Genomic DNA, 144179 nt, shown 5'->3' on the forward strand with positions numbered 1-144179 from the left:
AGGCCTGGATCAGGCTTCTTGCATGTGGTTTGAGAATTATCTGTCAGACAGCACATCATGTGTGATTTCTGATAGTGTTAAGTCTAGTTTCCTGGATATTACAAAAGGTGTACTACAGGGGTCGGTATTGGGTAGCCTAGTGGTTAGAGTGTTGGTCTAGTAACGGGAAGGTTGCAAGTTCAAACCCTCGTTCTGCCCCTGAACAGGCAGTTAACCCACTGTTCCTAGGCTGTCATTTTTTTGGTTAAAAAAATGAATTATATGGATAAGAGCGTCTGCTAAATGACTTAAATGTAAATGTAAATGTATAAATAATATTGATCTATCAATTAAAACTTGCAATATTCATCTGTATGCAGATGAGACTGTTATGTATACCATCGCCCCAACTGTTGACCAGGTTATGTTAGAGCTGCAATCTTACAGAAAGCCCTGGTTGGTTGTCCGATGAAGAGGAATCGGACCAAAGTGCAGCGTGGTAAGTGTTCATGACTTTTATTTAACTGAAAACTGAAACAAAAAGAACAAAGTTCAAAACGAAACTGAAATAGTCCTGTCATGTGCAGAACACACTAAACAGAAAACAACTACCCACAAAACATAGGTGGGAAAAAGCTACCTTAGTATGGTTCCCAATCAGAGACTACGATAGACAGCTGTCCCTGATTGAGAACCATACCCGGCCAAAACAAAGAAATACAACACATAGAAAAAGAACATAGAATGCCCACCCAAATCACACCCTGACCAAACCAAAATAGAGACATAAAAAGCTCTCTAAGGTCAGGGCGTGACAGTTTAAAAGTGTACTGTCATGCCCTGATCTGTTTCACCTGTCCTTATGCTTGTCTCCACCCCCCTCCAGGTGTCGCCCATCTTCCCCATTATGCCCTGTGTATTTATACCTGTGTTTTCTGCCTGTCTGTTGCCAGTTCGTCCTGTTTGTTCAAGCCTACCAGCTTTTTGTCTCAGCTCCTGTTTTTCTTAGTCTCCCTTTTTCTCATCTTCCTGTTTTTGCCTGTCCTGACCCTGAAACCCACCCGCCTAACCACTGCCTGTCTCTGAGCCGCCTGCCGTCCTGTACCTTGGACTCTGCTCTGGATTATCAACCCCTGCCTGCCTTGACCTGTCGTTTGCCTGCCCCTGTGGTTACAATAAACATTGTTACTTCACAGTCTGCACTTGGGTCTTACCTTGATTCCTGATAGTACGAACTGGCCATGACTGACCCAGCAGACTTGGACCAGTTCCGCAACGCCATCTCCGCCATCTCCTCCCAAGGAGCCCTTATTGGTAGCCACGAGGAGATGCTTTGTGCTCTGATGGAAGGGTTCCAGGACGTGGCCGAATGTGGCCAAACGTCACAAACTAGCATTGGACGCTTTGCGGGAGCAATTCCGTGGGTTGCCTACGAGGCAGCCTACCACGATGGTAACTTCCCAGCCCCTCAGTAACCCGGCTGGTAGCAGCGCCGTCACCCGGGTTTCCCGGGAACCCCGCTTACCTCCCCCGGAGCGCTACGATGGAGATTAAAGAACCTGCCAGGCCTTTCTCTCCCAGTGCTCCCTCGTTTTCGAGCTGAAGCTTTCTTCGTTCCCCTCGGACCGCTCGACGATAGCGTACATCATTACGCTGATGTCCGGGAGGGCACTCGACCTGGGCCACGGCGGTGTGGGAGCAACAATCTGCTGTCTGCGTTCAGTCTGGAGGTATTCGTAGCGGACGTGAGAGGTTCTTGAGGTTCCGGTGTCCGGGAGAGAGGCTGCCCGGAAGTTACTCCGGCTTTGGCAGGGCTCCTTCAGTGTGGCAGACTATGTGGTGGAATTCAGCACGCTGGGAGCAGAGGGTACCTGGAACCCGGAAGCGCTGTTCGACACGTTCCTGCATGGATTAACGGGGGGGATGTAGGAGGGAGAAGAGGTCTGATTGCGGTCCTAATCGCTCACTCAAGGATCCCTCCTTGCATCTGGGCTCTGTTCTAGGCCCTCTCCTATTCTCGCTATACACCAAGTCACTTGGCTCTGTCATAACCTCACATGGTCTCTCCTATCATTGCTATGCAGACGACACACAATTAATCTTCTCCTTTCCTCCTTCTGATGACCAGGTGGTGAATCGCATCTCTGCATGTCTGGCAGACATATCAGTGTGGATGACGGATCACCACCTCAAGCTGAACCTCGGCAAGACGGAGCTGCTCTTCCTCCCGGGGAAGGACTGCCCGTTCCATGATCTCGCCATCACGGTTGACAACTCCATTGTGTCCTCCTCCCAGAGCGCTAAGAACCTTGGCGTGATCCTGGACAACACCCTGTCGTTCTCAACTAACATCAAGGCGGTAGCCCGTTCCTGTAGGTTCATGCTCTACAACATCCACAGAGTACGACCCTGCCTCACACAGGAAGCGGCGCAGGTCCTAATCCAGGCACTTGTCATCTCCCGTCTGATTACTGCAACTCGCTGTTGGCTGGGCTCCTGCCTGTGCCATTAAACCCCTACAACTCATCCAGAACGCCGCAGCCCGTCTGGTGTTCAACCTTCCCAAGTTCTCTCACGTCACCCCCGCTCCTCCGCTCTCTCCACTGGCTTCCAGTTGAAGCTCGCATCCGCTACAAGACCATGGTGCTTGCCTACGGAGCTGTGAGGGGAACGGCACCTCAGTACCTCCAGGCTCTGATCAGTCCCTACACCCAAACAAGGGCACTGCGTTCATCCACCTCTGGCCTGCTCGCCTCCCTACCACTGAGGAAGTACAGTTCCCGCTCAGCCCAGTCAAAACTGTTCGCTGCTCTGGCTCCCCAATGGTGGAACACACTCCCTCACGACGCCAGGACAGCGGAGTCAATCACCACCTTCCGGAGACACCTGAAACCCCACCTCTTTAAGGAATACCTAGGATAGGATAAAGTAATCCTTCTCACCCCCCCCCCCTTAAAAGATTTAGATGCACTATTGTAAAGTGGCTGTTCCACTGGATGTCATAAGGTGAATGCACCAATTTGTAAGTCGCTCTGGATAAGAGCGTCTGCTAAATGACTTAAATGTAATGTAATGTAATGTAAATCTGATGAACTCCCAAGTTCCTCCAAGAGCCTCCAAAGACTGCCGAGTTGCCTCTTCCTGAGCCGATGCAGGGCTAAGCTGCCTCCAGCCGAACGCGTACGCAGACTGAACACCCAGAGTTGTCTGTATTGTGGTACTGTCGATCATTATGTGTCTACCTGTCCCTTCAAGAGACCCAGCTCATTCGATGGAGTGAGTACTCTGGTGGGTCTTAAAGATAATTGTTCTTCTCCCCTTACTCACCCCCCTCTCCATGCCACCAGTCCAACTCTCTCCAGGTACTCATCGACTTAGTGGCCGATGTGAGTCTCATGGACGTTACCTTCCGAGCACTCAACCCCTTTTCATTCCCAAGGATGTTAGAGCGCTGGATGGGCGCTCTATATGCCGAGTCACCCACTTTTATCGATGGCGGTTATGATATCGTTTAGTATCTTGAGCATGGCTGAGGTGCATCCGTGACTAGCTTAGAAACCCGGATTGCACAGCGGAGAAGGTACGGTGGGATTCGAAAAGGTCACTGATCTGTTTGTTAACTTAGATTTCAAAGTAACTGTAACAGTTTGGGTCTAGAGTGTCACCCCTTTGAAGAAGGGGATGACCGTGGCAGGTTTCCAATCTTTAGGAATCTTGGACGATATGAAAGAGAGGTTGCACAGACTGGTAATAGGGGTTGCAACAATGGCGGTGGATAATTTTAGAAAAAGAGGTTCCAGATTGTCTAGCACAGCTGATTTGTACGGGTCCAGGTTTTGCAGCTCTTTCAGAACATCTGCTATCTGGATTTGGGTGAAGGAGAAGCTGGGGAGGCTTGGGCATGTAGCTGCGGCGGGTGCAGAGCTGTTGGCCGGGGTTGGGGTAGCAATACAAATTAACTACTTAAAAATCCTACAATGTGATTTTTTTGATTTTTGTTTTCGATTCCGTCTCTCACAGTTGAAGTGTACCTATGATAAAAATTACAAACGTCTACATGCTTTGTAAGTAGGAAAACCTGCAAAATCAGCAGTGTATCAAATACTTGTTCTCCCCACTGTATACCTTGTGTTGAGAGAAAATCATACTCTACACTCGTATACTGTCTTGCCTTCTGTTCACAAGATGGATAAATGACCAAAAGGGACACGTGGTTACCAAAGTTGTGAAAAAAGTGATTGACTACAAAAAGTGCCCTTGCTTTATGGATACAATTACAGACGTGTGTAATCCATTATTTAACCATTTCAATTCCACACATTGTTGTCTCTTTTATGGCTCTTTCAAGCTCCCTCGTTGTGTATGTAGCTCTTCAAGTGGAGTCCTTGGAGCCCTTGTCAGTGTGTCACCACCCTCATCAGTGACATCAGAACATGTCTCTCACGTGAGAATGTGGTCCAGATGAATTGCCTTCTGCTGCCCAATCAGCTCTTGTTGATTGGATGGTGTCATGTTTGAAGGGACATTGTAGACTTGAATACTATAGACCGTCACAATGTCATGATCAGCTAAATCAACACACTTCCTTGAGGTTCAGCTTTCCTTGTTAAGTCTAACTTGGCATGGTATGTATTGTTGCATTCATTAGAACTATTTGTTGGTGAAGCTGCAAAAATCACTTATTACTTGTTCAAAACAAATACATTTATAACTCCTGTGAAGAAGTATGAACTCAAGCGGCCAAAGTGATTCCCAGCAGTTCCACCTGGAGTATGATATAATCCCATCTTGAGTTTGAGAGTCTCTCATTTCAAGCATCCCTTTTATTTCTGATATAAGGAGGCAATTTCCCCTGAGACATAGACATTTTGTTGAGACCAAAAGTAAAAGGATATACCAGCAGAAAATTCCATTCAAGGATCATTAAGCCGTTTCGGAGGAAATTCTCATTCTATGACATTAAACAACTTCCAAGACAAATGTATTTCCCTGTGCGAGTACGCACACACGCACGCACGCACACACGCACACGCACACGCACACGCACACGCACACGCACGCACACACACACACACACACACACACACACACACACACACACACACACACACACACACTCACAATTTTCGTTCTATGACATTAAACCAGATATTCCGTATCTGATTGTTTTTTGTCTGTAGAACACTGGACTGAAAATAATCCTATTTTCACTCTTGCATTACTGATTAAAGAGTGAAGTCGCTGTGACAAACACATTCAAGCACATTTGTCACAACTTGAAGAGAGAAACTCGGCCATCGTATTCAACTAATTCTCTCTTCTTGTAAATAACTTTTTATTACGATATCACTTCAGAGTCTAGTATCTGGGTTTCCAATCTGTCTCCCTCAGCAATGCAATCGATGGTTATAGATATTTCTCCATAGATATGCATAATATGAGTCTGAGTCACCTTTTTCTGGACACAAGATAATTTGTTACTGTACCCTCCTTAATATGACTTAGCAGGTCTCTGTCATTTGATAAATCGTTTTTTATACATTACAGGACACTGTAATGCATCATGCTTAAATATGGTATAACATTTACATTACATTTACATTTAAGTCATTTAGCAGACGCTCTTATCCAGAGCGACTTACAAATTGGTGCATACACCTTATGGCATCCAGTGGAACAGCCACTTGCATCTAAATCTTTTTTTTTTGGGAAAGGGGGGTGAGAAGGATTACTTACCCTTACTTACCTATCCTAGGTATTCCTTGAAGAGGTGGGGTTTCAGGTGTCTCCGGAAGGTGGTGATTGACTCCGCTGTCCTGGCGTCGTGAGGGAGTTTGTTCCACCATTGGGGGCCAGAGCAGCGAACAGTTTTGACTGGGCTGAGCGGGAACTGTACTTCCTCAGTGGTAGGGAGGCGAGCAGGCCAGAGGTGGATGAACGCAGTGCCCTTGTTTGGGTGTAGGGCCTGATCAGAGCCTGGAGGTACTGAGGTGCCGTTCCCCTCACAGCTCCGTAGGCAAGCACCATGGTCTTGTAGCGGATGCGAGCTTCAACTGGAAGCCAGTGGAGAGAGCGGAGGAGCGGGGTGACGTGCGAGAACTTGGGAAGGTTGAACACCAGACGGGCTGCGGCGTTCTGGATGAGTTGTAGGGGTTTAATGGCACAGGCAGGGAGCCCAGCCAACAGCGAGTTGCAGTAATCAAGACGGGAGATGACAAGTGCCTGGATTAGGACCTGCGCCGCTTCCTGTGTGAGGCAGGGTCGTACTCTGCGGATGTTGTAGAGCATGAACCTACAGGAACGGGACACCGCCTTGATGTTAGTTGAGAACGTCAGGGTGTTGTCCAGGATCACGCCAAGGTTCTTAGCGCTCTGGGAGGAGGACACAATGGAGTTGTCAACCGTGATGGCGAGATCATGGAACGGGCAGTCCTTCCCGGGAGGAAGAGGAGCTCCGTCTTGCTGAGGTTCAGCTTGAGGTGGTGATCCGTCATCCATACTGATATGTCTGCCAGACATGCAGAGATGCGATCGCCACCTGGTCATCAGAAGGGGGAAAGGAGAAGATTAATTGTGTGTCGTCTGCATAGCAATGATAGGAGAGACCATGTGAGGTTATGACAGAGCCAAGTGACTTGGTGTATAGCGAGAATAAGAGAGGGCCTAGAACAGAGCCCTGGGGGACACCAGTGGTGAGAGCGCGTGGTGAGGAGACAGATTCTCGCCACGCCACCTGGTAGGAGCGACCTGTCAGGTAGGACGCAATCCAAGCGTGGGCCGCGCCGGAGATGCCCAACTCGGAGAGGGTGGAGAGGAGGATCTGATGGTTCACAGTATCGAAGGCAGCCGATAGGTCTAGAAGGATGAGAGCAGAGGAGAGAGAGTTAGCTTTAGCAGTGCGGAGCGCCTCCGTGATACAGAGAAGAGCAGTCTCAGTTGAATGACTAGTCTTGAAACCTGACTGATTTGGATCAAGAAGGTCATTCTGAGAGAGATAGCGGTAGAGCTGGCCAAGGACGGCACACTCAAGAGTTTTGGAGAGAAAAGAGAGAAGGGATACTGGTCTGTAGTTGTTGACATCGGAGGGATCGAGTGTAGGTTTTTTCAGAAGGGGTGCAACTCTCGCTCTCTTGAAGACGGGAGGGACGTAGCCAGCGGTCAGGGATGAGTTGATGAGCGAGGTGAGGTAAGGGAGAAGGTCTCCGGAAATGGTCTGGAGAAGAGAGGAGGGGATAGGGTCAAGCGGGCAGGTTGTTGGGCGGCCGGCCATCACAAGACGCGAGATTTCATCTGGAGAGAGAGGGGAGAAAGAGGTCAGAGCATAGGGTGGGGGCGTGTGAGCAGAACCAGCGGTGTCGTTTGACTTAGCAAACGAGGATCGGATGTCGTCGACCTTCTTTTCAAAATGGTTGACGAAGTCATCTGCAGAGAGGGAGGAGGGGGGGGGAGGATTCAGGAGGGAGGAGAAGGTGGCAAAGAGCTTCCTAGGGTTAGAGGCAGATGCTTGGAATTTAGAATGGTAGAAAGTGGCTTTAGCAGCAGAGACAGAGGAGGAAAATGTAGAGAGGAGGGAGTGAAAGGATGCCAGGTCCGCAGGGAGGCGGGTTTTCCTCCATTTCCGCCCGGCTGCCCGGAGCCCTGTTCTGTGAGCTCGCAATGAGTCGTCGAGCCACGGAGCGGGGGAGGGAGGACCGAGCCGGCCTGGAGGATAGGGGACATAGAGAGTCAAAGGATGCAGTAAGGGAGGAGAGGAGGGTTGAGGAGGCAGAATCAGGAGATAGGTTGGAGAAAGTTTGAGCAGAGGGAAGAGATGATAGGATGGAAGAGGAGAGAGTAGCGGGGGAGAGAGAGCGAAGGTTGGGACGGCGCGATACCATCCGAGTAGGGGCAGTGTGGGAAGTGTTGGATGAGAGCGAGAGGGAAAAGGATACAAGGTAGTGGTCGGAGACTTGGAGGAGTTGCAATGAGGTTAGTGGAAGAACAGCATCTAGTAAAGATGAGGTCAAGCGTATTGCCTGCCTTGTGAGTAGGGGGGGAAGGTGAGAGGGTGAGGTCAAAAGAGGAGAGGAGTGGAAAGAAGGAGGCAGAGAGGAATGAGTCAAAGGTAGACGTGGGGAGGTTAAAGTCGCCCAGAACTGTGAGAGGTGAGCCGTCCTCAGGAAAGGAGCTTATCAAGGCATCAAGCTCATTGATGAACTCTCCGAGGGAACCTGGAGGGCGATAAATGATAAGGATGTTAAGCTTGAAAGGGCTGGTAACTGTGACAGCATGGAATTCAAAGGAGGCGATAGACAGATGGGTAAGGGGGAAAGAGAGAAAGACCACTTGGGAGAGATGAGGATCCCGGTGCCACCACCCCGCTGACCAGAAGCTCTCGGGTGTGCGAGAACACGTGGGCGGACGAGGAGAGAGCAGTAGGAGTAGCAGTGTTATCTGTGGTGATCCATGTTTCCGTCAGTGCCAAGAAGTCAAGGGACTGGAGGGAGGCATAGGCTGAGATGAACTCTGCCTTGTTGGCCGCAGATCGGCAGTTCCAGAGGCTACCGGAGACCTGGAACTCCACGTGGGTCGTGCGCTGGGACCACCAGAGTAGGGTGGTCGCGGCCACGCGGTGTGGAGCGTTTGTATGGTCTGTGCAGAGAGAGAGAACAGGGATAGACAGACACATAGTTGACAGGCTACAGAAAAAGGCTACGCTAATGCAAGGAGATTGAATGACAAGTGGACTACACGTCTCGAATGTTCAGAAAGTTAAGCTTACGTAGCAAGAATCTTATTGACTAAAATGATTAAAATGATACAGTACTGCTAAAGTAGGCTAGCTGGCAGTAGCTGCGTTGTTGACACTACACTAATCAAGTCGTTCCGTTGAGTGTAATAGTTTCTACAGTGCTACTATTCGGGGGCTAGCTGGCTAGCTAGCAGTGTTGTTTACGTTACGTTGCGTTAAAGAACGACAATAGCTGGCTAGCTAACCTAGGAAATCGCTCTAGACTACACAATTATCTTTGAAACAAAGACGGCTATGTAGCTAGCTATGTAGCTAGCTACGATCAAACAAATCAAACCGTTGTACTGTAATGAAATGAAATGAAATGAAAATGTGAAACTACCTGACCGTGTTGTTGAATTGAAACAGTAGACGTTGGCTAGCTGTTAGCTGTTAGCTGTTGGCTAGCTAGCAGAGTCTCCTACGTTAAGGACGACAAATAGCTGGCTAGCGACCCTCAGTGAATTAAGATAATCACTCCAAGGCTACACACTAAACTACACAATTATCTTGGAAACAAAGACAGCTATGTAGCTAGCTAACACTAGACTAATCAAGTCGTTCAGTTGAGTGAATAGCACTACAGTGATGCTAATCCGTGTGCGTTAGCTAGCGTTGCTAGCTCCTGGGCGAATAGCAGTGAAGGCTACGTTAGGGCGACGAAATACGATAATTATGCAATTATCTCTGATACAAGGACGGCTATGTAGCTAGCTAAGAAGAATTGCTAAGATTAGACAAATCAACCGTTGTACTATAATGAAATGTAATGAAAAAGTTATACAACCTGCAGAGCGAAGTGCGAATGCACCGCTACGCTCCAACCCGTAACCGGAAAACCAGCTACCTATGTACAGTATGTGGTCCATTTTTGTGTTATTATGAGAGGATCCAGTCATCTCAGAGCTCATGAAGGCTGAAAGAGACAGAACAGAACGCTAACCAGCGATGAAAGATGATGAGTGAATGGCCATACCAGGAAACTGATGCATGAGTGGGGTGAAAGAATCTTCAACAGCTCCCTACTGAGGTTTGGATACCCCTCGAAGCTACGCCATGACCAGGATAGAGAAAGGTGAGAAGCGGGCTCTTCAAAACCATGCAGCAGCTGACAGCAATGGTTTACTCAAGAACATCACCGTACCACCTTCAGGGCAACCCAGCCTAGAGATTCAACAGAACTTGAGAACAAATCTGGAGAAGGAGAAAGAGAGATGGAAAGAACACCTTCCACAAGTGGTGCATGAATACAGTGGTACAAGGCCTGAGTCCACAGGATTCTCACCCCCTATCTGCTCTACGGTCGCCATCGGCGGCTGCCAGTAGACCTGCTGTTTGGCCTGACAGTTGAAGAGGAGACAAACTCGCCCACAGGCTATGCTGAGAAGTGGGCTGAGGGAATGACTGAAGCATGCAGAATAGCATCCGAGAACAGCAAGCCGGAAAAAAGTACTACGACCGACTACTGGGAGAAAAACAATCTACATTGTCAAAGAGCAATTGAGTGACAACCCTGTGTATAAAGTATGTCCAGAGTCTGGTGAGATGAAGATCCGCACCTTCCATCGAAACCAGCTCCACTTGGTTAAGAAAGGGCTCGTAAGTAAGCATTTCGCTGTAAAGTCCACACCTGTGACAAATAAACATTAGATTTGATTTGGTTCCTCGTTTTATTTCTCTTACAGGTGAGTTGCTTTGGGTGGGTATGATTTCTTTGGATGTACTTCTATGGATTGGATTCATCTGCAATTTACAGGTAGGTTGTGAGTGTTCTGTTCTCTCTTCTCTTCTTACAGGTATCCTCGGACAGTTTTCAATCTGCTGTAGTAGTAACACATAGTAACACATAGTAACACAATAGTACAATAAATAACAATAGCGATGCTATATACAAAGAGTACCTGTACCTAGTCAATGTGCAGGGATAGTTGAGGTAATATGTGAATCTAGTTAGTGATACAAGTGACTAGGCAATCAGGATAGACAATAAACAGAGTAGCAGCAGCGTATATGGAGAAAGAGTGTGTGCGTGTGCGTGTGTGTGTGTGTGTGTGTGTGTGTGTGTGTGTGTGTGTGTGTGTGTGTGTGTGTGTGTGTGTGTGTGTGTGTGTGTGTGTGTGTGTGTGTGTGTGTGTGTGTGTGTGTGTGTGAAAGTGTGTGTGTGTGAAAGTGTGTGTTGGAGTGTCAGTGTAAATATGCATGAGTGTGTATTTAAATCCTTATTTTTTGGGGCACAAAACTACCTCCATACTTCCATTCATTTGTATGGGTTACCTTCAGATGAGTCTTGTGAAAAAATGGAGAACACCATCATGTTCATATTGGTTTCAAAAATATAATTGCAACATGCAATAAGTTACAGTTCAGTCAATTGAAATAAATAAGTTAGGCCCTAATCGATGAATTTCACATAACTGGGCAGGGGCGCAGGCATGGGTGGGCCTGGGGAGGCATAGGCCCACCCACTGGGGAGCCAGGACCAGCCAATCAAAATACACAAAATTGAGAAATCAGATCAGATGTCCGTGTGGCTGGTCTCAGACATTCCTCAGGTGAAAAAGCTAGATGTAAATGGCCTGGGCTGGCATGGTTACACGTGGTCTGCGGTTGTGAGGCCGGTTGGACGTACTGCCAAATTCTGTAAAAGACGTTGAAGAAATCAACATTAAATTATCTGGCTACAGCTCTGGGGTCATTCCTGCAGTCAGCAATGCCAATTGCACACTCCCTCAAAACATATCTCTAGCTTAAGCCGCCTCCAACGTTGTTTAAGAGAATTTACGTCCAATAAAGCACTTTTGTGGGGAAAAACATGTTCTGATTGGCTGGGCCTGGCTCCCCAGTGGGTGGGCCTATGCCCTCACAGGCCTACCCATGGCTCTGCCCCTGCCCAGTCATGTGAAATGCATAGATTAGGGCCTAATATATATTTTTTCAATTGGCTGATTTCCTTATATGAACTCAGTAAAATCATTTAAATTGTTGCATGTTTATTTTTGTTCATTATATAATGCATAGACATTGAGAAGAAGCGGCTAACTCTCTCTGCTTCTTTCTGTAGCAGCTTTTTCCAGATCATACGGCAGTTGCCTCATCAGTTTACTGTATGTACTACTGTGAAACCCCTACCTCACAACCATGATTACATATTGATTTCATTACCTGTGACCAAACTGGCAGTGTTTACTTTTGTCATTAGTGCAGAAAAGTACTCCGTCAGTGGCACCTGCATCTCTATCGAGCCACCCTCGTGGCGAAGGGTATGGCCTTTTACTTAGAGTATGGATTCCTCATCGAGTCGCCCACTTTTGAACGCATCATTAACCTTTGCCCTCTGCGTAATGGCATAGGTCAAGTCACTAATTATGGTTTGAGAGGAGTTCACCATGCTGGCGAGGATCCATCTGCCTTGTCTAATTATCTTTAACTGGGCACTCAGTCACTACTGTCTGGTGTTACTGTAGAGTGGAGAGGGCTAAAGAAACAAATAAAATAGATATTGGTGCCATATCTCATCAAGTAGCTGTCCAGTGTTTCCAGATCTCTATTAAATATTATCTTGAATTAATTACAATATTTGTGAAATAGTATTCCTTAAAAAAATCTAATTAAGTATGTTAAAAAGCAGCTTTTCAGTGTGTGGTGTGGGCATACCCCAACAACAGAATTGTGTGACCATATACCGGTCAATAAAAATATTCATGACAAGTGAACAGATGATTGGCCAGCTCAGCTAATGAGCCAATGAGTGGCTTGGCCAAAAACATGATATCATCCTCTATGAGGAAATGGCAAGCATTTTTTAAACGGTCTGTTTGAGATACAAGTATGAGAAAGGGTTTTTAAAGTGTTTTCTCTCTGATTTATTCTTTTGGCCAGTTGTTGACAAGTCAATAATATTATTTAGGTATGAGTTTTTAAAAGTGAGATTTTCACTGGACAATTACTTTCAGTCCTATTGTAAATGGTGGCAATATGAAATTTGTCAGGAGTTATTTTTGTACTGTTGACATAAGGATGTCCATGTCCTTCTCCAGGGCAGTAAAGCTGATACAAAGATAAGATAAGGTCCAAGATTGAGGGGTTGTTGGCAGTAGCAAGGTTAGATTTGATCTGTGCGATGGTGGGAATGGGAAAGACTAACTAGAATAATAATTTGGTGGGTGCTTATAGTTGTCCTATTTCACAGATGTACAAAGTGTATTGGAAATTAGCTTTTTGCGTACCCCAACTCCCCCCGAGAGTAGGGTCAAGGCCAGGGTCGGCCATTATCAACAGTAACCCTGAAGCAATTAGGGTTAAGTGCCTTACTCAAGGGCACATTGACAGATTTTTCACCTTGTCGGCTCGGGGGGGGGGATGCAAACTAGTGACCTTTCGGTTACTGGCCTAACACTCTAACCGCTAAGCTGCCTGCCCTACTAAAACCACAATAACCAAGGAATTCCATCTACCCTGCTTAAAGCATAGCACTGACAATATTTGGACGTTTTTTCCAAAGTTATTTTGCAATAATAATTATTGCTATGTAGCTATGGTTTGTATAGCGGTACGAACATTGGTGGTATTACATAACACACATAATAGTACTCTGCATGTGAAGTATTTGAGCAGCTGCTGAAAAATGAGCTCCTGTATATATTGAGATTTAAATGTTTTTAGAGTGAAGTACATCGAAAAAATCAAGAGAAAACTGCAAGACTCAATAGAAGACAAAACAAGGAACAAACCAAAAAAGACAGGCTTTTGAAAAATTAACTATTTTTCATAAAATTGTACAGTTATCTTAGCTAGCTGAATTGCTAGCAGAATTGTTTACTTGTTGCTAAGCAGTTGCTAGGGACTCTCCTGGAAGAAGCTAGCTAGCTTACAAAGAATAACAACAAAAATATCTAGTTAACAGAAGAAAACAGTTAACAGAACAAAATAAGGACAAAAGAAGGACAGAAGAAAAGGAAAAGAAAGAGGACAACAAAGTGAAACAGTCAGCACTTCTATTGCAACTTCAGTGTTTCGTCGTCCTAACGTAGTCTACACTGCTATCTGCCCAGCAGCTAGCCAGCTAGCAAACGTCCACCGTCTACTGAATAGCAGCACTGTAGAAACTATTACACTCAACTGAACGACTTGATTAGTGTAGTGTTAGCTAGCTACATAGTTGTCTTTGCTGTCTTCGTATCCAAGATAATTGTGTAGTTTAGAGCGTGTAGTCTTAGAGTGATTATCTTAATTTACCGAGGTTAGCTAGCCAGCTATTTGTCGTCCTTAACGTAGGAGACACTGCTAGCTAGCCAACAGCTAGCCAACGTCTACTGAATAGAACTTCCGCACTCAACAACCCGTCGCATTCCGCTTCGCTCCACAGGTAGTATCACATTTTCATTTCATTTCATTACAGCACAACGGTTTGATTTGTTTGATCGTAGCTAGCTACATAGCTAGCTACATAGCCGTCTGTGTATCAAAGATAATTGTGTAGTCTAGAGCGATTTTCTAGGTTAGCTAGCCAGCTATTGTCGTTCTTTAACGCAACGTAACGTAATCAACACTGCTAGCTAGCCAGCTAGCCCCCGAATAGCAGCACTGTAGAAACTATTACACTCAACGGAACGACTTGATTAGTGTAGTGTCAACAACGCAGCCACTGCCAGTTAGCCTACAAAGTCAACAACGCAGCCACTGCCAGCTAGCCTACTTTAGCAGTACTGTATCATTTTAATCATTTTAGTCAATAAGATTCTTGCTACGTAAGCTTAACTTTCTGAACATTCGAGACGTGTAGTCCACTTGTCATTCAATCTCCTTGCATTAGCGTAGCCTCTTCTGTAGCCTGTCAACTATGTGTCTGTCTATCCCTGTTATCTCCTCTCTGCACAGACCATACAAACGCTCCACACCGCGTGGCCGCGGCCACCTAATTTGGTGGTCCCAGCGCGCACGACCCACGTGGAGTTCCAGGTCTCCGGTAGCCTCTGGAACTGCCGATCTGCGGCCAACAAGGCAGAGTTCATCTCAGCCTATGCCTCCCTCCAGTCCCTCGACTTCTTGGCACTGACGGAAACATGGATCACCACAGATAACACTGCTACTCCTACTGCTCTCTCTTCGTCCGCCCACGTGTTCTCGCACACCCCGAGCTTCTGGTCAGCTGGGTGGTGGCACCGGGATCCTCATCTCTCCCAAGTGGTCATTCTCTCTTTCTCCCCTTACCCATCTGTCTATCGCCTCCTTTGAATTTCATGCTGTCACAGTTACCAGCCCTTTCAAGCTTAACATCCTTATCATTTATCGCCCTCCAGGTCCCCTCGGAGAGTTCATCAATGAGCTTGATGTCTTGATAAGCTCCTTTCCTGAGGACGGCTCACCTCTCACAGTTCTGGGCGACTTTAACCTCCCCACTTCTACCTTTGACTCATTCCTCTCTGCCTCCTTCTTTCCACTCCTTTCCTCTTTTGACCTCACCCTCCCCCCCTACTCACAAGGCAGGCAATACGCTCGACCTCATCTTTACTAGATGCTGTTCTTCCACTAACCTCATTGCAACTCCCCTCCAAGTCTCCGACCACTACCTTGTATCCTTTTCCCTCTCGCTCTCATCCAACACTTCCCACACTGCCCCTACTCGGATGGTATCGCGCCGTCCCAACCTTCGCTCTCTCTCCCCCGCTACTCTCTCCTCTTCCATACTATCATCTCTTCCCTCTGCTCAAACCTTCTCCAACCTATCTCCTGATTCTGCCTCCTCAACCCTCCTCTCCTCCCTTTCTGCATCCTTTGACTCTCTATGTCCCCTATCTTCCAGGCCGGCTCGGTCCTCCCCTCCCGCTCCGTGGCTCGATGACTCATTGCGAGCTCACAGAACAGGGCTCCGGGCAGCCGAGCGGAAATGGAGGAAAACTCGCCTCCCTGCGGACCTGGCATCCTTTCGCTCCCTCCTCTCTACATTTTCCTCCTCTGTCTCTGCTGCTAAAGCCACTTTCTACCACTCTAAATTCCAAGCATCTGCCTCTAACCCTAGGAAGCTCTTTGCCACCTTCTCCTCCCTCCTGAATCCTCCTCCCCTCCCCCCTCCTCCCTCTCTGCAGATGACTTCGTCAACCATTTTCAAAAGAAGGTCGACGACATCCGATCCTCGTTTGCTAAGTCAAACGACACCACTGGTTCTGCTCACACTGCCCTACCCTGTGCTCTGACCTCTTTCTCCCCTCTCTCTCCAGATGAAATCTTGCGTCTTGTGACGGCCGGCCGCCCAACAACCTGCCCGCTCGACCCTATCCCCTCCTCTCTTCTCCAGACCATTTCCGGAGACCTTCTCCTTACCTCACCTCGCTCATCAACTCATCCCTGACCGCTGGCTACGTCCCTTCCGTCTTCAAGAGAGCGAGAGTTGCACCCCTTCTGAAAAAACCTACACTCGATCCCTCCGATGTCAACAACTACAGACCAGTATCCCTTCTTTCTTTTCTCTTCAAAACTCTTGAACGTGCCGTCCTCGGCCAGCTCTCCCGTTATCTCTCTCAGAATGACCTTCTTGATCCAAATCAGTCAGGTTTCAAGAGTAGTCATTCAACTGAGACTGCTCTTCTCTGTATCACGGAGGCGCTCCGCACTGCTAAAGCTAACTCTCTCTCCTCTGCTCTCATCCTTCTAGACCTATCGGCTGCCTTCGATACTGTGAACCATCAGATCCTCCTCTCCACCCTCTCCGAGTTGGGCATCTCCGGCGCGGCCCACGCTTGGATTGCGTCCTACCTGACAGGTCGCTCCTACCAGGTGGCGTGGCGAGAATCTGTCTCCTCACCACGCGCTCTCACCACTGGTGTCCCCCAGGGCTCTGTTCTAGGCCCTCTCCTATTCTCGCTATACACCAAGTCACTTGGCTCTGTCATAACCTCACATGGTCTCTCCTATCATTGCTATGCAGACGACACACAATTAATCTTCTCCTTTCCCCCTTCTGATGACCAGGTGGCGAATCGCATCTCTGCATGTCTGGCAGACATATCAGTGTGGATGACGGATCACCACCTCAAGCTGAACCTCGGCAAGACGGAGCTGCTCTTCCTCCCGGGGAAGGACTGCCCGTTCCATGATCTCGCCATCACGGTTGACAACTCCATTGTGTCCTCCTCCCAGAGCGCTAAGAACCTTGGCGTGATCCTGGACAACACCCTGTCGTTCTCAACTAACATCAAGGCGGTGGCCCGTTCCTGTAGGTTCATGCTCTACAACATCCGCAGAGTACGACCCTGCCTCACACAGGAAGCGGTGCAGGTCCTAATCCAGGCACTTGTCATCTCCCGTCTGGATTACTGCAACTCGCTGTTGGCTGGGCTCCCTGCCTGTGCCATTAAACCCCTACTACTCATCTAGAACGCCGCAGCCCGTCTGGTGTTCAACCTTCCCAAGTTCTATCACGTCACCCCGCTCCTCCACTCTCTCCACTGGCTTCCAGTTGAAGCTCGCATCAGCACCAAGACCATGGTGCTTGCCTACGGAGCTGTGAGGGGAACGGCACCTCAGTACCTCCAGGCTCTGATTAGGCCCTACACCCAAACAAGGGCACTGCGTTCATCCACCTCTGGCCTGCTCGCCTCCCTACCACTGAGGAAGTACAGTTCCCGCTCAGCCCAGTCAAAACTGTTCGCTGCTCTGGCTCCCCAATGGTGGAACACACTCCCTCACGACGCCAGGACAGCGGAGTCAATCACCACCTTCCGGAGACACCTGAAACCCCACCTCTTTAAGGAATACCTAGGATAGGATAAAGTAATCCTTCCCACCCCCCTTAAAAGATTTAGATGCACTATTGTAAAGTGGCTGTTCCACTGGATGTCATAAGGTGAATGCACCAATTTGTAAGTCGCTCTGGATAAGAGCGTCTGCTAAATGACTTAAATGTAATGTAAATGTTCATTGGCTTTGCCAAGAATATTGTCTGATTGAAGATCCAGGTTGGACTTTGCCTGGCTACCCAGACTCCTTGCGCCGGCTAAATGCTACGACAAGCCCTCCACAATGAGGCCGGATCTGAGTATCTTCCAGGTGATTTCTAGAGGACAAGTACATTCGAACCGTTCCGATTGGTTCCAGAAACCGATGGGGTGGGCCAGAGCCAGAACCCATGTGGCTAAAGCAGCATTTCAAAAATATGTGATTGGGTTTGATACTCTGATTGGTTATGATCCCATCGCTGATGACTTTGTTTTGTACAACACCCCTCATTTTGCCATCACCACAAACGACTTAAAGTATGTAACCAATATAGAGCAGTGGAAGAATTCAGTTTGAGTCATCAGGCAAGGTTCGACTGAAGAGGCCCTTTTCAATGAGGGCAGAGAGGTAAGTAAGAGGTCAGGAATGGAGGCTTTCTATCAGAGAAAGGTGTTGAGTTGACCTTTTAAAAAAAATATATTTCTTCTTTATTTAACCAGGTAGGCTAGTTGAGAACAGTTCTAATTTACAACTGCAACATGGCCAAGATAAAGCACAGCAGTTTGACCCATACAAAAACAGAGTTACACATGGAATAAACAAACATACAGTCAATAATATAGTAGAAAAAATAATATACAGTGAGTGAAAATAAGGTAAGATAAGGGAGGTAAGGCAATAAATAGGCCATGGTGGCGAAGTAATTACAATATAGAAATTAAACACTGGAATGGTAGATGTGTAGAAGATGAATGTGCAAGTAGAGATACTGGGGTGCAAAGGAGCAAGATAAATAAATAAATAAATACAGTATGGGGATGAGGTAGTTGGATGGGCTGTTTACAGATGGGCTACGTACCGGTGAAGTGATCTGTGAGAAGCTCTGACAGCTGGTGCTTAAAGCTAGTGAGGGAGATATGAGTCTCCAGCTTCAGTGATTTTTGCAGTTCGTTCCAGTCATTGGCAGCAGAGGCCTGGAAGGAAAGGCGGCCAAAGGAGGAATTGGCTTTGGGGTTGACCAGTGAGATATACCTGCTGGAGCGCGTGCTACGGGTGGGTGTTGCTATGGTGACCAGTGTGTTGAGATAAGGTGGGGCTTTACCTAGCAGATACTTGTAGATGACCTGGAGCCAATGGGTTTGGTGACAAGTGTGAAGTGAGGGCCAGCCAACGAGAGCGTACAGGTCGCAGTGGTGGGTAGTATATGGGGCTTTGGTGACAAAACGGATGGCACTGTGATAGACTGCATCCAATTTGTTGAGTAGAGTGTTGGAGGCTATTTTGTAAATGACATCGCCGAAGTTGAGGATCGGTAGGATGGTCAGTTTTACGAGGGTATGTTTAGCAGCATGAGTGAAGGATGCTTTGTTGCGAAATAGGAAGCCGATTCTAGATTTAATTTTGGATTGGGGATGCTTAATGTGAGTCTAGAAGGAGAGTTTACAGTCTAGCCAGACACCTAGGTATTTGTAGTTGTCCACATATTCTAAGTCAGAACAGTCCAGATTAGTGATGCTGAACGGGCGGGCAGGTGCAGGCAGTGGTCGGTTGAAGAGCATGCATTTAGTTTTACTTGCATTTAAGAGCAGTTGGAGGCCATGGAAGGAGAGTTGTATGGCATTGAAGCTCGTCTGGAGGTTAGTTAACACATTGTCCAAAGAAGGGCCAGAAGTATACAGAATGGTGTCGTCTGCGTAGAGGTGGATCAGAGAATCACCAGCAGCGAGAGCGACATCATTGACGTATAAAATAGAGCTATTTCCCTCTGCATCCTTCCTCGGTGGGTAGCGGGAGTGGGACCTCTGGCTCTAACCGAAAGACAGTCACCCAAAGGAGGTGAGGTGGAACAATTTAAATTCATGACACCATCTCGTCGACCCCAAGCATGCCACGTGTGTTTTGGTAAAATGACGCCCATTAAGGGGGAGATCCCTGAGACCCCACTACCTCTCCCCAACCACCCAGCCTTGGAGGTGTCTCTAGGATCAGGACAGCTATTTTTTGTCTGTTTGCTGCTTACGTAAGGTCTCCTGTCTCACACTGATTCTCCCCACAGGAGAGGACAAATACATGCAGATGCAAATGAGCTGCCAAGGCCTGGAGACAGAAAAATATATTCTCTCTGGTCCCATTGTCTGCACACAACCATGCCCGAAAACAAATGGATATGATACAGTTATCCTTCCGAGCAGGGGTCAGCAACTTCATAACACATTCATAACCCATACATACAGCATTTATAAGCAGTACATAAGCATTTGATATTTATTTGTGTTTAGGAGCACAAAAATACTCTTACGTAACAGTATGTTTTCTGAACTCCGATAGGTTCAGTGAATCGGCCTGCAGAACTATTTGCTTAGGGCGCATGTGTGTGCGTGTATCTGTGTGTGTATGCATGCTTGCTTATGTGTGTATGTGTGTTTGTGTGCACATAGACATACCGTTGAATGACCCTGTCTAGACAAAGAGATTCATTATGGTCAAGGTGACTCCAGGATTGGACATTGTCCTGCCAAGTACAATGTGATGTTTCATAGGCTTTAGTTTAAGCCTATTGCCAGTCTGACTGAGCTTATGACACATTATGTCCCTGTATTACCACCACAGTAACCAGTACCAACTTGTACCGACTCATAGCCCATTAAGGGGATACTACTCTTAACTAATCAATTCAAATCAAAGCCAATCAAATCAAATCAAATTTTATTTGTCACATACACATGGTTAGCAGATGTTAATGCGAGTGTAGCGAAATGCTTGTGCTTCTAGTTCCGACAATGCAGTGATAACCAACAAGTAATCTAACTAACAATTCCAAAACTACTGTCTTATACACAGTGTAAGGGGATAAAGAATATGTACATAAGGATATATGAATGAGCCATCACAATTGAGTTGACCAGTAGTGGTAAATAGGTTATAATACAAATTGAATGAGAAACGTAGCCTATCGGTCCACAATGGCCTAAGACGTGAATCTGTGGTCGTCCATCATGTAATCCTCTTGTTTTTGCTTGTCATGATATACTCTTTCATCTGGAACTGTCTATAGGCTGTGTTTACACAGGCAACCCAATTCTGATCTTTCTTCCACTATTTGGTCTTTTGACCAGTCACATTAGATCTTTTCACATCAGATATTTTTCAGAGCTGATCTGATAGGTCAAAATATCAATTGGTGATAAAAAGATCAGAATTGAGCTGCCTGTGTAAATGCAGCCTTACTCAGGCAGACCAATTTATATTTTTGCACAAATTGGTATTTTGACCAATTATATCAGATATTTTGCCCATAATTGGGCAAAAGATCAGAATTGGTCTGCATGTGTAAATGCAGCCTAACAGTCTTCAATTGAGAACTTGGGTTGATCATCATTAGGAGCACTAAATATTTTACTGGGCGAGATGCCAGGGTTTTCGCCTAGAATTTTCCATAGTTCAACAAATTAGGGAAGAATCAATCTCTCGTGGACAGACTACATGACATAAATTATATGGGGTGGCAGGTAGCCTAGTGGTTAGAGTGTTGGACTAGTAACCGAAAGGTTGCAAGATCAAATCCCTGAACTGACAAGGTAAAAATCTGTTGTTCTGCCCCTGAACAGGCAGTTAACCTGCCACTATTCCTAGGCCGTCATTGAAAATAAGAATATATTCTTAACTGATTTGCCTAGTTAAAAAAAAGGTCAAATACAAATAAAATATCTTAACAGTTGTCGGAAGGATGGGATAAGCAACAGTAGTTCCAGTGCTTTGGTTTTGCGTCACAAGTTATGAAAGCGGCATCTGACACAATTACACAAGATTTTGTTCTGCGTTTCTGAGATCAGGGATGAAGAAAAATAATTTTGTCAGATTTCTTCACATCTAACATTAATTAAAATAAAGCATAGTATGAAATTCTGTGAAGATGAAACAAATGTCCTCCCCCAAAAACTTTTTGAGAGAAGAAGCTTAGAGAGAAGCTTAGAGAGAGTGAGCTGGGTAGAGAACACATTGGGACAAGGCAATCGTCCTTGAGAGTAGTTAGGTTGTCCCACGGCTCATCCAAAATCATACACAACGCACAACGAACACGGCATGCACACACACACACACACACACACACACACACACGCACACACACACACGCACGCACGCACGCACGCACGCACGCACGCACGCACGCACGCACGCACGCACGCACACACACACACACACACACACACACACACACACACACACACACACACACACACACACACACACACACACACACACACACACACACACACACACAGCATCTGTTGGGTTTTCATCAGGATAATCAGCTGTCTGGATTCCCCTCCGTAGACCACATCTGGCACAGTACTAAAGTCAACCTCAACTTACAGGGAGCAATAATTAAAGGTATGTTAATGACAGTAATAACCATGTCAGTGTACTCCTTTCATATCCCAGCAAGGAATACTGTCTAATTATATGTCTCTAGATGATACGTCCTGATCGATATAAATCCCCTGCAATACCTACTCCTGCCACTAGCTGTTAAGCATTCTTTATAACTAATGATTTGCTAAATACTATACACAAGTTTTTGCTGAACCCATACCCTTCTACTCAATAATCAAACATCTTAACGTTTTGAAAATGTCTGTACCTTGGAATGCTGTAGATGTGTACACTTCCTTAGTATCCCTCATGTAAGAGTGTTATGTAAGCCCATGTTACTCATTGACTGGTGTTACCTTGAACTCAGGGCATCAACACTATCTAGTCAAAAAATGGTTGTGAGCTAAATGCGCACCACTCTCTCTCCACTCAAAGTCCATGCTATGTGTGGATGGGAGCCGGATGTGTCTGAAGACGTGGAGGTGTAGCAGAATGAAAGGTCAAGGGTCACAGACAACAGCTGACTAAGATGATAGTGGCATATGCTGACGGACACTAGACATTTAACCAGAGATGCCCCCACCAATCCACCCTTGGCCACCTGAATGAATATGGTTTTGCCCCATTTCACAAATAACAACAATTAATAATCCTATGCTGTAATAAACAACCCATTAGTCATATTGCTTAAACTGATATAAAACAAGTTAGACATATTTACTTAATATTTGTTCGTGAATATTGTAGTAAGGTCCTTTCCGATTTGTTAAACGAATTCACTTTCACTATGAACGTGACTTCAAATAGGAAAAAGAACATTGGTAAACCCTGTAATTATTTGCATGTACCCTTGTCACATCGGACCTTTGCATCACACGAGGATGTGGCTCGGCACGTTTTTTTTTCTCCAGGAATCCCAAAGAATATACCCCACACTATTTCCCACCTCAAAATCAACCAATGAAAAGGTTCCACACACTAGGTTGCGTGGCACTATCTCACTCCCTCATGATCTCTCTTAACTCTATCTATCGTCGCCAGATTTGATGAACTCTAAACTCCCCACCAGACTGCACCTGACAGACCTGTTTGTGGATCATGCATACCAAAGGAAGTACAGAATGGTAAATGTTATTTTCTTCATCATATTTCACACATCAGACAATATTTCCAGTTAAATGGATTGGTTTAGCATAAGCACAACTTTGATCCAGGGATGACAGTGAATACACACATTTCGATTTGTTTCCCATAAATGATGAAACAAAAATGGAATTGTTACATACATTTAATGTGTTTGTTTAAAACAAACATACTAGCAGTCATAAAGACTTTTAGAGGGACTTACTAAGGAACATTTCAAAATGTGAATCTGAGAGGAATAAACAGGCACAGACAGTCATAGACTGCAGGTTAGCAGGGTATTATAGTATTCATTCATGCTTTCCAATAAATACACTGATTTGTTAATACATTCAGAGGGGGGCCTATATCAGAACAACTTACAAGTCAGGTCACATACTGTGCACTCAGTGAATACAAGAGGCTAAATTGGATTTGAATTGTAATTGTAATGTAAAATACCACTCAGGGGTTGACAATCTGTGGAACAATTGCTTTGAATATGTTTCCTCAGGTCAGGCACCCCATTTCAAAAGAGCAGTGAGATCTCCTCACTTATTTCAGTTATTCCTCCTGTGCCTCGGCGGATTTATTAGTTGGAGTTATTCCTGTTTGACCACAATGAAGCCAAATGGAACTGTTCTTTATACGGATGTGTTGCGTTGTAATGAGGTGCGCACTTCTAATTTTATATTTATATATTGAGAGTTTGTGTCACTGGTCTACACACAAAACCCCATAATGTCAAAGTGGAATAGTATTTTTAGACAGTTTTACAAATTCATTAAAAATGAAACGCTGAAATGTCTTGAGCCAATAAGTATACAACCCTTTTGTTATGGCCGAAATAAGTTCAGGAGTAAACATTTGCTTTACAAGTCACATAATAATTTGCATGGACTCACTCTGTGTGTGCAATAATAGTGTTTAAGATTTTTGAATGACTACCTCATCTCTGTACCCCACACATACAATTATGTATCTGTAAGGTCCCTCAGTCAAGCAGTGAATTTCAAACACAGATTCAACCACAAAGACCAGGAAAGTGTTCCAATATCTCGCAAAGAAGGTCACCTATTGGTAGATTTGTATAAAAAAAAGCAGACATTGAAAATCCCTTTGAGCATGGTGAAGTTATTAATTACACTTTGGATGGTGTATCAATACACCCAGTCAATACACAGATACAAGCATACTTCCGTAGAGGACGGAAATCGCTCAGGGATTTCCCCATGAGGCTTTATGGTGACTTAATGGTGACTTTAAAACAGTTACAGAGTTTAATGCCTGTGATAGGAGAAAACTGAGGATGGATCAACAACATTGTAGTTACTCCACAATACTAACCTAACTGACAGAGGGAAAAGAAGAATGCCTGTAGACAATAAGAATATTCCAAAACATGCATCCTGTCTGCAACAAGGCACTAAAGTAATACATTAAAAAATATTGCAAAGCAATTCACTTTTTGTCCTGAATACAAAGTGTTATGTTTGAGGCAAATCCAATACAACACATTACTGAGTATCATTCTCCATATTTTCAAGCATAGTGGTGGCTGCAACATGTTGTGGGTATGCTTTTAATCGTTAACGACTGGGAGTTTTTCAGGATAAAAAAAAGAAACGTAATGGAGCTAAGCACAGGCATAATTCTAGAGGGGAAACCTGGTTCAGTTTGCTTTCCACCAGACAATGGGAAATGAATTCATCTTTCACCAGGACAATAACCTAATCTACACTGGAGTTGTATCTGTAACTAGGCCAAATCTACACTGGAGTTACTAATGAAGAAGACAGTGAATGTTCCTGAGTGGCCGAGTTACAGATTTGACTTAAATCTACTTAAAAATCTATGGCAAGACCTGAAAATGGTTGTCTAGCAATGATCAACTGCCAATTTTAATTTTGAAAAGAATGATGTTGCACAATCCAGGTGTTCAAAGCTCTTATAGACTTACCCAGAAAGACTCACAGCTGTAATTGCTGCCAAATGTGCTTCTATAAAGTATTTACTCAGGGGTATGAATACTTCTGTAAATGAGATATTTCTGTATGTAATTTTCAATAAATGTGCAAACATTTCTTAAAACATGTTTTCACTATGTCATTAAGTGTCATGGATCCCCCCGGAACTGTCATTACGCACACCTGGTCCCTATTCCCATTTGATTAGTAACTGTATAAGTGTGTCCTTTGTTCACCATTGTCCTGTTGATTATTGTTCCAATGTCCGTTGGTTCGTGTGAGTACCTGTGCTATGTTGTTTTGGCTTTTGTGCCACGTATATTGTACAGATGATTATGGGTCTCGTCCCGTGTGATAATCATTGTGCGATTGTGTATTTATTTGAGGTACTCCTCGCTCTTTTGTTTGGGTTTCTACCCTGTGATTGTATATGTGTTTGTTTGGTCTTCGTCCCCGTGCCTTTACACAACGCTGTAATTTGGGAAATAAAAACCCCTATTACACATTCCTGCGCCTGTCTCCCAATCCCTTTATACCAACGTAACATGATGGGGTATTGTGTTATTCCAGATGGGTGAGAAATATATTGAACACATTTTGAATTCAGGCTGTAACACAACAAAATGTGGACTAAGTCAAGGGGTATGAATACTTTCTGAAGGCACTGTAAACAAAGATCTAAGTAGATATGTTATCTCGTCTTCCTTGCATCATTTTTGATGATAAACAATATTGTTCCTAGAAGGATACAGTCAGTATATTCTTTATCTATTGCAAGTGTGTTTTATTTCTATCTAACCAATTATGAAGTTGAGCTATACCTAACTCCATTGCCTAATTCAGTTAACTGCCCAATTCAAAATTGACAGCTTGTCACTACCACCTATGGACTTGTTTAAGAAGAGGGAAAAAACATAGCCTATCAGAAGGTATGGTGGAACTATTACCATATTGTTCATACCAAATCCTTTCATATCCATATTAAATGTTGAGTGGTAGGGACAAGGGGTTAATTTAGAATTAAGCATGTGTCTCTACATCAGGGGTAGGCAACCATGGAGACACGATCACGTCTCTTTTTTTATTTGTGGGAATGGTTGGGAACAGATTTCCAAAATTAAACACTTTTTTAGCTAAATTCCTGGTGATTTTACAGTCTTTTTTGACCAAAAATTTAAATCCCCCCAAAATCACATGGCCCGTGGGCCACCTGTTGCCGATCCCTGCTCTACATGGTGTGTAGTCAGGCAGTCTATTTAAAAATAATTACCTGAGTGTCATCTCTCCTAGCTGTTGCTCTTTTGAAGACTACAATCAGACGACAGAATGGCTTCTGAGCCGGACGAGACACAGGCCTAAGATCGCAGTGGTGTGTGGCTCAGGCCTGGGCCTGCTCGCCGATGGTGTTACCAACAAAGAGATCTTCCCTTACGCAGATATCCCCAACTTCCCCGTCAGCACAGGTGAGATGAAGTCGCTGTCACGAATGTATAATGTGTCATGATAATATTGATATGAGACTAATGATAGTATATTGTGGTCTCTACCCAGCAAACAGTAAATGTTCCTACAATGTTAAGATTAAGTTCCTATGGAGTCTTAATTTGGTTTACGTCCAATGTTAGCATGAAAACTTCCTATGACTGTTGTTAAAATGTCCCGGCAAAACCTACTATCATTCTGGGAATTCAGAAGTAACCACAAATGGTTTGCTAGGTATAAACTGTCAATCTATACTACCAACCCCCCCACACACACATACACACACACACACACACACACACACACACACTTTGACAAATATAATAGGCAACACCTCTCTGTAAACATCACCTCACCCCAATTAGCTTGTTCACTGATTCTCCCAAACATCCGGTGAACCTGTGTAGTGCTCTTAATTATGCACAGCAGAGGAATTTACATTTTCCCTCAATGATTCCATTGACACACCATTGCAGCTAAGTAGTTCATTATTTACTTGCTGAAATGCATTTGTGATTTCTGTGTGTCTTTGTCAAAATGTCGCATGGAAAAACAAATCATAACCAGTTGGCGGGAAAATGAACCAAGAATGAATAACTACTCCTCATGAATAAAATATTATAACTGGAGTAAAAATAGGCCCTAATATCTTCCACATGGAATTCTTATTATGATCTCATGGACATATTTAAATATTCATCATGTGGAGGTGAATGTAAAATGTCTGCATAAGCGCTCAAATGTTCACTTTCCTATTATTATTAGAGTATGGTGGGTCTTTGCAGAAAAGCCATAGCCTCCTTTCTAGTAACCAGCTTTTGTTGTGTTTTTGGACAACAATAGCATCATAAATAAACAAATGAGAAGCCTAGAAATGACATTATTTGACAATGTTGCCTTCATTAGACAGAGCTGACTTTAAAAAAAATGTTTTCTTCAATTCTGGTTTGGTTTGTGTTGCAGTCTTCCCAATTATATTCTAGTTAATTTAAGTTTGTCATTGAAAACACTAATCGATGTTCAGTGCCTCACTAGACTTCTCGTTTTTTGGTAAATTAAATGGAGAGCATAATGATTGGCAGACATTCTAAATGAGTGTGATTTCAGACAATACTAATATTGGTGTTTGCCTGTGAACAGGTGCTATGATTTGTGAACCTGTAACAGCAAACAAAAACTAAACAAAATGCCCATCCAACAACCTGTAAAACCAAAGGGCCAGATCGAATAAAATCCACACAACATAGCAGTATCCAATAAAGGCTTAGATCACCAATACGATAGTGCATCCTTAGATAACCAATACGATAGTGCATCCTCAGATAACCAATACGATAGTGCATCCTTAGATCACCAATACGATAGTGCATCCTTAGATCACCAATACGATAGTGCATCCTCAGATAACCAATACGATAGTGCATCCTTAGATCACCATAGTGCATCCTTAGATAGTGCATCCTCATCCTTAGATCACCAATACGATCATCCTTAGATAACCAATACGATAGTGCATCCTTAGATAACCAATACGATAGTGCATCCTTAGATAACCAATAGTGCATCCTTAGATAGTAGTGCATCCTCAGATAACCAGATACCAATACGATAGTGGATCCTCAGATAACCAATACGATAGTGCATCCTTAGATAACCAATATAGTGCATCCTTAGATCACCAATACGATAGTGCATCCTTAGATAACCAATACGATAGTGCATCCTTAGATAACCAATACGATAGTGCATCCTTAGATCACCAATACGATAGTGCATCCTCAGATAACCAATACGATAGCGCATCCTCAGATAACCAATACGATAGTGCATCCTTAGATAACCAATATGATAGTGCATCCTTAGAAAACCAATACGATAGTGCATCCTTAGATAACCAATACGATAGTGCATCCATAGATAACCAATACGATAGTGCATCCTTAGAAATACATGATTTGCTTGGTCACTCACACCAAGTCTTTATAAAGTGACATCCAGTTACGCTCATTAAAACAAGTTAATGCAGCAATGGAATGGATTCTGAAGTAACTTCAATGGACAGAGTAATAACTGACACCATCCTCCCCCCTAAACTTCCCTCTGCCAACCGTCAACCTCTGACGGAGGAGAAGAAAGTCACTTCTCTAAACAGTGTTGTAATCATTCAGGTTCTATCTCATTACGCAGCACTTTTCAACAAATTGCCTCTGACAAAACTCAGGGTCAAATTAACATCATCTCCACACCACCGAACACAACTCTGCTGAGGTCTCAGCCATCATCCCCACTATAAAGAAGGGTACTAAACAGACAATGACAGTTGACATTTGACAGCGGATGACTAACACTTTTATTTCAATAGCACAGATACCGTTCCAACACTGCATGCTGTCCTGAGTACTACAGTGCATTCGGAAAGTATTCAGAACCCTTGACTTTTTCCACATTTTCTTACATTAAGGCCTTATTCTAAATGTAATTAAATAAAATGTTTTCCTCATCAATCTGCACACAATTCCCCATAATGACAAAGCAAAAACTGTTTTTTAGACATTTTTGCAAATGTATTAAAAAAATAATAATAATAATAAAAAAAACAGATACCTTATTTACATAAGTACTCAGACCCTTTGCTATGAGATTTGAAATTGAGCTCCTGTGCATCCTATTTCCATTGATCATCCTTGAGATGTTTCTACAACTTGATTGGAGTCGACCTGTGGTAAATTCAATTGATTGGACATGATTTGGAAAGGCTCACACCTGTCTTAAGGTCCCACAGTTGACAGTGCATGTCAGAGCAAAAACCAAGCCATGAGGTTGAAGGAATTGCCCGTAGAGCTCAGAGGCAGGATTGTGTCGAGGCACAGATCTGGGGAAGGGTACCAAAAAATGTTTGCAACATTGAAGGTCCCCAAGAACACAGTGGCCTTCATCAAGACTCTTCCTAGAGCTGGCTGCCTGGCCAAACTGAGCAATCGGGGGAGAAGGGCCTTGGTTAGGGAGGTGACCAAGAACCCGATGGTCACGCTGACAGAGCTCCAGAGTTCCTCCGTGGAAATGGGAGAACCTTCCAGAAGGACAAGCGTCATTTCTGGAGGAAACCTGGCACCATCCCTACTGTGAAGCACAGTGGTGCCAGCATCATGCTGCAGGGATGTTTTTCAGCGGCAGGGACTGAGAGACAGGATCGAGGGAAAGATGAATGGTGCAAAGTACAGAGAGATCCTGTTCCAGAGCGCTCAGGACCTTAGACTGGGGGTGAAAGTTCTCCTTCCAACAGGACAATGACCCTAAGAACACAGCCAAGACAACGCAGGAGTGGCTTCAGGACAAGTCTCTGAGTGGCCCAGCCAGAACCTGGACTTGAACCGGATAGAACATCTCTGGAGAGACCTGAAAATAGCTGTGCAGTGACGCTCCCCATCCAAGCTTGACAGGATCTGCAGAGAAGAATGTGAGAAACTCCCCAAATATAGATGTGCCAAGCTTGTAGCGTCATACGCAAGAAGACTTGAGGCTGTAATTGCTGCCAAGAGTGCGTCAACAAAGTACTGAGTGAAGAGTCTGACTACTTATGTAAATGTAATATTTAAGTTTTATTTGTAGTACATTTGCAAAAATGTCTAAATCTGTTTTGGATTTGTTATTATGGGGTATTGTGTGTTGAGTGATGAGGAGGAAAAAACAATTGAATCAATTTTAGAATAAGGCTGTAACGTAACAAAATCTTGAAAAAGTCAAGGGGTCTGAATTCTTTGCGAATGCACTTTATATAGTCTATGTCAGATTATAAACCGGGTGGTTTGAGCCATGGATGCTGATTGTCTGAAAGCCGTGGTATTTTTAACCAATAAGGCATGGGGGGGTGTGATATATGGCCAATATACCACGGGTAAGGGCTGTTCTTAAGCACAACGCATTGCAGAGTGCCTGGATACAGCCCTTAGGCGTGGTATAATGGCCATATATAGCAAAACCCGAGGTGCCATATTTATTTTTTAAACTGATTACCAACATAATTAGAGCAGAAGTTTACATACACTCAATTAGTATTTGGTAGCATTGCCTTTACATTGTTTAACTTGGGTCAAACGTTTTGGTTAGCCTTCAACAAGCTTCCCACAATAAATTGGGTGGATTATGTGGACTTGCCAAACCTATAATTTGTTGACAAGAAATTTGTGGTGTGGTTGAAAAACGAGTTTTAATGACTACAACCTAAGTGTATGTAACCTTCCGACTTCAACTGTAGGTCCCATTGTATGTACAGTTGAAGTCAGAAGTTTACATACACTTGGGTTGGAGTCATTAAAACTCATTTTTCAACCACTCCATAAATTTCCTGTTAACAAATTATAGCTTTGGCAAGTCGGATAGGATATCTACTTTGTGCATGACACAAGTAATTTGTCCAACAATTGTTTACAGACAGGTTATTTCACTTATAATTCACTGTATCACAATTCCATTGGGTCAGAACACTATGTTGACTGTGCCTTTAAACAGCTTGGACAATTCCAGAAATTTCTGTCAAGGCTTTAGAAACTTCTGATAGGCTAATTGACATCATTTTTAGTTTCACAATTGGAGGTGTACCTGTGGATGTATTTCAATGCCTACCTTCAAACTCAGTGCCTCTTTGCTTGACATCATTGGAAAATCAAAAGAAATCAGCCAAGATCTCAGAAAGACAATTGTGGACCTCCACAAGTCTGGTTCATCCTTGGGAGCAATTTCCAAATGCCTGAAGGTACCACGTTCATCTGTACAAACAATAGTACACAAGTATAAACACCATGGGACCACGCAACCGTCATACCGCTCAGGAAGGAGACGCGTTCTGTCTCCTAGAAATTAACGCACTTTGGTGCGAAAAGTGGAAATCAATCCCAGAACAACAGCAAAGGACCTTGTCAAGATGCTGGAAGAAACAGGTACAAAAGTATCTATATACACAGTAAAATGAGTCCTATATCGACATAACCTGAAAGGCCACTCAGCAAGGAAGAAGCCGCTGCTCCAAAACCACCATAAAAAAGCCAGACTACGGTTTGCAACTGCACATGGGGACAAAGATCATACTTTTTGGAGAAATGTCCTCTGGTCTGATGAAACAAAAATAGAACTGTTTGGCCATAATGAACATCATTATTTTTGGAGGAAAAAGGGGGAGTCTTGCAAGAACCCCATTCCGACCATGAAGCATGGGGGTGGCAGCATCATGTTGTGGGGGTGCTTTGCTGTAGGAGGGACTGGTGCACTTCACAAAATAGATGCCATCATGAGAAGGAAAATGATGTGGGTATATTGAAGCAGCATCTCAAGATATCAGTCAGAAAGTTAAAGCTTGGTCGCAAATGGGTCTTCCAAACAAACAATGACCACAAGCATACTTCCAAAGTTGTGGCAAATTCGCTTAAGGACAACAAAGTCAAGGTATTGGAATGGCCATCACAAAGCCCTGATCTCAATCCTATAGAACATTTGTGGGCAGAACTGAAAAAGTGTGTGCGAGCAAGGAGGCCTACAAACATGACTCAGTTACACCAGGTCTGTCAGGAGGAATAGGCCAAAATTCACCCAACTTATTGTGGGAAGCTTGTGGAAGGCTACCTGAAACGTTTGACCCAATTTAAAGGCAATGCTACCAAATACGAATTGAGTGTATGTTAACTTCTGACCCACTGGGAATGTGATGAAAGAATAAAAGCTGAAATAAATCATTCTATTTACTATTATTTTAACATTTCACATTCTTAAAATAAAGTGGTGACCCTAACTGACCTAAGACATGGGTATTTTCACTAGGATTAAAATGTCAGGAATTGTGAAAACTGAGTTTAAATGTATTTGGATAAGGTGTATGTAAACTTTTGACTTTAACTGTATGTACATGCAGAGAGTTTTTCATTACAGCAGTAGTATTTTATTTCTATAGGACTCTCTCATGCTTGGAGTATGAACAACACAAATCGGACAACTTCTGTGAAATTAAACATGAATAAAACATAAATTCACTGTTTTTATTTTCTAACCCTACATGAGACATGCTGTATCACTAACCGTCCATGACAGAATATGCTTGTGTCCTTCACAGTCCCGGGTCATGAGGGGTGTCTGGTGTTTGGTATTCTGAAAGGCAAATCCTGCGTCTTCATGCAAGGCAGATTCCATCTCTACGAGGGCTATTCACTCTGTAAGGTAAGTCCAAATACAGTATATGACCGATGAACAGAAAATAATATATGCCATTTAGTAGATGCTTCGATTCAAAGTGACTTACAGTCATGTGGGGGGAGGGGTACATTTGACATGTATGGGTGGTCCCAGGAATCAAACCCACTACCTTGACATTACAACATTCATGCTTTATCAACTGAGCTACAAACTGAGCAACGAAGGACCCCATACATTTAGAGACTCCCAGTACCATGACGAAGACTATATCTATATTATTTTGGTATAGGCCATATTTTAAACATCCAACATTAAGACATTTGCTCTACACTATTAGTCTTTCTACTCTTTTGCCTTGCTGCTCTGCCCTTTGAGATCAGGGAAACATCACATCAGACTATTTTAACCATCAATATTCCTAGCCTCCATGGATTCAACCCAGTCCCTGCTCATCTATAACCCTTACACATTCCCACTACGGCGACACCGGATGTTTTGAAATATTCATCACCAGTGTGTGCTTATATTAGCCATCATAAAGAAGGAAAAGAGTGAAACAAAATGGGTCCTTTCCTTTGGAACGCTATGCGAAAAACTCTCCATTGTGGCTCAACAAGGTCATGTTAACTGAAGGAGAACTCCTCCTATTTGTATAACAGAGAGGGGCTGGCATCTCCGGCCTTGGCCCATTAACTTTATCTGTCACAATCAGGAAAATGGGAGGCAGGAAGACGATTGCTGAAACCAGCCTGGGAACTGCTGACTCTGCACAAGGCTGTATATTTTAACAAACAAAGTTTAGGACAGGGTCACCACTGATCTGGGCCCTGTTTCTTAAAAATGTCCCTGGCAGCAATGAGGTCATTGTTGGGTCATTTGGTGTGAATTTGAACAAAATGTCAATGAAATGAAGCCATTTTCTCAAACAGCTTGTAAGGATATTGGGCCAAATGTTGAGTGGAACAGATGAGACAGTCTATGATGTGTAATTATGAGGAGATATCGAAGCAAAGCTTACAGTCATGTGGGGGGAGGGGTTTCTACCTCCCAGGTGCTAGGCAGTAAACACGTCATCATGTTCTCATTTGTGACCACAAGGAGGGCTTAGGTTGCAGCCTCCCATTGGACATACAGAAGCATCTTACATTTATTACATGTAAGTCATTTTTTAGGCTCTTATCATTTGCGACTTACAAATTGGTGCATTCACCTTATGACATCCAGTGGAACAGCCACTTTACAATAGTCATCTAAATCTTTTTCCTAGCTGAGAAGGATTACTTTATCCTATCTAGGTATTCCTTAAAGAGGTATGTCTCCGGAAGGTGGTGATTGACTCAATCCAGAGGGAGATGACAAGTGCCTGGATTAGGACCTTCCCTTTCTGTTGTGAGGCAGGGTCGTACGGCATGTTGTAAGCATGAACCTAAACGGGCCACCGCCTTGATGTTAGTTGAGAACGACTGTTGTCCAGGATCACGCCAAGGTTCTTAGCGCTCTGGGAGGAGGACACAATGGAGTTGTCAACCGTGATGGCGAGATCATGGACAAGGCTGGGCATTCCTTAACCAAAGAGGAAGAGCGAGAATAGGAGAGGGCCTAAACAGAGCCCTGGGGGACACCAGTGGTGAGAGCGTTGGTGAGGAGACAATTCTCGCCATGGTAGCCATTTTCTCGACCTGTCAGGTAGGGCGCAATGTTGAAGCGTGGGCCGCGTACGGAGAGCCCAACTCGGAGAGGGTGGAGAGGAGGATCTGATGGTTCACAGTATCGAAGGCAGCCGATAGGTCTAGAAGGATGAGAGCAGAGGAGAGAGTTTTTGCTTTACCAGTGCAGCGCCTCCGTGATCAATAGCAGTCTCAGTTGAATGACTAGTCTTGAAACCTGACTGATTTGGATCAAGAAGGTCATTCTGAGAGAGATAGCGGGAGAGCTGGCCAGACAGCACGTTCAAGAGTTTTGGAGAGAAAAGAAAGAAGGGATACTTGTCTGTAGTTGTTGACATCGGAGGGATCGAGTGGCAGGTTTTTTCAGAAGGGGTGCAACTCTCATGTATTATAGTCAACCTCTCTGAAGACGGAACGGACGTAGCCAGCGGTCAGGGATGAGTTGATGAGCGAGGTGAGGTAATCAAGAAGGTCTCCGGAAATGGTCTGGAGAAGAGCAGGGGATAGGGTCTCAGGTCCTTTGATTCTGACCAGTCCAAAGATGTGTAATTTCATCTGAGAGAGAGGGGATAAAGAGGTCAGAACCGGGTAGGGCATTTGAGCAGAACCAGGTGTCTTTGACAGCAAACGAGGATCGGATGATATCGACCTTCTTTTCAAAATGGTTGGCAGTAAACACGTCATCTGCAGAGAATTGAGGAGGGGGGAGAGGAGGGCTTAGGAGGGAGGAGAAGGTGCAGCCTTCCCATTGGGCAGATGCATTTAGAGTGGTAAGCTTTAGCATCTTACACCGCAAGAGGCTTTGGTGACAGTTTATAGGGAGACACAGAGAACAACAGACCAAATGCTGCCCTCTAGATCAATGTCTTATCTCCTATGGGCTGTTTCTCAATTCTGACCTCCACAATATTGTTTTCACCTGTCAATTCTGTTCAGATCAGAGTAGATGTGGGATAGGACCCAAAGGAGAGGAAGTAACTTTACACTCTTGAGATGCAGCCCATAGGTGAGCACTGTCACCGTTAGGGTTGCAAAGGGACGGGATATTACTGGAAACTTTTGAAGTTTACCATTAAACGACCAGAATTTGGTCTCTTTTAAGGATTTGATGTAATCTGTCACAAGATATCTAGTGGCATGTTTGGGTACTTCAGATTTTACAGGTGTCTAACAATCTCTGGTCTGGCCTTGTCACATAATATGATTTTACAATTGAAAAACAATTGAATGACAAATCTGTAAAACATTATGTGTGTGGCTCAGTTGGTAAAGCATGGGTTGTGGGTTCGATTCCCATGGGGGATCAGTATGAAAATGTATTACTGTAAGTTGCTATAAGAGGGTTTTAGCATGAAATATCATTTCAAATGTTTTTACAAACTTTAATTTATTTTATTATGTCGATATGTATTTGTTGTCAAGCTGGTTGCAGTTGTGAAAAAAGTAAATAGTTGCAGAGTTAACTAGAAAATAATAACATAGTTGATGAGATGCTTTTTTCAGTCAATCAGCTATTTTCTCTTGAAACACATTTATTTATTTAATCTTTATTTAACTCAGTTAAGAACAAATTCTTATTTTCAATGACGGCCTAGGAACAGTGTGTTAACTGCCTGTTCAGGGGCAGAACGACAGATTTGTACCTTGTCAGCTCAGGGATTTGAACTTGCAACCTTTCGGTTACTAGTCCAATGCTCTAACCACTAGGCTACCCTACTTAATACAAACTCATGTACAATATCGACACAGATATAATAAATGAATAATTTATATGAAGTTTCCTATCTTGAGGGCTGACTGAACATGCAGCAAAACGTGTAAGGTGTTAGAGAAGAACAGGTGTGATTACAGTGGATGTTGGACCTCTTTCCTATGGCTCAGCACACCAGACAAGGCGACAAAACGATTTCTGCTAAATTTACCCCAGCACATGCAACCGATACAGCTGTGGTTTCAGCCTGCCATCTGCCCACTCTCTTTGTCTTTCTCTCATTCTCTCCCTTCTTTTCTCTCTCTCTCTTTCTTAATTTATCTTTCCCCCACCACTACCACCACACAATCTCTACTCTCATCTCCATGTCTCTACTCTCATCTCCATGTCTCTACTCTCATCTCCGTGTCTCTACTCTCATCTCCGTGTCTCTACTCTCATCTCCGTGTCTCTACTCTCATCTCCGTGTCTCTACTCTCATCTCCTCCGTGTCTCTACTCTCATCTCCGTGTCTCTACTCTCATCTCCGTGTCTCTACTCTCATCTCCGTGTCTCTACTCTCATCTCCGTGTCTCTACTCTACTCTCATCTCCATGTCTCTATCTCCGTGTCTCTATCTCTCATCTCATCTCCATGTCTCTACTCTCATCTCCGTGTCTCTACTCTCATCTCCATGTCTCTACTCTCATCTCCATGTCTCTATCTCCATCATCTCCGTGTCTCTACTCTCATCTCCGTGTCTCTACTCTCATCTCCATGTCTCTACTCTCATCTCCATGTCTCTACTCTCATCTCCATGTCTCTACTCTCATCTCCGTGTCTCTACTCTCATCTCCGTGTCTCTACTCTCATCTCCGTGTCTCTACTCTCATCTCCGTGTCTCTACTCTCATCTCCGTGTCTCTACTCTCATCTCCGTGTCTCTACTCTCATCTCCATGTCTCTACTCTCATCTCCATGTCTCTACTCTCATCTCCATGTCTCTACTCTCATCTCCATGTCTCTACTCTCATCTCCATGTCTCTACTCTCATCTCCATGTCTCTACTCTCATCTCCGTGTCTCTACTCTCATCTCCGTGTCTCTACTCTCATCTCCATGTGTCTCTACTCTCATCTCCGTGTCTCTACTCTCATCTCCGTGTCTCTACTCTCATCTCCATGTCTCTACTCTCATCTCCATGTCTCTACTCTCATCTCCATGTCTCTACTCTCATCTCCATGTCTCTACTCTCATCTCCGTGTCTCTACTCTCATCTCCATGTCTCTACTCTCATCTCCATGTCTCTACTCTCATCTCCATGTCTCTACTCTCATCTCCGTGTCTTCCCTGTTCTGCTCACTTTCTTTCCCAACATTATCGGACAGCAATCCAGTATGTGTGACAGGGACACCAGGGTGTCCATACACTCCATCAGCCCAGGGACACATCCATGAGTCATTGTATCTGACACCTCCGACACCAACATCGCACCACTCTCACAAGAGTTTACGTCAAGACAAAACAAATACAGAGGTGTTGCAGTGAGAACTCAGTAAATATCTGGAAGGCGTAGTGATGCTACTAGTTTGTTACCAATTTTATATCTCCCTTTTCATACACTTTATTTTATGATACACTTTGTTCCATGGGTTTTGACATCAAGTGCCTGGTACATAGCAGAAAAGCAATATGGTTTTGGCTTTGTTGAATCGCACTCACACAAGCGCTCTCTCTCTCCCTCCCTCCCCCTGATTTGCAATCAGGGTGTGAGCTGTTATCTCTCTCATCTCAGTGTGTCGGTAGGAGATGCATGGCAAGGTTAATTAGCTGGCTTGCTTCGTTAGCCCTCCCTGATCTCCTCTCCCTCTGTGAGTGGTGCCTTTCATACAAACTGCTAGCATGCAGCTGGAGTTAGCCTTGGTGCTAGTTCTGTATTGTATAGTGGCTGTTATTGGAGCATGATGAGTCTTATTGGCATGCATGTTTAATTAAGATAAGCATGCATAAACATGTATACACATTTTAAAAAATCACTTCTCCTATGCCACACACAAATATACATGCAGGTGAGGCAAGGAATGACATGGAGGAAAGGAGGGAGGGAGGCTAGAAAGGTGATCTGGCATTGAAATATATTCACCAATTGCCAATCCTAGCTTGCAAACTGACAGAAATGTGCATTTTCATGAGTCACTGTACACCTCACACACGCGCCCACACACGCAAACCATGTTTATGGATGTTGCACTAGTGGTGCCGTGTGTATGTGTCTGTCAGTGGTCTGACTTACAAATGTAGGATCTTAATTTGAGTCAGTTTTCTACAGCAGGAAAATAATGCTGCAGCAAACAGGAAATGTGAATTCTTATGCGGATTATAATTAATGCAAAGAGCAAAAATTGGACAGCACTCTGTTGAATAAACTTAAATGAACATATGTTTATTGCTGCACTCAAATACACTACAAGTTTTACATTTCAGGAAAGTTCTCCTGCAACAGGGTGATCAAATTAAGATCCTACATCTGTATCCTATTGGGTATTTCTATATCAAGAGAAGTGTATGTGTGACAGAGTTACAAGTCATGGCTGCATGCTTCTAGCAGATTGTATGCACATCTTGTGTATGTGGTGCTGGAGATAACCAAGAATGGTCCAAGAGAGAGAATAATACATTTTATGTCTCATTTCTCATCTTCCCCTTAATGGTACAACAAAGTATTGGTAGCATTCTCTTCGCCTCTCACGTCGTTTCCTCTCTTCTATATTTATCTCTCCCTCCCTCCCATTCTCTCCAACTCCCTTTTCCTCTTCACTCGTCCACTCCTTTCTCCTCTCCTCCTCTATACTCATATAATTCTCTTGTTTTCTCTCTCTGACTCTCTCCCCACCTATATTTCTCTCCTCTCCATCCCCCTCCTCTTCTCCCCCAGGTCACATTCCCGGTGCGGATCTTCAAGCTGTTGGGCGTGGAGACCCTCATTGTGACTAACGCCTCAGGGGGCCTGTGTCCGGACTTCAAAGTGGGCGACATCATGCTCATTAAGGACCACATTAACCTGCCAGGCTTCGCCGGCCAGCACCCTCTGTGCGGCCCCAATGACGAACGGTACAACCAGAGACAGCGAGACAGAAAGATAGGGGTAGAGAGGGGAGGTAAGGAGAGAGGGAGAGGTTTGTGGGAGGGCACAGCACCCTCTGTGCAGCCCCAATGACGAACGGTACAACCAGAGACAGCGAGACAGAAAGATAGGGGTAGAGAGGGGAGGTAAGGAGAGAGGGAGAGGTTTGTGGGAGGGCACAGCACCCTCTGTGCAGCCCCAATGACGAACGGTACAACCAGAGACAGGGAGACAGAAAGATTGAGGGAAGAAAGGGGAGACAGTGGTAGAGAGGGGGGATAAGGAGAGAGGGAGAGGGGTGTGGGAGGGCACATCACTCACTGTGCAGCTACAATGATGAACGATACAGGCAGAGAGATGGAGAGAGGCAGGGAAGAGGGACAGAGTGAGGGGTGGGGGGAATGGGTAGGGGAGAGTGGAAGTGATGGAGGGAGAGTCAAGGAGAGAGAGTGAAAAATGTAGTATAGTCTGAAGCACAACGGTGGGAGGAGAGATGGAAAGAGAGAGAGTTGCAGTGAGAGAACTGAAATGATCCCGGAGAGAGGAAGCACGGGGAGGGAGAGGGGAAGAAATACATACTCTTCAAGTAATCTATCTAGCTCACTAGGTTGCATGGAACCTGTAATTCATATCTTTCCTTTACAGCTAGGAGGTTGTAGATTGATGACAAATAAACTGTATATTTAATGTAAGTGCTCAGAGAGCTACAGGTAACTGCCAAAATAATGGAAACACTTGAGCAAATGAGGAATACAAAATATATTGAAAGCAGGTGCTTCCACCCAGGTGTGGTTCCTGAGTTAATTAGGCAATTAACATCCCATCATGCTTAGGGTCATGTATAAAAATGCTGGGCAGGCTATTATTTTGGCTAGCTTGGCTCTGCTCCAATAGGATGACAAAGACCCCATCCACCGGGCACAAAATGGCTTGATGAGCATGAAAACGATGTAATGGCGGTCTCAGTCACCAGATCTCAACCCAATTGAAAACTTATGGGAGATTCTGGAGTGGTGCCTGAGACAGCGTTTTCCACCACAATCAACAAAACACCAAATGGTGAAATTTCTCGTGGTAGAATGGTGTCGCGTCCCTCCAATAGAGTTCCAGACACTTAGAATCTATGCCAAGGTGCATTTAAGCTGTTCTGGCTCGTGGTGGCCCAAAACCCTATTAAGACACTTTATGTTGGTTTTGCCTTTATGTTGGCAGTTGCCTGTATACTATCATAATACTGTATTATATTACAGTATTATTCATATTATTAATAGTAGAAGATTATTGGTAGATTAGGAGAGATACATTGCAATAGTATTTGCTCCATATGTCCCATCGATAAGCCAGTAGTGATTGTCTGTGCTCTGCTCCAGGTTTGGGATCCGGTTCCCCTGCATGTCAGATGCCTACAGTAAGGACCTGAGGAAGCTAGCTCTGGATATCAGTCATGAGCTGGACTATACCAACTTTGTGCGGGAAGGGGTGTACTGCATGGTGAGCGGGCCCAACTTCGAGACCATCGCTGAGGCACGCATGTTGCAGGTCTTGGGGTGCGACTCTGTGGGTGAGTGGAGACAACACAGGCCTACGGGCTACAACCACAAACGGGTTTTCATCACCAGAATTGGCTATGATTTGAGCAACAAATTACAGTTAATGTTAGGAAATGGTTCAATTTAAGTTTAAAGGAACAATAGCAAGATATTTAATACAACTTGTGTTTCAAAATGCTGTATCAAGATCAAGCATCTACTCAGGAAGGGGATGTTTTGTCAGAGAGCCAAGTGACCACCAGCCACAACATGGTTTAACAACGATACAAACACAGACGAGGCTTGCTCACTCTCCTTTTCCCCTTTTTAGTTCATTAACACTGCTCTAATTGGACCTCCCTCGTAAAAACACCCATGCTGGGCTCGTTAATAAATGATGGTGTTAGCCGACTCATGCTAATTAGCTTAGCGATTAGGTCAACAGATAGACCAACAGGCTGCTACATGCTGTGATGCTAATTGGTCTGATGATTTGATCCGGGATCAAAATACAACACCAATATCTGTTACAATGTACAGTGGGCAGAACTAACGAATGACATCTTTCATTATCCACTCCCCCTAAGAACATGTATTTTGCCGACTTGTTACCTTAAGAGCTTGTTGTTGTAGCCAAGCAATGACAGACAAAAGCCGCTTTGGTTCCTTGTTTTGATGACGTTTTGAGTTATTACTCCTGTGAGTGTATTATTTAATGTGAGAGTCCAATTCAGGTCTGCCAATCCATATTTCTTTATGTGGTCTTTTTCTTTACCATGCTTGAGTTTCAGCTTAGTGGAGGCTGTGTTTGAGTGAGTGAGACCTTTGGCTTAATAAGTATTTTTAATTCATATGCTTTTTGGTTATGCCAGTAAACATTGTTTTGTCGTTGCATTCGTACAGTATGTGCCTGTGTAAATTGTATCCATGTTTTTAGCATGGTTTTAATGATATGTGAGATCTGGCTGGGTTCCCATTAAATACTAACATGGGAATGGGACCTAATCTCAGGGAATGGGACCTAATCTCAGGGAATGGGACCTAATCTCAGGGAATGGGACCTAATCTCAGGGAATGGGACCTAATCTCAGGGAATGGGACCTAATCTCAGGGAATGGGACCTAATCTCAGGGAATGGGACCTAATCTCAGGGAATGGGACCTAATCTCAGGGAATGGGACCTAATCTCAGGGAATGGGACCTAATCTCAGGGAACGGGACCAAAGTTCAGGGGGAAGTACACGGAGGGGGTTATTAATGATGCTGAATAGTATAACCACCTCTCTACACACACACAAACACACAACATGACCCGGTGCCACCCACAAACCCTGTTGGATATTTTGCCACCCCCCCCCCCCACCCCACCCCTCTCGCTTTCCATCCTCATGAACCTGCCAACCTCCGCTCCCGTCCCCGTCTGCACTCCCCAACCCCTTTCCTCTTCCCCATAGGCATGAGTACGGTCCCAGAGGTAACAGTGGCCAAGCACTGTGGCCTGAGGGTCTTCGGTCTCTCACTCATCACCAACAAGGTATTGATTGACTTCTCTTATTGCTGTATATCATTTGATGTACCTTATCTGCACACACTCTGAACAGCTCAGCGTATCTATTCTGTCATCTGTTGACTAGTTATTGAGTATGGTACCGGAGCATCTTAATGTATTCTTATCATTGTGAAGGTCTCCCTAGACTACAGCCGTGAGGAGAAGGTGAACCATGAGGAGGTCCTGGAGATCAGCAAGATGAGGGCGGAGCATGTGCAGATGATGCTCAACACACTTATTGCCCGCTCAGACCAGCTGGACGAGGGCATCAATGTCAACTGAAGGAGGAAGGGGGATGGAGAAAGAGACATACTCTAATGTTGAAGCACACTCTCTCACACACAGACACTCACAAACACGCAGGAATGTACACAGACATGTGCAAACATGTACATATCATTCACTGTGAATCTTTACAATAATCAACCACCCATGATGAAAGAATTTAGTACATTTTCCAGTTTAATAAAACGGACATAACAGAAGACAGTTGTTGGGATCTTCTGTTCCGTCCGTTGTTTGAAGGATCGGACCAAGGCGCAGCATGGTAAGCGTACATCTTTATTTAGATGAACACCAAAAAAACAAAAGATAAACGAGGTGGGAAACAAGGTGGGAAACAAGGCTGCCTAAGCATGATCCCCAATCAGAGACAACGATATACAGCTGCCTCTGATTGGGAACCATACCCGGCCAACAAAGAAATAGAAAAACTAGAATGCCCACCCAAATCACAAAGGCTCTCTAAGGTCAGGGCGCAACAGAGATTATACATTAATTCCACCAAATGTTTTTCTCCCAAAAATAAATGTGAAAAGCCTCCAACCAGAAAATAGCATTTAATGGTAAATAGTGGGAAAATAAATATGCAACTGAACTAATGTACAGATGATGGTGCTTTTCTCTTCAAATTCCTCCTGCTATTCAGAGCTAGTGACAGAAAAAAACATGTCCTGTATTAATATAATTATACAGTGCTTTCTTCTTTGTTATCCCCTCACTGTTTAGAACGAGAATCAAACTATTATTTATGTGCTTCACTGTGTTTACCAGACAACACAAGTCTGTTTCATAAAGTTGATTAAAAAACTATTTTCATGCTGAACAATTACAGTGTTACGAGTTAGTTTGACTGCAATAACAGTGAGAGCTCATGTAGAAATAATGTTTCTTGTAAGAATTTACACAGCAACAGAAAAAATGTACAGAAAAACTTTGGATCTTGCCAAAGCAAATACTCTGTTCACTGCCTTGCCTTACAGTAAATCGAAGTGCATTCATCTATAAAGAAAACACTGGGCTCCTCAGCCAATATGGCGCAGTGGTAACTTCTGCACTGTAGCGATAAGCTTGGAGAACACTGATGTGTTCATAAGGTTTTCCCATTGTAAATATATAGATACATATATAAATAAACATCCAGTAGATATAGATCATAAAAAGACTTTAAGTGTGTTTATTTGTGTCTGTGTGTGTTCGTCAGTGCATGCGTGTGTGTGAATATTGAGGCGGCAGGTAGACTAGGGGTTAAGAGCGTTGGGCCAGTAACTGAAAGGTTGCTGGTTCGAATAGGTGAAAATCTATCGTCGTGCCCTTGAGCAAGGCAATTAATCCTAATTGCTCCTATAAATTGTTCTGAATAAGAGCGTTTGCTAAATAACTAAAAGGTAGTGCAGGTGTGTGTAAAAATGGGGTAAACCAAGGTTAAACCAATCTACTCAGGGTCCGACTCAAAGTAAACGTGAATATAATCACATTGGATATTCAGGAATTCTGACCTTGTGCATTGGTTAGTGGTAGAAGAAAAGTAGAAGAAAAGTAGCCCTTCCCTGAGACAGTGTTCAGCTTGAAGAGACAATCATCTCTCATTGTATACAATAGACAAGACCAGGGTGGCTGATTCTGATCGTGCAGGGCCTCTGTTGTTACAGTCAGTCCAGGGCCCGTATCCATAATGTGTCAGAGTCGGATTGTGATCTAGGATCAGTTTAGCCTTTTTGATCAGAATAAATAAGATTACATGGCCAGGTGGCCTTGTGTATACGGAGCCTGAACAATACGGCTGAACTAACACATCTGATTGATCTAATCATTGTCGTGAGAGGAAACTAAAATACATATCGCCACCTTATTTCTGAGTATTTAAAGTGCAAAGCAATACTGTACAATATTGGAACAGTATGGTTGACTATCTTTGTTTAGTCCTGGGACCTGTTTAGCTGAGTGTATAAAGTAGCTAATATACTATTAGTAAACTAATCATAATATGAATCTCCTGTCACTCTTAAGACATCATTAACATAGATCAGTGGCTTTTCACACCCTGTTCATTTAGACTCTGTTATAAACTCCCCACAGAAATCATTCATGCTAACCTGGCAAGCCGAAACAAGGCTGGGGGTAGAACGCTTTCAATCTAAATCTTCCCTTTCGATTGTCATCCTCTCATGAGAATAAATAGTGTCAGGTTCCTCTTAGGCTTCTAGTCATTACCAAGGAATACAAATGTTCTCTAGTATTATTAAAATCACCAACATTAATAATTAGCAAATTATTGTAATTACACCAGAACTATTACCTTAAAATCCAAGGGGAAGTGAATTTATTAACAGGCTAATGTGGCAGTTTATCAGAGAGAGAGAGAGGCGATGTTTGGCTGTTTTTCTCCTTTCTCTGTGTTGATTGCCCTGCCTTGATGACTTGTATTGATGCTTAATGAGTTTGGTAATGTACAAAAACTGTAAGCAGTATTTCCTCAAAATATTCAACAGGACATGCTACCTACCACATGCTGTTCTTTAGAATGTCAATCGATCAAATGTATTTTGTAAATCATTAATGGCCTAGAAAAGCAGTAGCACATTGTTTAAAAAAAAAAAGCTCAATAGAATGAAGCAACCTAGATATGAACCAGGCTCAGAGGGAAGGCCCATCCTCTTCTGGCTGTACGGAATGTTTTGTTCTATTATGATAAGGTAATGCCACAAATGAGCAGAACACTTTGCTCTTGATAAATAAATAAATGTCTACTATTAACATTGGTAATTCAGATCATATTCAGAATCATTATGGAAGCCAATGACCTTTTATCAGGAGTAATATTGTAATGAAATGTACATTGTTCACAATTAATCATAATCCTTTCTAGGCCGATAGGCAATGTTTGTTCTACAGTGCATCAAAAACAGAGTAATTACCATTAACACTAATTACAGTAAAATCTTATACATTATTCTCAGACTTGGGTTAATAGGACATTTGTTTGTTTTCTTATCAATTAGCTCATTAGCCAAGTCAGTTAGTACATATTTTGATGTCTGCTCAAACTTCAATTTGGAGGATAATGTCCCAGTTATGCTTGTGCCATCAATGTACATTTTATTTAGCCCTTTTCTTCCCAATTGGTAGTTACAGTCTTGTCCCATCGCTGCAACTCCCGTACGGACGCGGGAGAGGCGACGGTAGAGAGCCGTGCATCCTCCGAAACACGACCCCACACATGACACAACGCTCGCTTAATTCGGAAGCCAACCGCACCAATGTGTCGGAAGAAACACCTTACACCTGGCGACCGTGTCAGAGTGCATTGCGCCTAGCCCGCCACAGGAGTCACTAAAGTGCAATGGGACAAGGACAACCCTCCTCTATTGAATATTATATTAATACATTCATTCAATTTTGACCTAACTTTTTCGAACAATGATCTCGACGTGGAATCCAAAGAAATGTTAAAAATGTTTTGTTATTTAGGGGGGTGCTGTTCCTAACAGCAGGAACAGTACTATCTAGTGGTAATATCAGTATGTAGGATGGTGATGTATATCAGTATGTAGGATGGGACATCACCTAACAACTTCATTGACTAATTTCTCTGAACAGGGGAAAAAAACATCACAAAATTCACTGAGAATACATTACATAGGATGAAGAAACAATACTACTTGTCAAACATAGAGAACTGACACTGTACAGTCGTTGTTGAGGTGGGATTGGCATGGTTTGTGGGGGGTCCGTGGTTTGTGGGGGTCCGTGGTTTGTGGAGGAGTCCGTGGTTTGTGGGGGGGTCCGTGGTTTGTGGGGGTTCCGTGGTTTGTGGGGGGTCTGTGGTTTGTGGGGGTCCGTGGTTTGTGGGGGGGTCCGTGGTTTGTGGGGGTCCGTGGTTTGTGTGGGTCCATGGTTTATCTGGGGTGGGGGTCTGTGGTTTGTGGGGGTGGTTTGTGGGGGAGTCCGTTTGTGGGGGTCCGTGGTTTGTGGGGGTCCGTGGTTTGTGGGGGGTCCGTCCGTGGTTTGTGGGGGTCCGTGGTTTGGTTTGTGGGGGTCCGTGGTTTGTGGGGAGTCCGTGGTTTGTGGGGGTGTCCGTGGTTTGTGGGGAGTCCGTGGTTTGTGGGGGTCCGGGTTTGTGGGGGTCCGTGGTTTGTGGGGGAGTCCGTGGTTTGTGGGGGAGTCCGTGGTTTGTGGGGTGGGGTTTGTGGGGGAGTCCGTGGTTTGTGGGGAGTCCGTGGTTTGTGGGGGTGGTCCGTGGGGAGTCCGTGGTTTGTGGGTTTGTGGGGGGTCCGTGGATGGCTTTTGACCACTTATTTGGAAAAAGTTAGGTACTGTTAGTTCCAATATTTATTGAATATTATGTATCCTATTAATTAAAATGGCCAATTTGGGTGCAATCAATTAAGCTAATTTCTCAGAGATCAAATTATATTTCAACAAGATAATTGCAGAAACGCTAATCTGATCTGTTTCTAATTACAGAAATGATTTCAGAACTATCTGAGATAGTGGGTGTCATGGCTTGTTGAAATGACATGGCACGACGCTAAACAAAGATACTGTAACCTCTGTCTGATGCTCCAAATTATAGCTTCTTACATCGACAAATCTTTACATTTCTCAAACCGTACATGTGACCTATTTAAACATTTATCTTTCCTCTTAATTATATAGGTTAATAATATACAAATAAATGTTTGACAGCCAGGGGCAAAACCAGTTAATGACTGTCATAATAATATTGACTTATCAGGAACCCATTGGATGTTTGTGTTTATTTAGGCAGGGATTCTATCCAATTGGGGGTTGTAGAAGGCAATTTCCGATTGAGCTGACATATGCAGTGTGACTGTGAATGTGTTCCCTGTGAACGCGGGGAAATTGCCTTTAAAAGCCACAATGCCTATAACCAATGATCAGATTGAATCCCTGCATCACTTTCAATGGTCCTTTGGAGCTCAGTTAGTAGAGCAGGGCTCTTGGAACACCAGGGTAGTGGGTTCGATTCCCAGGATCACGCACATGTGAAATGTATGCATGCATGACTAAGTTGCTTCGGGTGAAAGCATCTATACTGTATATATTATAATGGTCTATAAAGATTATGCAAAAAGTCATGATTCAGTAAATGGAAAGCAATAGGGCTGACAATGATTTCCATTGCAAGTATGGCCAGTCACCTATCTTGTCAATAGAAGATTTCGCCCTCCCTTAAGAAACACCTACATGAGGATGCCATCTTAACAAGTCTACCATATGTGTGTCAGGTGCTGTAACCTCCACAGTTTTCCCCTGAGTGTCATACTGCAAGTGAAGTCACAGCATGGGTCAAACAGATTTATGCAAAAAGAGAAAATGCATCTCACCAGTGCGACTCCGCAGGAAAATACTGTCACTTTGTCAAAGCTCCCTGGGGCTCTCGTACCTCCTCTGAGCTGTCAGATGACCCAGGTTAAACCCTCCATTGAATTACCTTTAACCCCCAAGGCCATGGGCATCCTGACGCTAGTCAATCTTAGTCAAGCAAAAAGCCTCTCTTACTCTGAGAAAGAAAAACGCTAGATGGTGAATGGAGGGATGAATAAGGGCTTGCTTGGTTCAATCCGTAGCGTGGAAGATCTGCCTTGTAACTCGATTGACATTTAAAGGCAACAAAATTTGTGAACTAGGACTTTATTACTCCTGTATGAGCGGAGAGAAAATAACTCCTCAGCCGAGTGGAGCACAGTACTCCCAAACAAAATACCCCCCTGAACGTTATTGAGTTTTTGCGGAAACCGCATTTATGGTAAATGCAGCATATGTCGGCTGAAACGGAAATTACCTTTAGATGTCAACCACATCACAATGCAGATCCTCCGTGATACGGATTAAATCTAACCCTAAGACTCTAATGTGCTGTTCCCAACACTTCTTCATTAACCCATAAAAAGATTGGTTACTCTGGTTGGAGTCTGTGCCAAATTGTCTGAAGGAGCCAACAGGAACTAAATGTCACAGGCAGCCCTGACTGCTGTTCAGTGGCCCCAACTTTACGGCGCAGTCTCGCCGTTTTGCATCTTGAGGATTTATACCGTGCGTAAAAGAAAATAACATTCTCAACGTGGACAGTTAGTCAGGATTTCTGGACAGCCAGTGCACTCCACTCCATCCAGACATTAGATTAGGTCTCGCTCTGAGTGGAATAATAACTAGAAAACTGTTGAATTACAGATTAGTCTGGCAAACTCCCCAGCTGCTGCAAAATGTGTTGGCAGGCACAAGTACAGGTGTTTTATTGTCTGCATAAACTGCAGACTGGGATATGTACTGGGATGTAAAGAAGCTGTCTATGAATGAGACTCAAGATTGTGTAAAGTTCTCTGAGCTCAGCAAAAAAAAAGACAGTTATAGTTTTTGTAAAACAGCCCTACTTCACATCCCAATCAAGTCAAGGAAGTACTCGTTAACAAGCGCATATTTCAAGTGAGGTAACTTATTCAGAGTAATTACAAGTAAAGCTTTCCTCCACAAACGCGTACATTGATACAGAATGATGTATTTGTTATTATACAGAGGAATGTTTTCAAATCAAATCCAACTGTACTGGTCTCGAACACGTGTTTAGCAGATGTTATTGCGGGTGTAGCAAAATGCTTGTTTAGAATGCAGAACACGTTGTGGTGAGGGTGTGGATGTAATGGCGTGTCACTGCGGGTCTGTAGAACACAGCATCACATCAGCACAAACCACACAGAACATCAGATGACACTCTCCACAGAATCTATGAGGTCTCTGTCAATATACAAGCTTATGTAGAGTACACACTTGAGGTAAATCAGACCATTTTACCAATTTCCATTTATTATCCATGTAAATCCATGCAGCATAGTGTGCGACAACCTTATGAAAGTATTGACTCGTCATCGCCACTCAGACATACAAAGTAATTTCACTATATTATTTGAGTGTCATGGGTAACATTTAAACATTGGATGTCATGCTATGATTTTGGGTATTCTTGCATTAAATCCCCATTTTATAATGATAAATCCCTTGGGCTAATGTTCTTGCTACATGGGGCTTCTTTAATGTAGATAATTTGTTTACATGTGACATTTCACTGGCTATTCATTCTTCATAATTAACCCTAGCTACATGTCGTCTCACAGATGACCCTGTGCGACGCTCGAGACAGACTGCCACGGGTGTGTTCCATATTGCCAATGTGCTGCAGTCACACACATATACACCAACAACAGACACATACTGCCAGCGCACCAACAGTAACCCCCCACATCCTGTTATAACATTTTCCTGTTATTAACAATTTGTTAACACTCACATTTTTTTTCAATATACAATTGTATTATTTATTTTTGGACTTTCAAAACACACAAACCACCACCCTTTCGACACACCCACTCTTTTTCACACGCCCATACTCCGGTAGTCATGTTGGGATGCAACAACACCCTTCTCGCGGAGACAGCATTCATTGTAAACGCAGCATATGTCGGCTGAAACTGAAATTACTGTGAACTGTGAAATGTTTTGAAAATGGATGGTAGGTTTTACGTAGTGTGTAGGACCATTGAAAATGTATGCGGTCAACACCAGTAACTGGTAGCTCTTGTAGGCCTATGTTAAAGAGTTTTTCATTGTGGTATGATGGGAATTGAAAATCTACCGTGAATATCAGATTGATCATTAATTCAAATTCCTACACCATGAAGTCTATTCACTCCCTTCTCTGAGAAAGGCTATACTTTATTGCATGTGTTCAATTAGAATCTTAGGCAGAATGAACACATCATTCCTCTTAAAACTCGTAGTGTAAAAAACAGTAGATGTTCCATTAGAGCCATGTCTCATAAACAACAGTTCCATGTTGTAATATATTGAAGGTAACAGTTTAGGAATATTACAGGAGAGAGAGATAGTAACTTTCACTACAAATGGAAAGTGAATCCAAACCCTCCAATCACATCAAAGCCCAGACAGGTGACACCTATGACATCATGGCTGTCAGGCAGAATAGTTAGTCACCCACTGGTTGACCATCCGAGGAAGAGCAGTAGGGGTGAGAGGTCACGGTGGGGCTGAAGCCAGGTCCCCTGTTTGTCTGGGACAAGGTGTCATCAGAAACAGATGGAGCACAATTACACCCTCGGGTGACAGAGTGCATGTGGCTACACTAAATGGCAGTAAATAGCTGGGATGTGTTGTAATAACAAGATAGGAGCTAGGAGTGAAAATCAACACAAAACAAATACAGTGAGAGAACCATGAGCAGACCAGATGGAAGCTCTGGCCCTGAACCAATAAGGAGAAAGGAAATGTTGTTATTGCTTTGTTTCTACAAATTAGTAAATGTGGGGGAAATGCCAAACAAATCAAAGCAATACAATTGACATACATTATAAGCAATTTATAATATTTCTAAATGATTGTACACTACAGCTCGAAGAAAATATGGGTTGTCCTAGGCAAGCTCTAAACTTCATAGCAAAATGACATGCTGATATGAACATTTCCACACTTGTGGAGTAAAGGAATTTAGATTACAAGAAAATGTCATCCTTTCTTATCATTTAAAAACAATATAAAATCGGTTGAAATGTTCATATTCATAAAACGTCCTTCTCCTGCTTAAATGTTAGAAATACATTTACTTTCAGTGCCATGGTGGGGGTATGGGAGGGGACAAAACCTAAATGATACATCATCCTTCATGTCTGTGCTGTCTGTTTCATAAACCAAGAGGAGAGCTGTTTCCCATTACTCCACCATGATGCCTCAGAGTGGGAACTCTGCATGTTGCCATTATAAGGTTCATTTATGATAGGTGGTGGTGGGGTTGTTGTAAAAGCCCTCCTTAAAAAGCTATGCCAGTTCCCATGCAGTGCTATTACACGCCGACCTTGGCTGCCTGCGGATTCTTGACCCCACACTGGGAACCCGCAGCACAGGGTTATTAAACTGGACCATATCTCTGGAGACTGAACGCAGCCAGAGCTAAGCATTCATTTTTCAAGGGAACGAAGAAGCACATTTTGCGTGTGTATGTGCGCATGCCTGTATGTTCGAACTAACTACAGTATCTACAATCTTTGTACCCAAAAGTGTGGCCCTGTCATAAGGCTGTGTTAAGGCACATGGACAAGAGGAATTATAATTAAGCAATAAGGCCCGAGGAGGTGTGGTATATGGCCAATACACCAAGGGCTGTTCTTAGGCACGACGCATCGCGGCCATATATCACAAACCCCCGAGGTGCCATATCGCTATTATAAACTGGTTACCAATGTAATTAGAGCAGTAAAATAAATGTTTTGTCATATCCATGATATACGGTCTGATATACCACGGCTTTCAGCCAATCAGCATTCAGGGCTCGAACCACCCAGTTTATAATGATGAATGGCAATGTCATATCCTGTCAGAGTGACTGATGGGAAAGGGAAGAGACAGTGTGATGAGAGTGGATGAGAGGAGGCCCCAGGAACAGGAATAAGCTGAATCATGTCAATGATGATAAGCATCATCATCATCGTAACACCTTTTATTTGTTTTTCTCATTTACAGATAGGACTTCGAAGTAACTGGCAGAAAGTATTCATACTGTACCCCTTGTCTTCTTCCACATTTAGTTCTGTTACAGCCTGAATTAAAAATATATTGAAATTAGATTTTTTTGTTATTGACCTGAACACAATACCCCATAATGTCAAAGTGGAATTCGTTTTTTAAAACATTTTTACAAATGTATAAAAAATGAAAAGCTGAAATTTGTTGAGTCAATAAGTATTCAACCCCTTTGTTATGACAAGCCTAAATCAGTTGAGGAGTAAAAATGTACTTAACACGTCACATAATAAGTTACATGCACTCACTCTGTGAGCAATAATAGTGTTTAACATGATTTTTTAATGACTACCTCATCTCTGTACCCCACACATACAATTATCTGTAAGGTTCCTCAGTCAAGCAGTGAATTTCAAACACAGATTCAACCACAAAGACCTGTGAGGTTTTCCAATGCCTCGCAAAGACGGGCACCTATTGATGGAACACAAGCATTTTGCTGCACCAGCGATAACATCTGCTAAATTTGTATATGTGACAATACATTTTGATATAATATATATATATATTAAAATAACAGACATTGAATTTCAGCATGGTGAAGTTATTCATTAGACTTGGGATGGTGTATCAACATACCCAGTCACTACAAATATACAGGCGTACTTCCTAACTCAGTTGCCGGAGAGGACTAAACCGCTCAGGGATTTCACCATGAGGCCAATGGGGATTTTAAAACAGTTACAGTTTAATGGCTGTGCTAAGAAAACACTGAGGATGGAAAAAAACTAAAACACTGTAGTTACTCCACAATACTAACCTAACTGACAGAGGGAAAAGAAGGAATACTGTATAGAATAAAAAATATTCCAACACATGCATCCTGTTACAAAAGTAATACTGCAGAAAATGTGGCAAAGAAATTCACTTTTTGTCCTGAATACAAAGTGTTATGTTTGGGGCAAATCCAATATAACTCATTACTGAGTACCATTCTCCATATTGTCAAGCATAGTGGTATCTGCATCGTGTTATGGGTATGCTTTTAATCGTTAACGACTGGGGAGTTTTCAGGATAACAAATGCATTGAATGGATGTAAATACAGGCAAAATCCTAGAGGAAAACCTGGTTCAGTCTGCTTTCCACCAGACACTGGGAGATGAATTCACCTTTGAGCAAGACAATACCATGAAACACAAGGCCAAGTCTACACGGGAGTTGCTTACCGAGAAGACAGTGAATGTTCCTGAGCAGCCGAGTTATAGTTTTGACTTAAATCTGCTTGAAAATGTATGGCAAGATGTGAAAATGGTTGTCTAGGAATGATCAACAACCAATTTCACAGAGCTTGAAGAATGTTGAAAAGAATAATGGGCAAAATCCAGGTCTGGAAAGCTCTAAGGGTCTTGCCCAGAAAGACTTACAGTTGTAATCGCTTCTAAAGGCACTTCTGCAAAGTATTGACTCAGGGATGTGAATACTTAGGTAAATGAGATATTTCTGTATTTCATTTTCAATATAAATTGCAACAATTAAAAAAAACATGTTTTCACTTTGTCATTGTGAGGTATTTTGTGTAGAGGGGTGAGAAAAATGTTACATTTTGAATTCAGGCTGTAACAAAAAGTGGAATAAGTCAAAGGATATGAATACTTTCTGAAGGCACTGTACTATAGTGTACAACAACCCGAAAAAGAGGCATAACCCTCTTCATAATACGTTCATATAGAAGTAACTTTGTGATACAATGTTGTTTGAAGTCATACAAGTCATAGACCTGTGCTGCATTTATATACAGGGTTACATTGACTCTCCATGGCATTCGTTGGCCACTGCCATCCATATCGAAGTTCCATTTTTCTCTTGTCACTCACAATATCGGTTATTGAAGGTAATATCTTCACTTTATTCTATTCCATTTCCCCATCTCCCAAAGCCACCTCGTGCACTGAATTGTTATTGATTGTGTGGACTATGTGTGTCCCATTTCCCTGTAAACACACATTATGAGGCAGCAGTCACCAGTCTTCTCTAATGAGTGGCACCACCCAATACAACAGCCAATGGTGTAAGAGAAATGTACAAGTAAGAAACAGAATCCTAAATCTCCATAGTTAGATAAGGAGTTGAGTCAGCCCAACTATCATGGAGGGTCCAGCCAGCAATTCGCATTTCAAAATATCCTTTCTGTCCTTTCCTTCTTTTTTGAAGATTATGTAACTTTGCATAAGTCTTTTACAACTCCATAATCCATGTATGTGTTTTATTTCATAAAGAGCCCTTGGATGGCCCTTAAATGCCAGAATAAAGAAGATGGGGTTGAGCTATTTTTTGGTTGAACAACTTCTACACTTTTGTGTGATAGAGCGTATATCTGGAGGGGGAAATGAAAAGCACGAAAAGCGGGTGCTCATTTAAATGGATCTCACATCTCCGTGCCCCCTGGCGCGCGTCAACGTGCTGCTGAGCTCGCGCTATTCCTGCGGCGGGAGGAGAGGAGGTGACTTGCGCGTTTGGCTAGTTTCCCAACGTCGGGGAAGGGGGGCGACAGTGAAAGATTAGCGTGATAGTGCTCCCTTTAAATACCGGGCACCGAATAATCAAAGCGTCTCATTCATAGCATATCCTCGGCCAGTGCAGCTATCTGGTACGCGCTCCGGTCCCCAAACCTAACCTAACATGGCAAACGCTTACCTGCAAGGAGTAGAGATCTCTGCATCACAGTTCCTGGATATTTTTCACCATTATGATAACGATGGTAACTTATTCTTTAAGGTTGTGGATTATTCATGGAGATGGCACTGAAGTAAAACGATTTTTGGGAAGTTTTGCACCAAAGACCCTCATGGACATTTGCGCTTTTTAGCGGGTTTTCGAAAATATGTAGTAGCCTATAGTATATTGAATGAAAAACTCGACTTAGCTGTCAAGACTGATATTTGTTCTCTCAACTTTATCCATTGACATTTTATAGCGACATTTTCAATATTTACAAAACTCTAAATGACTGGAAAATATTATTATAATATGGTGATAGGTTTAGGCACTAAAATGGAAGTTCAGTCATACAGCTGTCATGAAACGGCAAATGATGGATTTGATCATGTGCGTAATGTTCTTAAACTTAATGTAGGCTACTTTACGCATGTCTTTGATTGATTTGGTGCTTACTTCTTGCAGGTAATGGATATATTGAAGGGAAGGAGTTGCAGAGTTTTATAAAAGAACTTCAGCATGCTCGAAAACAGGCAGGACTTGTAAGTAAACTGAATTATTTTAAATGTTTTAAACATAAAACATGAATGTATTCGCAGTGGGCCTGATATCTAATTGTCTTCTCAAACTGAACTGTATCTAGTATTTAAATGCGTTTGGTGTGACTCTCATTCCAATTACCTTCATCAGATAGGTCATACAGTAGGCCAGACATATTGACATTGTGAAACCAATGGGTGGTTGATTAGTGGTGCCACAGTTGAAAGCGTTCAAGTTAAAACATTTTGTGTGCGTGTGTGTGTGTGTGTGTGTTGTGTGTGTGTGTGTGTGTGTGTGTGTGTGTGTGTGCGTGCGTGTGCGTGTGTGTGTGTGTGTGTGTGTGTGTGTGTGTGTGTGTGTGTGTGTGTGTGTGTGTGTGTGTGTGTGTGTGCGTGCGTGTGCGTGTGCGTGTGCGTGTGTGTGTGTGTGGTGCATTTCATGTAACGCTTCACTGAGCTTCCATTTTAAAGTACTGTCATGATATTGTGAAACTGGTTGTTCTTAATTGACCCTTCGCTAAGCCCCACCCCCCTTGGTTACTGTTGTTACCACGGACAACATTTTCCCTGGAAGCACAAATCCCCCTTCTAACCACTGGCGAAATCACCTCACAATGATCTCAAACTGTGTTTTTCATACACAATGAAATTATACACTGACTACCCCTTGCTAATCAAGAAATTCTCTGGTATGTTGTAGTGGATTGTCATTACAATTGCTTCACTGGAACCTGGTAAAATTATATTTATAGTCTGGCAAGCCAATTAATCTATGGCTCTGAATTCACTGTCAGCATGCAGTCAAAGCGTACTAACCTCTTTTGGAGCTAACTAGTGCTCTCAAATCATATCCTGATGTCAACAGCAGATTGGAGTTGTATTAATAACATGGCTAATTTAGCTAGCTAACATACATTTCGAGAAAACAAGTTATATTTAGTGGCAAGCTAGCTAGCATTAGCAACGTTTGATGGTCAATGAGCCTGAGAAATAGCTAACCAGATGAACTACCAAACAATGTAACAGAAGTATAATTTTGGATTCTAAAAATACTCCATAAACAGGCTCTGGAATCAGAAGTGCCACTGGTGCACTATTCCATTGTCTAGCCATTTAAAACATGTATTTTGTTTAAAGAACTCAGGTTTACTCACAGCCCTCACTGGCTTTTATGTGTTTCAAACATGAGCTTCCTTGAGGTGCAGTACTCGAGACAGTTGCTATCTATTGGAGTGCTATGATGAGTTGCCCAGAATTCTGGGGCGTGGCTTAGTGAAGGGTCAAATGCCATTGATTAATACATTATGACATTCTGACCTTGTTATTTGACATTGGTATTTTTATTTAAGTCTCAACTCAGCGTTTTGGGGTCTGAATTGGATTGAGTCACCTATTGCTCAGTGACAAACAGCACTGCAGTGCACTTTCCTACTTTGCATTTGGGAAAGGTTAAACACTTATTTCCCATTCTGTGTATAAGCAATTAGCCAAGCCTCTATAGAGCAAGCCATTTGGCACTCAATCCCAGATCTTTAAACAGGAGTAATGGTTCAACGTTTGCCAGACACTGAAAACATCTTTTGATTTACTCTATGGGGAGAGAGCACGTTGGGGAGTGGAAATTCGCAGCATTTACCATCAAATTAAGTGCACATTTACAACTGCCCAATCAATGGCCAGTGAGAAAACACCATTGAAGTGCATTTTGAAGTAGGATTGGAGTTATTAGCCTATCTGACACCACCTTATGCAGAGAGATGCCAAAGATGGATTCCACATTTTGCATGTGTAACAGTATAACTTTAGACCGTCCCCTCGCCCATACCCGGGCGCGAACCAGGGACCCTCTGCACACATCAACAACAGTCACCCTCGAAGCACCGTTACCCATCGCTCCACAAAAGCCGAGGCCCTTGCAGAGCAAGGGGAACCACTACTTCAAGGTCTCAGAGCAAGTGACGTTGCCGATTGAAACGCTATTTAGCGCACACCACCGCTGACTAGCTAGCCGTTTCACATCCGTTACACATGGTCATCATCATCACAGAGATCAATGATTGGTTTTGACTGCACAGCGCATGCAGTGTGTTGATTGGCTCAGGGTCCTCTTACTTTGAAATTCAATGGAATTCAATCAAACATGCACTTTAACATTTGCAGAGTCACTTGACGTTGGATAGTTGACATGATTTTGATTATGTCATACAGCAATAAAGATGGCTAGACTAGAAGAAGAGTTCACTCGTAGTACATCTTCCTTTCATACAACATAATCATTTTACCCCGATAGACAAGGCCAATGTTAGAATATTGCCTCCTTTCTACATGTTGCTACGTATTGCCTACTTTCTACGTGTACACTTTTCTCTCCAGTGAGTATGCAAGGTGGTCTTCTTCTCTAGAGTTAACCTCTTGTGCCAGTTTCTCTGAAAGGAAAATTATGAAATGATAATGGTCGTATATTTGAAACATATTTGGTCAGCGCTGGTGTGGTACTGGGATTTACAGATATTTGTTTATAGCATCGCAGGATATGGTTCACATTGTTCTTGAAGGAATGGATTGCTTTTATTGATTGTGTATTGGAGATGAAATCTATCTGTTTATATTCCTATTATAGAAAGGCTCTATAAAACAGACATTAGTCAGTACTAAGGTACTTCTGATGTTCTCATAAAAACATATAGTACTAACGCCTCAATCACACCGATAGCGTCATTGCATTTTGGTACAGCAGAAGTACATTCATTTCCAATGGAACGCTGCGTGAGCCTTGCAGCATTGCGTTGCAGAGGCAGTTGCAGTGCGTTCTGTGTGGTGAATACGTTGGATTTATCAAACGTATGCGTCAAACTGTATGCGTAGACAACTTGACAGAAATGGTAGTAGAAGGTGAATGTTAAACTTTTTCCAGATAATGCTGCGTACCATTTTGCGCAATGATGGTATAGGTGTGGTCGAGGTGTAAGATATATTGATATTTAATCTTTTTTTTTTTTTTACATCTATCTTTTTACATCTATCTTTTTACATCTATCTAACTCATTTACTTTTACCATCGACACCATGGGAGTGAGTGATCATAGTAAAGGTCATGTCCATCTTTTACTGCAATGCTCAATTTGCAGCATAAAGCCTAAGCCTTACACAAATATGCAACACAAGAACGCAATTAACTACGCATGCAATAAAGCGCAATTCAACAGGCCTACTGCAAGGCCATGTAGCAGATAAGTGCTACTCTTTAAGTGTTACACATCATACAATATCTACAGTATCACATTGTCACATGTCACATTGTCACATTGTCCCAGTCCCAACATAGACAATCTCAAATGGCTGCCTTTAAAGGCCCAGTGTGTCATCAAAAACTAGATTTTCCTGTTTTATATATATTCCCACACTATGAGGTTGGAATAATACTGTGTTTTTGTTTCTTTTTGACCATTTTGATGGAAAACAATCACAGTAAGCTACTTAATTGTTATCCATAAATCATTTTCTATCGAGATAAAATGTCTGCATTGGAGCTTTAAGCATCTTTTATTATAACTTATTTTAGCATTCTCTTGTGGCACTTCGTATGCTTCTGTGAAAGTACCTGACAGTATCAGTGCCTCGTCAACTCAATTCAATTACACTGAACGTGTCAGTGGAGATCTCTGTCCCTCCACACCAGGCATTACATCAGTAGCTGGCTGGCTGTGCAGCCAGGTCAACTGTGATACAAGTCAGTATTCGACGTCCATCAATGTCTGAGGATGTCGGGAGATGACGTAGAACCAGCCTCTAGGGGCAACAGTGAGAGCTGTTACCTTCAAGTAGGTTGAGGTTTTGAAAGGGCGTTGTGAACAGGAATGGCAGATGGGCATAAGCATCTGATTCGAAAGGTTGCAAGTTTTAATCTAGCGATAGAATGTTGATTTTTATATTTTGTTTTAAACATATCCCAAAACCTAACCATTCAGAGTTACTGCCTAAACTTAAGAATTTGAATAAATGCCCGAACTTAACCCTTACCATAAAAATTCAGAGTTAATGCCTAAACTTAAGAATTTGAATAAATGCCTGAACTTAACCCTAACCATAAAAATTCAGAGTTACTGCCTAAACTTAACCTTAAACACTTTACTTCACACTTTACATTTGGAACAACCTCGAAATTTGCCATTTGAGAAACATGGATTAACGTCTAATTCTGACGTGAGACTTTGAGAGCTGGTTGGGCCCCTCCGTACATGCATAATCAATGCATCGCGTGGCCATCTGTATGCGTGCAGTGACATGGCCTGACCAATGCCAAAACTCTATTAGAATTGTGCTCTGATGGGTGAAGATTACAACACTCGCTCCTAATCTAATTCAGATTGGATAACATGGCCGTCTACTTAGCATGTTAAATGGTGTTTGTGAGGACACAAGGTATACAAGGTCTTTCACGGCACCAGGTGCCTACTAAATAGCCTTTCCAGATAATTGAGCAGATTTACTGAGCCTTCTCATGTTATCAGTGCTTGTATTTCAAACTAAAAGCTTCCCTGCATAAAACATAATTACTTGTTATAACGATGTGCGAATACCTATTTAGTTTCGTTGATAACTAATTATATGTTTATATGTTGATTTGTGTGTAATTCTTCAAGGCAAAAGCTACTGCAATTAATTGACACTAATTTTCTCTCTCATAGGAGCTTACAGACCAAATGAAGGCTTTTGTACAGGAATATGAGAAAAATACAGATGCCAAAATTGGAATTGTTGAGGTGAGAGTCTACATAAACTCATGATGCAGTATACACACACAGTAGGTTAAGACCCACCTAGAATTTGGGACTTTCAGGGACACTGGATCTTGAAACACTGACAGGTTTAGATGGGGCTTCTCCCTCTATAAAAGGTGTTCAAATATAATTTTAAAAGACAGTCACTTTAGCCATGCAGGGTCAAGGGGATTCCTATCTCTGCTATAGATGGATACTCTGAAACTTTAGCTGACAGACAGGGTCCTGACAGGGTCATTCAGCTGTACACAAATGCACCAACGCACACACAATGATTACACAAAAATAGAGGTAAGACGTCATTTGAAAGTGGAAATAACATCTATTGTGTTTGGAATATGAGATTGCCGTTTAGATTGGATTCTCCAGGAGCATGATGGAGGAACACATTTTTGTCATGGGGTGTTTAAATGCCCCCGGAATGGTTATATTGCAGCTGTCTGATGGATAGTCTAGCTGGAGTAGTCTTAAAAGTTTAGGCTGGGTCTCAAACCCAATTTCCAATGCATTTCTAAGCAGCCAGCTGGGTTTGCTCACTGGGCAAAAACTGGTAGAATCAATATTGTTTCACGTTATTTTAAATAAAAAATAAAAAAGACGTGTCAGACCAGGGGGTTTGATCAAGATGTTCACACAGATCAGACAGACAAGTGTGATACCTCAGTTTCAAGGGTGTTTATTTAAAACAAAGAAAAAGTAAAGAAACCGGTCTCCTTCAGGAGACCTCTTCCAGATTACCGTCTTCTGGGTTCCGGGGAACGCTGTCTCCTCTGGGGTAGAACACCGAGCCGGTAACGACCTCTCACTACCTCCAACCCTCGCATGTGCTGCCCTCCTGGAAGCTTCATGGGCCCCGTACTGCTGGTGAGCAATCAGCCCCTTGATTACTCACCATCCTCAATCAGGGTCTGATTGCTCACCAGCCTCAATCAGCCCCAATTAGTCCTGGCCGGAGGACCCGTTGATACCTAGCACGTCCAGCAGAGGGAGCCTCCGCCGTGTGATGTAGACTCCAACTGTCACCAGGCCTCGACAAGTCTCCCCCTGGTGGGTTGTCCGCAGTACGCCACACAAGAATCAACTGGTGACTCAATCATTTGTGTCCTTTCCCCTGGCCATCCAGACCAGGGGATCATGGTCCGTGATTAGGGTGAAGTGGTTGCCCAACAGGTAATACTAGCGCCCACTTCACCGCTAGACACTCTTTGGGGCATGGGCCAGTCACAAACCGGCTGGACCTTCTTCTTCTGGGGCTTGACGTTCACATGTCCGATCAAATACCCCAGGTACTCCACCTTATCGATCCCCAGCTTGCATTTCTTGTGATTCGCTTGAATGAGCACATCCAGGACCGCCTGGAGACGCGTCAGCTGCTCTTCCCAACCTTGGCTGTGGATGATGATGTCATCCAAACAGGCCACTGCGTACTGTTGGTGGGGTCGGAGGACTTGGTCCATCAGTCCCTGGAACGTGGGCTGGGCTCCATGTACTGGACCTTTCCCAAATGGTCAATGAGCTTGTCCACCCTCGGAAAACACGTCCGTGTTCCGATCAATGAGCTCCCGGAGTGCGTGCTTCTGGGCCGGCCCGAGGTCCTCATTGCTCGAGACCACCACTAGTCCCGTCGACGTCCTGAGTTTCGACCACAACACAGCCAAGGCTGTCCTCACGTGTCACCTCTTCCATAGGTTCACGTGGTAAATCTGTTCGTGTTGCCGTCTCCCTGGCCGCCGTACGCGGTAATTTACGGGTCCCAGCTTCTCCGTCACCTCATACCGTGCCTTATTGCCAAGAACTTACTTTCTGCATTGGGGATTAAAACTAGCACCTTCTCACCCACATGGAACTCTCGGGGCTGGGTACCCCGATTGTAAACCTTGGCTTGGGCGCACTGGGCCTTCGCCATATGTTCCCTTACCACTGGCCATATGCCTGTTATCTACTCCCTCATCGTCTCTACGTGTTCCACCACGCTGCGTAAGAGGGTCGGCTAGGCTTCCCACACCTCCCGTAGGGGAATGGCCTCAGGACGACGGTGGCATAATCTACTATTACCAGGATGTACCGGTGTCCTCGGGCCATTTTTACCAGGGGGCCCACTATATCCATGGCGATGCATTCAAACGGCACCCCAATGATCGGTAGTGGAACCAGCGGGTTCCAGAAGTGTGCTTTTGGTGAGGTGATTTGACACTCGGGGCAGCTGCGGCAATAGCCTTCCACGGCCTACCTCATCGCGGGTCAGTGGAACCAGGCATTTCCGGGTCTTCTCAATTCCCAGGTGCGCCCCCAACAAATGGGTGTGGGCCAACTGAAGAACGGTTCCGACATACCAGCGGGGCAGCAACAGCACCTCTCGAAGTACAAGTTCATGGGACACCTGATACAACAGGTTATTTTTGATTTGGAAATGGGGGTATCGCCAGTCACTCACCCCCAGAACAAGCTGGCCATCCACCGCTATCACTCGGGCCGCGGAGGCTTTCAAGTCCGGATCCTCCCACTGGAAGTTGAAGAGGGGAAGCATGGGCTCCTCCTTCGGTTGTTCACCAGGTGAGGTTGGTTCTAGCACCCCCTCGAACCCCCGACTCCGGGTCCGTAGACACGGGGTTGGCAACTGCTTGCTTCCAGGCCGTGCAGGTGACGGTCCGTCCCCGCTCTCGTCGGTCGCCAGCTCATTCTCTTTTTCTCAGCTCGTGCCTCCACATTGCCGAGAACAGTGAACAATCTAGTCCCACGAGGAGGGGCACTGGTAACTCAGGTACAGCACCCATCTGACAGCTTCCTTGTGGCGTCACGATGGTGGCCTGCCTGGTCTAATACTGCCTGCCCGGTTAAATGTCGCCGTGGACACAGGAGACTGACACAGCGTTACCACACTCCCAGAATCGAACAGAGCGTGTGTGTCATGACCATTGACTTTCACCGGCACCATGGGTAGTTCACTGTGGGCCCAACATGAGATGAGGTAGTTTACTGCATGACCCGACTCATCTCCAGGGCCCGCTGATGGCGTTGACTCCTCTTGACAAGGGCAATTGCATGCAAGGTGTTCCCAGGCGCCACACTCAACACATCTCCTTCATTCTTCATCCTCCTGGGTTTTTTGGCAGCGGGTCAATTCTCACCCGGCTGTCTCTCCGGGGGTCTGCATTCCTTTAGCCCGGCTGACTGTCGGATTGGGGAGTACGGTGGTGGGGTCATCCTTCTCTCCCCCCGACAGCTCCCGGACTGCATCCCTTTCAGCAGGGCCTCTGTATTCTGGTGTGTCTCCACAGCTCACAAGATGTTCTCCAAGGTCTGGGTGCGTAGGTTTGTCACCCTCTTCATGTGAGGTAGTACCCGTAAGAAGCGATTTATGACAACTTTGTCGATTACATGGAGGATGGCTATGTCGGTTAGGAGCCATGCTCTGGTGATGCACAGTAGGTCGCTCATCTGGGCTCCAGGACCTCCAGTCCTGGACCAGTTAGGCCCGACGTGCCAGGCTTTACCCGTAGCGGCTGAGCACCTCCCTCTTGAGAGAGTTCTAGTTAGCCACCTGTTCGGTGTTGAGCTCATAATACGCCTTTTGGGCATCTCTGGACAGGAAAGGGGCCAGCAGACTCGCCAAATTCGCCTTGGGCCAACCTTCCCGGAGTGCTGTCCGTTCAAACGTGCAGAGGGAGGTCGTCATCCTCTGTTAGCTTAATTAAAAACTGATTGGGATGCGATTCGGTCTATGTTTGTCCTCGCAGCTTCCTGACGTCCTTCCGCAGGTGGACATTCTGTAGACGCTGTTCTTCCAGCATTCGTTCCCGAATGCCCTGTTGCGCTTGTTGTGCCTGAACAAACTGAGCTATCAACTCGGCCAAGCTAATACTGCGTAAATGTCAACCCTGGTCTGACCACGTTCTCAGACTTGCCCTGTCCGGTAGCAACCCTCCCATGTGCTGGCCTCCTGGAAGCTTTATGGGTCCCGTATGGCTGGTGAGCAATCAGCCCCTCTGTCTGTCACAAGGCCTCGACAAGACTCCCCCTGGTGGCTTGTCCGCAGTACGTCACAATGATGACATTGAATCAATGTGGAAAACTGATTGGATTTGAAACAAGTAATCAACATAAGGGAATTTAATCTTTTTTTCACCCAGCTTTAACCTAAATCCAATGACATAGTGATTTTTTGTTGTTTTCACGTTGAATTCTCAACCAAACGTAAATCAAAACTAGACATTTAAATAACGTCTGTGCCCAGTGGGTGGTGGCTAAACTGTCACATGGTGCCATTCTTTGCCACTGATCAACTGTTACAAATAAATGGGATGTTGAACCAATGTAAGCATGTTTCAGGACAATACAGTGTTATCTCTGATATATTTTCTTCTTTTCTCTGTGTCACAGCTAGTACAAATATTGCCCACAGAGGAGAACTTCTTGTTATTTTTTCGGCAACAGTTGAAGTCTTGTGCAGAATTTATGCAGGTATTTTTCTATTAACCAATATTATCTATTTTAAATATTTTCAAGTGGCTCATGACATAAATATAGTTTTTAACCGATTTAACTATTCTCTCCTCATTGATGATACAAACCCCTATTTCACTCATTGTCTCATTCCAGGCTTGGCGGTGTTATGATGCAGACCATAGTGGCTACATTGAAGCAGATGAGCTGAAGGTGAGCAATGCTGGACTGTAACTTGCCTCCCAATTTGTATCTTGATGAACTGTCTCATTGTCCTCTCTATTTCATTAAGGGGATATAGGCTCACAAGGAGCCTCTGAGGTCAAGGCTCATCTGGACTGTAACTTGAAATCCCTTTTTTAATGTAAATAATTTAGGTAATTTAGCATTTTGTACGAATCTCGGGGGAGTTTTGTCTTTCTTAATAATCCCAATACCAAAGTTTGACTCATATAGAGTACCAGTCAAAAGTTTGGACACACCTATCCTTTCAAGGGTTTTTCTTTATTTTCACTATTTTCTACATTGTAGAATAATAGTGAAGACATCAAAACTATGAAATAACACATATGGAATCATGTAGTCACCAAAAAAGTGTTAAACAAATCAAAATATATTTTATATTTGAGATTCTTCAAAGTAGCCACCCTTTGCCTTGATGACAGCTTTGCACACTATTGGCATTCTCGCAACCAGCTTCATGAGGTAGTCACCTGGAATGCTTTTCCAACAGTCTTAAGTTCCCACATATGCTGAGCACTTGTTGGCTGCTTTTCCATCACTCTGCAGTCCAAGTCATCCCAAACCATCTCAATTGGGTTGAGGTCAGGTGATTCTGGAGGCCAGGTCATCTGATGCGGCACTCCATCACTCTCCTTGGTCAAGTAGCCCTTACACAGCCTGGGGGTGTGTTTTGGGTCATTGTCCTTTTGAAAAACAAATGATACTCCCACTAAGCTCAAACCAGATGGGATGGCTGTGGTAGCCATGCTGGTTAAGTGTGCCTTGAATTCTAAATTAATCACAAACCGTGTCACCTGCAAAGCACCCCCACACCATCACACCCACCTCCTCCTCCTCCTCCATGCTTCACGGTGGGAACCACACATGCGGAGATCATCCGTTCACCTACTCTGCGTCTCACAAAGACATGGCGGTTGGAACCAAAAATCTCAAATTTGGACTCATCAGACCAAAGGACAGACTTCTACCGGTCTAATGTTCATTGCTAGTGTTTCTTGGCACAAGCAAGTCTCTTTCTTCTTATTGGTGTCCTTTAGTAGTGGTTTCTTTGCAGCAATTCGATCACGAAGGCCTGATTCACGCAATCTCCTCTGAACAGTTGATGTTGAGATGTGTCTGTTACTTGAACTCTGTGAAGCATTCATTTGGGCTGCAATCTGAGGTGCAGTTAATTGCCCATTTCTGAGGCTGGTAACTCTTAATGAACTAATCCTCTGCAGCAGAGAGTACGCTGGGTCTTCCTTTCCTGTGGTTGTCCTCATGAAAGCCAGTTTCATCATAGCGCTTAATGTTTTTTTGTTATAGGGCTATTTTGCTTCCTCTGGTCCTGGGGCCCTTGTTAAGGTCAATATCACCATGAACTTTACCCAGTACCAGGACATTTTAGCCAAAAACTTGGTTGTGTCTGCCAGGAGGCTGAAACTTGAATCTTCCAGCAAGACAATAACCCCAACCACACATCAAAATCCACAAAGAAATGGTTAGTTGACCACAAAAAATATACAATGGCCTTCTCAGTCTCCAGACTTGGACCACATTCAAAACCTGTGGTTTGAATTGAAGAGGTCCATAAGCACAGATGAAGGATATTATGGATCTGTATGAAGAAAGGGTCTATAAGATTCTTTCCAACGTGTTCTTCAATCCATAAAACATTTTTGAAAAAGGCTCAGTGGCATTATCCTCGCAAGGTGAGGTATTGAAAACAGGGGTGCCAATAATTTTGACCTTTTTGTTGAGCATACAATATACAGTGCCTTCAGAAAGTATTCATACCCCTTGAGTTTTCCACATTTTGTTGCGTTACAGCCTGAATTCAAAATTGATTACATAGATTTCTTTCCCTCACCCATCTACATACACAACACCGCATAATGACAAAGTTATAATAAGTTTAGACATTTTTGCAAATTTATTGAAAATAAAATACAGAAATATCTCATTTACATATATATTCACACCCCTGAGTCAATACTCTGTAGAAGCACCTTTGGCGGTGATGACAGCTTTGAGTCGTCTTGGGTATGTCTGCATCAGCTTTGCACATCTGGATTAGGGGATTTCCTCCCATTCTTCCTTGCAGATTTTCTCAAGCTATGTTAAGTTAGATGGGGAGCGACGGCTAATAGCAATCTTCAAGTCTTTCAGCAGATTTCAAAGGGATTCAATGATCTCAGAGTCTTTCATGTGGCTTTTGGCAAACTCCAAGCGTGACATCATGTGTATTTCTCTCAAGAATAGCTTCCGTCTGGCCACTCTACCATGAAGCTCATATTGGTGAAATGTTGTAGAGACTGTTGTCCTTCTGGCAGGTTCTCCCATCTCAGCCAAAGAACTCTGTAGTTCTGTCAGAGTGGCCATTGGGTTCTTGGTCACCTCCCTGACTAAGGTCCTTCTTGCCCGGTTGGTCAGCTTGGTCGGACGGCCGGCTCTAGGCAGAGTTTGGGTAGGTCCATATTTTTTAACATTTCCCAATGATGGAGACCACTGTGCTCTTGGAAACTTTGAACACTTTAGAAATTGTTTTATACCCTTCCCCAGATATATGCCTCATCACAAGTATAACTCAGAGCTCTACAGACAGTTCCTTGGACTTCATGGTATAGCTTCTGCTCTGACATGCACTGTCAACTGTAGGACCTTATATAGACAGGGGTGGTTGTTTCTAAATCATGTCCAAACAATTGAATTGGCCACAGATGGACTCCAATCAAGTTGTAGCGACATCTCAAGGACGATCAAAGGAAATTGGATGCCCCTGAGCTCAGTTTAGAGTGTCATAGAAAAGGGTTGTGAATACTTATGTAAATTAGGTATTTGTGTATTTCATTTTTAATACATTTGCTAAACTTTCTAAAACCACGTTTTCACTTTGTCATTATGGGGTATTGTGTTTAGAAGGGTGAGAACATTTTTCTCCATTTAATCCATGTTGAATTCAGGCTGTAACACAACACAATGTGGAATAAGTCAAGGGGTATGAATACTTTATGAAGACACTGTAGCTCTGTATTTGTATTATTTATTTTATACAGTCTTTTTTGATCATCTTTATCAACGGTGCCAATATTTCTGTACCTGACTGTACATCCCAGACAGCATTGCATTTCAAATGTGTCTGCTATAGCAGGCGTTGTTGTCAAACTGATCTTTCTGCCTTTGCTTCATTTGCAGAACTTTTTGAAAGATCTGCTTCAGAAGGCTAAGAAACCATATGACGAAAAGAAGTTAGATGAGTATACACATACCACAGTAAGAATATAGTTTATACTTATGCAGCTAGCCTCCGCAACAACTTTAAGAACAGTGTAGCTAAATGGCTACAACAAAATAGCTCCGTACAGTATAGTCCTTCATTTTCTGTTTTGTAGAGATTTAATTTCTTTATTTATTTTTCTCTTCCAGCTCAAAATATTTGACTCAAACCACGATGGGAAGTTGTGTTTGGCAGAGATGGCGAGGTCTGCTTATGGAGTTTTGTCCTGTGTGATATGAATGATATATCTGTCTACACATCGTGCTGTATATGACCTGAACAATGTGTGTGTTTTTTTCAACAGGCTGCTACCGGACGAGGAGAACTTTCTACTCAAGTTTCAGGTTAGTGGTTATTCCCAGAGTAAATCCGAGATGGAATCGGAAAATCAGATTGACCTTGACTCAATTGTCTCCTCTCCCTCCTGTCTTTCTGTTACAGAATGTGAAGATGGTGAGAAGAGAGTTCAACAAGATCTTTGAGTTATACGATCAGGTACGTTCCAATAATACATTGTAATTATACACAATTTTCCCAAAAATAAGAATCACTCTCTGTTACGGCTTTTTGAATGTTTCAATGCCTCTCAAGACACAGTATGAACAAGGACAGAAAGTGCTTCAGAAAGTGCTAGTCTAGGAAATTGCTGCTCTCCTGGGATGCACTCCCTCAATCTTTCTCTCTTATCCTCTTTATCTATCTCTCCTTCTCTTTCTTGCTCTTGCTCTCTCTCTCTCTGTCTATCTACCAATTTCTCTTCCTATTGCCCTTATTTGTATGCACAATGGATACAGTGCATGGTCCCCCCCCTGCCACCATCACTCTTCCTCTCTCTCTCTCTCTCGCTCTCTCTCTTCCCCATCCCAATTTACCCCACCCTCTCCCTCTCTCCCCCTGTAATGTATGACTGTCTCTGGAGCAGGTCGGCCCATACCTTCTCTCCCGTGGCAGCGCCTGTAATCCATATTGACTGGCAGGTTCATGTTGCACAGGCGGGCAGGCAGGCAGACAGGCAGGCAGGCAGGCAGGCTGACAGGCAAACAGACAGGGAGGCGGGCAGACAGACAAGGAGGCAGGGAGGGAGGCGTTCTGGGCCTTGCTGATATGTGACAGACAAGTAATTGGGGCAGCAAATGACAACACCTTCTTTAGTCTGCCTGTAGAGCATTACAGGACAATTAATCTGAGTGGCTGGCTGGCTGATCATGCTTTTCCTTTTGTTTTAGTCTTCGACCAGAGAACCTGGTCTAAAGATTTAGATTGTTAGAAGTGCCATGTTGGCACCTACTGTCCCACATGGTTTCTGATGATGGCGCTCTTGTTGCCAACACAGAGGATTGATTGCTAGACTCTATGGTACAGTATTTATTTTGCTCTGAATGGAGTTGGACACACAGAGGACTCCCCTAAAGTGGATAGGGATATCCTTGTAAAGGTATCAGCGATGTGGTTATCATATTATAATATTGCTTTCAGGGAACACGAGCCAGTACAAAGATGACCAAAAACAAACCGTTCAAATTCATGAATAGAAAATATGAGCAAATATCAGAAGGGCCCCTGAACAGGCTGTTCAAATATACACATCTGTTCATTAAGCCTATTGTTTTGTTTGTTTACTGAGATCTGTCTTGTGAGATGCAGCGTGGCATCATGTTGACACTGCATACCAAACCAAACCCAAAGGCAGGCTAAATGGTGTGACATTGTGTTTCTTGTGTGTCTCTCTCTGTCTTTCTCCCTCTCGCTCTCTCTCTGTCCTTCTCTCTGTCTGTCAGGATGAGAATGGCTATATGGATGAGAATGAGCTGGATGCCCTCCTCAAAGATTTGTGTGAGAAGAACAAGAAGGTGGGTTTGAATTCTGTTTAATTGATGGAGAAGAGCGGAGACTAAGGGCAAGATTCAATCAGTTCCAGCCTTAACCCGCGATAATCAAGAACTGCATATCAGTCTTATTGTTTTTATGTAGGCGATGTCTGAGGTGTAACTGCGTTGGAGCTGTCAAATCATTTAGTGGCTCCCGGCGTTATACTTATCGTGGACATTGTCATTGGATGCGCCAAGTTGAATTGGTAATAAACCCACACGGCTGAAACACCAGCTATGCAGGTGTCAGGTTTCAATGGTTAACGATGGATCTGATTGAATCTAGGTCTGAACAGTCCAAACAAATATTTTAGTTTTTCATTGAGGCTTCAAATATCACAGAGGGCCTCGTCTGTTGCCTGTGGTGATATGATTGGCCTGAGGACAATCACAATACCTCTTCAAACAAACTCATGAGAGCATGCTTAGAACTGGACAGATATCCAATCTCTCTGTCTCTCTCTCTGTCAATTCAATTCAAGGGGCTTTATTGGAATGGGAAACGTGTTAACATTGCCAAAGCAAGTGAGGTAGATAATATACAAAAGTGAAATAAACAATAAAAATGAACAGTAAACATTACACATACAGAAGTTTCAAAACAATAAAGACATTACAAATGTCATATTATGTATATATACAGTGTTGTAACAATGTACAAATGGTTAAAGTACACAAGGGAAAATAAATAAGCATAAATATGGGTTGTATTTACAATGGTGTTTGTTCGTCACTGGTTGCCCTTTTCTTATGGCAACAGGTCACAAATCATGCTGTTGTGATGGAACACTGTGGAATTTCACCCAGTTGATATGGGAGTTTATCAAAATTGGGTTTGTTTTCGAATTCTTTGTGGATCTGTGTAATCTGAGGGAAATATGTGTCTCTCTGGTCATACATTGGGCAGGAGGTAAGGAAGTGCAGCTCAGTTTCCACCTAATTTTGTGGTCTGTCTCTCTCTCTCGGTCTCTCTGTCTCTCTCTCTCTGTCTCTCTCTGTCTGTCTCTCTGTCTGTCACTCTCTCTCTTTCACTCTTTCTTTCTTTCACTCTCTCTCGCACTCTTGACAGCTGACTTTAAAAATAGTTTTCTGGATGTCAATATATCAATGCCATATGTGACCTGCGTGTAGAGCCTACTCCTCTTTTCTTGTGCAAATATTTTGTGTCATCTCTATGAGCTAAGCTTTGGCCCAGCGACCATCTCATAGCCGCAGGGGATTTTGAAATGAAAAAGTAGGGTCAATGTCAAATCTGTAAAAGTCAAGGGATGAAAATGACAAGTTGGATGTCTGCATCTGTTTCTTGTCTCCGACAGGTGCTGGAAGTCAACAAAATCCCCACATATAAGACCGCCATTATGGCGCTATCAGACGGGGGCAAGCTGTACAGGACAGAGCTAGCACTGGTGCTCTGTGCTGAGGACATTTCAGCCCCTGCCCCCTTATAAACCACTCCTCTTTCCACCTAACCACACCCCCTCCATCCCCTTCCAACCCGCCTCCCTTCCCATCACTCATGAAGTGTTTAAAGATACTGTACCTTGAAACTCCAAGAACGTAGGGTGTATTTTTATTTCAGTTTTTGCTTTTCTTTCAAGAAATCTGTAAATTTGCCAGTGACAATGTGTGTGTAGCTAGGGCACATTATCAGAGACATAGGGTGTCACATACTTTTCAAACCTTTTGTTTCTATACTCTTTGTAAATGTACAGATTTTTGTAACAATGAGATTGATACCACCATTGAAAGTCCCTGTACTTTGTCTTCTCTATACTACATACTCCAACCTCTCATTGGCTGAAAGAGAGGGTGTGTCCCCTACTGAGCAGTGACAACAATGTTTACTGTATTGTTAATTAATATCTCTACACCAAGTAGTCAAACTACGAGTAACAATGACTTATTATAATTATATCCCTCCAGTAGCCTAAGCAATCCGTTACTAAAATGTTTCTGTAATGTGGTGCATGGAAATTAAAAATAAAGAAAATAGCGGAAGAACAGTTCCGTGATGTGAGACAATTTTAAGCTATATATTGTTTTGCAGTGCATGTTAGTTGCTGAAGGCTAGCCTTGTATGGAGATACTACTGAATGGACAAGCACGTATCTCAGAGTTGTGTAGCCTAACCCCCATGACCCCTGACCTGCCCTGTGTACAACGATGGCGCCAGTCTCTGATGTGCTACATGGACCTTTTTTTGCACTGTAAACAATGCCATGCCTCACCATGCTGGGCACCAGAAACACTGTGTAAGATGTAATAAAAACTCAATTTAACAACTACCTTACACCCCAACTGTGTGCATCGCTGTGTTGCTATTTGACTGACGTAGGAGGGAATTGACAATGTCAAGAATGATATGGATGAAACATAATAATAATTCATTTAATATGAAAAGCGCTGAAGAAAATAACAAAAAAGGTTTATATATACAGAGCGTACAAAACATTAAGAACACCAGCTCTTTCCTTGACGTAGACTGACTAGGTGAATCGAGGTAAAAGCTGTGATCCCTTATTGATGTCACTTGCTAAATTCAATCAGTGTAGATGAAGGGGAGGAGACAGGTTTAAGAAGGATTTTTAATCCTCGAGTCATGGATTGGGTATGTGTGCCATTCAGAGGGTGAACGGGCAAGACAAAAGATTGAAGTGCCTTCGAACAGGTAATGTTAGTAGGTGCCAGGCATGCCGCTTTGTGTCAACTGCAACGCTGCTGGATTTTTCACGCTCAACAGTTCCTGTGTGTATCAGGAATGGTCCACCACCCAAAGGACATCCAGCCAACTTGACACAACTGTGGCATGCATTGGAGTCAACATGGGCCAGCATACCTTGTCGAGTTCAAGCCCTGACGAATTGAGGCTGTTCTGAGGGTTAAAGAGGGGGGTGCAAGTTGCAACTTAATATTAGGAAGGTGTTCCTAATGTTTGTTATACTCAGTGTGTGTGGGGCAAAAAACTATTTAGTCAGCCACCAATTGTGCAAGTTCTCCCACTTAAAAAGATGAGAGAGGCCTGTAAATGTATCATAGGTACACTTCAACTATGACAGACAAAATTAGAAAAAGAAAATCCAGAAAATCACATTGTAGGATTTAATGAATTTATTTGCAAATGATGGTGGAAATTAAGTATTTGGTCAATAACAAAAGTTTATCTCAATACTTTGTTATATACCCTTTGTTGGCAATGACAGAGGTCAAAAGTTTTCTGTTTTCACACACTGTTGCTGGTATTTTGGCCCATTCCTCCATGCAGATCTCCCCTAGAGCAGTGATGTTTTGGGGCTGTTGCTGGGCAACACGGACTTTCAACTCCTTCCAAAGATTTTCTATGGGGTTGAGATCTGGAGACTGGCTAGGCCACTCCAGGACCTTGAAATGCTTCTTACGAAGCCACTCCTTCGTTGCCCGGGCGGTGTGTTTGAGATCATTGTCATGCTGAAAGACCCAGACACGTTTCATCTTCAATGCCCTTGCTGGTGGAAGGAGGTTTTCACTCAAAATCTCACGATACATGGCCCCATTCATTCTTTCCTTTACACGGATCAGTCGTCCTGGTCCCTTTGCAGAAAAACAGCCCCAAAGCATGATGTTTCCACCCCCATGCTTCACAGTAGGTATGGTGTTCTTTGGATGAAACTCTGCATTCTTTGTCCTCCAAACACGACGAGTTGAGTTTTTACCAAAAAGTTATATTTTGGTTTCATCTGACCATATGACATTCTCCAAACCTTCTTCTGGATCATCCAAATGCTCTCTAGCAAACTTCAGATGGGCCTGGACATGTACTGGCTTAAGCAGGGGGACACGTCTGGCACTGCAGGATTTGAGTCCCTGGCGGCGTAGTGTGTTACTGATGGTAGGCTTTGTTACTTTGGTCCCAGCTCTCTGATTATCAGTGGTCTTGTATGTCTTCCATTTCCTAATAATTTCTCCCACAGTTGATTTCTTCAAACCAAGCTGCTTACCTGTTGCAGATTCAGTCTTCCCAGCCTAGTGCAGGTCTACAATTGTGTTTCTGGTGTCCTTTGACAGCTCTTTGGTCTTGGCCTTAGTGGAGTTTGGAGTGTGACTGTTTGAGGTTGTGGACAGGTGTCTTTTATACTGATAACATGTTCAAACAGGTGCCATTAATACAGGTAACGAGTGGAGGACAGAAGAGCCTCTTAAAGAAGAAGTTACAGGTCTGTGAGAGCCAGAAATCTTGCTTGTTTGTAGGTGACCAAATACTTATTTTCCACCATAATTTGCAAATAAATTCATTAAAAATCATACAAATGTGATTTTCTGGATTTTTTTTTCTAATTTTGTCTGTCATAGTTGAAGTGTACCTATGATGAAAATTACAGGCCTCTCTCATCTTTTTAAGTGGGAGAACTTGCACAATTGGTGGCTGACTAAATACTTTTTTGCCCCACTGTATAAAGTTATATAAAGGTATTTGAAAGCTATTCTGAACAGCAGTTATCTGTGCCTTAAACGAGAGACTCTACAGCCCTGACATTGACTGTAAGTTCCACAGTCGGGGAGCTGCAATACTGAAAGACCCTGTCACCCATAAATGTTTGTCTGCAGTGGGGCTGCTGAACAAGTACGGACCTGGAGGTTCGAAAGGTGTGTGTGGGGTAGGAGGGTAGAATGAGGTCAGACAGGTACTTGGCTCCGCAGTTGTGGATAGCTTGGTAGCTGTGAACCAGGATTTTAAAGTCAATGCGTGAGCATATTGGGAGCCAGTGGAGGTTGAACAGCACTGGAGGGATGTGCTTACAGGGGGAGGTGAGGACACTTCAGATGGAACTTCCTTAACCTGTGTGCCAATCTGTTTCTGCTTTGGCCAACTTGTCGTTGCAACAATGCAGTGATGCTGAATGCAAAAACAGTCTGGTGCCCAGGCCAGGAGATGTCTGTAGACACAGGGGCACTTGAAGTTACATGCTGCTTTATGACAGACAGAAGCATTAACCTTAGAAATCACTGCACTGAGTGGAGGCATTGCTCAGTCCTCTGTCCCCCATGCATTATGCAGTGAGAGTTTAGACAGCAAGATGATTTTATCTCCTAATTGGGCAGCTGCTGGCATCTCTCTCCGAGTTGGTAAAGGTATAGCGATGGCTTATCTGAGGTTAGCTGCAGTATGTACTTACCTAGTTAAATAAAGGTTAAATGTAGCCAGTGTGAAGTGTGTGTCTGTGTGTTTCTGTATGTGCCTAATGGAACTCTGGGACGTGAAAGGGTAGGGGTATGAAGTAGGAAGAGGGGAACAGGCTGCATTATGGGAGAACTAATTGTAATTAATAAAAGCAAGGTATTGTTCCACTCTATACGTTGATGCCGGTTTCCCTCGACACAGAACGGGCATACCCCTGACCTTAAAAGCATGGCCAAAGGAGAATATGCAAACAAATTGGACACTGGTTCAACACAATTAAAAATGACAAAGGAATAACCAGATTAAATTGTCGTTCTTTTCAATTGGACATTTCCACAAACCTCATAGGATAGGTAAATAAAACTCCACCACATTTAATTTTCTCAGCTAAGTGTTGCTGACACCACAATCAGAGTAATAGTGTTTAGCCTGGATATACTCCAACACTGAGAGACACATACACACAGCTTTAGCAGGAGGGTCAGTGAACTGGTGTTTTGTGTTGGATTGAAAGGATGTTTCCTCCGTTGTGCTTGTCCTATGGCATCAGACACTGTCCAGCGCCCTCTGTTCAGTGGGGGAGGACAAGGTCTGGTGGCAGAACAGTGAAAATCCACCACGCTCCAACTGTAAGAGAAGGCTTTGTGGCTCCACTGCTCTAATGAATACAGGAAGGGAGGAAAATAAAATAGAAAATGTAAGGATGAGTGGGGGAGGGGGTTCAGACAGACAGGGGGAAGAGGGGTGAAAGGGAAAGAGTTAAAGGAGGTAGAGTTAAGGAAGAAGGGGGAAGTAGAAAAGGGAGGAAATGGAGAGTATGAACGACAACAGTAGTGTGACTTGCACAATACAAATAGAGATGGGAGGGAGTGGGGTTCTCTGTTCCTCTGTAGAGAAGCTCACTGGCACAATGCCTACACATCACAGTAAGAAAACTATGCCTAACAATGAGACATGGGCTACTTCACATTTGGCGACATTTTCATTTAGCGTCACGTATGGTGCACCATTAAAAGGCGTAGGTCCAATTCCAACGTTGTCAAAATACATCACGTCCTTCCCTGAAGTAACCAATCAGTATGCGATTGGATGCGTGAAGGATGTTTCCATCTTTTTACTTTCACCAATGAAGCCGTGGCACATCAGTGATTACTTCAAAGAATATTAAAACACATTTACGAAGAATTGAAACGGTTCATCAATGATTATGCATTCGACAAGCTTTTCAACTTGCTACAAATCGCACTTCTGACCAAGAACAGCTCATTCAGGTTATTTATTTCTAACAGCTTAGCAGTGTATTAGATCCACTATAAGATTATGTCCGCGTTTAGACTATTGATTTGTCAGAGTACCTAAAATAATGATAGAGTAGCTTGGGAGTGAATGAATAGAGTCAATCCATCTAACGCTCCATGTAACATTAGGTGGCTGAGAATTTTAAAAGAATGCGTCAGAGATATAAAAGGTCTGTCTTTTATTCAACATACTCCACACAGACATATTCGTGTAAACCTCACGTATTGTACACACAGAGCACAAGACAAACACTTAACAGCAATGAATAGCATTACTGGACGTCAACTTAGATTGGCCATTGAAACATGTTTTTTGAAAAAGAACAGAATTAATTATTTTCAAGGCATCATTGTAAAAACAAATGATAAATGTTACTAGCAAAATACCAAGTCAATCGTAGGAACGGACAGGTTTTTCAACCAACAAGAAGCCAGTTTCATCCAGGGAGTGCTGTAGCCAGTAGAATCTCAGACCGAGTGAGAACGAAAAGATGATGAGGTTCTCTCTCTCAAACCTCCTCTAAATAGTTGGCCTCCTGATGAAGCCATTTTCTCTTCAAATAGTAATAGTAATATATGCCATTTAGCTGACGCTTTTATCCAAAGCGACTTACAGTCATGTGTGCATACATTCTACGTATGGGTGGTCCCGGGAATCGAACCCACTACCCTGGCGTTACAAGCGCCATGCTCTACCAACTGAGCCACATAGGACCCCAAATGTTGCCCTACTGTCCCCATCCTGTCGATTTGTCCATTAGGCAATGAGGAATAAGGCTTGAGGTTAAGTGAGTGTGTGAGAATGGTGTTTGTAGAGGTGTGTGTGTGTGTGTGTGTGTGTCGATCCTGTAGCCATATTCCCTGACATGGTATAATCTCTGTTTTAGGTCAGAAACAGAGGGAAAGATTGTCTGTGTGTACAGTATCTGTGTTTCCCTGGAGCATTAACAGTGGTAGAGAGTTAGTAAATATACATTTTTTAACCTTTAATTAACTAGGCAAGTCAGCTAAGAACAAATTCTTATTTTCAATGACGGCCTAGGAACAGTGGGTTAACTGCCTTGTTCAGGGGTAGAACGACAGATTTCTACCTTGACAGCTCGGGGATTCAATCTTGCAACCTTTGTTACTAGTCCAACACTCTAACCACTAGGCTACCTGTTGCCCCGGAAGTATCGTGTTCCCATCTTGACTTCTTAGGATCCCTTGGTGCCCCTGATCATGGTTTCCATCATAGCCCACTGCTCCTTAGTGACCTGACGCACACAAAACACAAAGTTAAAACTAGCACAACCTGACCCACATATCCATAAACTAACATCTGTCATAAAATGTGGCCGATTTCCTCAACCAGAAACAGCTCACTTGCAATCTTGTTACTGAATCAATAGCACGTTGCATAACAGAACAGAGATTATGCAAAAGGTAGCAATGCTATCAAATTATCACTCTATGTTCATATGATTTTTTAGTGTTAAAGTTCCGGTCTTGACAGTGGAACAGGGTTTGCAAAGTTAAGTTGCAGCACATACCCTCCTCAGATCATTGAATTCTCCTGCCATGGAGACATACTCTCCACCGTCCATTCGAATGATCTGCAAATAGAAGAGAATGGGCACAACTAAAGAAAATATCATGGTATATGTGGATGTTGAGTCATCATTTTCCCCTTAGCTATAGTCCATCCCTATACCTACATCGCCTAATCTTGGAATGCCATTTACAGAGAAGGACTTACTGCAATCTGCAATTTCCAGGTACCCATTCTGCAAGGCAGGCATTCAGCTAACATAGTGATTGGTCTCCACTGCCTGCTTAGCTCATCAAAACAGACACACATTCTCTTACCGCTCCAGACACCCAGCAGGCATAGTCACTGCACAGGTAGGCTGCCAGGTTGGCAATCTCTCCGGGCGTGCCCAGCCTGCCCACGGGTATCCTGCCGATCATGGCCTTCTCAAACATGCCCGTGGGATCGAGACGACTGAAGGCCCCCTACACAAAGAGAAGAGGTCATAAAACATAGCTAATTACACATTTACAAGCCAAGATAAAACCAGAAAGATTTAAGCCATTTTATTATTTTCAAAAAAATATATCAACACAGTATATTTGTAAAGTTTCATGCCAGAGTTTTGTGTTACCTTCGTTCTGATTGGTCCTGGCTGGATGACATTAAACCTCAAGCCGTACCTCCCCCACTCCGCAGCCAGAGACCTGAGAAACAAACAGTATTTTGTTTACATATACATACAATACACACACAAAAAAAAAAACTACCACTACTGCATGTAGTAATAAAGATGGCCTAGTGCAGGCTCAAGGAATCTGTTTAGACTTGGGCATAGGAGTTAGGCACTACCTCCTAAATATTCTCATAGGTAGTCACTCATAATGGGGCCTTCAGTCTGAGTCTAATATGATTGGAGGGTAACTAGCTGCACCTAAAAACAAAATACATCTCAACGACTCATACAGAAAAAGCTGGGGTGCCAAAAAGTAGATGCCAGGAGTGCTTTCATTCCATGTCATTCTGGGAACATTATAGTGAGAGGCGCCGAGGGTGGTGCTTGTTGAATTGATTCATTCCCTCTAGTTTCTTGAAACCCTCCGCACAAAAAACTGTAATGAAAGAATAGGATCTAAAAATAGGCTAGCTCTCCCCTGAGATGCCGGGCGCAATAAATGAGCATGAAATTTGGCTGCTGCTGCCTTTACAAAATAGAGGGGTCACTTTTTTGGTGTGAGCGATTTCATATGGGGGGAGGGGGCATTATCAGATAATAGCGCTCATTCACAGAGAAAAAAAGACCAGCTATAGGTAACTCTCCAGTATGCCACTATACATGTAGTATGCTCCTTTGAGACCCCTCTTTCAACGTCACTGAACAACCAGGCATTTTTATGCATGACCCCTAAGTATGATGGGATGTTAATTGCTTAATTATCTCAGTAACCACACCTGGGTGAGCAACCTGCTTTCAATAGACTTTATCCCTCATTTACTCAAGTGTTTCCTTTATTTTGGATTCAAGCGTAACCTTAAATGGCATTCCAGCTAGTCTGGAACCCACACACACACACACACTGCGGTCACTTGTATAGGACGTCAAACATATCAAGGTACAAAAGGGACGTGATTGTGAGAGACACGAATAGTTCCCCCATCTATCATTCCCAGTCCCCTGGGTTTATGGGGAAACCTTTCAGTGTCATTAACTCTTTCCATGGAATTGAAAGGGACTAATATTGAGTGGGATCTTTCTTTCGGTAAAAGCACTCCGAGATTCATTAAGAAGGTGTATTCTTCATTTGATAAGAGCATCCCTGTCTTCACATGAAAGGTGTCGGTCCTATTCAGGATTTAAGTTGGGTTCTCACACACACTATTGGATTCACACCTGTGAAAGAACAAGGTACACGCACAGAGTCCACCCGTCTTTATTATTGTCTACATTCTACTGGAGGGGGATCGGGAGAGAGACACACTTTAATGTTAATTAAATGTTCCTGGACCTTCGTTATGCTAATGATTGCTTCTCTTTAAAAATGCATTAGTGTTCATAAGGCGTTTGATGAGTGAGAGAGCCAAATCTTTTCAAATGAGGCCAGTGTGGATGTCTACGTGTGGTGGGTGCAATAGTGATAGGGATGGTTTAGGACAGGGAAACAGGTCCTGATAGGTTTTATGGTAGTGCCTCCTTTGAAATACCTACATGCACAGAGTTTCCACTCCTGCCTTGGCAGCCGCGCTGGGAACCACAAATCCAGAGCCGGTCTCTGCATAGATGGTGGTGATGGCCAGAAACGCAGCACCTACAAACACAATGTACATAAATACCACAAAGAAACAAAAATATTTCCAACTGTAATATATGCACAGTATATGCCCAGCAATATGTGTTATCATGTACATCCCTATAATTTACAACTGATCCCAGTTTAGACCAATTCATCCATCTCTTCATTAGACTGTCATAGGCTGACTTGTTCCTCCAACGAACTGAGAGAAGCGGTTAGTCATTGTACAGTTCTATAGGCTTTTATATGCAGCACACTAAAGCTCATAAAACATGGTGGCTGTTGTGGGCCAGATTACACTGCAATAGATTTAACGAGTCAGGGTACCTTTAGATTGATAAAACAAACGACGCTACTACACATACATGGAACATCAAGAAGTCTGAGGAGTAGTGGAAGGAGATGCTAGCAGAATAAATAGTGTCTGTGAGACTATTTAATCAAAGCCTGGAGCCAGGCTGCCAGGTGAGAAGACAAAGCAATGTTCTTGTACTGCGATAAAAGCACATTTAGATTTATGTAGCCGCTAAAACAGGGAAGAGAATTCTTATTTTAGGCTCACAAATTGATTTTGACGAACAAATCGATCAAATAAAAAAAATGTGCGGCCCTCCGTTAAATGTCAAAATCCCAATGTGGCCCTCGAGACAAAACGATTGCGCACCCCTGCAATAGAATAATACTAATAGTGTGAAAGAAGAACAGACACCTGGGTATCAATTCAAATATGCCTTCTTGCACTGTTGGAAGAATGGCTGTTTTGGAAAAACATCAGTTCAGATTGAATAGTGCCCCTAGTGTGATGGCATGTTTTTGTCTTTGTACTTTAAGGTAATTGCTTAATTGTGATTTGCCTAATTGCAGTGTTGAGGGCAGAAGGAAAATCCACAGTAATCAGAGAAGGGCTGGGATATTCACATGAATATTAAAGCTTATCCACGCACATACGCGCACTCAGACACACACATATTATAAATATGGCACAACATCGCATGAGAGGCTTTTCCTATCCTCCCATTACATATAATTTTCTCTTTGACCAGAGACAGCAGAGAAAGGAGAGAAAAAAAAGAGAGGACAATAAGGAATGTCTCAGGATGGTAAGTTGATGGTTGAAGATATCCCTCTAGTGGTGTGGGGGCTGTGCTTTGGCAAAGTGGGTGGGGTTATATCCTTCCTGTTTGGCCCTGTCCGGGGGTGTCCTCGGATAGGGCCTCAGTGTCTCCTGACCCCTCCTGTCTCAGCCTCCAGTATTTATGCTGCAGTAGTTTGTGTCGGGGGGCTAGGGTCATTTTGTTATATCTGGAGTACTTCTCCTGTCCTATCCGGTGTCCTGTGTGAATTTAAGTATGCTCTCTCTAATTCTCTCTTTCTTTCTCTCAAGAGGACCTGAGCCCTAGGACCATGCCTCAGGACTACCTGACATGATGACTCCTTGCTGTCCCCAGTCCACCTGGCCGTGCTGCTGCTCCAGTTTCAACTGTTCTGCCTGTGATTATTATTATTATTATTATTTGACCATGCTGGTCATTTATGAACATTTGAACATCTTGGCCATGTTCTGTTATAATCTCCATCCGGCACAGCCAGAAGAGGACTGGCCACCCCACATAGCCTGGTTCCTCTAGGTTTCTTCCTAGGTTTTGGCCTTTCTAGGGAGTTTTTCCTAGCCACCGTGCTTCTACACCTGCATTGCTTGCTGTTTGGGGTTTTAGGCTGGGTTTCTGTACAGCACTTTGAGAAGGGCTATATAAATACATTTGATTTTGATTTGATTTGAAGGAATGAGAGGGTGCATGCACGCAAAGCCAAGAGGAGCCTAGGGCAAAAGGGCAGTGGACAAGGGGAGGGACGCTGGACTATGACCAACTGAATGGAAAAGTGCTCAAGCATTTCATATTGAGGCTCAATCACTGTCAATATTACACACTTAAAATAGAATACAGATAGACATGGTGCACATGCATCCACACCAATGTTCTGGGTTGATCCTCACTTGTTATACTACTAAGGATCAAATGTACAGGAGTTGTAGGCAAATGGTGAATCTTTACTGCCCCCTGTTGGCAGCACTACACATTACAACACAAATAAATGGGGAGGGAAAGCTGATCCTAGATCTGTGCTTATGGGCTCCATCAGACGGCTCTGGTGTTTACCCTTCTCGGCCAGTATCAGCCTCTTGCCCAGTTCCAGGGTGACGAAGGCCGTGCCGTTCAGGACGATGTCTGTGATGGTCCTCCATGCGTTGGCAGACAGCTTCTCTGACGGGGAGATGAAGTTCCCTGCAGCGTTGTTGATCACCACCTAAAGGAACAAGAGAGGAGGATGATATTTACCAAGCAATTGGAGTATTATTGGCCAGTACATCTAGAACAGCGAAGCATACCACTTTTCAGACAAAACATCCTTGATCTGTACCTACGTACATCAGGTAGACCAGCAACCTCTACCAGTTGGTCCACAGCAGCTTCAATTGACTTGGGGTCTCTAACATCACACTGCACAGCATGGACCTGCAGATAGAGTCTTGAAGTATCAAACACAACTTAAAGCAGAGTTCATACTGATTTATCAGTATCTACAACTCTTGGATAATGAATGCATTCAATGTGGGTAACTGATCAGTAGTAGTACCTTATTTCCTGTCTGAGCTGTAATTTCCTCTGCAGTCTTTTTCAAAACATCCAGTTTTCTAGAAATTACAACAAAAATATGTCACTTTCTAATTTGTGAGTGCAAGAAGGCAGCAGTAGTGTTGGGATTTATAGCCCGACTGAATACCAAGTTTCCACTTACCTGCTAGCGATGACACACTCTGCCCCTAGTGCTGACAGTGTTGTGGTCATGCCTTTTCCCAACCCCGTTCCTCCTCCTGTGATAAAGGCCACTTTGCCTTTGTAAGTCCCAGGGAGCAGCATTGATCCCTCATTTGCAGGAAAGAATTTAGCCTGGGAGGGTCCAGTCTCACTCAATGCCCTGGTCCCACTGCTGAACAACTGTTTAAGGAGAGTAAATGGGATAACAAAAATAACAAAAAAACTAATATTAATGAACCAGCTGAAAGGGATGTTGCGAGTCAGAGATTCTGATTTGATTTATTAGGATCCCCATTAGCCGACACCAATGGTGACAGCTAGCCTTACTGGGGTCCGACACAAAGAAAAAGACATTACAGACAAAAAAAGACTTGGAAAAACACATTAACATGTGTGTGTGCATCTATCAGTTACACATACATGTCAGTAAATACACACAAGTACTGTTCGGTCACACAGGGAGAGGCGTTGTGCCATGAGATGCTGCTTTTTCTGTTTTAAAAAACCCCAGGCTTGCTGCGCTATATAAGAACTTGTGCTATATTTGAACTTGCACATCTACAAGTAGCAGAGGCCATTGAATTAAAAACTAGTTGTCTTTCCTGTCAAACAAATGCATTAGTAAGAGCAATTACTTATATTGATAAACACCACTGATGCACTGCACTCTACTCCTCCAACAGCGCGGGTACTCACATTCCCAGTGGAGAGGGGACTGGGTGAAAGGTTGAGATGCTTACATGTCTGGCTGTGAGAACACACAGCAAGCCGCCTACACAGGTTTATTATTTAGTTTAGTATGTGCTCTTGCATGAACATCACAAAAGTGGTCATATCGTCAACTGTCCCTACACTTCTTAGCAATTTATCTGTAGCAGAACACTGGAATGAATGTCTGTCAACGTCGGAAATTATGTTTAAGCCGCTGCACAGCTTTCCCATAGAAGCACACCTAACAATTAGCTAGCCAACTAACAACAACCTGCTGCTAAACTAGCAGCTAGCTAACTTACACATCACATTAGAGTTTTTAATAAGATTTGTGAATTATTGCATTAATCTCGGTGGCAATGTTTACCCGTCTGTAGACAAGACTCTTCAACGGCAAGGTTAAATCAGTTTTAAATATTGACGACACCCGACACAGTAAAGTGGACGCCATGGTTTCAAAATTTGATTTGACTTTTGCCCTGATTTCCGTAAGGTAAAGAAGGCGAGGGGGGTTATTGTTTAGAAAGTAGGTTGTTCCATGATCTTAGTCATACTGTCGTGGGTCATTTTACGTATTTTAACACTTTTTCTTTCGTGGTTAGTGCAATATCCCTCTTATTTTTCATTCACGTATTCAATTTGATGTTGTCGTCATTAAAGAAACCATTAAATATTTTATATTTCATATGATCACCCTATTTCCGCATGTCAATGGTAAGGTCCATGATATGATGACGATCTGTTACCGTAAACCTTGCATGACAGTTTTTAACCAACGTTTGCCCATCTTTTTAAAGTTGATGAATTATAAGAATGACTATATCTTAAAATAAATAAATAAATAAATGTTGTAAAAATGTTGAAATATGTATTTTTCTCGAAGAAATTCGATCACATAAGCAAATGTTATAATTATATGGCGCTTGTTATGTGTATATTACTGTAGCTCAACCAACCATAATGCATGTGGTACGGTTAATGTGTAAACGAAGAGGCTAGCTCTTCTGTATCAAAAATAAAACACATACATTGGTTGCTGCAACGTTTTTTCGATGGCGACAGTGGAACCCAAACTCATCCTTTTATTTAGTGGGAAACACAAATCTGGAAAATATTACGTGAGGGATTTGATTCACAAAAGGTGCTATTGACTGTTGGCATACTGTTCACCAATTTGTCAAAGCTATTATCGCTGAATTGTATACTCTATCAAATGTTATATTAGTTGAACTATGTGATTCATGTATCATTTCTATCACATGTATAATTTATATCAGACTAGATCCAGATGTATGCTGTATATTGCGTATCTCTGGTCCTCTCAAACAGCAATACGCACAGGTTGATATTTCTGTACAGTTGTGCTACATCATCCTGGCCGATCCTCGGTGTGCAGGCTTGTGTTCCAGCTAATACAACACCTAATTCAGATCATCTTGCCTTGATGAGGTTAATCGATCAGACATTAAGTGCTGGGCAGGAACAAAAGCCTGCATGCCCAGCTGGTCTACAATACACACGAGTGAATGGAGGAACACTACCACTACTGCCTCCTTATATTACCCACAGGACCATGGATTGGACTTTGAGGAGCTGTTGGGGGCAGGGGAGTACAAGGAGAAGTACCGTGCTGACATGATCCGTGGGGTGAGAAGCAGAGGGAGAAGGACCCATGGTTCTTCTGTCGTGTGGCCATCAAGGCAGCCCACCAGCCTATCTGGGTAAGATAACAAAATTCTCAATTGACCCACTGTTATGGAGAAACAAACAAGCCAAGTCCCGCCATATATGATTTATGTCAAGCGCAAGTCTTTGAGTCAGGTCTTAATTGCTATTAGAAACTGACCATCTGCATAGTCAGAGTTTGAACATGACTAAAAAAAGGCCCTACCTGATGAGCAGTTGAAGCATCATGTATTGTCCTCTACCAATATACCTTCCCTAATCTCTATTGTGCCCCAGATTGTGAGTGACACATGACATCTATCAGATCTGCAGTGGTTCTGGAGGGAGTATCCTAGTCAGTCTCGCTGTGTTCGGGTGGAGGACTCAGAAGAGACACTGAGGGAGAGGGGCTGGGAGTTCACAACAGGTGCAATACCTACACTGATAGTGATATGTTCCTCACTTTCGGAGAAATACAATACTTCAACACCACACCCTCTCTCTCTGCAGGAATAGATGGTCTGAATGTGGGCTCGACCAAGGAGTAGATTTTGATTGGATTACCCATGGTAAAATTAGTGCAATACTGCATTGCACACCCATTCAACAATTGAAATGTACTAGACACAGACATGATCAATGTTCTAATAGCAGGGTAAGTGTTAGTATGGTCCTTCTGTGGCTCAGTTGGTAGAGCATGGCACTTGTAACGCCAGGGTAGTGGGTTCGATTCCCGGGACCACCCATACGTAGAATGTATGCACACATGACTGTAAGTCGCTTTGGATAAAAGCGTCAGCTAAATGGCATATATTATTATTATTAGTTCATAACATTTTAAAGTAGACATGGAGGTAGTAGCAGCACCTAAATTGGAGTGGTATCAAACTGAAAAAAAAAAACTATACAAAAATTGGAATGTCAATACAAATCATGGTTCTTTATTTTTTAAGTGTGTCCATTTGTGTCATGATTACAATCAAAACATTACTGGTAACAATGTTTACACCCATAGTGTTGAGTGAAGAGTTCCAGTTAAACTTGATGCAATACTTTTTATTTCTTTATTAATTATAAGGTTTGCAGTTCACTTAATTTTCAGAAAAAAATAGTTTAATAGTCTATACTGATAAGAAGTCTAGATAATACCCTTGTGTCCCTTCTCCCTATTCATTGGCCCCTATGCTTCCATTTTGGCAGTGGAATGCGTAGTGATTGGCTGATCACACCCCTCCCCTACATCATCTTATTGGGGGAAAAAAATAACATTTAGCCTAGAGGACTAAGGCTGCAATTGGCTAGAATATCTGCATCCAATTCTGTCTGAAGCTATAAGACATTTATATCCCTTCAATGACCCACGACTCATTCACAATTAAACTTCCTGATCTTGGGGGGGGTAGTAGTAGTAAACTGGAAGGGGGGAACAGTTTACAGTAACTTGTGACAATGGCCCTTTTTGGAAAATGACTCCAGATAAAAACAAAAACATGTCATGCAACTAAACAAAACACTTCTCCCTTATAAGAAAAACATGTTAATTCCCCAGCCCATAATTGTAAATTATCACAAAATCCTTGACAAAAGGTAGCACAGTTGTGGACCCTCTGGGCATTGGCACAGTAGAAATGCAGTGCTTGTGTAAGGATGTTCCAGCAGAAGGTGAGTGGTTAGAGGGGGACAAGAGTTTGAGGCGATACGTTGGTAGGGCAAGTGGTTCAGATGGGGATAACAGAGGGAGAGTTATTGAATGGTGGTCCCATTCCAAAAGGGAGACATAATTAGGTAAGAGTTATTACCCTTGCCACCTTCATATGTGCCCCAGTGGACACCAAATATCCCCTTAAGGGTTCTTATCAGAACAGGAGAGAAGCGCCTCAATGTATTTAAACGCTTCCAACTAACATCCAAAGAAAGATCATAGGAATGGCCTCAAAAACACAAATCCCACACCTAAGCTGGAATGTGAATATTAGAAACCTGTGAAACACTTAAGATGTGGGTGCTTGAGTAAATGTTGCCCTTTTAAGACTAAAAATAATGCTATGAAGAGGCTACCAAAACAAAAGAGATGCTCATCAGGAGAGCATCCGCAGATACTGGGGTGGAATGTGGGAGAGGCGGTCAGCCATTTGGTCTACTGGGGAGAAACGTTTGGCTAGGTGTGGACTGAAGAAAGTGCTACCGTGACCAAAAACAATTATCACCCCCCCCCCACCCCCCACTAAACAGTCAGCCAGCACAGACAGAGACAGGGCCAGAGGTGAGGGGGTAGAGCAGTAAGTGGTGGTGGAGGGGCCATGCCGCAGGTCCAGTAGCCGCTCAGAAGCTGTTAAGATCCTCCAGGGTCTTGTCCAGGGTGGCGTGAATGTTGACATTCTCCTCCTTGGCGTTGGCTAGCGCATCTGTAAATCAAAACAAAGAATGAAGGTAAGCGAAGGATCCTCCTGGTGGTGAGATGAGGACGTAGACATTGAGATGTTAAATTGGTGTTTGAGTTTTGTAAGAGGTCTACTACACTATAGTGGAGCAACGCCAAGGGCTAAACCATGTCAATCCACATGACAAAACCTCCTGATAGCATCAAATCAGTACAAGACTACTTTGAAAACAAGTCACATACATAACTGTCAAGGATAAAAAAGGAATGAGTTCTGCTGTAGCTGACAGAAGATGTAGGACATCTATTTCTGCAACTCCACAAGACGGTATAGCACCTCAAGCCTCAAGGTGCCACGTTCATCTGTGCAAACAATAGTATGCAAGTAAACACCATGGGACCACCCAGTCGTCATACCGCTCAGGAAGGAGACTCGTTGTCTCCTAGAGATGAACGTACTTGTGCGAAAAGTGCAAATCAATCCCAGAACAGCAAAGGACATTGTGAAGATGCTGGAGGAAACGGTACAAAAGTATCTATATCCACAGTAAAATGAGTCCTATATCGACAACCTGAAAGGCCGCTCAGCAAAGAAGCCACTGCTCTAAACCTGCCATAAAAAAGCAAGTCTACGGTTTGTAACTGCACATGGGGATGAAGATTGTACTTTTTGGAGAAATGTTGTCTGGTCTGATGAAACAAAAACAGAACTGTTTGGCCATAATGACCATCGTTATTGAGGAAAAAACTGAAGCACTGTGAAGCACGGGGGTGGCAGTATCATGTTGTGGGGGTGCTTTGCTGCATGAGGGACTGGTGCACTTCAAAAAAATAGATGGCATCATGAGGGGGGAAAATTGTGGATATTTTAAAGCAACATCAAGACATCAAAGTTAAAGCTTTATCGCAAATGGGTCTTCCAAATGGACAATGACCACAAGAATTCTTCCAAAGTTGTGGCAAAATGGTTTAAGGACAACAAAGTCAAGGTATTGGAGTGGCTGTCACAACCCTGACCTCAATCCCATAGAAAATGTGTGGGCAGAACTGAAAAAGCATGTGCGAGCAAGGAGGCCTACAAACCTGACTCAGTTACACCAGCTTTGTCAGAAGGAATGGGCCAAAATTCACCCAACTTATTGTGGGAAGCTTGTGGAAGGATATCCAAAACATTTTTAAACAATTTAATGGCAATGCTACCAAATACTAATTGAGTTTGTAAACTGACACACTGGGAATGTGATGAAAGAAAATTATATTATTCTGACATTTCACATTCTTAAAATAACGTGGTGATCCTAACTGACCTAAGACAGGGAATTTTTTTCTAGGATTAAATGTCCAGAATTGTGAAAAACTGAGTTTAAATTTATTTGGCTGAGGTGTATGTAAACTTCAACTGTATAGGACTACTTAACAGCATATTGGTTGATATGCTGGTATGGCTATTATCTCTAGGTTTCTCAACATGTAGCTTTATTTGGTATTCATCACAACTTTAGATCGGTAATTTACTAGCCAACGTTGCCTAAACTGGAGGGAGACCCATTATCGTCGCTGGCGTGAACATGAAAAATATTTAAAAGCATACTAGCAAAGTCAGCTCGCAAGTCAGCTAGCAATGCATTCACTCAGCCAGCTTCTGCTTAAATTTCTGTAGCCACCTTGTTTAGATTTATAACTAGCAGTAGCACAGTCATGGTGCACTAGATGGAAACAATGACTACATACTACCAGTCAAACATCGACACATCTACTCATTCAAGGGTTTCTTTATTTATCTATATTGTACAATAGTTGAGACATCAAAACTACGAAATAACACATATGGAATCATGTAGTAACCAAAGTGTTAAATCAAAATGTATATTATTTGAGATTCTTCAAAGTAGCCACCCTTTGCACACTCCTGGCATTCTCTCAACCAGCTTCATGAGGTAGTCACCTGGAATGAGTTAATTAAACGGTTAGCTTGTTAAAAAGTTAATTTGTAGAAGTTCTTTCCTTAATGCGTTTGAGCCAATCAGTTCTGTAGTGACAAGGTAGGGGTGGTATATAGAAGACAGCCCTATTTTGTAAAATACCTAGTCCATATTATGGCAAGAACAGCTCAAATAACCAAAGAGAAATGACAGTCCATCATTACTTTAAGACATGGTCAGTCAAGCTGGAAATTTTCAAGAATTTAAAGTGCAGTTGCAAAAACCATCAAGCCCTACGAAACTGGCTCATGAGGGCCGCCACAGGAAGGGAAAGTTTAGCGAAATGCCATCCCATCTGGTTTGCGCTTCGTGGAACTATTATTTGTTTTTCGACAGGACAATGACCTAACACACCACCAGGCTGTGTAAGGGCTATTTGACCAAGAAGGAGAGTGATGGAGTGCTGCATCAGATGACCTGGCCTCCACAATCTCCCAACCCAATTGAGATGGTTTGGGATGAGTTGGACCGCAGAGTGAAGCAAAAGCAGCCAACAAGTGCCCAGCATGTGGGAACTCCTTCAAGACGGTTGGAAAATCATTCCAGTTGAAGCTGGTTGAGAGAATGCCAAGAGTGTGCAAAGCTGTCAAGGCAAGAATCTCAAATATATTTTGATTTGTTTAACACTTTTGGTTACTACATGATTCCATGTGATATTTCATAGATCTGATGTCTTCTATTATCCTACAACGTAGAAAATAGTCAAAATAAAGAAACCCTGGAATGAGGTGGTGTGCCTTAACTTTTGACTGGTACATGCATGCACAGTCATCTTCTGCACATCTACCATTCCAGTGTTTAATTCCGTCGCCACCACGGACTATTTATTGCCCTACCTCATTTGCACATACAGTAGAAAAAGCCTATATACAGTATGTTTGTTTATTCCATGTGTTGTGTGTCGAACTGCTTTGCTTCATCTTGGCCAGGTCGCAGTTGCAAATGAGAACTTGTTCTCTTATCTAGCCTACCAAAAAGGTATATAAAAAAATAAATGGACAAAGCTATCAATCACTTGAAAAAATTCATTTCTATTAAGACTCAATAGCGCATCGAAGTTCAATTAAGTCTGTTAAGATGGCTCAAGGACATACATCTGGTGTATGGGGGCAGTCTTTCTCCCCTGAATGGAAACAAATCATTTGGTAATAATTTACTTACATTGTCTACTTAAGATTGATTGGCTAAACCTATTGATTCTTGAAGAACATAACTTATGAATGCCTCGTGAGCGAGTTACAGCTGGCGTACCTCATCAGAACCCAAAATATAAGCATGTTTTATGCCATTGTTTGTAAACGATGTAATTGTAAATAACCATTAAAGCCTCAAAACATGGTTAAAACGATGATTTTTATATCATGGATGGCCAGTCCTGACATCCATCGCTCTCTAATATGATTCTGAAAGTAGTTGCATTTCTCCAGCCTCACCCTTTATTTTATTATGACCCATTTTCATGGTATCCAAATTGGTAGTTAGTCTTGTCCGTACAGGAGCTGCAGCGATGGGACTCGGGAGAGGCGAAGGTCGTGCGCGTCCCCCGAAACACGACCCAGCCAAGCCGCACTGCTTCTTGACAATTCCCGCTTACCCGGAAGCCAGCCGCACCAATGTGTCGGAGGAAACACCGTACACCTGGCAACCTCGTCAGCGTGCATGCGCCCAGCCCACCACAGGAGTCGCTAGAGCGCGATGGGACAAAGATATCCCTGCAGACCAAACCCTCCCCTAACCCGGACGACGCTGGGCCAATTGTGCGCCGCCCCATGGATCTCCCGGTCGCTGCGACAGCCTGTGGACTAACCAGGATCTCTAGTGGCACAGCTAGCACTGCGATGCAGTGCCTTAGACCACTGCACCACTCGGGAGGCCCAGCCTCATCCCTTCACCAAAACAGTAGTGGGGTGACTAATTGTTCAAACTGCAGATGTTAAGAATAACTTTTAAAACAATTAATTAATTGGTCTTTATTTCAAAAATCTCACCAGTACCTTTATACAAAATGGCACCACTGAAGATTGACTTTTTTGGCTATAATTATGCTATGGTGTCAAGATAGCAAACATAAGGTTGTAATAAAGGCTGTGTATTTAGTTATGGGTGTGTAATGAATTCTGTAGACTTAAGTCAACCAAGTTAATATCTTGCATTATGACAAGTCACGGCTCATGCGACTCATTTTGTGCAACCACAGGCATGTCATTTTGATGTCATTGAATAGTCCATTTTAGGCATCTTGTCTAACTACTTACTGTAGCATTAGCTGTACAATAACCATGCTGTGCGTACTGACACGGTTTGGAATACCAACGCTGACTGAGCTAGTCACTATTACAGGCTTTTCTGCTTTAGTAACAAGGATGAGTCAATTTATCTACAAATAAACGTGTAGTAACGTTCCTGATGCCAGGTCACATTAAAAATACAATATTTGCAGTTTCAATAATAATTCACCTGCAAATCTGTTTTGAGCTTTCCTCTTTTGGGTCACTTTAGCAGACGTGACTCAGAAGGGTGAACATGTGAGAGAAAGGTAAGGGTCTGTTCCACACCTGTAATCTAGGATTACACAAACCTGGTCTGCAAGACTAAATCTGCTCTGATCACCAGGACATATTTAAAAAGTGTGTGTGTGTCTCTAGCCAAACATTCATTCATAACGATTTCAAGTACTTACTGTGCCCACATTAATGCTTGTGATAAAATTCTTGCTCAGAATACCTCCCCTTACTCATTTATTTTCAGGGGGGTTGCATTAAATACTGACCCACCGCTGGTGATGCAAAACCATGCCAAAAAGCATAGTGGAGTGAAACCAATGAAGCCCAGACAGTGTGGACAGCCAAAAAGCAGTGAACAGAGACTAATGCCATGGCATTCTTTTCCCCCCTCTTCATTAGGTACAGAGAGACAGTCACAAATACAGAGTGTGAACATGAGTGTCAGAGCGAGCAGTGTAGTACAGATAGGAAAGGACAGGTGGAAAATAAGAAAGGCATTAACCCAGAAACTCAGCCAGCGTGTTGGCCGCAACTGGGCCAATGACAAAGGGAGATGAGAGAGAGAAAGGCACAGGTGACTAGGAGGAGGGTATGGTTCTTTCTATCTAGAAAGGAAAGGGGGGAAAAGAGGGAGAGCACGCAACCGTTGTGGCAGTTCAGGCAGACTGAATTCAGGGTGTATCGGGTTTTCCAGAAATCTAACGAGTCCAATTTATCTGAAATAGAGACGGAGCAATGGCAATTTAACGCTTCAAAATAATACTGACACACCATGGTTGTCGTCATGGGGTGTAAACTCACAGCAAACCTGTAATCCATGCAAATCCAAAACACACCAAGCGTGACCGGAGTTAAAGGGCAATGCCACCACTTTTCAGCCTGGTTTTTATAATCTCCAGCACAATAAGTGTCAACATGTGAAGGCAGCACATTTAAGTTATTCATAGAAACATGTAGACACCGGTTTGGTGCTGGAGATGAATGATGTTAAAAAGTGGTGGAATTGCCCTTTAAGTGTATTACGGTAGAACCCCGGGATACTCAAACTCGTAATATAATTAGACTGAAAGAAATCGCCCAACATACACACAAGCTGCAACCCAATAGTTCCAAATGGAATCCCTGAGCTAGACTAGTCAAAGGCATTGAAATCCATAAAAAGATAACTTGTGTCCACATTTACATGTGGATAAGTAGGCCTGTGACAGCATGTGAGCCATATCTACATAAAGTATCAGTGTTCGTGCCTTGTGTTGTGCCATTGCCAAGGTGACAGCTCACATCCGTTACATTGCAGAAGTGGGTGAAGGGGAAAGCTCAAGGTTTGAGGAAACGTTCTACCACTGCAGATTTACTTGTAGCTACCGTATGCTTGTATCTACAATGTGCCGATCGATCCCTAGTCAGAATAAAATGGAATGTGTGCATGGGTGTAGATGCATGGAAGTGTGTGTACATGGTAGGCTATGCCTCAATACATTTTCCAGCACAAACAGCCAAAGGCTACCAGAGCACATTCCACTACAATAGTTCCCTAGCAACTCAACTTGATCCATCCTCTTATGACAGTCTGCATACGTTTACTGAATCATACTGTTATTAACACACGATAGCACACTCCAGTTCAACCCACACCACAACAGGCATCTAAATTAGTATTTACATGGAGGTCATGTCATTGAGGGCATGGTCCAACTCCTCACTAATGGCTTTGTACTTCAATTTCTGTGCATAGAGCTCATCTGTGGACGCACAGAGGGGAGAGGAGAAAGGGATGAGGAGAGATGTACACCAAGGGGGGATGGAGAGCAAGACAAAGCCAGAGGGCACAAGCAGGAGAGTACAGTTTATAACACCTTATAACTGTACTGTGAACTGCAACAATATGGCGAGTGAGAGTCCTACCTTCAAGGTCATCAATGGTCTTTTCCAGTTTGGCCACTGATCTCTCAGCAAACTCAGCACGGGTTTCAGCCTATGGGAAAGTAACACAAGTTCATTAAACCCCCCCACCATAGCAATACAGGCACATATCACAGCATCAGTCATCCATTCAGAGCTTCATGATAGACGTTTCCGGGGTCTCTCACCTCTTTGAGTTTGTCAGTCAGGATCTTGATCTCCTCCTCATACTTGTCCTCTTTCTGGGAGTACTATAGGGGACAAAAGGGGAGGAAGAAAGAAAAGCCAATCAGAGAATCACACGTTGGGAGCACTAGGGAGTCGTCAGGCTTATTCAGGATAGCACAGAGCATTCACATAGAACAGCCAGGATTCTTGTGTCATGTAGTAGAAAGAGTCGAATCAACGCTGCACATTAGTGGAGCCAGAGCGACAAGAACAATAATTCTAATGTGTTTTCAGCTATCAGAGGTAGCTGGTAGGCTTAACTAGGACTTACAACAGCACTCCATTTAACTGTCTCTCCCTAACATCTTTCCACCTCTTTATTTAACTAGGCAAGTCAGTTAAGAACAATTTCTTATTTACAATTACAGCCTACCCTGGCCAAAAACCTAACGACGCCGGGCCAATTGTGCACCGCCCTATGGGACTCAGAATCACGGATGGTTGTGATACAGCCTGGAATCGAACCAGGGTCTGTATTGACGCCTCTAGCACTGAGATGCAGTGCCTTTGACCACAGCCATTTGGAAGCCTCTAGCAGATGTGTGCTATGCAATATATATATTTTTAAGAGGGTGGGGGGGCGACATCTGTGACTAATGAGAAACAGATACTAATCTGCAAAGAAACCCCCTGGGAAGTGGGTTGGCCTACAATTAGGAGAAACTGATACTTATTATTCCTCATCTCTTGAGTACTCAGTCTGGTCAAAAGCTTTTAAAAATGTGGCTGCTGTGCGGGTTTGATCGAAACTCCAGACAGAAGGGGTAACCCAGACATGTCACGGGGCTATCCGTTTAGAATGTTCTCACCACAAAATATGGTGGCAAGAGGAAGTCCAGTCACAGGTAGTGAGGATGGAACTAGGTGAAGCTGGGCTGACATGTCAGTCCCCAAATCTAGAATCTGTTAAAGACAGTGCACTAAGTTTCAGACTGATACTTTGCCAAAGGTTTTTTATTTATTTTTTAAATTGCATTGTTTAGGAGTGCAAGGTCGAATTGAGTTTGTGAACAGACGCACTTCAGCGAAGGCGTTCCCTATTGGAAATATGCTTCAACGCACCAATAGGAACTTGCTAGCTCGTGCTTGGCTTAACTCCTTGCTCGTTCTACCCACTATGCTTAATTTGCTCCCACTGTAAACGACACAGATGAACTATCTTGGGTTAGTTATAAATATCTTCACTACCACCTTTGAGCGGACTGAGCTGCAACAGTGCAGTGGGAAGGCATGGGCTCATCAAAACTTTTGAGAGAATGAGGGAGAGGTGTGTAGACTGAGTGTGACTCAACATGCCTGGGAAGTTGAGAGAAAAACGGTCCATTAGTGCAGCTTCAATGTAGCTAGAGTTTGGGTGGGAGAAGAATGAAAACAAAACCGGCTTCTCTCGTCGGATGACATCATTGGCAGACACTCGTTTGGCAATGGGAGTTTGCTGAAAAGGCCTCTTTCCCTGAGCTACAGAGCACTGGTGTAGTGCAGTACAGTATCATCACCCTGGGGGTTACGGGAGGGGGTATGCATTCTTGCAGCTGCAAAGTCAGGGTGTGGCCTCTAATCTAGAAGTATTTAAGGATTACGCCACAGCAGACAACCACCATGCAGACTCCCCCCCTGCCCTGAAACACCTTAGTTAGAACCAGAGGTCGGCCGATTAATCGGAATAGCCGATTAAATAGGGCCGATTTCAAGTTTTTCATAACAATCGGAAATCTGTATTTTTGGGCGGCATTCTTTTTTTTTTACACCTTTATTTAACTAGTCAAGTCAGTTAAGAACACATTCTTATTTTCAATGACGGCCTAGGAACAGTGGGTTAACTGCCTCGTTAGGTGCAGAAAAACAGATTCACTGTCAGCTCGGGGGATTCAATCTTGCAACCTTAACTATTCCAACGCAATAACGACGTGCCTCTCGTTGCACTCCACTTGGAGACTGCCTGTTACGCAAATGCAGTAAGCAAAGCTAAGTTGTTAGCTAACATTAAACTTCTTAAAAAAAACAATTAATCATAATCACTAGGTAACTACACATAGTTGATGATATTACTAGATATTATGTAGCATATCCTGTGTTGCATATAATCTGACTGAGCATACAAGTATCTGACTGAGTGGTGGTAGGCGGAAGCAGGCGCGTAAACATTCATTCAAACAGCTCTTTCGTGCGTTTTGCCAGCAGCTCTTTGTTGTGCGTCAAGCATTGCGCTGTTTATGACTTCAAACCTATCAACTCCCGAGATGAGGCTGGTGTGACTGAAGTGAAATGGCTGGCTAGTTAGTGCGTGCTAATAGCGTTTCAAACTTCACTCGCTCTGAGCCTTGGGGTGGTTGTTTCCCTTGCTCTGCATGGGTAACGCTGCTTTGATGTGGTGGCTGTTGTCGTTGTGTTGCTGGTTCAAGCCCAGGGAGGAGCGAGGAGAGGAACGGAAGCTATACTGTTACTGGCAACACTAAAATGCAGAGAAGAACATCCAATAGTCAAAGGTTAATGAAATACAAATGGTATAGAGGGAAATAGTCCTATAATTCCTATAATAACTACAACCTAAAACTTCTTACCTGGGAATATTGAAGCCTCATGTTAAAAGGAACCACCAGCTTTCATATGTTCTCATGCTCTGAGCAAGGAACTGAAACGTTAGCTTTCTTACATGGCACATATTGCACATATTGCACTTTTACTTTCTTCTCCAACACTACGTTTTTGCATTATTTTAACCAAATTGATCATGTTTCATTATCTACTTGAGGCTAAATTGATTTTATTGATGTATTATATTAAGTTAAAATAAGTGTTCATTCAGTATTGTTGTAATTGTCATTATTACAAATATATATACATATTTTATATCGGCCGATTAACGGTATCTGCTTTTTTGGTCCTCCAATAATCGGTATTGAAAAATCATAATCGGTCGACCTCTAGTTAGAACCAGTCCTGGGCCTCTTCAGATGAGAGAGTTTTCAGGATGGAGGAAAGAGTCCCTGGTGAGCTGGTTTTGATGCCTGCTTGTATGTACTTCCTCGTTCCACCTTTTAAATGGCAACAGGAGAGAACATCTGTGTGTCTGAAACATGGGGCTGGAATTTCCTCAGGGTTGGCAAGCCTTCTAGAGCCATTAGAGTACTTGTCTCTCTACATTCCAAACAATCTCATGTCTAACTTCATTGTTGCCTGGGAATTTGTGATGCTGGCAGTTTGATTGGTCAGTTCATCCAAACAGAGATCAGCTTATTTTACAGATCGTGGTTACATAAGCAGGAACCAAACCAAGTTCTGGGGGATGTCTGAAACCAAACTGACTTTGAGGCTGTGGGCGGGACGCAAACCCAGACACCGTTACAAGGCAAACAGGTCTGCCTCTACTTTGATAAATTAAGTAAGTTGATTACACATGACATTTTGGACTAAAGTCAAGCATTATGTAGCATATACCAGTACACATGCTTTTAAAACGTTACAGAATACTAAGTTTATCCCTTCTTAAAAGGACACCAAACACTTCAAATTCAGCTTATGCACAACATCCAGGGTTATGGTAATCATATTGTAGTTAAAGAAATTCACCAGCAACTCATTTCAGATCAATATGGCTTTGGAGGGTTTTAGGTGGTCAATGGACCTGTAGTTGTCTCCAGGACTGGCCTGGGTGCAGTTACATTCAGTTCAAAAAGCATGCAGGGTTTCCCCTCCCTCCCTCCTACCTTCTCAGCTTGGGCTTCCAGGGACTTTAAGTTATTGCTGATATTTTTCAGCTCCTCCTCCAACTCGGCACATTTGCTGCAGTATTTAGTTTTTTTTGCAGTTCATTTGGGGTTTTGGCAGGGTTTGGGAAGATGAGGAAGAGGGAGTGAGGGAAATGAGGACAAAGGTCAATGGATAAGGTGAGGGGCAAGGAAAAGACATGTAACAATGAACAGGGGAATTAGAGGGTGGGGTAGAGACAACAGATGGAGAGATTTACAAAGAAAAACAAGGAGAGAAAGGCATGGACTTTAACCTCGGAATGGGACCCAGACCACAGCCATTCTGCTACAAACTAAATCATATCTCAACAATACAAAACAGACTTGTTTGTGGTCAAATACTCTTACTAAACTTGGATTATGGAGCGCCTGTAGGTCGGGTCAATTCATGCGGATGGTATGCGGAGCGTTTGAGAGAGGAGGAGAAGTGAAAAGGAGCACACACGAGAAGGGGAAAGGATCGCGGAGGCAGCAGCTATACAATTACAGCAGTTAGTCGTGCAGCTAGATAAACGTAGGACTTTATGTTAGCGAGGGTAGGAGGACTGCAAATCCCTGTGTGCATTCCTGGTCCACATAAACCAGGTTCAGAGGGTTATGTTTATGGATGCCTATAATGAAGACCCCAGTCAGACCCGTTGAGGGTCCCCATAAGGCACCATTGTGTCCTGTCGTTGGTAAGAACAGGGAGAAAGGGGGGTGGTACCTTGTCCTCAGAGGCCTGCAGGCTCTTCAGTGACTGGTCGAAACCCCTCAGCTGTTCCTCCAACCTCCGGGCGTTGCTGTTAGTGAGTGGGAGGGGGGGGTCACATGACACGGAAGCGCATGCAGAAAAAAGAGAATGACCGAGAAAGACAAGATAGAGGGGAAAGAGAAAATGGTAACCGACATGTCGGTATGGTAAACCCAGGACACATACATACAGGCACATACATATGGGGAGAGGGGGAGAACAGATTGGATAGTCATGGTACTGTTGCGGCATTCCTATTTTTACACTAATGATAGCGTGCTAGTCCAAGTTAGTGCTAGCAGACATTTGAATATATATTTCCTATTACAGCTATACTACAGGTAATTGCAAAAGTAACAGTATCGTTCAGTTGCATAGTAAAGACACCTCCAGTTTAACGTTTAGTAACAAATCGTCAAAACATGAAAAGTGTTTTTTTTAAAGTGACATAAGTAGGTGTGCAGTTCCTACTGTGACGAGAGCATCGTGCAGTCAGGCAAAGCCGTGTTGAGGCCAGTTAAGTAACGCCATGCAAAAGGTGTGGCTGAAACACATTGTGGCTTTAAACTTACTTCTGCAGTGTAAGAGTGATGGAACCGGTGTGTTTTTATGTGTTCTGCTACCAGCTTAAGCAGATGCAGTGTAAGACTGTAGCGGAGAGGTACAGGGATATTGATTAACTATGTGAGAAAGCGACTCACCCCTCGGCCAGCTCCGCCCTCTCCTCTGTACGCTCCAGATCACCCTCAATTATCACCAGCTTACGAGCCACCTGTAGGGGTAGAAAGGCAGAGAGCAAAGGAAGTGAAACATTTGATAAGAGCAAGAGAATGAGAGAACAAAAGTGGTGATGCACGGTCCAAGACTTCTTCAGGAGCCACACCAGAGCCTTGCTCTAAATGTGTGACCGTGTGTTTGTTGGGGGGGGGGGGCTCTGATCAGCTCACCTCCTCATACTTGCGGTCGGCCTCCTCAGCGATGTGCTTGGCCTCCTTCAGCTGGATCTCCTGCATCTCCATCTTCTCCTCATCCTTGGACGCCCTATTCTCAATCACCTTCATACCCCTAAGGTAGAGAGAGGGCAAGGAATGAGTGTCAAAAAAGTGTTTTGGCCTTAATTACCATATTACAGTGTACTGCAGGCCTTAGCTTTCGGCACAGGAAATACTGAAGGAGAAAAACCGGTGAGCACATCTCTCTGTATAGTCTGGTGGCAAACTACCTCCACAGCTCTCTTCTGCTGATATGTGGTGTCAGGACCCTATAATGCAGGCCAGATCGGAGGGGCACTGATACACACTGCCCCCTGACATCTTTGTATGTGAAATAGTGTCCTAGCATATATAGACAAGCCTAGCATATATATAGACAAATTATCCACAGGGTACACCCTCAAATAGGCTAATTCCAGCTCACACCCATCAATGACCTTGTCTCACAACAGGAAGTGGCGTGACCCGGTGAAGACTGAGAACACCGCCCCACCTCCACCCCTTCAAAACACACACCTCTCGCTCTCATCTGCAGCTTTCTCTGCCTCCTCCAGTTTCTGCAGAGCGGTGGCCAGTCTCTCCTGGGCCCTGTCCAACTCCTCCTCAACCAGCTGGATACGCCTGTTCAGAGAGGCCACCTCAGCCTCAGCCTGGATGTGGACAGAGAGGTTATTGTACACCATGAGCTCACAAATGCCATTTGAGACACCTCTTCCAAAACAGACAACACATCATGACATACCGGTACCTTTAAATGATAAGGACATATTTCACACCACCTCAGCCTTTGATAGAGAAGGATTACAGATGTGGCCTACAATCACATAACACTGGTAGTGTGAGAGTTACTATGACATAACAACCGGCAGTTATACTCAGACACACACAGGCCTGTTAAAGGATACACCTCTCCTGCAGCCTGGATGTGTGGTTGAGAGAGAGAAAGCAGCTCTCGACAGAACTGGAACAGAGCTGGGAAAGTGTGTGCTCGCAGAGTCTTTGTAATGGACACCAACACGTCACACTTCATCACCAGAAGAGTTGGATACACTAAACGCACACAGCAAATCTCTGACTGATGTGCTGGTGTATGGGTTAGACATGCCAGTGGTCTCCATGGCCATGAATGGCACTAATTAGGCACACCAGCCTAGATGATTGTGCTGCCTACCCTGGGTGGGTCGGGTATGGAAAAACAAGGGAGAGAGAGAAAATGCACTGAGACGGATGAGGGAAAGGTTAAAGCACAGTGATTAAATGTTTTAGTGCCTTGTAGAGAGTAGCCTGCCTGTTCTCACTCTCCATGCCTTGGAACAGAGGAATAATGCGGTGTCAGAGAAATAGCAAGCGGAAGACAAAGAGCAGTGAGAAAAGGATAGAAGGCTTACTAAGCCTTAGATAGCCACAACCAGATGGCCAGATCAGAAGATGGACCAGAAGGAGGCCAACACTGACACAGCTCAGTATATACTGTGAAGCACATTGAAGATTAGGACTGTCTTACTTGTAGTACCTCCATGTTAAGTTGCTAAATTGTATGCATGTACCATCTAGTAAATCTGGATGAGACAAATCATAAATGGGTAAAGCGTTTGACTATAGAGCTGGGCACCATGATGCTGCTGCCACTGTTTACAAATACTGGCCAGGAGACGCTAGCATGACGGCCATGGAAGCATGTCTGCAAAGAGTATCAGAACCATTTAGGTTAAACCACAAGCTCTCCTCTATGGCTTTGGGTAAGACCATCTGTCAGATGAACACCATGTAAATATAACGCTGCAATATTGAGACAGAGCACCAAACTGAAAACAGAAGGGGGGCATTAAGCAATGAAAGCACAGCACCTTTTAGATGTATACGGCAACCCTTAACTACCCCTACTACACACACAACAACCACAGGAAACCTGCTGTGGATGCATGAAAGAACGACTTCGGAGCACAGTCAAACCGGTTGCCATGGCACTGGCATGCAAGTGTTTGACAGCCTTCACGAGAAATGGGCCTCTCGCCAACGTAGGCCAGCACCATAGAGATATGCAAATCGGCACCCCCTCACACCCTGAAATAGCTTTCTGTCACCAAAGACAAGAGTGCTATTAGTTAGCTTCTTCCGGTCTGACCAAGCACATTCTGGAGGTGGTATTTTGCACCCATGGTTCTTAGATTATTGGAAGTGAGGAGCATGCGTATGCACCTTCAAATTCCTCTATGGAGAACGCTGTAGCGCAGAGACATTTCAGCTCTAGACTTGAGAATGAGGCGTCTAGTTATCTTGGTGGTGTTTAGTGTTTGTACACCCATTGAGCAAGATGCAACATGATCCGAGTCTTCAGAGTAGCGCATGTAGAATAGTAGCATTTCTGAATACTGTTGACTTCCAGAAGGCTGATACAACAACTCCTCCAGACTAGGCCTGATGATTTATTCTGTGGGAGAAGGGCCAAACATTCATTGTCAGGTTGTCTTCCTCTAGGTAAGACACACACACACACGACTCATAACCAACATCTTTTTTTAGTCATCAGTTGTCATTTCCTCTGACAGCAGTGGCAAAAAAAGCCCCACCACAATCAGTTGGCAACCACACTTCCTGTGCACCATAATAGAATGACTCCACAGGAGCCTCACGCTCTGTCTCACCCGCTTTCAACGCGGGCCTCTGTGCTAGAGTATAACTGTAGACCAAGAGACGCTCTCATTGAAAAATGACTCCACTGTTAAGGCCATTTATTTCAGTCAATTGCTCTTGAATAGCCGTTTATATCCAATCAGTTACTGTGTTGCATTGGTTTTGCTCCAAATAACAGTAACACTTGTGTACCTCCTTGAAAAAGACACCGAGCACATAGTGAAAGCATGCGTGTCTTGTAGGAGTTTTATCATGGGATGAAAGGAGAAAACAGACATGCTTGTATCATCTGCGTGTGACCAAATTAACCATAGAATTACAACTGGGGCCTGGGCCAAAGTAATGCGCCATTAAACCGCAATACATGTTGCACTGTGTGGCAACCCAGGAGCTTACATCACTAGCTACTAGTGAGCTTAGAGAGGAGGAATTTGGCAAGTTGAGGGCCAAGCCTAGGAGGCAAACGTTTTAAATTCCAGTGAACAGGGAAATACAGGGACAACTGAAATACAAACTATTAAAGCATTTGACCAACATTCATCTTGGAAATAGCATTGCACAAGTAAAACATCCATTCAATGAAAGACTAAGACCTTTGGGAACAATTATTCTTAAGATAATTGGAAATGCAGGACATCCATAGAGATGGATCAAGGACCCATCGTTGTCTCTGTGCCATGCTGCATCTGCGACAGCATGGGCTGCGCCATAGACGGGTTGGTTGTTTTAAGAGTTGCCAACTATCCCGTATTAGCCAGGATGTCCCTTATATTGGGCTAAATTGCTTTGTCCCGTATATTCATCCAATCACAGTATAGCGTAAACACGCCAAACCCTGCTAAGTAATTTATGTTGTTCAGTCAGTTTGGCATATCAAGGAAATATGGATAACCCTGCAATAAAAAAAAATTGCTACTACAACAAACGGGAAGCAAAAAAAAAAAAAGTGGGTGAAGCCCGTCAGTGGTGACTCGGAAGCTTTCTGTACTTTATGCCGTCGGGAATTCTCAATTGGCCATGGAGGGGAGAATGACCTAACTCGGCATGCATCCACACAAATGCACAAGGCGGCCACACTTGCTAAAGGTGCTAGCAATATCGGTGCATTCTTCGTGGCGTCTAATGCGGAAAAAGACAAAAAATCTCAGCAAGAGAAGCCTTGCATGTGTACCATACGGTTAAACACAGACTCAGCCACAACAGTACCGGCGGTCTTGTTAAGCTTAACGGTGTTTTGTTTCATGACTCAAATGTTTTGAAAATGCACTTGGGAAGAACAAAAGCTGAGATTATTACAATGAATGTTTTAGGACCAAAGACTGTGCGGGATATTTTTTATGATCTGTCCCCGACCAAAGGTGAGCCAGTGTATTTCTCAGTGATGCCTCAAACAAGAGAAATAGAAAAATGTTTCCAGTGTGCGTGAGAATCTGATGGAGTGCAGTGCAAGTTACTTGACTTTTATGAAGACAGTGATGAAACTGCAAATGGCTTACATCAAGCTCTGATGAACTGTCTGGAAAAGCATGAACTGGATATTAGACATCACAGCCTACGCAGAAGACAATGCCAATGTCAACTTAAGGAAGTCCAAAATGAAGATGATTCAGCAGAAACAGGACAGCTTTTTTGAATACCAGACCAAGCAGCTGATGGGACAAACAATTGTCAGCACCAAGGTCCAAGCAGCAAAAGGGCTTTGTGAAGTTCTATGACACTGTCATTACATACATTGACAAGTGGTTTGATTTCTGACCAGAAAAAGTAATGGTGAAACTGAAACCGATCTGCTTCTATGAGGAACTCTCCTTCACTGACCTGGAGAGTGGTGGTTGCCCTCAAAATGACAGACAGTCAGTATGGACCAACTATGAAGAGTTGTGCTAGCTGGGAGGAAATACACATTTGTCCTCAAGTGTGCCAGGCTCAAATGCCTTTGTAGAGCAGACTTTCTCTGTGATGACCATTAAATGGTCAGACTCAAGAAACAGATGCTGCACAGACCTGATCAAAAATTAACTTCAAATATCTGTGAACTGTGACTTGTCATGTAAGGACTTCTCTGTCTATGCAAAAAGACAGCTTTAATCAGCCAAGAGCATCAAAAAATATCCATGAAAAAATGCAGACTTGGTGAGTGACTCATGCCCCTCTTTTTGCATTTGAAATGTTATTTCTTGCTGTAAAGGTCCAAATTGATTTCTTTGATATTTTATTTTGAGGTTTAGTCACAAAAGTTTACAGTTTTAGTAAAGCTATAGACTAAATTGAATATAATTTATTTTTGCCTTTCCAATTGAATAAGAACATACACTATATTCATTCACACAACACCACCCCCGTATCACCGTGCACTGGCACGCCACCTTTCGTCCCTTAATTGGTAGTGTGAAAGGTTGCAACCCTAGTTTACGAACAAAATTGTAAATAAGAATTTGTTCTTAAAAAAACATTAAGGCAAGTCAGTTATGCATCTATTGAAACCAAATTCACTGTCACTTTTCTTCTTGTCTTTAAAAAAAATAGAAAGCTAATAGTGGAGGTTTACCGCCACCTGTAGTGCTGGAGTCCTGAACCAAATATTGTCTCATTCATTTATTGTGGCCTCTAGATGGCTGTTATAGCTTAAATCCATTTACAAGCCATAAGACCCAATTTGAATACAATGGTCTGATCATGGACCGATTTCTCCCAACCCATAGGAAACCCCACCCCGTTGACTACTTTAAAAATGACACAATGGCCATGCTAAAACTGGTTATATCCACGATGAGTCTACTCTCTATGAAGACGCCCAATTCCAGCTATCTGATTTAGCAGGAATTTGTCACATTTCTTTCACCTCCAATGAGGCTATTGGACTGAGCCAGCTGAAGAAACCCGACAAAAATAGGTGCTAACGGTAGCTATCCAGCCAACTGCCTAGGGGGTTCAGTTCAAACGATACTGTAAAGTTGCCATAGCATCATAAATCAATGCATCTAGCTAAAACCTGTACCTAGCAAATGGATTATTCAAGGCCTAACGTTGGCAGACGCCGGAAGGTTATGTCAACGTTACCTGTTCCCTTGACCGCTTCTCCTCTTCAACCTGTCTTTGCAAAGTCTCAGCTCTTTCCTCGGCTTCATCCGCCTGTTGCTGCAAAACTTTAATTTTTCGCTTCACTGCATCGATGCTATTGGCCATTTTCTGACGTTGATTTTGTTTGCTAGCTAACTTGCAACGATTGAAAACGCGTTTCTATTAACTAGCTCGTGCAGGATGCTAACGTTAATCGTTCCAGTTGGATTAGTTGCAAGCTGGCAAACGTCGTTCCCGATGCGATGTTTTCACGAACAGACAAACCAACGCCCCGCCAACGAGTCCAAACTGGAAATTAGAACAGAGCTTTGTTTCTTTCAAATCTAACGTTACTCACTGTAGGAAGTCAGCTTATAGTCCAAATTAATTCTTACCGGCAGACAAATGTAATGTGCATAAAAACGTAACTCTCACGCAGTTCGATTGATAACTATACCGAATTAATCAATTAGACTAGCCTAAAAACTGTAAACCAAAGTTTTCACCTCGATGTGTCGATATGGACAGACAGTGTCGTTAGCTAGCTAGCGGCTAAAATAAATGCTATAGGTTCGAAAGGCAGTTCCAACAAGGTGAATACAAGTAGAATTTTCCTTTTAAGCTAAATGTATGGACGGTGGTTCCAGTTGTCTATTGAAAATGAATACTGAAATTCCTAAGAATTTGGAGAAAAGCTGTGCAAAGAAGACGGTTCTCTCTCCCTCCACTGCTCAGTTGCCTCGTTCTCTTCCTTATTTCAGCAGACAGCACGCTTCCGGTCTACTCCGCCCTGTCAAGGGGAACTGACGCCTTATATATATATTCCCGCCACCGCATAATTTTGATTTTAACCAAATGATAATGCAATAAAGTTTTCCAACGCAAAGACAATGAAACAGTAAACCAATAAATTGTCATATTTAGAGCTAGCTAGTAGCTCAACCTGGTCTCAGAATATTTCGTATTATTATGTACGTAAATCTGAGACACGCAATTTAGTATGAAATCAAATCAAATGTTATTAGTCACATGCGCCGAATACAACCTTACAGTGAAATGCTTACTTACGAGCCCTTAAGTAACAATGCAGTTAAAAAAATATGGATAAGATCAAGAAATAAAAGTAACAAGTAATTCAAGAGCAGCAGTAAAATAACAACAGCGAGACTATATACAGGGGGTACCAGTACAGAGTCAATGTGCGGGGGCACCGGTTAGTTGAGGTAATATGTACATGTAGGTAGAGTTATTAAAGTGTCTATGCATAGATGAAAACAACAGAGAGTAGCAGAGGTGTAAAAGAGGGGGAGGGGGGCAATGCAAATAGTCTGGGTAGCCTTTTTGATTAGATGTTCAGGAGTCTTATGGCTTGGGGGTATAGAAGCTGTTTAGAAGCCGCTTGAACCTAGACTTGGCGCTCCGGTATCACTTGCCGTGCGGTAGCAGGGAGAACAGTCTATGACTAGGGTGGATGAAATGTTAAGTTTCGTATGGTATGTATTAATTTATGGATGCCCATCACCCATTTCGCATGATATGTTCCGAATTACAATTTGTATTACATGTTACGAATTAGCAAAATGTAAAATATGTTAAGAATTTGAAAAAAGTGTTATTGTTACGAATTTGCAAAACATACAATATGTTGTGAATTTTCAAAAAGTACAATATGTTACGAATTAGCAAAATGTATGTTATAGTACAAATTCTAGCTAGGTGGCTAATGTTAGATAGCTGGCTAATGTTAGCTAGGCTACGGGTTATGGATACGTTTAGGAGTTAGGTTAAAGGGTAAAGGTTAGGGTTAGGGGAAGGATTAGCTAAAAGGGTTAAGGTTAGGGGAAGAGTTCGCTAACATGCTAAGTAGTTGCAAAGTAGCTCAAAAGTAGTAAGTAGTTGAAAAGTGACTAATTAGCTAAAATTATAAAATTGTCTGTGATGAGATTTGATCTCGCAACCACCTTCATTTAGTTTTTTCCCTAAGCAACTATCTGTCTTATGTAAAGTTGTCGTGTAATGCTCTGGCTAATTGTGAATTATCATACTAATTTGAGTACCTTGGATATACCTTTAGTATGCTACGTGTAGCCTATGAGACCAGGCTGCAACCCCCACACTGGGCACAGACGTCAATTTAACGTCTATCTATTCCACGTTGGTTGAACGTAATGTATTTGAAATTACGTGAAAACAACGTTGATTCAACTAGTGTGGCCAGTGGGTAGCAATACGGTTCATCTGAAGCTATAGCTTTATTTTTAATGTATTACTTTTGTCACTATAGGTCTAGGTCCTGTCTGCAGTGCTTTGTCATGGCCCATCTCTTCCAGGCACTCTTGGATGGCTGCCCTCTGCTCACAGGGCCATCTGTCCAAGCTGCATATACCAGCTGGCCAGGCCATTATTTGTACTGGAGAGCAGTGAGTGGTTTTATTTAGCATAAAGAAGATGTATACTGCCGTGTAATGCTCTGGCTAATTGTGAAATGTGTTGGCTTGAGACGCCTGCTTTTAGCCCATGCTCAGGTGACACATCTTGCAGGGTATAAATGTTGTACGTGATGGTTTTAGTGTATGCAAAGATTCATTCCATGGTATTCAATAGGTGTGAGATGGCTTAATTTGCTTATTACTACTCTTTTTGCCCCATGTATCCAGAAATGTGCACCATGGTCCATGGGTGATTGTCATTGACAAGTGCATATGTCAAGTTGTATGTGGACTTGAGAATGGCTTGTCTAACCACTAGAGGTCCCCATGGTTACACATAATAGCCAGTCTTTGGCTGAACCAGTACCCGGTCTGAGGAGACGCACCCCTTATGTGCATCCAAAAAAGGTCTGAATAAAAATGATCTATTGTTTTTTACCAAGTTCGCACGAGCCATATCCATCTTCGGCACCTGCAATAAAATCACTCATTGGTGCTATGCACATGTCGGCTGATCCAGCACGAGTGGCGTTGCATTTTATTTTGAATAAATAATTATTTAAATAATCAAATGATAATTGGATACTGGATGAGTTCTTTTGATCTGCCTTTGTAACTCCTAACCACCAGGCAGTGCAATGGCAGAAAGACTGCAGTTGATCTCTTGCCTGTTTCTTATGTCTCTTGACATTTAATTAAGGGTCAGGAAACGCTAGCAACTCCATTAGAAGAGAAAGTAATGTGTACCACCCACACGTCTCCCAATACAATGTTCCAGGAAAGATTATCTCAACAAAGAGCAAGCCAATCGTTTGAAACGTGTCCCTAATCCTCAGTAAAGGAGCAGTGGACACCCCACAACTCCAAAACAGATTACACCAGTCTGGGAGTGTCAATGACATTTGAACCCTAGTAGTTTGAAGGTGTAACGATATTAACCGTCCCCACTACACTCTCCCTAGTCACTGGGAACACAATGATGACAGGGGTGATAACAGCAGTGACATGGCGACACTATTAACACTAATCCCCCATTGGGTGCTTGTAGCCAGCTGGCTATGCAAAGTGACACCCTGTCTAAATCAATTTCACCCCCTCTTGGATGCCGAGAGCCTTTGCACCAAAATGCCACTGCAGGGGGTGGGGCTTGCCAGTTGGTAGGGGAGGAGGGGAAGCAGTATATATTTTATGCCTGACCCAGGATGGCCATTTTGCTTTGTGTTGTGTGGTTACAGAACGCCACACGCCAGGGTTTGTCATGGCCCCTGTAGTACATGTAGATCTCTCCACCTGACTGTGGATGTCTCCTGCCTCACTAATGTCTTGTTGTGTCTCTGTCCCTCGAGACTAACTAAAGACTGAAGGGATATTCTGTCCTGGCAACTGAGACCACAAGTCATGACATTATGCCATTAGATTGTCTGAGATGCCACACGAGCCAGGATTCTGGTTCCTCTCAAGGTCTCTTACTGCTTTTCTTCTTCAGGGCCTATCTACCACATGGTATGAACCAGCAGGGGGGTTTAACAGCATTGTCTCTATGGGTGCATTTGCAAATTCACTCAGAGTGCGCTCTGGGCATTCATAAATCCAGAGCTTTGTCAGATTGTCCGTTTGTAAATTCAGAGCTTTTCGCTCTCGGAGTGTCTCTGGCCGAAGAGTCGAGGTTGATCTGAGCGTTCTGACCTCACAACGGCATTCAAGCACCCAAGCTAACTAGCTAAAGTTAGCTAGCTTGCTAGCTACTTCGAGACATAAATGAGAGAACACCTCACTCTGACCATTTTACTTGCTCTAGCAGAGCTGGTTTGGCTGTTTTCATGTTATCCAGAGCGTTGGTGACTGCCCCCACCATTCTGACCTCTCCTATTTTAAACCCCATGGTATTTTGGCATAGGAGAGCCTTCTCAGGGCTTTGCCATAAGAAGGCAAATTATTTGTGTGCCAGGTGGATGTGCTATATCAGGGGAGTGCTTCCCTGACAAAACCATTTCATCATTATCATGAGACAGATAGGAAGAGAGGGATCAAAATAAGGTAGAGAAAGGTTGTGGGCCTGACAGGTTGACCTGTATGTGTGGAAACTGAGATGATGGGAAGAGAGGCCTTGTTTGTATCTGTGGGTGTGAGAGGGAAGTTTCTTTGGCGTGCCAATAGAACTTACATCTGCAGCTTTCTTGTCTGCAACCTCCAGCTTCTCCTGGGCATCCTTCAAGGCCTCAGAATATTTGTCCAGCTCATCCTCAGTCCCCTTCAGCTTCTTCTGCATCTGGATCAATGCATCGTCATGCTGACGGAGGGAAAGAACAACGGATAGAGGAGAGTGGGAAAGAGAGAGACAAACAGGCAGAAAGAGAGGAGATGGAGAGACAGTAAGGAGAGGACAATAGAGTGAGGGAGAGATACAGTATGAGCAGATGGTTAAAGGGAAGAAACACAGAGTAAGACAAGCCAAGATGTGTGAAGACCAGGCTATAGAGTGGAAATAACCACACATACAGTAGCAAGATGTGAGAAGGAGAGGTCAACATCATAATGTTTCCGAAAACATATTTCCATAGTACAAAACCATTCATTGAAGTTATTGGGAGATTAGAGCAAACAATCATGTTAGGTAGCACATATTTCGGGCTTCAGTTCATTACTTAGTGAACAAGACTCTTTTGGAATGTTATGTATACTGATTGGTCGCTTTTGATGAGCAATTTATCCCAAACATCCACAAGTATGAGTAGCCGAATGAATGTGTTGAGGGGTTACAGTGTCAATGCATTGTGGGTATTAATATCCCCAGGCTCTCAGCTTTCGTACCTGGACTGCTGTGTAACACTATTGTCTGTCCTTGTCGTTGTTCCTAACCCTAATGTTGGATTCCAACTTGGGGACAGGAGGACAGCTATCACTGTCAAGATGAATACCCACACGCACGGTCTTAATATAGATTATAGAGCTCTCTGGAACCCGATAATCACTTTAGGACCCGGATATAATGTCTCTCTTTGTCTTTTCCTGTGACTATCTGTCAATTAAGTTTAGGCCTTTATAAAGGCTCCTGGCTGTCAAATTGGGATTTGTCATTTTGATATTTTTCTCTACATTTCGGTAGAAATACCAAGATAATTTGTTTGCATTCTTCAAACAACTCCGCCTTGAACTTCCTAAATATTTTTATCATTGAGTTTAAAAAACATACACATAGTTAATAAATATGGTATATGCCATAACATATACTAGCTTGTAGAATAATTATTATAATTTGTGTTATTTATTGTTACTAACACTTTGTGTGAGCATAGGTTGCTTGCCTTCTCAATGTAATGATTTGCTTTTAAATACTCTTATTAAATTCAGTGTTGACAGACTCATTTTGAATTTGAGCTCAAGATTAACCTTCAGTTTACCTCCCCTAACAAAGCTATGGTTAGCATCTTAGCGATTGTTGGCCTACTTGTGTTAGCAAAGTTAATCGACTGTGTATGAGTTAGAATCACCTAATTACTTACTAACTTGAATTATACTGAGAATACTAGGCTAAGCTGGGCTAAGTGTCCCCACCTGCTTGCTCTTATCCTCAGCTGCCTTTTTGTCAATCTCGGACTGGTCAGCCGCTTCCAGAGCAGTCTCCTTATCCATCTTCAGCATCAGCATCTTCTTCTTGATGGCCTCCATATTGCCTGTGTTTGGTTAGGCTCACGAGGCGAATAAAGATAAGTTGTAAATCAGTCGGAGAAATGGAGATAAAAGACATGTGGAGGAAGGTGAGACCAAAAAAGTGGACAAGAATCAAATGTCGGAAGTAGAAGGACAGTCCCTGATATAGAATGTACATGGTCTCAAAGGTGAGCTCATTCAATGTGGAGGGGGAGACAATTAACTGTTGGTTGACAAAGCTGTAATCCTGACAGCCAGTCATTCCCTATCAGGGTGTCACTTTTCAATAGCTGGACATGGAACACACATGCAAGAAATTAGCCAGTGGTTAAGCAACGTTTTAATGACATGAACCCAACTAAGCTTTTGGAATTTGCCTGGGACCCATCAAGTGAAACAAACCCATGTTTATTTTCATGATCCAGTCAGCAGTCAAACCTTTTATGTTTAAAACTAACTTTTGTTATTTATCGTTTTGAACTTTGTACAAGTTCAAAGTTGCATTATTAAGGAACAGTTACATGTGGTTTTTGATGCGTCTCATCATAGGATCCAAACTCTTTGTCTCGACTCACACAAACATCCAAGGCTGCCAACATCACATTTGATTAACACCGATTGAATCAGGTACCAACTATTGTGGAGCGTCGGAGTGGCAACAACATCATTTGGGGACAAGGTGCCTTGTCTATATAATGGTAGGGGAAACACTGCCATAGGATGAAAGTGCTTCTATTTTTACTGATTGACAATCCATAGGCACAGCCAAACCTTGGTCATGGTGGGAGGGTGGGGAGGGGATGAGGGGAGTCTGAGATGCTAGCTATGAGATGCTTGAGGGATATTAATACTTCCTGGCTGACATTGACCTGGGATTAGGACGAACAGAGGGAGAGAGACACTTAGAATTTGAAGCGCCTGGACCCTGTTCCCCACCAACTCTCACACACACTGGATGATATTCATAGAAGTAGAAACAAAGGTGTGAGAAGTTTGAAATTCGGTTGCTATAAGGCAAATTACCCAATCATAATGGTTAGCACTATGGGTGATATAGACATGGTAGAATTATGGCAAAATATGCTGAAATATCAAAGACGTGTAAATTGTTTAATGGAGCGACATAATACCAGTTCTTAGGTTACAACAACGGAAATAATATGTACTGTGTGTAGGTTAAAAGGTATTCTTCCTTTACAGGTCTTCAGATCGACACAAGGCTAGGAGAGCCTGCTGCATCTCCCCTTTGTATTCTTTCTGTGGGTGTGAGAGAGAGGGGCATAGTTATGACAGAGTTACAAACAACAAACCTTTCAGAATGACTATTCAATGTATTGGTGCGCGTGCATATGTCTTCACCTGCAATGTAGAGTAGAGTGAAGTGTTGGTCAGTCTGCGATACTCGATTCTCACACAGAGGAGGTCCGCTTCACTGTGGCTGATAAGAATCCCCTGCACTAAACTGCCTTTCTGCAGGACACATACACAATAGACATACACATTTGGAATGAATCTGGCTTACAAAAGACTTCCTCAAGACCTGTCACAAAGGCACAGAAATCGATAGTCTTACGAGATCGCAATGCCCACTACACTTGCCCACTACACCTCACAGCATAACAAGAATAGTCATGTAGCCAGTGTGAGTCTGGAGTAGAGTCACTGTAACAGAATGTGGAGTAGACCCTCATATGACATGAAACTCACCTTAATGTTGCTGTGTAGACGCTGGGCCAGGAACAAAGGAATACTTGGGATGGAGCCAACTACAGATGGAAAGAATCAATACATACTGTTAATTAATGTTTGTCATACTGTCACACACACACACACACAAACACACATATGAGCATTTGAAAAAGTTGATAGCCTTGTTCAATTGCTTTGTGTGAGACAAACTATGTCATACCCAGAGTGCGGAAGCCAAGCCTCAGGTCCCCAGAGAAGTGACTCTGTACTGTTTTATCCACAGTCTCCCCTCTCAGATCCTCCAACCTGGATAGCACTGAGAGAGAGGGAAAGAGAGAGGGGAAGGGGGGTAATGGAAGCTACAGCCATACCAGGGCTAGGAGGAGAGACAGCGAACGGATGAAAGAGAAATTGGTTTGTTACCTCTGTTGAGATGGTTTGAGTCTCTCGTGGTTAACACCTGAATCCAGGGAGCTGGGTCCTTTTTCTTACCATTCACAGCATCATTCAGAGCCTACACACACATGCACAAAGGATATCAAGAGTTCTGCCTAATTGAAGGAACTTTCTGGAGGTAATTTTGGGCTTTGAGGAAGAACACTCACCTTAACATCCTGGTCAATGAGCTGATAATCAACCATCTCCTTTGAATTCAGCTCCTCCTTCTGTTGGTATTAAAGCACAAATGGCAGCGTTCACTTAGTTTAAATTAGGACATTATTTTTCTCTGACTGATCTATACAGCTTACTCTGTGCAAGGGGGTGAAAACTTGACAAGGCACTCTAACTTACTATGCGTATATTGCATTCGCTCTTAGAAAAATGGTTCCAAAGGGGTTCTTCAGCTGTCCCTAAAGGAGAACCCTTTTGGTTCCAGGTAGAACCCCTTTTGGGTTCCATGTAAAACCCTCTGTGGAAAGGGTTCTGGAACCGAAAGTGTTCTACATGGAACCAAAAAGGGTTCTTCAAACGGTTCTCCAATGGGGACAGCCGAAGAACCCATTTAGGTTCTCGATAGCACCTTTTTTTCTTAGTGAACTCTACGTAGTTTTCAATATTGAGACATCAAGTCTAAGAACAGAAGGGTTAGAATCTGCTAAAAGAAGAGTGGCAGTACCTTGAGTATGGCCAGTACCAGCTTAGTGAAGTCTTTACTAGTCTCACTGATAAGATCATTCTCCAAGTAACGTCCAAACTCTGTAAACAAAGCAGTATAAGACTACAGTAGGGCACACTGTGTGTGTGTGTGTGTGTGTGTGTGTGTGTGTGTGTGTGTGTGTGTGTGTGTGTGTGTGTGTGTGTGTGTGTGTGTGTGTGTGTGTGTGTGTGTGTGTGTGTGTGTGTGTGTGTGTGTGTGTGTGTATTGCAAGAGTGTATGTGTTACCCACAGACAGTAATTCTCACCCTGTTTGTAGGCAATAGTGGCATCTTTAAGCTGCTGTGGTGATTTGGTACACAACACAGCCAATAGACTCTCTTCATCTGTACCAATACCCTGTAACAAAAAATTACACATTTAAAGTGATTTGTTCTAGTGATGTAACCAAGTCACTAAATGTTGAGTCCAAGTGGAATCCCAAATACTTGAGTCACGAGTTCCTTGGTGTGCTAAATGTAGTTGTCAATCCATTTTTAGTTAAGTTAAATATCATTTTTTATATATTTTTTTACCTTTACCTAGGCAATTCAGTTAAGAACAAATTCTTATTTTCAGTGGGTTACCTGCCTGTTCAGGGGCAGAACAACAGATTTGTACCTTGTCAGCTCGGGGGTTTGAACTTGCAACCTTCCAGTTACTAGTCCAACACTCTAACCACTAGGCTACCCTGCCGCCCCTCATTACAGTGTGGCACATTTGTAAGGCTAAATAGATAATAAAGCTATCTAATGTTTGCTGTTGTTACATTATGAAAAAGAGAGACATTTTCTGACAACAAAGTCACCACTGGTCGAGTCCAAGTCCGAGTCCTGTGCTCGAGTACTACAACACTGATTCATTCACACACACAAAGACCCACACATTCATTCAAACCACATTACAGTACATACAGTAATTACACGCCTAAAAATACAAATAACATGTATTACATGCTTATTACAATGATCATTGAAATAACAGGTGATCTGCTCTCACCTCTATGGTCTGTCTGAGGCGATGGGCATCAAACTGAGAGGGGGTCATCATCAGCCCCAGCATGAGTTTCTCCAGCCCCCCTGACAGAGCTTTCTTCAGGGCAGGAAATAACTCCTACAGAGTATGGGTAGATAGAGACTGTTGGGCTGGGTTCCAATGTCATATATCACATCCCTTCCCACAGTCCCCTTATAGATGTAAAAGTAGTCAATGAGTAGGCTGACAGATCCACAAAGTGGTAGGCTGACAGATCCACGGAGTTACCTTCTGTGTGAGGTTACGGTAGGACTCTGCGATGCTCTGTCTCTGAACATTGTTTCGATTGGTCAGGATTCTCACCAAAGTGTTCACATCACTGTCTAATACACGGTAACACACACAGATATTTTGAATACCTCATCCAATATGTATGTATAATATTAACTACTTCAAACATTCACACCATCAGATTGATGAAATTCTCAGGCAACCAATTGTTTTCAATGAGCTATGGTAGTGATTTACTTCATTAGCGGACATTCAATCCTTGAATAGTACCTTTGCTCTCCAGGGCAGTTTGAATGTCGCGGGCGTCCTTCTCTGAGTTGAAGTTGGGGAAGGGTCGCACAGTGCCCAGTGTACCCCACCACATCGCATGAGACTGGACAAGACAGGGGAGAGAGGGGTGGTGTCACTGAGTCACTACAGTAAACCTCTATCACTGACATTTACTGTCTAGGTTCCGTCATGTTGCGTTTAGCCATTCCATCCTTTTAGTTTAGTCCAGAAGAAGGAGAGGAGATGAGGAGAAAGTCTCTTCAGACTATGGAGAACAGGTTCACTTACACTTGCTTTGGGAGTGTTTTTTTGCATAGACTTCTGCAGAGCTTCCATGATGGGAGTGACAGAGTAACTGTGATGGAGATTTGGCATAATTCGTTTTGGGGTTATTTGACATTTAATATGTATACAAATATTTCAAATATTAAATGCAATATTATATATTACAAAACGGACTGTTTGAATCCTAGATGCTGATTGGTTGTTAGCAAGGATTTATTCAAGATCATTCCCAAATACCATGATGCCATAATTTCAATTCACGTATCAATACGCATCCACTGTCCCGCAGTTCAGTTGTCCAACTCTGCATTGATACATTTACCATTGATAAATCAGGTACCCAAACGACAGAAACATGCAATAGAAACATTGTCTTCGTGTATCAATTCACAAACAAGTCAGTGATTACCAAAGGAAAGAAGGGAGGGAATAGAACGTTTTTGAACAGGGCCACAATGGTCGGTGAAGTCCATCCAAAATACTTTAACTTCATCGCCCTCTAGTGTCGCAAATGTACGGAAGAGTATTAGGGGTAAGTGAAGGGAAGTTGTGATACTTATATATATATATATATATTATATATTTTACTATAGTTTTTTAAAAGTGGGAATATTTCGAGAATAAAATGGCAATATTTCGAAAATAAAACGGACAATATTTTGAGAATAAAGTGGCAACTTTTTGAGAATAAAATCGAAATGTAATTTTGAGAATAAAGTCAAGATTGTGAGAATAAAGTCGCAGTTATATTTCAATATTAAAGTAGGTGATTTGGTTGACTCCCTTACTCCCTGCTGCTGTGCGTGCCACCATTGATTTGCCTGCAATTAGATGACCTGGTGAAACTATACTTTAGAATTGGCTTTAGTATCAAGGAAATCCTTAATCTTTTAGCACATTGTAGTATTATAAGTAGGCCAAATCCCTGTCATGGACCTTGCATAGCAACGGGGCAGAGGTTTGGGTAAAGCGCCGTCTGCGACAGTAATTTCCATTAATATAATCTAACAGTCAGGTCTAGCCTCTGGCCTCTATAATGTGAACAAGTGGTAGCCTAAATTAGCCGTATAGCTGAGACAAATAGTTTTTAACGGAGATGTCCCTGTTTTGGGATATGCATCCTTCATTCCTCCCATCCTTGAAAACATCACCGATAGATGGATAAGTGAAAGGAGATATTATGCTAGCCTACCAATCAAGTAATGTCAGATCAGTGCTTATTTCTTTATAGCCTATCATAATGTATCTAATAGGCCTATATTTAGACCAATGATTATTTCTAGAAAGGGTGAATCAACCATAAATATATTCAAACAGCGCCTCAGATTAGCTGGTTTGCGCGTGCATGAGATGTCCTTGATTTGCCTGCTCCCACAGATATTTGCGTAAAACCCACGCTTCATTGTTCATTCCTCCCGCAGCGGTTGGATAGGCCTATCATTTACTTTAACTTGCCCACTGTAATGTAAGATTAGCCTACAGGTTAATTAAGGTATTCAATCTAATGGACCGCTATAGGTTTATAGTGTGCTGAGAATAGCGTTGTTGTAGCGAATTTTGAGAGCAGTTTGACATTGGACACATGCACACGCATATTACCCAGGATCCCAAGATAATTCGTTTTATTGAGTGTGTTATCCTAGCCTACCGTTAGAAGTATAGTTGCCATAAAGCGGTAAAGCATAATGGATAAAGTAGTTAATAGTACCCATTATGCAGATTTTTGCCAGGCGTCCACCTAGGCTACGCATCAGAACGTTGTAGCGAATTCGGAGGGCTAACTGACAGGGACTCAACCCCAGTTCTTGTTCGTGCGAGATATTAGATCATTAGATTGATAAACGTGAGCGCACAGTGGCGCCTGTTTGAACGAGTGTATTATATAATTAAATTGATGGCCATTTGTTTGTTTTGCCCCTACTTTTAACCGCCCACACACACACCTACATGCACACATCCAACCCTCCGCACTTCTCGAAATATTACCACTTTATTCTAGAAATATTGACACTTTATTCTATAAATATTTAGCTAGTTTTTTTAAGTACTAGCCTGCAAAAAATATACATAATCCAAGTAACGCCACCCCTTGCTCTTTTTTTCTTCACTTTGGCCCTAATACTCTTCCATACAAATTACATTTCAGCGTTGTGTCATTTCTGCTTGCATTGCATATCACAAAACTCCAACATCTGGTCAGAGCAAGCAAATTAGTCCTCCGACCTGACTCTACAGACTCTTAAATTAATCTCGTCTCTGGTGATGTTGCCTACAACAAACTGTCTAGCCCACCAGTCTAGAAATTACAACATGTGAAACAACGCTGGGAAACCAAACGTATTTAAAAAACGCAGGGAAACCAAACGTTTTTTTTGTCGCTTATCACCATATCGTTTACAAAAATAAAACATACAATGATGAACTTCATAAATCAAGGATTATATATGGTTAAAAATATGTCTCCAACAATTTATGTCATTATACAGCATAATGAAATGAAACGCACCTGATAGTACCGTTTCGTATCCGCTTGACAGGAGAGGTCTCTGAAATTACTTGATGTAAATGTAATGTTTTAGTCTATTTCCAAGACAACCTGGTGTGGCTGCAGCGGGACAGGTGGGATATGACTATGGTGCACTTGAAGCACTCACTCATTCATTTTATAACCATGGGCGTGTCTCTATTGACAGGTAGGCTATCTTGGCTGAAGAAATTCCTGGCTATGGACTCCCTTTACAGAAAAACCACATGATTTCACAGGTGGAAAATCACATGATTTCACATTACATTTCAAATGTCAAAACGTGTTTTTTGGAACACTTCACATGTGATCACGTTTTCACATGTGTAGTTTCATGTTATCACATGTTGTCATGTGTTATCACATTAACTTCACATAAGATCACATGTGATCACATGAAAGCATGTGTTTTTGGAACACTTCACGTGTTCACGTGAAATTCCTGTGTTTTTTTCACAAGTGCAATAAGCCTACCTGGCCGTTAGTTCAGTTCACCAATCTGATAGGAAATGGATGAAACCTGGAGTAAAACCAATACATGGTAAGATAGATGGAGCTATAATAAAATCACTTGTGTATCCAGTACTTTCATGTGGAAAGTTGGATATCAGACACACTGTCACACACACACAGAGAATGTTGCACACCTGTCAGAGGGCGACCACCTCCCAACACACACACACAGAGAATGTTGTACACCTGTCAGAGGGCGACCCCCTCCCAACACACACACACAGAGAATGTTGCACACCTGTCAGAGGGCGACCCCTCCCAACACACACACACAGAGAATGTTGCACACCTGTCAGAGGGCGACCCCCTCCCAACACACACACACAGAATGTTGCACACCTGTCAGAATGTTGCACACCTGTCAGAGGGCGACCCCCTCCCAACACACACACACAGAGAATGTTGCACACCTGTCAGAGGGCGACCCCTCCCAACACACACACACAGAGAATGTTGCACACCTGTCAGAGGGCGACCCCCTCCCAACACACACACACAGAGAATGTTGCACACCTGTCAGAGGGCGACCCCCTCCCAACACACACACACAGAGAATGTTGCACACCTGTCAGAGGGCGACCCCCTCCCAACACACACACACAGAGAATGTTGCACACCTGTCAGAGGGCGACCCCCTCCCAACACACACACACAGAGAATGTTGCACACCTGTCAGAGGGCGACCCCCTCCCAACACACACACACAGAGAATGTTGCACACCTGTCAGAGGGCGACCCCCTCCCAACACACACACACAGAGAATGTTGTACACCTGTCAGAGGGCGACCCCCTCCCAACACACACGCGCCAATAACAACTTCCAAGCCACTCTAGATTTCTGTAACATTTATAAACAATACACAAAATTAACAATAATTGTAACTAAAATAAAAATTATAAAAAGACAATAAAATTACAACATTAACGTTAAAAGTCATTTTCTTTTTTCAGAACAGATCAAATATTTATACAAATTCTTCCTATAGAATATATGTAGCATATAAAGAAAAAAACACATTTTTAAAAATGTATTTCAAACAAGGAAACACCTTTTGAATCCAGTCAAATCATTTCCATTCCTACATAATAGTTGCTTCATGGTCAAGGGGTGAGCTCAAAAACGGTTCTAAAAAGGTTGACTTTTTGTTAAAGGAGGTTTTGGTTGGTGTCAGTGTTGCTGGTGGAGTTGGCTGGTAGCAACAGTTTATCATCCTAAAAAACCATATGGGTGAAATACATTAGAGACGATCAAAGTCAATTCCACCGGCAAATCTGAACTCACGATTGAGTGCAGTGTAAACCACGTTTTAGTAGTTTGTGTATGAAACATACAACTGTAGATGAGATATGAGGTTAACATATTCCAGGTACAGTCAGCCAGATTAGTCTATCCTTATTCTAAGGATGCAATTCTTTATCCTAATTCAAATATGAATGTTGTTGTTTTTTGGTTCAGTATGGTCCTTCTGTGTATCCTCCAAAAGTCAGAACAGTTCATTGCAAACCTCCCTCCTCCCCATTTTTATAAAATATTCAGTATAAACCCCCCCATGGTGGCTCACTACTGTTGTCTTCCTAGAAAAAAGAAACAATTTGGTTTATAAAAAGCACAAGTGTTTTCAAGTGTTTGTGTTCAAGAATGGGGGTGGGGGGTGAGAGTTGATTAATACCCACATTTTTTTTAACAACTATATAAAGTGTATATATATATATATATATATATATATATATATATATATATATATATATATATTATATATATACACATATATACATACATATATATATATATACACATATGTATACACACACATATATATATCCCCCTTTTCTGTCCTGTCCTCCCCCTTTTCCTGTCCCGCCCTCCTTTACTGATCTAAGTTCTGTTTCAATCAGTCAGCTCCACCACCACAGACAAACCAGGTCTGTAGAGAGGTGACACTAAATGTACAACAATGACAGGCTGTTACAGTACAGAATAGTTCCTACTGGTATCAGCAGACACCTATAGATCAACAGTCCACCATTAGAATTCCATTGTTGTTACGAACAACTCCTCCTCTTCACCCCCCAATCCCTCTCTGTTATTAGTCATCCTTGTTTTGAAAAGGGAAAGAAGAAATGAAGAGTGGGATTGGAAAAAGGGGTTCAATCCCGAGGATTAAGCTTTTAACATAACATTAGAAAAACATATAACATCTCCGAACTAACATATACCATGATACAATACACAATTCCTGGGTAGGCTTTCTATGCCAAAGAAAGACGAATAGATGGAATCACTGAAGATAATTTCTATCAGGTCTGGTTGGTTGGAGGTTGACAATATGTTGGTCCAGCTCTCAAGTCCTGTTTTCTGGTTTGCGTATCCAGTTTGAGGTCAATGTTAACTCGGAACAGTCTCGGAATCAGCCTTTGGATTCCTGCGCTTCCGGTCCGCACTCGCTCTCCTCCGGGATATCCTGGAGATCTGAGGAGGTCACTGAAGGTTATTCATATGAATAAATATGTTATTAATACGTTTAATAGCGTTTGAATAACGTGTTGATCCAAACAAGACTAGCTTGCTCAGTAATGTAAATAGAGGTCACCAATCAAGATGCGACTGGAGGAGCACTGTTTTACTAGACTGAGTTACTAGACATTGACTGATACAATAAGGACTGTGGACAGAGGGAGTTAAATATTGTCAGAGGTATCCACCCTTTAAGCACACAGAAAGAAAGAATGGGGAGAGGTGCATTGATTGAGTAAGAAGGGCATAAAAAACAGGGGCATGTCTTTCAATACTCTAAATGTCGCCTCTAAACCTACCATATAGCGCATGATCAAAGTTGAATGAAAATGTATGAAAAGTGTGGAAAAGTAGAGTGGAGAGGACAGAGCGCTATTATTGACTATCAACAAGCAGCCATTAAGAGAGAGCAGAGAGATAGAGGGAGGGCAGGACATGGTGCACAAAACTCTGTCTGCTCTAGACGCAGCTGAGAAATCGGTGCCAAACAGATAGATAGAGATATGACGTGGCGACACACCTTCAACATGCAGAGGTAGAGAGTGAGAAATATGGCAGGGCTGAAAGAACATAAAAAGTGTGTGTGTGTGACTAATTAAACTAGGTGTGATATGGTTAAAGGTCAGAAATGGACACCATGGGGATTTTCTGGGGATTCCATTGATTTGGCCAATCCCAAAGTTATCGAGTCAACCACCTCTATCTCACAGATTACACCCTACACCCTAATACTTTAGTGGCCCTAGATATTCCTTTCTATTTTTGTTTTTTACTCCACATACAAATGTATACATATAAACAACAATTTACAGACGTACACAAAGAGATGCGCACACAAACAATGACTACATCTCATCTACCCAGACCCACATGCTCACACCTCCATCCCTAGTGCCTGCATTACTGGTTTCCCTTAGATATTCCAATTACACTCAATACAGGAAAGATACACACTGTGGGTCAATTACTCACCTCTTGGACTGTCAGAGCGTGGTGAAACCTTCACTACATCTGCCTCTTCCTCTGACTCCTCCTCACTGCCTTCCTGTACGCCGTCCAATTGGTCCACTGGTTCCTGACAGGCCAATGGGGCGACAGGGCTGGGCTCGCCGTCACCACTTCCTCTCCTTTTAGAGGGAGCCTAGTAAAGGACAAAAGTCATCATATCCTGTTTGAGCTCACCTACAGATCAACCACTAGTACTTCCTGAATGGCTTAGTGATTCAGCCAGTTGGGGTGAGGACTGTAAGTCTACCTAAACCCAAACACACTTGACCCCAAACTCCCATTCACACACCTCTGCATTCACACACCTCTGCATTCACACACCTCTGCATTCACACACCTCTGCATTCACACACCTCTGCATTCACACACCTCTACATTCACACACCTCTACATTCACACACCTCTACATTCACACACCTCTACATTCACACACCTCTGCCAGATGTTACTTTGCTCACCTGCTCTAAAGCTGTAACATCCACCACAATGTCTTCGTTGTTGCCTCTGCCGCCCCTCCTGCCCCTCCTTCCCCTCCTGCCCTTATTGTCCCTGATCTGCTGCTCCAGCTGAGCCCGGACCCTCTCGCTCTCCCTCAGCCTGGCCTCCAGGGGGCGCAGCCTCACCACCTCCTCCTGCAGCAGATCATGCTGCTTCTGGAGCATGGCCATTTCCCCCATGGCTGCCACCATGCCCGCATCCAGACCTGTGTCACGTGACATGGAACGGCACAGCCTGGGGAAGGAGTTTGGAGGAGTGGGGGTGGGAGTCGGGGAACCTGAGGAGGCAGGGCCTGTGCCCTCATGGAGGCGGAGCTCGAGGACAGAGTCTTGGTGAATGACGGCGGCCTGGGAAAGGGAGAGAGAGTGAGTTTTGAATCTAGGTTGGAGCTGGGGTGTAAGGGAAGGACCACTTATGCAATACAAAATGCCTCAAACGGATTCCAGTGTGTCATTCAGCCTCACCTGTAGAGATTGGAGATGAGCACTGAGGTTCACAAGCCTCTGACACACCTCCTCATTTAGGGGTCTGTCCTGTAGCTGGTTACCATTTCTGTCCTGAAAGGATAAAGAACACCCACAAAACATGAAGTCATTATAAACTGATTCTGTATTACAGTCACAGTTGTGGCTTATGTACATGTTATCCAACCCTAAGGCACAGTCATCCTCTCTCACCCTGGACGCTGGACTTCCTTTCATTTCATGAGTCCCGTTGACGGAGGTCGAATCTCCATCTGTAAATGGGTGGGACAGAAGGAGAGAGAAAGTGAGCTGATTTGCAAGTGAGAGCTGAAACACTGTAGAGACCACCCTCCACCATGTCCCAGTAGTAAAAGACAAAGCGAAACCACTCACTGCTCACTGGCGCCCCTTTGTGGTTCTGGTCATCATTGGTACCGTTGGTGCTACCATTGGACTTGGGAAGCTCTATGTTGGAGCCCAGCAGCAACTCACTGAGCCTGTCAACTGATGAAAGGAGGGAAGGGGAGCTAATTAAAAACTAAAAGAAAGAGGCAGAGCAAAGTTAATAACACAATGTAACATTGTCCTAGTCACTGAATAACACTACACCCAGGGGTTAATAACAGAGGTTTCGTTGGTGATCTCAGATGGACTCCTGAGGAAGTTATGACTAGCTGATACTCATACTCTTATAGGGTGCTCATTATGTAATTCTACCTCTCTATCTGCAGTGTTAAGCTGTGAGTTAGGCCTCATTTAATACCTGCCTCTCTGTAAGACGGTATTAACACTCACCTTACACTCTATGGCACTGATCTAGGATGACCCAACCCTACACCGGCCTCTCACCTCACTATTAGGTGGTGAAAAGTCAAACTGACCATAGATCAGGAATTAGAATGAAGGTAAATTCGACATTCCCTTACCCTCTGAGATGGCGTCGGTGAGTAGGTATTCCGCCTGGGGTGCGTAGGGGGTGTCGGCCCGGAAGATGTTCCTAGAGTTGGTGGGGGGCGTGACCTCCTGACACCCACCGGTGACCTCAGCCAGGTCAGAGAACAGAGTCACTCTCTCCTGGAGGAGCTCCAGCACCTCCCTGTCCTTCTGCTGGATGTCAGCTAGAAACACATTCGAGTCAGTAAGATGCATCTTCAGGTCTAAAACAACTGAATATTCAGAACGATGCAGTTGTTGTCTATTAAGGGAAGCTACATAGACAAGTGTAGCACAGGACTGATATAGAAAGAGAAGGGTGGAGGAGTGTGAGGAGAGGAGAAGAGGTTGTACCTCTGAGTCGGCGCAGTAAGGCCTTGTCCTCTGTCTCTATCAGGGGGAAGTCCTCTCTAGACGGACAGCTGGAGGGAGGGAGAGAGAGTGAGGAGAAGGTGAGGTATGGTCGGAATAAGGATAATGCTGGGGCATAAGGAAGGACCCCTAGGATTCCAGTAAGGATAATAGAGAATTCTCAAAATTGAAATCGGCAATGTTCTGAATGAGATGAGTAGGTGTGTGTTTGTGTGTATTACAGGAGCTGACCTGCTGACTGTCTGCTGTATGAGTCTCATCCAGTTGTTCCTGTCGTCTCGTGAGGCGCCGTGCAGCTCGTACATCTCTGGGGGGGTGGAGTCACTGATCAGGAACATCCCTCGCTCCTGATTGGCTATGTCCCTCACGATCAGGTTCTTCAGAGACAACACTGCAGGCTTGTCCTGAGAGTGAGAGAGAGAGAGGAGAGAGGAGAGAGGAGAGAGGAGAGAGAGACCGAAAGGGGGGAGGGGTTAGCTCTGTGATTTAACGCTTAGACTAAATAAAGTTAGATGTGTGGAAAGGCAAAGACAGAAGCAATGGAGGACCTGCTGAACAAAAGTCAGAAAGCAGAATAGATGAGGATGAGTCAGATGGGTGGAAAGGTGGGGCAGACTTACTATGCAGGGGAATAAATACTTCTGGTCCTTCTCCTGCATGAACACCAGGATGTCTGTCATCAGCAGGACCTGCACATCTACATAGACACACAGTGGAACATTGTTAAAGATACAAAGAGTGTGCAACCTTGTTATACACACTCAAAGATACACAAACAATCATACCCCTTTATCTCTCTCTCTCTCAGATACACACACACACTCCCTCCCACCCTACCTTTGAGTCTGGATCCTTGCGTCTTCCACAGCAGTGTGCCCTCGTGGAGGAGCGTCCTGCGGAGCAGTTCCCCTCCCCTGAACACCCCTCCTCCCCTGACCTCTGCCTGGGCCCGGGGGTCCAATCTGGCCCTGATCTCCTGGAGCCTCTGGGTCCGCTCCAGCTCTGCCACCTGCTGGTCCACAGAGCTCAACAAGTCCCGGATCAGGGACAGGGACTGGGCTAAGGACTGGGCCTCCTCTTCACTGCCTGTTGGGGGGTTATTCTACTGCCGTGTGCGTGTATGTAGTGATTATTCAGTTCTTATATGTTTTTGTCTACTCCCTGAGCTGTAGTGGCTGTTCTGTGTTCAGCTTTTATGCTGTGTGAGTCGACTTACTAAGCTGCTATAGCTGTTCTGGTGTCAGGTCTTACCCTTGGTGTTGTCCAGGATGCGCTGGATGAGGACAGGGTATTTGGTGATGCGTTGAGTCACCAGCAGGATGCACTCCTGGATGCCATGGCGACGCAGCAGGGGCCCCCGGCTTACCCTCTGATTATGGGATGGATGAGATTTAATACCACTTATTATATATTTAAGCAATAAGGCCCGAGTAGGTGTGGTATACTGGCCATTATAAACTGTGGTTCGAGCCCTGAAAGCTGATTGGCTGACATGGGTATGACAAAACATGTATTTGTACTGCTCTAATTACGTTGGTAAACAGTTTATAATAGCAATAAGGTACCTCAGGGGCTTGTGATATATGGCCAATATAGCACGGCTAAGGGCTGTGTCCTGGCACTCAGCGTTGTGCGTAAGAACAGCCCTTAGCCGTGCTATATCGGTCATATACCACACTTCCTCGGGCCCTTTTCTTAAATATACCATGGCTCAGGGCTGTTCTTATGCACAATGCGAAACGGCCCTTTGCCGTGATATAATGGCCAAATACCACAAACCAAGGTTTGATATAAATAAACTGGTTAACCTTTATTTAACGAGGCAAGTCAGTTAAGAACAAATTCTTATTTTCAATGACAGCCAAGGAACAGTGCCTTGTTCAGGGGGAGAACGACAGATCTTCACCTTGTCAGCTCGGGGATTCGATCTTGCAACCTTTCAGTTACTAGTCCAACGCTCTAACCACTAGGCTACCTGCTGCCCCATAAATAGGACATTAAACAAGTATTTATGCGCCATACCCGTGTTATACGTACTGATGCTGTTTCAGCCAATCAGCATCTAGGACACAAACTACCCAGTTTTATAATATACTATAATTACCACTTAGACATAAAATGTAATAACATGACTAATTTGAATGTGTAAAGTAAAATAAAGGTATAGATCCATCTATGGGGACTGAAGCCCAGGAGAAATCCCATTTTAGCTAATATACAGTACCAGTCAAAAGTTTGGACACACCTACCGTAATTGCTGGACTATAAGCCGCTACTTTATTCCCACGCTTTGAACAATGACGCGGCTAATTTATGGATTTTTTCCGCTTTCACAAGATTCATGCCGCCCAAAAACTGAGCACCGTCACATAATGTGACGTAAAATGGAGCGCGCTCAAACTTCCCATCATTCTGATTACGGTAGTAATTTTGTCACCCTCATCATGGCAAAGACATAGAGAAATGCATATGATGCAGCTTTCAAGTTGAAGGCGATCGATCTGGCTGTTGGAAAAGGAAAGATAGCTGCTGCACGGGAGCTTGGCCTTAATGAGTCGATGATAAGACGTTGGAAAGCAGCGTGAGGAACTGATTCAGTGCAAAAAGACAACAACAGCTTTCAGAGGGAAGAAAAGCAGATGGCCCAAAGTATTTGCAGCCACTCGTCATCAGTGTAAATCGTGCATTTTAGGTGGCGCTCCGTGTTCAGTGGGAGGCTTGGATGACAAGTGGGGAGAAATCCTTCACTAAAACGGGCTGCATGCGAAGAGCAACTTATGGTCAAGTCTGCCAGTGGGTCCTGACAGCGTGGAGCATTGTCAAAAAATCCACTATCATCAATGGGTTTCGAAAGGCTGGACTGCTGCGTGTTGAAGGGGCAGCATGAGCTCAGCGGGGTATTTGCCTCCGGATGAAAGTGACGAGAGCGACAATGAAAACGATCCAACATCGGATGAAGCAATTCTGAGGCTATTCAACTCCGACACCGAAGGAGATGACTTCAGTGGTTTCAGTGCACAGGAGGAGGAAGATAGTGACCAAGCTCATTTGTTTCAATGTACCGTTAGGCACCTGCGGCTTATAGACATGTGCGGCGTATTTATGTACAAAATACATCTTTTTTAATAATTCAGTGGGTGCGGTTTATATTCAGGTGCACTTAATAGTCCAGCAATTACGGTACTCAATCAAGGGTTTTTCTTTATTTTTACTATTTTCCACATTGTAGAATAATAGTGAAGACATAAAAACTGAAATACCACATATGGAATCATGTAGTAACCAAAAGGGTGTTAAACAAATGTTTTATATTTGAGATTCTTCGAAGTAGCCACCCTTTGCCTTGATGACAGCTTTGTACACTCTTGGCATTGTCTCAACCAGCTTCATGAGGTAGTCACCTGGAATGTATTTCAATTAAAAGGTGTGCTTTGTTAAAAGTTCATTTGTGGAATTTATTTCCTTCTTAACATGTTTGAGCCAATCAGTTGTGTTGTGACAAGGTAGGGGTGTTATACAGAAGATAGCCCTATATGGTAAAAGACCAAGTCATCTTGAAAATCTCAAGAACTTTTAAAGTTTCTTGAAGTGCAGTCACAAAAACCATCAAGCGCAATGATGAAACTGGCTCTCACGAGGACCGCCACAGGAAAGGAAGACCCAGAGTTACCTCTGCTGCAGAGGTTAAGTTCATTAGAGTTACCAGCCTCAGAAATTGCAGCCCAAATAAATACTTCACAGAATTCCTGCAAAGAAACCATTACTAAAGGACACCAATAATAAGAATTTTATTTAACCAGGCAAGTCAGTTAAGAACAAATTCTTATTTTCAATGACAGCCTAGTGGGTTTACTGCCTGTTCAGGGGCAGAATGACAGATTTGTACCTTGTCAGCTCGGGGGTTTGAACTTGCAACCTTCCGGTTACTAGTCCAATGCTCTAACCACTAGGCTACCCTGCCGCCCCAAAGAGAAGAGACTTGCTTGGGCCAAGAAACACGAACAATGGACATTAGACCGGAGGAAATCTGTCCTTTTGTCTGATTAGTCCAAATTTGAGATTTTTGGTTTCAATCGCCATGTCTTTGTGAAACACAGAGTAGGTGAACGGATGATCTCTGCATGTGTGGTTCCCACCGTGAAGCATGGAGATGGTGTGATGGTGCTTTACTGGTGACACTGTTGTGATTCTTTTTTTAGAATTCAAGGCACACTTAACCAGTATGGCTACCACAGCATTCTGCAGCGATACGCCATCCCATCTGGGACTATCATTTGTTTTTCAACAGGACAATGACCCAACACACCTCCAGGCTGTGTAAGGGCTATTTGACCAAGAAGGAGAGTGATGAAGTGCTGCATCAGATGACCTGGCCTCCACAATCACCCAACTCAACCCACTTGTGATGGTTTGGGATGAGTTGGAACGCAGAGTGAAGGAAAAGCAGCCAACAAGTGCTCAGCATATGTGGGAATTCCTTCAAGACCGTTGGAAAAGCAATCCAGGTGAAGCTGGTTGAGAGAATGCCAAGAGTGTGCAAAGCTGTCATCAAGGCAAAGGGTTACTACATGATTCCATTAGTGTTATTTCATAGTATTGATGTCTTCTTTTATTCTATAATGTAGAAAATAGTAAAAATAAAGAAAAACCCTTGAATGAGTAGGTGTGTTCTTACTTTTGACTAGTACAGTAGATAGCAGTAAAGATATGTTAATTTTTGGGCATTTCATAGGAGCGTGATTGGACCACAAAGCTAGGACACTTATGAAAAGTTTTGAGGCCAGAACACATCCTTGTGACAAGTGTTAGTTAGGTAATGAAGCAGAAATAACTTGTTCGTGACTCCTTTTTGAATAAAGTTGTTCCTACCATTCAGTGTAATCTGTTCAGCACTCCTCCTAGCTAAGGCATGTGAGACACCCCTCAGCTGGCACCTCCTGACACGGACTGCTGAGCTCACATGCGCGCGCACATGAATCATGCTCTTAGGCCTTCCCATTCTCCCCGTCTCTGTACCTCTAACCCTTCCCCCTCCCTGTGACCCCCCCGCCTCACTCCATCCACCTCTCTTGCTCGCTCTCTCTCTCTTACCCGTATGAAGTGCTGAAACCTCTTGTCTCTGGCCAGCAGTTCCTTGTATAGTTTCACAGCTTTGGGGTGGCGGCTACAGAACTCAGCATAGGCTTTCCTCATCTCATCTGCACACTGACCTGAGAACTGAAAACACACAACAGGTATCAACTCAGTTAGTGTGTGTGCACAATATGTTTAAATTATGCATTGTTCATTGGGTGTTTAGTATGAATGCATTCTAATGTTAATGGACGGCAAAGTTGGTACATGCGTCTCAGGTTCTGTGTGTGTGACCGTGGATGTTTGTTCTAACGTCTGAGTGTGTGTGCCCAGTGTGTTTCCTACCTGTTCAGTCAGTATATCCCCCAGTTGGTTGATAGTAAAGTTAGTACCGCTACCGGGGGCTAGACTGTGTGTGCGTCGTGTCATAAGCTGGGAAAGGAAACGTGTGTGTAGCGCCATCAGCTGCTCCAGACAGGGGAAGACAGCGTGCGCCACGCCCGGCTCCAGCAGCACCTCGTCCAGCATGCCCTGCCGGAACACCCCCTCCATGATCCGCAGGGTCCTCACGTGGTGGAACTCTGTCTGGATCAGCTCTGAGAGGGGCGCGGAAGGGAAAACAGCGTTAGGGATATACAGTACCTTCACATAACACACAGAGAGAAGGGATAGAAAGAGAGAAAGAGATAGGAATATAACGAGAGAGCAAGAGAAGAGGGAGAGAGAAAGTGAGAGAAAGAGTGAGGAAGAGAGCTGTTCTCACCATAGATGACGTCCTGTCTCTTGATGACGTCTTTGCGGTGCGTCTGCAGGTAGGAGGGGTCTACGGCCCGGCTCCACGAGTCAGCCTCAAAGTCTTTCCCCTCCCTCTCCAGCTCCTCCAACATGGCAGCATAGTACACCTCCCCCTCGTCGTTGAGGGACTCCATTGACATGGCTCTGTTTCTGAAGTTCAGGGAGTCTGTGGACTGAGACAGGATCCTCCGCAGCCCCAACGGTGAGTCGTCATTCAGATTCCTGGAAACACATTTTTGAACACAACAGTTACACAACGTTTCAAACAACTTCATATCAGTGCCCTGCTCGCATATAGGTAAACCAACTGATGACTCTACACAGCAGCCTGCTCACCCTGCCAGGTTTTGTGTGGAGACACTCTTGGAGAGGGAGAGGCCAGAGCGGACACGGCGAGAGCCCAGCAGGGACTGACGGAGACTGTCGGACGGATAGATGGCTGAGCTGGGCCGCTCCTTCATCATAGGGGCTGGAGAAAGAGAGAGAGACAAGGGGTTCAATTGAACTTTTCCTGTCCAAAAGGATTTCAATCCATATGATGCAGTCAGTACTACATCTATACTGCAGTGGAAGCGACCAGCCAACAGGTGGCAGCACCCCTATATTCACATGCAGAAAGGAGGCATTAATTGCGAAAGAAGGAGAGGAAATAGGAGAGAAGTTTTTGAGGAAAAGAGATACTAACTTTTGGTCCTCAGAGCTACGTTCGGCAGCGCAGAGCTGTTCCTCACCAGGGCTAGCTTCTGTTGCTGCAAAACCCACAGAGAAAACATGTTCAGACCAATGTCTCATCCAACAGTCAACTTTTCAAAGAACAAAAGGCCCAACTTTTGCTTTTCATACATTAAAAACCTTTCCTTTCCCCTCTCTTACCTTTTGTTTCATCTTGACACAGTTGGCCAGTGTGTCTCGACAGCGGTTGTGGATGGTGACATTGCAGGCTGCAACACAGAAACACAAAGATCAATTTCCCCGACACTCCACAATATCTGCATATGTACTGTTGATAAGAATGGCAACTAACTTCATGAAATCACGAGTCTATTTGAGTTTAGTCTATTAGTTCTACCACTTTGATATTGAACACTGCACTGTTGGGTAGGGATTGCAAGTGAAGCATTTCACTGTACTTCTGCATGTGACAATTAACACTTGAAACCTTGAAACCTACGCTTTCTGACACCAATGAAAATGTTAGCACTGTTATTAAAACCTCTCCTATGCTTCAAAACACCCCTTCTCCCCTCCTCTCCTCTCCCCTCCTCTCTTCCCTCAGCTTCCCTTTCTCTTCATTGTTAGAGGGGCTCCACTTCCTGGTACATGTTTTCTTGACAGGAAGTTCTCCTGGAATGGCGGTGGGAGGTGGAAGGGATGTCTGAGGCAGGTTATCGGTGTGTAAGTGCATGTGTGTGTGTCCTGAGTCCTGGGAGTGTTGTTGCGTCCACATGAAACGGCCTAAAATTGTTTATGAGAGTTCTTGCCCACTACACAGGGTTGTCTTTGTTCTAAGAGCAGCCCAAGGCTAGACACACACACACACACACACACACAGAGAATCTCCCTTATAAAACTCTACATATTCCTTTACTTTAGTCTTTCCAATGTCTCTGCCCAGATTACACATTTGCTACCAAAGCAGGCTAAATACAGCCAAAACACTTGTCAGAAGTATGCTTTGCTTTGGTGGGGTGCATTTCCTTGGTGCCGTTCCGATTTTCAACCAATAGTTTCCACACACATGAGAGGGAACATAGGGCTAAAAATACACTCTTTTCAGGGTGTGTTCTCCATAAAAGCCAACATTTTACAGAGCATGGACTCAGTTAACACGCTTTCTACTTAAACCTCAGAATGCGAGGCACACTGTGACCCATTCATCGCTCAACCTCTCACAACACACACACACACACACACACACACACACACACACACACACACACACACACACACACACACACACACACACACACACACACACACACACACACACACACACACGATTTAAACATACTCAAAGCCCCTCACACACCACTCCTTACAGAAGGACAAACACATCCAGTAGATATTGTCCCCGATGCTAAAACAAACAGACTAGGCCCCTTGCTCACTAAACCAACATGCCAGTGTTGGAGCAACACTGTTGGTGCTGAAACGATGGCGGCCTTCTCCAAGGCTCGTAGAGACATTTAGAAAGTACTGTTAGACCCTTCCCCTAAAGCTCAACATCGCTGCTCGGAAACTAGACTGGAGACCCAACAGGATTAATGGCATACTATTATAGATATGTCCATACAGAGTGGATCTACAACATGGAAATGCTTTGGGGTTTCAAATACTGCTTTGAATCCCCACTTCCTTATAACACTATATTATTTACAGCTCACTTGTCTTTAGCTAATTATCTTATTTATTTTTATGATAATATTGTACACTGAGTGTACAAATCATTAGGAGCACCTGCTCTTTCCATGACATTGACTGACCAGGTGAATCCAGGTGAAAGCTATGATCCCTTATTGATGTCACTTGTTAAATCCACTTCAATCAGTGTAGATGAAGACATTTTAAAGAATGATTTTGAAGCCTCGAGACATAGATTGGATATGTGTGCCATTCAGAGGGTGAATGGGCAAGACAAAGGATTTAAGTCGCACCGGTTTGTGTCAAGAACTGCAAAGCTGTTGGGTTTTACACACTCAACAGTTTTCTGTGTGCATCAAGAATGGTCCACCACCGAAAGGACATCCAGCCAATTTGACACAACTGTGGGGAGCATTGGAGTCAACATGGTCCAACATCCCTGTGGAACGCTTTCGACACCTTGTAGAGTCCACGACCTGACGAATTGAAGCTGTTCGGGGGGGCAAAAGGGCGAGGACAATTCAATATTCTTAATGTTTTGTACACACAGTGTATACCCCCCAATTGTAATCTGTGTGTGAGTGTAATCTAGGACCCTCAGATGATGTCAAAATGAGCCAAACAACAATGGCCTGGTCGTCTTAATCTGAGTCTTAATCTGTGTCTGAGGAGGTAATCTCACACGTAATGACACAGCGCTACGCAGAGGCTACACACATTAAATGATTAAATTACATTAAATTATTATCCTATTTGTCAGTTATCCGTTCATGCAGAGAACAATAAGATGTGAGGCAGGAAATAAACACGAGTTCAAATGTTGATGAAAACAAAAACAAAATGTCTTTCTCTGCAGTAATGGAATAAAGGGTCCCTGAAATGAATTTGAAATAAATAACAATAAATAAAAAGATACCTGTGGACTTCATTCAAATTCAAGCCAAACGTTGTACATCAAGAACACGTACTTAATTGATTGAATACATAGACAATATTGTAAAATCCTCCCTGGTGACTCCAACCCGGAAACATCCACTCAGACATGAAATCAATGGATTCTCCCAAAACAGGCGGTGCTACCTACTCCACACACCCACACACACACCCACACACACACACACACACACACACACACACACACACACACACACACACACACACACACACACACACACACACACACACACACACACACACACACACACACACAGACACTCTCCCCCGCACCCAGCCTAAACATATGTCTCCCCTGTCCCAATTCACAGGGGACCTCAGATAGCAATACCGATGTAGGACAATGTCATGACCCCGTATTCAAACATCTCTGGGTCTCTGAGGCAACATGGCTCCCTATCAGACCACTGTGTTAAACAGGAGAGGTTTAACTGTGTTACCCTCAGCTCATTCATCACTCATTACTGTTAGGGACCAATAATATCTGTGGACGCAGAGAGGAAGAGGGATTGGGAGTGTGTGTGTCTGTGTGCATTCGTTCGTGCTGACCTGCCTATGTGTGTTTGTCTATGTGTGCGTGCATGTGTGTGCGTCTATGTGTGCATGCATATGTGTGTGTATGTGTGTGGGTGCACACGTCAGTGTGGCAGATTGCTTGTTAATCTCCCACACTCCAACTACCAGATGCACTATTTCCAGATTACAGTCGGGGAGGGTGGTAGCAGCTGTGTATTGGGGCAAGAGGGGGGAGAGGGGGGGGCTGTTTCAGATCCACCAAACAAAGAGAAAAGCCCCTCTCTCAACAGACAGTGGGCTTCATCATAGACCTACTGCATAATCTCCTAAACCTGTATTCTGTACTGTAGTTACACTATAGCTGCTTTGTCATTCTCCATCTCTATATTGAGTCTTACAGGTCTAATGGTTGTGTTGCACATAATTATAACATATTAGCAAACTGAGATGACAGTGATGCGATAACACATTAATTAATGAAAAGGTAAAACTGTGAAAAATATTAGTTGAGTTCAGACAAACTGGCTATGACTGACCCAAGGCATGTTGCCTAAACCAATTTAGATTCTTATCGAATCTAAATCTAATCTAAATCAAACAGACTCTAGACTAAAAATATCTGAACTGGCTCAGAATTTGAATACATGAATAGAGAATCCAACACTAAGGGAATTCCCAACCTGAAATAGTCTCACAGCCGGCTCACACCTCAGTCCTCCCCCCTACTTACAGTAGGCATCCACTCTGTTTCTATTCCCGTTCTCTCCATCTGTATCTCGCCCCCTCTATCACCTCCGGTGTAGTTTACAATGATAATGTATTCATGCCCCCTTCAGCCCATACGCACACATACACACCCAGACCTGACCCTGTGAATATAATTATGCCCCCAACCCAAATCAATAGCCTATGACCGGTGTTCTATCTAAACTACAGCTGGTGTACCCCTTACCCCCCACTGCAATCTCTGTGCCCACCGTCTCTCTCATTCTCAAGTACCGGAACTCTCACACAATACTCATAACCACTCACACACACACACACACACACACACACACACACACACACACACACACACACACACACACACACACACACACACACACACACACACACACACACACACACACACACACACACACACACACACACACACACACACACACACACACACACACACACACACACAATACTCATAATCACTCACTCACACACACAGGCGCACACTCACAAACACACGTACATGGGCACACACACACCACTCTTTGGCAGCAGACATGTGTAATCACACCCCATGCCAAGAGCCTTCCCTCTCCCACCCCCCCACTGTACCCCCTCCCCCTGTGCTCCCCTTCTCTGTCTATCTGTCTGTCTGTCTGTCTGTCTCTCTCTCTCTCTTCTCTTTTATCTCTCTCTCTTTGAACCTCGTCTTCAGAGCTGTAGGGGTCAAGGTAACGAGGTCGAAGATGGAGCAGCTATTTCCTCAACTTGAAGGACAATGAACTTCATCCATACATCAATATTCAATCAAAATAGGTAATTGGGTTTGATAAGACAAAAGGCATCCCTCTTTCCCTTTAGGAATGTACGTTTGGATTGATTTAATGATAAATACAAATCTCAATCGACTATGACAGTCAATTGAATTGTCTTTGATGTTGCTGTGGGGACAGTGTAGTGTTGTTGCATGGTGTAATACTCATTTCAAAATGGGGTAAGCAAAACAAAAACACAATTCTCAGTATGGACTTCCTCTTCCTATCTCAGGCAAACTCCTCTCTGTCTGTTAGTGTCATCATGCATCATCCATATGGCTTTGTCTCCTACTCTCGTCTTTCTGGTTCACTTGTTTGTTAACTAATATCTCTCTCTCCCTCCCCCTCGGTCTCTCTTGACCTGAGAACTGATGGCCCCTGAGGAGCCTTTTCACTCAATATGTTCTCCTCTACCTCCACCTCTTCCTTCTACCAGTCTTTCCCCCTCTTTCTGCTCTCTTTATCTGTCCACCCTTCTCTCTGGATCTTCCTCTATTTGTTTTCCCCGTTTGCCCTGGAGTCTCCCTCCCTCCCGCTCCCGCCTCCTCCCTCCCTCCCTCCCACTCCTCCCTCCCAACTCCTCCCTCCACCCAGCTGTTCCGCCAGGCGAGTGGAGAGAGGGGCAGGCCATCTGATCTGTGCTCCCCACACACTAACACTATTGTCTGGGCAGGGGAAGGGAGAGGGTTCTCCTAGAAGTCAACAGCTGATTGATTCTCAAAAGGAGGGAAGGAAGGAGAGAAAGAAGGGAAGGAGGGAGGGAGCAAAGAAAAACATTGAGAGGGTGCAGGAGGAATCCCCTCTCCTTTTCGCTCCCCTGCTATTCACTGTGTGTTTCCTTCCCTCTTTTGATCCAACTCTTTGGCTCATTTGTTTCTTGTACCTTTATTGACCCACACGTCCTACCCCATCTCTCTCTCTCTACCCGTATTGTTTGAATCTTCTTTTTCTAGCTCCAATCTCTCTCTCCTGCTGTTCTTTTGATCATCCTTTCTCTTCCAAAGCAATTTTGCCCCCCCCCCCCCCCTTTACACTAGACAGTCACTAATCTCTCCCTCTCTCCCTCCAATATGACAACCCTGGGGCAAGATGTCTGTTGGTCCACTGATCTGGTGATGCATCAATACCCCGATAATGTTATCGCTAATGACATTAGGCTTTTGTCTGGGCCTTGTGAGTGTATGTACTGCCTACAATAATGTGTGTGTGTGTGGTACTCACTGGGGCAGCTGAGGGCCTCTTTAGCGGTGATGCTCTTGTTGCAGGCGGAACAGAGGGTGGTGGCAGACACGGTGAGGGAAGTGAAGAGGTGGCCGTTGCTATAGCGCGCCTCCCGCTCTCGCGCCTCCTTCTCCCTCTCCTTCATCCGCTCCTTCTCTTTGTTCTGTAACCAAAGACACAAATCAGCGCCAACCGATGCAATCTGTGGATGTTAACTGTTTTTTAAAAAAAGCCACTCTCACTCATCTCACACTGTCAACCGTTCCGGATATTCCACAGCTGTGAGATGCTTGTCTCGTACTCAGGTCTCCTCATACTGTATATGCAGCATGCACTTTGTTTCATAGAGTAAGTTTCACTGGATGAGGACAGCTGGTGCATGAGGAATTGTAAATGTGGTATTTTCAGGAATAGTATCTCTCTCTCCCTCCCACTCAGGGAGATTGACAGCCTGGGGACTGTCTTTAATCTCGTTGTTACACTACAGGGCTCTCCATGCTGCCTCAGCATAACTCAAGCGCATTCAGCGTGAGAGTGTATTCCGTGTGCATGTTAGCAATTGCGAGTGCATGTGTCCTTGTGCATCTAAGAATGTGTGTGTGCGAGCACTATGCTAATTAGTGTAGGTGCGTGTGCGTGCACTATGCTAATTAGTGTAGGTGCATGTGCGTGCACTATGCTAATTAGTGTAGGTGCATGTGCGTGCACTATGCTAATTAGTGTAGGTGCATGTGCGTGCACTATGCTAATTAGTGTAGGTGCATGTGCGTGCACTATGCTAATTAGTGTAGGTGCATGCGCGCGCACTATGCTAATTAGTGTAGGTGCATGTGCGTGCACTATGCTAATTAGTGTAGGCGCATGTGCGTGCACTATGCTAATTAGTGTAGGCGCATGTGCGTGCACTATGTTAATTAGTGTAGGTGCATGTGCGTGCACTATGCTAATTAGTGTAGGTGCATGTGCGTGCATTTGCAATTGTGTAGGTGTGACTCAAATGTGAATGTTCCGGTGTTACTTTGCCTCTGTAATATCCAGCTGTTCCTAGCATGGTGCCTTATTTTATACCACACATTTTAATGCCAGCCTGTCTGTCTGTGTCCAGACCAGAGCACCAGTCTATGCTGCTGGCTGTGACTCTGGCCGTGCTGCTAAGTCAGCAGAATGGTCAGGTACCAAACAGCTTTTCACAGCCGGTGGCCTTTTAGTCACAAACTAATCTCCCGATGTTGTGAACACAGACAAAGTAGTCCATCTTCAGTGGCTTTGTCACTCTCTGTTTTTTAGCTCTCAGCTAATTATCAACTCAACAACACGTGGCGTTACGATGAGGTTGTGTATCCACTGTAGCGAGAGTATATGACTTACAGGTGCTTCCAGTAGGTTCTCAGTAAGCACTTTAGGCAATTATTTATGTTCAAGAGGATAACTCTGCCATCAAATTTGTTTTGAAATGACTCAAAATGGTATTCCATGTCAAATAATCCTTGTGCATCACCACAACTGCTAATGCTACCAAAACAAACAGAACAAAATATGTTTTCAAATACACAACATGTCGATTATCTGAAATGATGCCCTTCGATACTGGTTGTACTGTATTTTCTAAAATATTGAGAGGACATGATCAACAAAGCAGTTCTCTCTAAGAGTGTAGACTTCAGACCCTTGACGTACACATAAGGAAAGCTCACCCTGTTGGTTCATCATGATGGGCAGCAGAGGGGTTTAACCCGCTCACCGGAACGTGCCACACAACTATAACGTTATCGGAAAGAGGAAGAGAAATAACGAAAAGAAGGATTTGTCAGGGGTTCCTTTGAGAACCTAAACAAAAGGCCCGGGGCCCCCATTGTGAGGAACTCATTCAGGACATGTCACCATCTCAGGGGTATGTAAAACACACCCAAAGGAAAGAAACCAGAGAGGAATGGAGGGATGGATGGAGTGAAAGAAGAAGGGAGAGGAGTTCAAACCCATCCATTTACATTAGCTAATTAAAAAAGGCGACCTGCCAAGATTTTGATCTGAGGTGAAAATGGTGGAAAGAAACTCAAGGGTAAGGACATATAGGACACACTGACACATGCAACATGCTGGTGTGATGACTAGCTACAGTTGTGACGCTGTAATGACGGTGGAATGAGGGGAGATGGGCAGGGAGACAGCTTAGGTCCAGGACACTGGCTCTACTTACAGACCCTCATGTCTAAACACACTAACCCATATTTACATTCACTCCGTTTTGAAGAGGAAGGAAACAGGTGCACAATTTGGCACTGGGCACCAAGCCAATGCTTGATAAATCTTTCTAAGCTTCTCGGTAGAATTAATCCATAGAGTTTAACTGCATCCATGTAGCGTCCATCGCTTAGCAACTCCTGTACAGTATGTCTGAGGCGGGCTGGCTTTAATGGCGGTAGGATGAGCACTGCGGCAGCGTGCTCTAATCCACTCTGTCCCCCGCAGAGCAGAGGCAGGTTAGTTGACTGTTACCAAACTGCCTCCCTCACTATTATTAATGCACAGTCAGCTCCATCAGTCAAGACCACCTTATTAAGACCTTTTTCTATAGAACTGACTCTTACACTAAATATCTGGCACACTGACTGAATTTCCCCCTCCCCCTATCCATCGCTTTCACACACTCGCTCCCTCTCCCTCTCTCGACTCCTCTCTTCTTGTCTATCTCTATCCTACCCTCCTTATCACGCTCCTCTATAGTGGATTAACAGACTGGATTAGAATCATCGGACTCAGGGCGGATAGGGGCTGGTGTGAAAGACGAGAAAGCTAGATAGTGAGCGATAGGAAGAGAGAGCGAGAGAGAGAGAAGAGTGAGTGAGATTGCTAAGAGCATTTAATTCAGGGAAAGAATGCCACAATGCAGTTTATGAAGAGCGGCGCTGCTGGTAAATTGTTACCAAATGGGCGTAATGACTTTTTAATGAAAAGAGGGCGGGGCAGTGGGGAGGAAGAGAGAAGCTGCTGTTATAGACCAGGGATTAGTAGATACTATTAAGGGGCGGATTAGGCCACAGACTTAACCTCTGCCCAAGTCTTCCAGATATCTAACCTTACCCCACTGAGGAATTTACACTGTTTGGTGGATGAGCAGAGGACAAGGCCTTCTTACTCTCTCTCTATTTTGTCTCTCTCTCCCTCTACTCAATTCAAATGTCTTTATTGGCATGACAATAGCCATATTACAAGCAAAAGGCTAGGAAGTAAGACTGGGAAATGACGTACTATGAAGAAATGAAGAGTATATTTCCAAAACACTATATCCACAAATGTTTATCAGAAATTATTGCTTCTGGGTACCGTCATGTGTGTGTAAAATATTACTGTTCTCAGATTTTTTATTCATAGATTTTAGATGTGTATGAAAATGTGTTTAGCTGGAATGGAATGTTCATATCTTGTATATTTGACTGTGGTATGTGCCAAGCTAAGTCCTTGCCTAGTTAAATAAATAAAAAATATATAAATGAATGCACTTAAGAGCACCTGCTAAATTAATCAAATGTAAAATGTAAATGTTTTACATACAGATTAATTATAACTGTATTGGGGAAAAAAAACATTCATTTTTTTTACATTGATGCCCCAAAAGCATCCTTTGTACAGTTCTTTTAACCTAGCAGTGGCACTTATTTATCTCAGTGAGGTGGTTAAGCAACATTTTGCAAAGAAAAAACATTATTATTTGTCTCTCTGAAATGAAACCATCAAGTGATAGATAGATTTTAAACAAATACATGTCTATCATTGAACACCACCATACCGTGAGTAAATAGTGAAAAAGCACTCCAATCTCTTTCATAATTTCTTTAAAACAATAAAAGATCATTTACCAACATTTCTGAAAATGGATACACACTGAGTGTACAATACATTAGGAACACCTTCCTAATATTGAGTTGAATCCTCTTTTGCCCTCACAACTGCCTCAAGTCAGGACATGAACTCAAGGTGTCGAAAGCGTTCCACAGGGATGCTTCCCACAGTTGTGTCAAGTTGGCTGGGTGTCCTTTGGGTGGTGGACCATTCTTGATACACACAGGAAAATGTTAAGCATGAAAAACCAAAAAGCTTTGCAGTTCGTGACACACTCAAACCGGTGCGCCTGGCACCTGTTACCATACCCGTTCAAAAGGCACTTAAATATTTTGTCTTGTCCATTCACCCTCTGAATGGCACACACACAATCCATGTCTCAATTGTTTCAAGGCTTAAAAACCCTTCTTTAACCGGTCTCCTCCCCTTCATCTACATGGATTCGACATCAATGTAACATCAATAATGGATCATAGCTTTCACCTGGTCAGTCTATGTCATGGAAAGAGCAGCTGTTCTTAATGTTTTGCTCACTCAATGTATAGTCCCTCTCCCCTGCTCCTCTACCTCCTCTCTCGTATGATTCCCCTGTATCAGATAGCTGCCAGAGGAGAGCTAATGCTAAAACTCTGTAGTCGACTTGTTTATTAAACTGCCCCTCGCGTGCTCCTGGCCAGTCTGAGAGGAGACCACATCACAGTGTGTTGAGTTAAATCAGCCTAAGGAGGCCTCTAGGATCCATGACCCCACCACCGTCAGACGTCATATCCCCCCACCACAAGACCAACAAACCCACTAAGATAACACCCTATCTGGCTGTAAAAACGTTATAGGATCAACTTCTCAGTGACGATCAGACGAAGGGCTTGGGATTCAATCAAACACGTACTACGGAATGTTTGATTGTGTTACGGAAAAACGCACTAAGGGAAATATCACTTTGAACTTTGTACACTGAAAAAAGGCTATCATCACCAAACAGGATGTTGAACCAAGATTACGCCTGTATTTATACGTCCATGTTTCAATCTAAAATGAGATACTTTAGACATGTGCGTCTACAGAGAATGAGTATCCTGCACAAGGCCATAAAAGCAGTATACAATTCTCACCTGGGGATTACGAACCAGTATGCCCTCAGGTCACAAGCCTCAACCTTAACCACCACTATGCCATATAACAGTATCCCAGTCTGAACTCTGACCCCAGACAGATAAGACACAGAGATAAAAGAGCTGTTAACATGCTGCTGTGGTGAACAACACAAACAACCAGCAGGTCAATAAACCTGCTATAGGGGAGTGATCAGAAAAATGTATGATGGTGGCAACGTTCCTTGTTATTTTGGATGGGGTGTCTATCGTAGCCTTTGTCTCTTAGTGGTTGAAGAGCACCTTTGGCCAAATTCAGCCAGCCAGTGTGTAGCATGGCTAATCCTTTGTTTTGTAAATTCTTCTTAGACTGTCACTGGTGTCTATATAAAGTGGCATGTATTACTTTTTTTTAGATGGAAGGAAGTGACCTAATTGGTTTACTGTAAGCAATGATGCTTGTGTATGCTTCTGGGATCTGGCTTTATTGATGCTAATGGTTAACCAAGAGGTTGGCATGACCGAGAATCTAGCCAAATATATGCAGATACACAGTGCTAGGCAGTTAACATTGAGTTCTGTGTGTATGCAAAGACATATACTGAGCAAAAATATAAACGCAACATGCAACAATTTCAAAGATTTTACTGGGTTACAGTTCATAGAAGGAAATAGGTCAATTGAAACAATTCATTAGGCCCTAATTTATGAATTTCACATGACTGGCCGGGATGAAGCCATGGGTGGGCCTGGGAGGGCATAGGCCCACCCACTTGGGAGCAAGGCCCACCCACTGGGGAGCCAGGCCCAGCCAATCAGAATGGTTTTCCCCCACAAACGGGTTTTATTAGGCAGAAATGTTTTTTGTGCATAATGGAACATTTCTGGGATCTTTCAATTCAGCTCATGAAACATGGGACCAAAACTTTACATGTTGAGTTTATATTTTTGTTCAGTATATAATAAATAGAATGGACATTACTATTTAAAGCAATTGTCAAAATGTTTTTATGCCACAAGTCCATTTCTGATGAGTCAGTTTCCAAGCGTCAAACCAGTTTTCCTGCCGCAACAATAAACACTTCATATTCATCATGACACTTCTACAAAGTCTAGCATGCACTTTACTGGGCTGCCATGACAGATGAGGTCAGAGGAGTTTCAGATGAGATGGACAGAGAGCCATATAGATTCTTCCCTTTCTATTTCTATGAAGGGTGCTATCTGAAAGTGTCAAGACTCATGAAGTCTCTGTTCCTCTTCAGACTGTGATATTGGCATCTGTTGTTTTCAGGGGACTGAACTCATGTGCAGATGCCTGAGTCAGAGAGAATGTGCTCACTTTTGGTCCCTCTATTAAAAGCTTCTATGAATACATGTCATTCACTCCCCTTCCTGCAACCAAACAGCCTCAGAGACTCAGACACAACAAAACTAAACAGGAAACTCAGTGTCGAAAAACGTTGTTTGGAAATGGGTTTGTATACACAGTCCAAACATTTTTGTAAAAAGCATTTTTTGTCTCAGTAATCTGTTTCCTACCAAATTGTCTATGCTAGTGCTTCAGTGCTGACATCACACACC

At 43.5% G+C, this 144179-nt stretch overlaps 7 protein-coding genes and 1 long non-coding RNA gene across 21 annotated transcripts in view; 3 read left to right on the forward strand and 5 right to left on the reverse strand.

Moving 5' to 3' along the window:
* Positions 1-23020: 23020 nt before the first annotated feature.
* Positions 23021-43807, forward strand: pnp4b (purine nucleoside phosphorylase 4b). Its single transcript, XM_035746096.2, has 7 exons — positions 23021-23181; positions 26437-26609; positions 32729-32832; positions 39099-39274; positions 40658-40848; positions 42271-42350; positions 42501-43807. Exons 1-7 carry the CDS (start codon positions 23156-23158, stop codon positions 42645-42647), a joined length of 897 nt encoding a protein of 298 aa, XP_035601989.1. The 5' UTR covers positions 23021-23155; the 3' UTR covers positions 42648-43807.
* Positions 43808-46227: 2420 nt separating this feature from the next.
* Positions 46228-51599, reverse strand: LOC127914232 (protein kintoun-like). The gene is made up of 3 exons (XM_052489087.1): positions 51532-51599; positions 46329-46938; positions 46228-46236 (listed from the first exon to the last, which is right to left on the reverse strand). Exons 1-3 carry the CDS (start codon positions 51597-51599, stop codon positions 46228-46230), a joined length of 687 nt encoding a protein of 228 aa, XP_052345047.1.
* A 3155-nt stretch (positions 51600-54754) lies between these two features.
* LOC118364131 (calbindin-like) lies at positions 54755-72352 on the forward strand. The gene is made up of 11 exons (XM_035745360.2): positions 54755-54956; positions 55379-55455; positions 60141-60215; positions 64614-64694; positions 64833-64889; positions 68094-68171; positions 68325-68380; positions 68480-68519; positions 68617-68670; positions 69954-70025; positions 71360-72352. The coding sequence occupies exons 1-11, from the start codon at positions 54878-54880 to the stop codon at positions 71489-71491; spliced, it is 801 nt and encodes a 266-aa protein (XP_035601253.1). The 5' UTR covers positions 54755-54877; the 3' UTR covers positions 71492-72352.
* Positions 72353-76660: 4308 nt separating this feature from the next.
* On the reverse strand, positions 76661-84354 carry decr1 (2,4-dienoyl CoA reductase 1, mitochondrial). Of its 2 annotated transcripts, none has more exons than XM_035746097.2 (10): positions 84195-84354; positions 83097-83296; positions 82935-82992; positions 82727-82813; positions 82457-82604; positions 80213-80312; positions 78641-78713; positions 78345-78491; positions 78029-78091; positions 76661-77752 (listed from the first exon to the last, which is right to left on the reverse strand). In XM_035746097.2, exons 1-10 carry the CDS (start codon positions 84276-84278, stop codon positions 77693-77695), a joined length of 1020 nt encoding a protein of 339 aa, XP_035601990.1. In that variant the 5' UTR covers positions 84279-84354; the 3' UTR covers positions 76661-77692. The 2 variants fall into 2 exon arrangements, with proteins under 2 accessions (XP_035601990.1, XP_052345602.1); XM_052489642.1 differs by lacking the exon at positions 84195-84354 and adding an exon at positions 83813-84180.
* A 430-nt stretch (positions 84355-84784) lies between these two features.
* Positions 84785-86418, forward strand: LOC118364510 (uncharacterized). Of its 2 annotated transcripts, XR_004821598.1 has the most exons (4): positions 84785-84968; positions 85397-85548; positions 85790-85919; positions 86003-86418. It is a non-coding gene; the product is annotated as an uncharacterized LOC118364510 (long non-coding RNA). The 2 variants fall into 2 exon arrangements; XR_004821597.1 differs by having other exon boundaries at positions 85790-86418.
* Positions 86406-111769, reverse strand: LOC118364508 (tropomyosin alpha-3 chain-like). Of its 8 annotated transcripts, XM_052489652.1 has the most exons (10): positions 111641-111769; positions 110250-110375; positions 100479-100612; positions 99918-100035; positions 99672-99742; positions 98944-99019; positions 94449-94511; positions 94264-94333; positions 94022-94100; positions 93056-93074 (listed from the first exon to the last, which is right to left on the reverse strand). In XM_052489652.1, exons 1-10 carry the CDS (start codon positions 111752-111754, stop codon positions 93071-93073), a joined length of 855 nt encoding a protein of 284 aa, XP_052345612.1. In that variant the 5' UTR covers positions 111755-111769; the 3' UTR covers positions 93056-93070. The 8 variants fall into 8 exon arrangements, with proteins under 8 accessions (XP_035601992.1, XP_035601991.1, XP_035601994.1 ...); XM_035746099.2 differs by lacking the exons at positions 93056-93074; positions 94022-94100; positions 98944-99019 and adding exons at positions 86406-87897; positions 98196-98271; XM_035746098.2 differs by lacking the exons at positions 93056-93074; positions 94022-94100 and adding an exon at positions 86406-87897.
* A 1056-nt stretch (positions 111770-112825) lies between these two features.
* On the reverse strand, positions 112826-119056 carry LOC118364509 (annexin A2-like). Of its 2 annotated transcripts, XM_052489650.1 has the most exons (13): positions 118888-119055; positions 116385-116451; positions 116097-116199; positions 115824-115918; positions 115560-115673; positions 114830-114920; positions 114543-114622; positions 114031-114090; positions 113849-113939; positions 113646-113741; positions 113444-113502; positions 113096-113206; positions 112826-112993 (listed from the first exon to the last, which is right to left on the reverse strand). In XM_052489650.1, exons 2-13 carry the CDS (start codon positions 116430-116432, stop codon positions 112931-112933), a joined length of 1011 nt encoding a protein of 336 aa, XP_052345610.1. In that variant the 5' UTR covers positions 116433-116451; positions 118888-119055; the 3' UTR covers positions 112826-112930. The 2 variants fall into 2 exon arrangements, with proteins under 2 accessions (XP_052345610.1, XP_052345611.1); XM_052489651.1 differs by lacking the exon at positions 116385-116451 and having other exon boundaries at positions 118888-119056.
* Positions 119057-120250: 1194 nt separating this feature from the next.
* Positions 120251-144179, reverse strand: part of LOC118364133 (rho guanine nucleotide exchange factor 2-like) — an 85055-nt gene continuing 61126 nt past the window's right edge. For all 4 annotated transcript variants that reach the window (XM_052489646.1, XM_052489648.1, XM_052489647.1 and 1 more), the window contains 19 exons: positions 137665-137827; positions 131951-132018; positions 131763-131826; positions 131414-131546; positions 131046-131299; positions 130628-130878; positions 130301-130426; positions 126461-126578; positions 126047-126295; positions 125830-125906; positions 125441-125613; positions 125192-125259; positions 124831-125022; positions 124298-124408; positions 124118-124176; positions 123905-123997; positions 123401-123787; positions 122907-123075; positions 120251-121889 (listed from right to left, as the gene is read on the reverse strand). In XM_052489646.1, coding sequence (XP_052345606.1) covers positions 121828-121889; positions 122907-123075; positions 123401-123787; positions 123905-123997; positions 124118-124176; positions 124298-124408; positions 124831-125022; positions 125192-125259; positions 125441-125613; positions 125830-125906; positions 126047-126295; positions 126461-126578; positions 130301-130426; positions 130628-130878; positions 131046-131299; positions 131414-131546; positions 131763-131826; positions 131951-132018; positions 137665-137827 — 2817 coding nt within the window. In that variant the 3' untranslated portion in view covers positions 120251-121827. The remainder of the gene's footprint in view (positions 121890-122906; positions 123076-123400; positions 123788-123904; positions 123998-124117; positions 124177-124297; positions 124409-124830; positions 125023-125191; positions 125260-125440; positions 125614-125829; positions 125907-126046; positions 126296-126460; positions 126579-130300; positions 130427-130627; positions 130879-131045; positions 131300-131413; positions 131547-131762; positions 131827-131950; positions 132019-137664; positions 137828-144179) is intronic.

The sequence above is a fragment of the Oncorhynchus keta genome, chromosome 31, assembly GCF_023373465.1.
Source record: "Oncorhynchus keta strain PuntledgeMale-10-30-2019 chromosome 31, Oket_V2, whole genome shotgun sequence".
Taxonomy (NCBI): domain Eukaryota; kingdom Metazoa; phylum Chordata; class Actinopteri; order Salmoniformes; family Salmonidae; genus Oncorhynchus; species Oncorhynchus keta.

Coding starts and splice junctions, on each gene's coding strand:
- pnp4b (XM_035746096.2), top strand. CDS start 23,156: ATGCATACCAAAGGAAGTACAGAATG. Junction 26,610..32,728: donor CAACTTCCCCGTCAGCACAG/GTGAGATGAAGT, acceptor TGTCCTTCACAG/TCCCGGGTCATGAGGGGTGT. Junction 39,275..40,657: donor TGCGGCCCCAATGACGAACG/GTACAACCAGAG, acceptor GCTCTGCTCCAG/GTTTGGGATCCGGTTCCCCT.
- LOC127914232 (XM_052489087.1), bottom strand. CDS start 51,599: ATGGTCCAGTTTAATAACCCTGTGCTGCGGGTTCCCAGTGTGGGGTCA. Junction 46,939..51,531: donor AGAATCCGCAGGCAGCCAAG/GTCGGCGTGTAA, acceptor TTTCCAAATAAG/TGGTCAAAAGCCATCCACGG.
- LOC118364131 (XM_035745360.2), top strand. CDS start 54,878: ATGGCAAACGCTTACCTGCAAGGAGTAGAGATCTCTGCATCACAGTTC. Junction 64,695..64,832: donor CTTGTGCAGAATTTATGCAG/GTATTTTTCTAT, acceptor GTCTCATTCCAG/GCTTGGCGGTGTTATGATGC. Junction 68,172..68,324: donor ATGAGTATACACATACCACA/GTAAGAATATAG, acceptor TTTCTCTTCCAG/CTCAAAATATTTGACTCAAA.
- decr1 (XM_035746097.2), bottom strand. CDS start 84,278: ATGGCGTCCACTTTACTGTGTCGGGTGTCGTCAATATTTAAAACTGAT. Junction 83,297..84,194: donor AGAGTCTTGTCTACAGACGG/GTAAACATTGCC, acceptor CTCCTTAAACAG/TTGTTCAGCAGTGGGACCAG. Junction 82,993..83,096: donor GAGTGTGTCATCGCTAGCAG/GTAAGTGGAAAC, acceptor TGTAATTTCTAG/AAAACTGGATGTTTTGAAAA.
- LOC118364508 (XM_035746099.2), bottom strand. CDS start 111,754: ATGGAGGCCATCAAGAAGAAGATGCTGATGCTGAAGATGGATAAGGAG. Junction 99,743..99,917: donor CCGACCGCAAGTATGAGGAG/GTGAGCTGATCA, acceptor CTACCCCTACAG/GTGGCTCGTAAGCTGGTGAT. Junction 94,334..94,448: donor TGACTGACAAACTCAAAGAG/GTGAGAGACCCC, acceptor ACTTTCCCATAG/GCTGAAACCCGTGCTGAGTT.
- LOC118364509 (XM_052489650.1), bottom strand. CDS start 116,432: ATGGAAGCTCTGCAGAAGTCTATGCAAAAAAACACTCCCAAAGCAAGT. Junction 115,919..116,096: donor AACTGCCCTGGAGAGCAAAG/GTACTATTCAAG, acceptor ACCGTGTATTAG/ACAGTGATGTGAACACTTTG. Junction 113,207..113,443: donor GTCTACACAGCAACATTAAG/GTGAGTTTCATG, acceptor TGTGTCCTGCAG/AAAGGCAGTTTAGTGCAGGG.